The sequence below is a fragment of the Cherax quadricarinatus genome, chromosome 73 (genome assembly GCF_038502225.1).
Source record: "Cherax quadricarinatus isolate ZL_2023a chromosome 73, ASM3850222v1, whole genome shotgun sequence".
Classification (NCBI taxonomy): Eukaryota; Metazoa; Arthropoda; class Malacostraca; order Decapoda; family Parastacidae; genus Cherax; species Cherax quadricarinatus.
In genome coordinates, this window is record NC_091364.1 from 337,372 (window position 1) to 481,550 (window position 144,179).

General features: G+C 39.7%; 3 protein-coding genes across 7 annotated transcripts; all 3 read right to left on the minus strand.

Moving 5' to 3' along the window:
* Positions 1-4,687: 4,687 nt before the first annotated feature.
* On the minus strand, positions 4,688-36,409 carry LOC128701115 (ubiquitin-conjugating enzyme E2 L3). The gene is made up of 5 exons (XM_053794682.2): positions 36,271-36,409; positions 18,538-18,633; positions 16,056-16,184; positions 11,850-11,907; positions 4,688-10,423 (listed from the first exon to the last, which is right to left on the minus strand). The coding sequence occupies exons 1-5, from the start codon at positions 36,295-36,297 to the stop codon at positions 10,269-10,271; spliced, it is 465 nt and encodes a 154-aa protein (XP_053650657.1). The 5' UTR covers positions 36,298-36,409; the 3' UTR covers positions 4,688-10,268.
* Positions 36,410-46,277: 9,868 nt separating this feature from the next.
* On the minus strand, positions 46,278-72,343 carry LOC128701116 (polynucleotide 5'-hydroxyl-kinase NOL9). 3 transcript variants are annotated; one of them, XM_070100510.1, is made up of 7 exons: positions 72,252-72,329; positions 69,114-69,197; positions 68,142-68,266; positions 58,472-59,468; positions 57,542-57,776; positions 49,639-50,679; positions 46,278-47,699 (listed from the first exon to the last, which is right to left on the minus strand). In XM_070100510.1, exons 3-7 carry the CDS (start codon positions 68,237-68,239, stop codon positions 47,590-47,592), a joined length of 2,481 nt encoding a protein of 826 aa, XP_069956611.1. In that variant the 5' UTR covers positions 68,240-68,266; positions 69,114-69,197; positions 72,252-72,329; the 3' UTR covers positions 46,278-47,589. The 3 variants fall into 3 exon arrangements, with proteins under 3 accessions (XP_069956611.1, XP_069956610.1, XP_069956612.1); XM_070100509.1 differs by lacking the exon at positions 69,114-69,197 and having other exon boundaries at positions 72,252-72,343; XM_070100511.1 differs by lacking the exons at positions 68,142-68,266; positions 69,114-69,197 and having other exon boundaries at positions 72,252-72,326.
* Positions 72,344-82,798: 10,455 nt separating this feature from the next.
* LOC128701117 (protein YIPF1-like) lies at positions 82,799-119,208 on the minus strand. 3 transcript variants are annotated; one of them, XM_070100512.1, is made up of 8 exons: positions 119,050-119,162; positions 118,377-118,416; positions 115,912-116,030; positions 102,098-102,290; positions 100,847-100,963; positions 96,256-96,410; positions 84,150-84,332; positions 82,799-83,256 (listed from the first exon to the last, which is right to left on the minus strand). In XM_070100512.1, exons 1-8 carry the CDS (start codon positions 119,086-119,088, stop codon positions 82,864-82,866), a joined length of 1,239 nt encoding a protein of 412 aa, XP_069956613.1. In that variant the 5' UTR covers positions 119,089-119,162; the 3' UTR covers positions 82,799-82,863. The 3 variants fall into 3 exon arrangements, with proteins under 3 accessions (XP_069956613.1, XP_069956614.1, XP_053650659.1); XM_070100513.1 differs by lacking the exons at positions 115,912-116,030; positions 118,377-118,416; positions 119,050-119,162 and adding an exon at positions 112,926-113,262; XM_053794684.2 differs by lacking the exons at positions 82,799-83,256; positions 84,150-84,332; positions 96,256-96,410; positions 100,847-100,963; positions 102,098-102,290 and adding an exon at positions 112,931-115,046 and having other exon boundaries at positions 119,050-119,208.
* Positions 119,209-144,179: the final 24,971 nt, after the last annotated feature.

Genomic DNA, 144,179 nt, shown 5'->3' on the forward strand with positions numbered 1-144,179 from the left:
AATGTCGTAAAGCTGATATTAGCAAAATTGTTGAAGTACAGAATTCCACTGGAACGGATTAATTGCCCTTCAATTAATTTAAGTGAGAAAAATTGACTCTGCAAATGAGCAAATCCAGTTGCGAGCAAGGTCATGGAATGGATTAAACTCACACATAAAGGCTCCACTATATAGGGAAAACTTAATCCATTCCCATAATAAAAAATCCTATTGTTATTGGCATCTTATACATTGATGGGGTTGTATAAAATAATTTTAAGACTGCTTAATACTAAAATACATACATAAATACAAAATACTGGATGAAATAAATGCAAATTTAACCTCACTATGCTGAAAAGTTGAGTGCCTACTAGGAGAGTGCTAAGAAGGAAGGAGGACTGTTATTGTTTGGAAGAAGAGTTCCCTTCTGTTTTTTTTTTTCTATCTGGACCTGGTTGAAGATCACAAGGCTTGACATACTAAAAATCTGGGTTCAATGAATGGTAGCAATGGGGCTACTGACGCTAGTGGGCAGTTGTGGCTTTGTCTGGAGAGAGGGGTAAACAAGGGTGTTGTGATTCATTTTGGCCCATGCAAGTTCTAGTACGTGAGTCGTATTCCAAAGGTCATATACCAAGCAAAAATTTTCACATCCAAACAGGACGTATATCAAGTTGGACTTATTCCAAAGCAGACACATACCAAGGTACCACACTTCAGGTTTCTGGCCATCTTGTCAGTGTAAAGGTTAGGAGACTACTCCTATCTTTGCATCGGCCACACGTCTTACCGTTATCTCATGGAGATGCACCCTGTTCCACTCTTGAGAATTGTAAAGTTCCAGTTTCTGTTAGCCACATTCTGCCCTCACTATCAATGAGCACGCAGAATTTACCTCCAATGTCGTCACAGCTCTAATGCTCTTACTTTATTTTCTCATCTTGCTGATGGACCCTCCTTTAACCCAGACTCTTGACAGCAACTGATTTACTGCCTCTAGTACTCCTCACAGCCCTTTATACCTCTCCCTCTTGCTACCCAATACCCTTACACCCTTCCCTGCTGTGCTGTATGACCCTTGTAGGTTTAGCACTTCATTTTTTATTATAATCCTTAGAGGATCTTGTATGCTTACAAAAGCTCCCTGAGCATTAGGGTATGAAACCTCTCAAACATTTACTATGACATGTAAATCTTACTCTATATTAAGGGATGTGCATATTATAATCTAAACCAAGAGCTAAACCCAGGAGGTGTATATCATTATTATAAAAAAGAAGTGCTAAACCTAAAGGGTTATACAGTGCAGAAGGGCAGGGAAGGATGCAGGGATAATGGGTAGCAAGAAGGAGAGGGATGATTATTAGGTTATGGAATGCAGCGGGACAGTGGATATTGCAGGGGTTGAGGGTAGCAAGAGATTTGGTAAAAAGAACTGAGGGGAGTGCTAGAGGCATCATCATCCGAGTTTGTGTAGTAAATCAGTTGCTGTCAAAAAGTCAATGAGAGAGAGTGGATTAAAGGAGGGTCCATCAGTAAGAAGGGGAGGTAAAGAAAGGGCAGCAGAGCGGAGACAATGACGGAGGTAAATTCTGCGTGCTCGTTGACAGTGGGCAGTCCAACAGAATGTGGCTAACAGATACTGGAACCTGACAATTCTCAGAGGAACAGGGCACCTCTCCATGAGATACCCGTGAGTAAGATGAGTGTGGCTGATGCAAAGATGGGAAAGAGTAGTCTCCCAACCTCAACACTGATGACAAGAAGACGGCCAGAGTAACAGAACGAAGTTTGTTATGGTGATCAGACCAGTGTTGTTGCCAATGGGTGGGAAGGTGGGTAGCAATTACAGCAAAATAGTTTGTGAATGGAACATCTCTATATGAAACTAGGTGGTTGTGTACTGCTGACCGTGCAGTAGTGTCTGCCTGTTCATTGTCCTGTAAGTCAGCATGACCAGGGACTCAACAAAAAACAATATCTTTGTGTTTGCTAGAGATACGGTATAACCAAAGCTGGATACGAAGAACTAGGGTGTGAGGTGCATCAAATTTTCATATAGCCTGTAAAGCACCAAGAGAGTCTGAAATGACCACAGATGGTGACACAGGCATAGATGCAATACAGGTAAGTGCAACAAGAATGGCATGCAATTCAGCCGTAAAAATGCTAGCCGAGGGTAATAAATGCCCTCGCACGACACTGTTCGGAAACACTGCTGTGAATCTGATGCCATCGGAAGACCTAGAACCATCGGTGTACACTGCGATGGCACGAGAGCGGAAGTAAAGAAAAAGAGAGTGGGAAGCCACCATAGGTAGTTGGGCTTTCGCGCATGGCAGTGGGAAAGAACAGACGCAAACAGCCGCAACTTCGCGAGACGCTACATGAATATAGAGGTGGAAACTGAAGAGAAGACGAGTGAATTTAAGTCAGAGAGAAAAGGGGCGACGAACAAATAAAGAACACCTACTAACATCAGTGACTATCCTATATATGGAAGAATTGTAGATGGCAAGAGATAGAACAAAATAGTGAAGGCAATGAGCATCATGGTGATCAGACAAGGATGAAAAATTCGCTTCTGCATAGAGGCTCTCAACGGGATGAATGAAAGGCATCAAGGCACAGACGGAGACTTTGATGATGTATAGGATCTAACTTAGAGTTGCGGGAGAGGCTGCAGAATAGATTTGGTCACCATAATCTACCTTGGAAAAGATTAGGGTGGAATGCAAATGGAGGAGAGTGCGACGATCAGCTTCCCATGAACGATGTGCGAAAACCTTAAGGACATTTAGCCGACCATGGCAAGTTGTCTTTAACGAAGAAATGTGAGGTCTCCACATCAGCCTGCGATCAAAGAGCAGGCCCGGAAACCTGACCATATCACATGCCGGAATACATGAATCGTGTAAGCACAAGGGAGTATCCGGTATAAGCAGCCATCTAGTGAAGGTAACGAATCGGGTTTTCGTACTGGAAAATTTAATGCCATGAGAAGTGGTTCAATGGGAGAGACTGTCTATCACAACCTGAAGGGAGGCTGCTACTAGTCGACAGTCAGCACTCAAGTAAGCTATAGCGAAGTCATCAATATAAAATGATGACCAAATATGTGAAGGAAGAATGGAAGGTAGGTCATTTATAGCTAAAAGAAAGTAGTACTGAGGACACAATCTTGTGGGACTCCTTCAGCATGTACAAAGTCCGAGGAAAGCGAGGCACCAATATGGACCCGAAAATGTTTATCGGACAAAAAAGCAGTGATGAAGTTTGGTAAATTACTGCGGAGGCCTAAGGAGTGGGCTTGGGCTAGAATGTTATACTACCTCCAAGTGGTGTCATGCCTTCTCTAGATCAAAAAAGACCACTAGGACATAGTGGTTGTTAGCAAAGGCTAATGGTATGGGGCAGAATAACAATACCACTACAAGAATTGAGGGAATGATGTTTTTCAATAGTTACAGGAATAGTATCGATAGTTGTAAGGAGAGAAAGATTGTGAGCTTGGCTAGCAGTCTGGACAGTGATGATGCGTGTACTGCTCTTGAGAGCACAAAAGGATATATCTCTACCAACATAGTTGGAAAGGTAGGCAGTAGAGGAACTCGGTCATAGAGTAAAAAACTTAGTCCATTGTGTATTATGAAACAACATGGAAAGGGAGTGCATGACGTGCCTGCCTTTTCTTAGTAGGATGAGAAGAAAGTGAAGACGTATCATCAGGTAATGGTCGTGGGCATTTTGGTGTGGGACCGGAGTCGGTCCAATGTGGGATAGGCAGGCAATTCGAAAATTCCCTCACTGTAGAGGGAGAAGCCGGAAGCATAGTCAAAGAAGAGTGGAGGTTAGACATATCAAAGGAGTCAGATGGAACCCCGGTACCTGAAGCGGGTGACGAAACAGCACCAGCAAGAGGTACAGAGGAATTAGAAATGTCCAAATAGTCAAATAATGAGGCAGGGTCAGAAGAGGATGCAGTATCAGGAAGGGGCCCAGAGGGAGTAGGTTCATGAATTTGGGGTTCCATGGTTAGGTCTCTAAAAGTAAAGAAAAAAAGGGGGGGGGGAGGAAACGTGGAGATATAGCTCCTAGGAGGCAAAAAAGGGCCGAAAATTCCCCCTCTGCACCCAAGAGGACCTCAGCACCGCAATTAGTGCAGATGCGGCATGGAACCTGTACCATACCCTACCCTTCATGCCAGTAAACCAGCAATCCAGGATAGCAACCTCACATCCACTGAGCCACCTTGAACAAAAGAGGGCGACCAGACACCCGCCACGAAGCATACCTCCTTTGGCCACCACCCCCTGGAATCCGACAGGCAGCTTCCAGAGATACACCAGTCACCCGAAAGACACCCAAAGCCACCCCCCGGGAGACCGGAGAGGGATTGGGACACCTCCAGGCGATCCAGATTCCATGGCAAACTACACCACCGTCAAGGACCTCAACGGAATGGGATGGACCCCGGTACTCTTCCCTCTACCTAGGAACCAGCGTGCCTGTGGGAAGAATCCCAAAGGCCAAAAATAGGAAGGGAATAAAAGGGATGGGGAAAATGGGATAGGAGAGGAGATTGGGTGGTAATTAGATTCAGTCTGAGAAAGGAGACCAAAAGGTCTAATTCCTCAGACCAACAGCCTCTTCACCATGCCAAGGAGCCCTCCTTGAAGAGGCATTTTGAGGTAAAATAATTAAATTTACTCATTCTGTTCTTTACTGTATTAATAACGATGCTTTACAAGTTTGTTAATTATATACACAGTGTATTTTTAAACATACTATAAAGTGATCAGGTTACTTCCTGCTTAAAGGGTATTGTAATCAGATTACACCATAATCAAAGCACACCACTGCTAAAAGCTCTTTGAGCTCATTATTTCAAAAATTACCAGTACCAGATTACACTATTGAAAGAATTATGATCCAGTATACTGTATTATACTTGCTGCATGTACCTTTAAACGAGGTATGCTTTTTTCACAAAGGACTTAAAAATATCTTGTGAAAATTTAACTTTCTGTACTGTAATTTTTTTCTAAAGCAATACAACAAAATCAGTCAAAAGTGTTAAGCTGAATGAGTGGACAGGTTCATTACATCTAACGAGAACAATTCCTGATTTGTTGGCACTGTTTTATTCAAACTGCTGACAATATGAAAGTACTGACAATTCCAATATTCATTTGGTGTAGAAAATTAATGAACAGAACTTTCTTATCCTAGTGATGAAAAACTGGCCATTATTATAATTTAAAATTTTATTTAATAATAGATCCATATTTTCATGGGCTGTACACTGAAACAAAATTTACAAGCACCTTGAAATAGCCTCCAAAAATGTTTAAAATCTTTGATGGCATCTAAATTAAAGCCAATTCAGCAAGGTAATGCAGGTGCATATTCAGTATCTATACAATTACATATAAAAAATCATTATTAATATCAATACTGAATAAATCAACAATGTAAATACTAGTTACATATATTGCAAAATATACTGTTTATATTTATTCATAACCAGGCAAGTTTTATTTTGCTAAGCCCCATTTGAGTTTGGCATTTACCGAATTATATTCACAAGTGTTGTGCAAGTTGATGAACTACTTTTTACATCTGGTGCTTTTTGTGATGAAAATTCCATTTACAACTGAAAGCTTTGACAGAGGCCACCTTTCTTTAATATCCTGTTCCATTTGAGTCCATCTGTCCAATTCTAACAGAAGCATAAAGACACGAGGATGAAGAACAGTCCTAAAGGAAAATGTGAGAGATGTGTCCACTTAACACTTGCCTGAGAACAAGTTCTGTATGCCACACTCATTACAAGACAAATACATATAACTGGTCTGAATGATTAGAATGCTTCCTGACCACAAAAGATGGTCACCATTCAATGTACTTAATATTAAAGCATGTGGTTAGGTGTTTGGACATGGTCTATTCTTGTCTGTGGAAGAAAAATGCAGTCTTAAAATGGACAAATTAATGTCTTGGTCTGAAAAGTGGCAGATGAAGTTCAATGTGGATAAGTGTAAGGTACTTGCCCTTGGTAATGAAAATAACCCTCGAAGCTATAATCTAGGTGAAGTAGAGCTTGATCATACAGAATGTGAAAAAGACATAGGAGTCATGGTAAGCAGAAATCTAAAGCCAAGACAGAAGTGCCTTAGTGTGTGCAACAAGGCCAACAGATTACTTGGATTTATCTCAAGAAGTATAAGTAACAGAAGTCCAAAAGTTATTTTACAGCTATATACATCACTAGTGAGGCCTCATTTAGATTATGCTGCTCAGTTTTGGTCCCCTTACTACAGGATGGACATACACTCATTAGAGAACATACAGAGAAGAATGACTAAAATGATTTACTGTGTAAGGAACCTCCCGTATGAAGATAGACTTAAAGCCTTAAATCTCCACTCTCTGGAGAGGCGTAGAATGAGGGGAGATATCATTGAAGTGTATAAGTGGATGACAGGCATAAACAAGGGAGATATTAATAAAGTACTGAGGGTGTCGAACCAGGTAAGAACCAGAAATAATGGATTTAAGTTGGATAAATTTAGATTTAGAAAGAACATAGGTAAGTACTGGTTTTCTAACAGAGTTGTAGATGCGTGGAACAGTCTTCCCAGTGGGGTGATAGAGGCTAGGACCTTGGGTAGCTTTAAGAAGAGACTGGACAAATATATGAGTGGGAGGGGCTGGGTTTGATTGGTGCCATCAGGTACGGGAGTTATTTCTTGGGTAGCTTTGGGTAGAGGTCGTTTTGATAAGGACCTGCCTTGCATGGGCCAGTAGGCCTTCTGCAGTGTTCCTCCATTCTTATATTCTATAAGGAGTTTTCATTTGGGACATATACTTACACTCATATTTTGTGCCCATGTTAGAAATGATGACCAGATGGATTTTACAATGTACTAATATATAATATTTTAAGCCAAAAACCTTATGAAATGTCAACACTCAAGCTTGGTAGCAAATGAACTTCTGAGAGAGAGATAGAGAGAGAGATGGAGAGAGAGATGGAGAGAGAGAGAGAGAGAGAGAATGGAGAGAGAGAGAGAGAATGGAGAGAGAGAGAGAATGGAGAGAGAGAGAGAATGGAGAGAGAGAGAGAATGGAGAGAGAGAGAGAATGGAGAGAGAGAGAATGGAGAGAGAGAGAGAGAGAGAGAGAGAGAGAGAGAGAGAGAGAGAGAGAGAGAGAGAGAGATGGAGAGAGAGAGAGATGGAGAGAGAGATGGAGAGAGAGAGAGATGGAGAGAGAGAGAGAGAGAGAGAGAGATGGAGAGAGAGAGAGAGAGAGAGAGAGAGAGAGAGAGAGAGAGAGAGAGAGAGAGAGAGAGAGAGAGAGAGAGATGGAGAGAGATGGAGAGAGAGAGAGAGAGAGAGAGAGAGAGAGAGAGAGAGATGGAGAGAGAGAGAGAGAGATGGAGAGAGAGAGAGAGAGATGGAGAGAGAGAGAGAGAGATGGAGAGAGAGAGAATGGAGAGAGAGAGAGAGAGAGAGAGATGGAGAGAGAGAGAGATGAAGAGAGAGAACATAAAACTACAACCAAAAGGCTCAGAGCCTAAAGCTTACCTTTGTAGTTTGCCACCACAATCCCTGTGCCTTGGCAACAAAGTATGAAGAAAGAACTGAAACAAATACAGCACCAGGTATCTGCACAACCTTTAAGAGGCTCTGCATTAAGGAGGGTCATGTATACCTCCAGAGGGATTGACGAACCAAATAAAAGGCCTCTTCATTGTTATCAATCCTAAAGGAGACTTCATTAAACACAGCTGGCTTATGCAGACAGACATCTTGAAATATATGCAACTTATGAGACTACAAAAGCAATAATTATAACTAAATCATACAGATAATTTTTTATGCAATGTATTTGAAGATACTAAAATTGTACCTGGATGTTGATACAGACTCCTTTCAGTTACAAATTGTTAAGGAAATGAATAAAATAGGAGGCTACTCCATTTTGCTTCATAATACATAAATTCTTTAAATAAATATGCACAGTACTATTCAAAGTATAGGTGACACACATGCCTAAAGCTAAATGTTTCAAATAACAAACATGTCCACCTCTAGTAGATGAATAATTGAAAATTAACACAAATACTGAATCTATACAAAAAATTGAGTCCCATGATCATGGATGGCAAAATACTCCCCTGCTTCCATAGAGAACAAACAAGGCTCACATCTCTTGGACACAGTACAGTAAAGAAATGTACATTTAAAAAAAATGTAACCATTTACCTGAAGAAACCACTATGCAGTTTCATGCGACGGATGCATATAATCAAATCTTATGTAATTACTTTTATGTTGCAAATTCAAAGACTAGTAACAAAAAAGCCAAATAACTAATATGAACTTTTTTTTTTTTTTTTTTTTTTTTGCATACCACCTATCAAACCATTCTTTAAAAAGAATTCTTTCACAAACCAACCATAAGCACAGCCAATATGGCTCCCTCCTCAACAGATGCTAACAGGACATACCTCAAGCTTGTAATCCTGCATTATGTTAATAGAGTCTGGGGACAAAATCAATATGCATATCAGAGCATATCAACAATCATCCCATCCATGAAATTCTCTTATAAATATGAGGAGACTTAAAGAAAAAGTATCTATACATTTCATGAAAAGTAACAAATTACACATGTCTAAAAGCTGGCAGTTTTGCAAAAACTCCCTATAACCCACTTTACAATAAAAAATTATGGATTCATTCTATAGCAAGATTGTTTTCAAAGCATTACCTTCAAGTATCACAGTTCCTGCATTTTTCATACAATGCTGAAACCAAGTGAAAATCTATAGCCCACCCAGCTGGAATGTATGGGAGGGTTTCCATCACTAACATACATTGGAATACGGCAAGCGTTTCTCAAAAGGGAATTGTGACTAGTGTGTTGATGCCACCAATTTAAGTGTTAAGAATACTCATTAAACACTTCAAAATGGAAAACATATGGATATATCCTGGTGTTAAATCAATACAGACCAAAGCATTATGTCTAATTAACCTTTCAATTGTGAAAAATTTCATATCATTGAACTATTTCGTTAAACCTTAACTCTTTACAAGAGCTCTTCAAGGCAAGCTAATAACTACACTGTACTTTATATTTTGCTATTTAATATTAAGAGTATCTCATGCCTTTATCAGCTAAAATATCAACCTCCATGTTTGATCAACCCACAATCTGTGACAAATCCATTTTTTAAATGGATTGTTAAGACCAAGCACAGTTGTGTTAGACACTATGGTACAAACTGAAATTCTATTGACATAAAAGAAAAGGCTCACATCTCCCAAGAAAAACTATCTTGCACAGATATGGTGTGAAGATATGGCATAGCATTTATACATTAACCATACAATTTACTTTTTAAATTTTACAAGTCCATTGTCGTTACCATATGTAAACCTAAATACAAGTCTACATAATAGTGATTTTAAAAATATCACCAAGGAGGCAGCGAGACTTTGGAGGTCGACAATTCTAAAAGTATGGACACTTAACAGGCAGACTAATGGACAAGATGAATTTAATTTCGTCAAGATTACCTAAGCCTGGCACATAACTGAACTTTACCTAGGATTAAGAAGGTGCATATTCATTCTTCTAACATGTTTGTATTGAAATGTAATGTACTTGAGAATTCCTGCATCTGCATGTATATTGTTCTCATTTACATGGAGTACATGCTGTAACAACCCCTACAAAGAGAATTACAGCTAGTGTATTACTATCACCAACCTGTGGACACACACACTGGATATGATTTCTTTTCATTTAGTACATTATTGAGTATTAAATAATTTATACAGGTAAATTTAAGATATTAAAAGGATATAATGCTTAAGTCTTAAAGAAAAAGGCACCAAGGAAAGTGCCAAATCAGAAAAAAAAAATCTACTTAACTATTCAAGACACCGTGGGAATCTCAAGTGCAAAAATACATTCCTACAATGAATTCTTTAGTGTCTTTAACAAAAACTATGTAATAGCACAAGTGCACTGGAGTATAACTGGAAATATAATGAAAAATAAATTAAAACACCAAAGTACCACTTCCATCTGGTGATTATCATCATTACATTTATAGGAGGAGTGCTAAACTTGTAGGGGTCATACAGCACCTAGGGGAATGCCCCACATAGTAAATAAGTTTATCTCTAAACATAAAAATTTATTTATAAAAAAGGTCTGCCTGCAAAGTGCCTTTGTAAATTACAGACTACACATGAAGAGGGTAGTTAGTCTGCTGGCCTCTTTTCTGAATTCTTCTTTGTAAATTCCTCCGCATTTTTCATAAATTTCTTACGGTCTTTCGTGTAGTCCTCGGCAAGATCAGCACGAAGCGGGTGTTCAGGTTCAGGCTCATTTACAAGGTTGATTAGAGCCTCAATCACTGCAATTGATGCAATCAATGTTAAATTTGAGTATCACTATATTCATACCTTACGCGAACGAATGCATGCATATTTAGTCAATTATCCATCATCCACAGCTGAAGAGATCAGATGTGCACCAAACTTCCAAAAGCTCTGGTTAATGGACTTTTTTTTTTTTCCAAATGATCTCATCCCTCAATGAAGATTCATTAATATCGATGAGGGGTTCTTGAATCACAACCTTTTTCTTCCATTATCTGTTTAGATATTAAGAAAAGGCAGTAGAAGATAGGTAGCTGATGGAATCAATGACTTATGAACATGGAATGTTTTTAATACAATTTCAATCTGCTGTCTTAATAAAGAGACACCAGATTTAGGCACGAGAAACCCAATGGTTCGTTTTCAATTTCAATGTCATGCATGAAGTCAAAAGAAAATCACACACCAGGTCAGATGAAGTATGACTAAATATTGTATTTCTACATTCTTTTTTCTCATTCGTTTTTTTTGTCTGTATATACATAATCATATGGTTTGTGTGTGGTAAGCTCTTTTTTTTTTTTGTAAACATTCGTCAAGAGATGAGAAATCTGCCTCTGCAGCCAAATCTCAGATCATGCCTTTTTTTTTTTATATTACCATTTAGTGTATAAATGGTCATATAAAAAATAACAAATTTGACGATTAATAAAATGCAAAATTAAGTGGTAAACCCTAGACATAAGATTTACAATGGTCTGCACTTGTAAATTAAATACTTTAGACAAATGATTTCTTAAGAAAGGTAACTATTTTATGCATGTGGTAAGTAGGGATGTTGCAACCGGAGGGGTAATTTGACTGCAATGTCAGCAAACACCTTGAAACATGGTAATTGAGTGAATGTTTGTGAATGTATTTTCTTCTTTGGGTTACCATGATTTGGCAGGATTTTTCTTTCAATTCTCGTTTTATGTTAACTGTAAATTATACTGTACCATATAGGAATAGTGACAATCTCAGATAACAGAAGTATTATAAATGGTGCAAAGGTGACATTAAAACAATATCAAAGATGTCTGAAACAAACCCACTGCCATTATAGTATGCTCCTCACTTAGCGACGAATTCGTTTAATGATGTGGTCTTAGGAATGGAACTCCGTCGTTAAATGAGGAGAGGCTGTATTACTTTTTTGTAAAATGACTGTTCAGTGTTTTTGGAGCAAAAATAAAACAAGAAATGTGGCTTATTTTACAATTCTGGCTTTATGTTAACCTGGAGAGGTGACAGGCATGGAAGAGAGAAAAGGAGGAGGGATAGGAAGAGAAGGCAAAAAGGGGGAGGTTATGGGATACAGGAGGGAAATCGAGTAAGGAAAAGTGAGAGGAAACTTAGTATCTAAAGGAAACTACAAAATACTGTATATTAACTATTAACCTGAAAACAATGACCACTCACCTTGGTCCGTTTTTGTTGCAGGTTTCCAGTTCTCGGCGCTAATGATAGGGAGACACACCTGACCAAAGACAAAAATTTTAATTAAAAATCTGAAAAAGTATGAGCACTCTTATATGTGCATACAAATACAATCCACTACATGTCAGTTGTTTTGGGAATTATTACACAAATAAGAATTACTGTATTATGAAATGGGAAAGTAGAGATAAATATATACTGAATTTAAGTAAAGGTTTTTAAGGTTTACATGCCAGTTTACATTTTCATGAGACAAAAGAAAGACCAGCAATCCTGCTAGTGCAAACCAATTAATGGCATTCCATCTCACACTTGTACAACAGGATGGCAATGTCTTCCTGGATATCCCAGTTGCTGCCTACCAACCTACCACCTCCAGTAATATACACATTTACTATCTGTATGCATACAGTTGTAAATAATACATCTGTGAAACTTGTCTGTTTACTAAAGCCATATCGCTAAAAGATCAGTCACACAAAACCATAAATCCACTTGCAGTAAATCTATAGTCAGTAAAACTTAAAAGGAAAATACCACAAATATATCCCAAAGATGGCTAAATGTTAATGCTGCATAATAGCCAAAAACAAAATATATGATGGGAAAAACTTATTTCAAGTAGGGGTTTAAAATAGGAAAGCTCGATTTACTGCACACTGTCCTGTATCATTTTCCTTAAGGAAGGAAAGTATGGCAGAAAGGAATGCAATGAGAAAAAAGAAAAGGGTGGCAAGATAGGTGTAGGTTCCAGAATTATAGGAGTGATATAAGTAAAGAATATGCAGGGATGTCCAAGAAAATAAGCTTAGGAAGTGAAGATAGAATTTGAGGTGAAGATGAAATATATTAACCCTTCATTATCTCTTACCGACACCAATATCGCTTTCATGGATCTGTGCATTAATTCTAGCAGCTCAGAATTTGGCGCGAAGGACTTGGTAAGCCTACATACAAGTGAATGGGTCTGTGCAGTCAATGTGCATAATAGTATACAACAAAACTGGGGCCACCACAGTGCATTGTGGGAATGCCATCTTTAGTATGCCTTGTTCACCATGCCACGCAAACACAAAAGCCTCATTCCCAGGTGAATTCAATGAGTTATAACTCCAGTGACAGTTCCAACAAGGATTGCCAAACTAAGGATGAGTTCTATAGTTTCACACGTTTAATAGCGGAAAGCGATGTGGGAGAGACCAGAAATGGTGTTTGAAAACCCTGGAATGTGTTCATGCTGTAAACAAAAGCTCATATTCTCCTGTGGCTTGGGTACAGATTGAGTAACAGTGGTGATAGTGATATGGACTTTGATTTCCTTACAATCGATGAACAGCCCAGTGATAACGATGACAATTATTACCCTATCAAGCAGCAATATATACGGCGCCACATGCTGTGGTATACCCATCCAGACACACAACACCAGTGATAAACAGGGATAATGAGATAATGGTGCTTTGAATGACATGGGTACGGGCTGTAAGCAATGCAGGCACTGCATGTAGCAGTGGTGGGTGGGATGAAGATGCACAGCACCATTGCCCCACACCCCAACAGTCACAGTCACTAACCACTACACAACCAGCCACAAATATCGAACAATCACCACCAGACTGCATTTGGGATTCACTGGAGGATGCACATTTCATGCCCAATCCTAAATCAATCTGATGACACAAACATTGGAATCCAGCCCAACTGTACCCTGGGAATGACACCACAGAACAAATTCTTTGAACTATATTTTGATAATCCTGATGCAAATTAGTGATGGAAACCAGAAGATACTGCCAGCATACAAAGGTAAACATGTTAGTTACACCACAGTTAAGGCTGGGCTTTGAAATTATTTGTGTAAAAAAAAAAAAATTGCAATATTTAATCACACTAGTCATCTGATCACCTTATATGAACCCTGATGTTCAGTGATCTCATTTCTCAGAGATTTATCCTGCTACTACATAGGCTACACTTCTCAGACAAGGCCCAATAAGAATGACATGTTGTACACGATTAAGAAAACTTTTATGTGCAATGACTTTTTTTTTTTATCCCATCAGGAAGCTTTGATCCTATTCAAAAGGAGACTGTTGTTGTTAACCCTTTCACTGTCAGTACCGTAGTACTACAGCTTGCAAGCCAGTGTTGATGCCGTAGTACTACACCAAAATTTTAGCGGCTTCAAATCTGGCGGGAGAAAGCTGGTAGATCTACAGGTGAGAGAATGGATGTGTGGTCAGTGTGCACAGTGTAAAAAAAATCCTGCAGTACGCAGTGCATGAGAAAAAAAAACTTCAACCATGTTTTTAGTTTAAAACGCCGACTTTGAGGTGTATTTTGTATGGTATTAACGGTTGTATTCTTGTTTTCTTGGTCTCATTTGATATAGAATGGAAGGTACATTACAGAAATAGAGATAATTTCAGTTAGTTTCATGATAAAAAGTACCTTGAAATTGAGCTTAATATAGCAGAAATGTTCAATTTTTGCAGATGTTCCAGAGTAAACAAATGACGTCACCGTCTAATACGTGTCCAACTGGCCAGTCTAATATGCAGTCACAAATGGGTTGACATTATTTATACAGTTATTACAATAATGCAGTAGTCTGTATATCAGTAAATCTTCTATTTTTTGTGAATAAAAATTCAAAATGGAGAGCAAGAGTAATACAAGAGGCCTGGAGACGTGACTAATAAACAGAGAAAATGTTATTTAAGCGCCAGGAATGTCTGATTTGTTTATTCTGGACCCCATTCTGAAATTGGCATCTTTTAAAATTTGTGTGAAATTGGCCAAGCTGCCAATTTCTTACCATTTTATTGGGTAGTTGAAATCAGTAAATGGGCAGTTTCTTGTAATCAATCGATAGAGCAAATGGAGTTCTAGCGAAATAGCTATGAGTTTGGCCGACTGGAACAATGGAATTGGGCGAGAATAGGGCTCAAATTAGGCGAAATTGCCGATGCATACATATCGCCGAGACCGCTAACTTCGCGAGAGTGTAATTCCATAAGTTTTCCATCAAATTTTCCTACTTTTGGTGTCATTACCACCAAGATAAGATTCGATCCTGGAGTTTACCTGGAAAGAGTTCCAAGGGTCAACGCCCCAGCAGCCCAGTCTGTGACCAGGCCTCATGGTGGAGCAGGGCCTGATCAACCAGGCTGTTACTGCTGGCTGCATGCAATCCAACGTACGAGCCACAGCTCGGCTGGTCTGGTACCAACTTTAGGTGCTTGTCCAGTGCCTGCTTGAAGACAGCCAGGGGTCTATTGGTAATCCCCCTTATGTATGCTGGGAGGCAGTTGAACAGTCTTGGGCCCCTGACACTTATTGTGTTGTCTCTTAACATACTAGTGGCACCCCTGCTTTTCATTGGGGGGATGTTGCATCGTCTGCTGAGTCTTTTGCCTTCGTAGCGAGTGATTTTCGTGTGCAAGTTTGGTACTAGTCCCTCTAGGATTTTCCAGGTGTATATAATCATGTATATACAGGTTAAAAGGGGTTAAAAGATAACTCAGTGAATTGTGTAAAATTACCAACTTATGCACTTTATAGGGTAGCTCTGATAGTTGAATGGGTGATTTCTTGGCACAACTGATAGAACAGAAGGTTTAATAGTGAAAAAGCTAAAAATTTGGTAAAACTGAACAATGGACTTGGCCTAAAACAAGACTCAAACTGGGTGAAATTGCCAATACGTAAATTGCACCCCAACTGATAAAGTTGCGCCTGTGTAATTCTGACCTTCATATTTTTGGTGTCCCTACTTCAGAAATCACATCAGAAGAAATTTCTAATTTAAAACTGCAATTCAGCAATTTTAATTTTTTGGGATCACAACAGTAAAAGGGTTATATTGGAATTTACTGAATTGTGTAAAACTGGCCAAATTATTGACAGTTGTGTACTTTATAGGGTAGATCTGATAGTTGAATAGCTATGACATGGGTCAAATTCAGCAATGGAATTAAATTAAAATAGGCCTCAAAGTGAGCAAAATTGCTCGTGTAAAATGTATCCAGAATACCAGTTTTGCACCGAATTTTCCAATTTTGATCTCATTAATTTTGGAAAAATTTCTAGCTATTCAGATTTTTTTTTTAATTAAGATGGCTATTAGTTTTAAATTTCAAGCATCACAACAGTGAAAGAGTGAACTCTTAAATCAGCTCAACTCACCTGCCCCTTCTCATCTACATTAGGATGATAAATCTTTGTCTTAAAATTTATTTTGGGTGGCTTAAATGGGTATTCTGCAGGAAAGTTCACTTCAATCCTAAATGCTCCTTTATTGTATGGGGGATTTTCCTGAAAATGAGAATAAAAATATTTAGTAGTTACCTACAAAAGAAAGGGCATAAAAAAAAGTACAGGAGGGCCCCGCTCTATGGTGCTTCCCTAATATGGACAATGCAAATTACATCCAGAAATTCATTTACACGGCTCCCTGATTCACTATTACGGCATTCATGCACCATTATTTACATCCTCCGAGAGCTCCACATCTATCAACTGTTTGGAAACTTTCCAAAATTTCAAGTTTTAAAGTCATTGCATTTTTTTTTTTTACACGTTGGCCGTCTCCCACCAAGGCAGGGTGACCCAAAGAAAAAGAAACACTTTCACCATTACTCACACAATCACTTGTGTTTGCAGAGGTGCTCAGATACAACAGTTTTTTTCTATTTAGATGTCACTCCAAACAGCCAATATCCCAAACCCCTCCTTTAACCCTTAAACTGTAGATCTACGTTTTTTTACATATTTTCAAATACATATAACAAAAAAAAAGTAGATCAAAGTTTTTTTTATACGTTTTCAAATGTAAAAAAAAGAAAAGATCTACGTTTTTTTACATACTTTCAAATGTTGAAAAAACGTAGATCTACGTTTGGACAGTTTAAGGGTTAAAGTGCAGTCACCTCCAGGACTCAAGTCCGGCTTAACCGGTTTCCCTGAGTCCCTTCACAAAATATTACCCTGCTCACACTCCAACAGTTCATCAAGTCCCAAAAAACATTCATCTCATTCACTCCTATCTAACATGTTCACACATGCCTGCTGCATATCAAAGCCCCTTGCACACAAAACTTCTTTTACCCCTCCCTCCATCCTTCCCTAGAATGACCCCTACCCCTCCACTACAGATTTATACATCCTCCAAGTCATCCTATTTTGTTCCATCCTCTCTAAATGACTAAACTACCTTTGAATAATACTTTTAGTAATTCCATCAAATTTCCACACTACAAATTCTCTACATAATATTTACACCACACATTGCCCTTAGCAAGGATATCTCCACTGCCTCCAGCCGCCTCCCTGCTGCAGCATTTGCAACCCATGCTTCACACCCATATACGTGTTGGTACCACTATACTCTCGTACATTCCCTTCTTTGCCTCTACGGATAACGTTTTTTTTTTTTTTGTCTCCACACATACTTTGGTGCACCACTCACCTTTTTTTTATTCATCAATTCTATGGGTTAACCTCATCCTTCATAAACTCATCCGCTGACAAGTCCACTCTCAAATATCTGAACACATTCACTTCCATACTTCCTCCCTCCACTGTGATATTCAATTTTTCTTTACCTAACTCATTTCATACCCTCATCACCTTGCTCTTATCTACATATACTTTTAACTTTCTTCCTATACACACATTCCCAAATGCATCTGCTAACCCTTGCAACTTCTCTTTAGAATCTAACAAAAGCACAGTATCATTTTGTATTTGATATCCCCCATACTTTAATCCCACCCCTCTCTCCAACACCCTATTATTTACTTCTTTACAATCCCACCTATAAATATGTTCAACAACCATGGTGACATTACACATCCCTATCTAAGGCCTACTTTTATTGGAAAGTAATCTCCCTCTCTCCTACACACGCCCTAACCTGAGCCTCGCTAGCCTCATAAAAACATTTTACAGCATTTAGTTACTACCTATTCCATACACTTGCAACATCTGCCACATTGCTCCCCTATCCACCCTGTCATATGCCTTTTCTAAATCCATAAATGCAATGAAAACTTCCCTACCTTTATCTAAATATTGTTCACTTATATACTTCAATGTAAACACGATCTACACATCCCCTACACATTCTAAAGCCTTGTTCATCTGCAATCCTGCTCTCTCTCTTACCTCTATCAATAATAACTGCCATACACTTTACAGTATTAAGTAATACAATTTAAGATATAAAAATTATATTAAGATCAAATGATAAATTTAACTTAATGCCAAATTCAGCTTCAAGAAACAGTGGACAACATGAAGTTCTTTATTAAAATGTTTAAGTTAATGTAAATATATTTAGAGTAATACAGTAACAATATCATGTGATAAAATAACAGTATTCTGCTGTATAAAACATGAAAAAACTGCAAAGCAAGATGTGTGTTTTTGCAAAGCCAAAATTATGAATTACATAAAAATTTCACACTTTAAAATGTATTATAAAAAAAGATAAGAATATGCAAATACGTACGTTATTTGTCTTCAAGTTATGCAAATAATGAACCGCAAACCTGTTTCTAAGAAATGATCAGGCACAGCATATATGGCTCAATACAGATACTAAAATAATGAATGTAGTAACTACATGCTAAAACTATTTTGGTTCACATACAGTATTGACACTTACTGGTACTATAAGTCCTTGCCATGTTAATATATTGCTCTCATCCACCTGTATGTCCCTGAAGGATTTAATTCCTGACTTACGGATATCTGCCAGTTCCTGTGAAAACAAATATTTTGAAGGTTATGCAGTACAGAATATAGATTACAAGTTCTCAAAGTTTTCTACATACAGTACTGGTATATATTACTAACCATTAGCCTATTTACCATGCCAATGTCTACGGTACCTGTTACCCGGAGTTACCACTGGGCCTGTTAAGTCATCCCTCAGAGAAGCAAACGATATACAGTGGACTCTCCGTTTTTTGTCGATCTCTGTTATCACCGATTTCAGTTTTGGCCGACTTTTTTCGTCAATTTTTTGGTTGTTTCGTCAATTGTACAGAACCTGTCCAGTGCCCAGCGCGCAGACAAAGCTGCCTCCCACACCATTCTCAGCCAGTGTAGCGTTGTTTCTCGGTGAGTGAACATATCCTGCCAGATCATATGAAACATTTTGTAATAATCCATTGTTTTTGCCACTTGTTTATTGTGTGTGACTGCTAAATAAGTGACCATGGCCCCAAAAAAAGCTCCTAGTGCCAGTGCATGGTAAAAAAGTGAGGAACACAGAACTGAAAAAAGAAATCCTAAGAAAATGTGACAGTGGCATACGCACTGCTGAACTTGGCAGGATGTACGGGAAGGTGCCATCAACAATCAGAGAAAAGAAATTGTGCAAGCTGATGTCACGAAAGGGATGAATGCGATAACCAAACAGAGATCCCAAACAACTGAAAAGGTAAGGCAGTTGCATGATGATCTCAAAGAAACTGCCTGAAACAAGTGCTGATGTAGGTGAATTTAAGGCCAGCAAAGGCTGGTTTGAAAAAGTCAAGAAGCGAAGTGGCACACACACTGTTGTAAGGCACGGCGAGGGTGCCAGTTCAGACAAAAAAGCGGCTGAAAAATTCATGAGGGAATTCAAATGTTATGTAGAGGCTGAAAAATTTCAACCCCAACAAGTGTTTAATTGTGATGAAACAGGCCTGTTTTGGAAGAAAATGCCAAAGAGGACCTACATTACGCAGGAGGAAAAGGCACTCCCAGGACACAAGCCTATGGAAGACAGGCTAACACTCTTGTTGTGTGGTAATGCTAGTGGGGATTTCAAAGTGAAGACTTTACTGGTGTATCACTCTGAAAATCACAGTGTTTTCAAGAAACAGTGTTGTCAAGAGTAAATTGTGTGTGATGTGGAAGGCTAACAGTAGGGCATGGATCACTAGGGAAATTTTCCTGGAATGGTTCAATGAAGTGTTTGGCCCAAGTGTGAAGAAATACCTCCTGGATAGTAAATTGCCACTCCAGTGCCTCCTGTTAATGGACAATGCTCTTGCTCATCCTCCAGACTTGGCAGACCAATTGTCTAAGGAATTCAGTTTTGTAACAGTGAAGTTCTTGCCTCCTAACACCACTCCTCTCATCCAGTCCATGGACCAGTAGATCATTGCAAACTTCAAAAAACTGTACACCAAAGCAATGTTTCAAAGGTGCTTGGACACAACCTCAGACTCTGAATTGACCCTAAGAGTGCTCTGGAAGAATTGCAGTGGTCCCTCAATTATCGTCCTTAATCTGTTCCTGGAAGTGGGACTATTATCAAAATAGACAATTTTCGAATCAATTTTCCTCATAAGAAATAATGTAAATACAATTAATCCGTTCCTGACACCCAGAAGTAATAAAACAAAAAAAATTTTTACATGAAATATAGATGTAGTACATAAACAATACAATGGGACATGATGAATGAAACATTAACAGCATAACACTTACCTTTATTGGCGATTCTTCTTAGTGTATGGAAGACTGGAGGAGGAGAGAGACTGAATTACTGTTTGGAAGGGGAATCCCCTTCCATCAACACCTCAGCAGCTTTCACAGCTGCTGGCATGGCCGACGCGGCAGGTTGTGTAGCGGGCTAGCTGCGTGATTTTCAAGGATAGCTCCTGGTCAAAGAGGATGACCAGGTCCCTACTTAACAGAACTCAGTGTGAATGCTTTGAGAAGATACCAGAGCAGCGAACGGACATCCCAGTGCATCGTTTCAGCATAAATAGTTGAAGTGTTGTGCAGTTTTAGAGGGTTTGGTGTTGTTGAGTCAGGACCAGTCAGCGCCTCCCCCCCTCTCCGCTGGGGGGGAGGGAGAGGGCGTGTGTAGTAAACAGTGACCCTCTCATAACGCCTCACCCCTGCGCGTCTCCCCCGCCTCACCCTCCCAACTCCCAGCGCCACCCCATCTGTAGAGGGTACTTCTCCCCTAACCCACGATGTCAGCAATGGCACTGCAGGGAGTGCCGGGCTCACAGGAACTTCCACTACAGGGACAGCATCGTGGAGTTCGACCGCGAGGCAGCTGTCAGGTGTGCCACAGGCAGTGTGTACTCAGTTCCTCAAGCTTCAACATCCGTGCACACGAGGGCCTGGGATCTTCAATCAACTTGGCGTCCACCAGGACACTGACAAGTCCCTAGGACAGCTCTCCATCGGGCTGCTAACGGAGTCACTGGCTTCTTGGACCTCTTGGGGAGGGTCGATGGTACTCGTGCAAGCAGCAGATCCCTGGGCAACTTGCTGCTGTTTGCAATGGCTGTCTGCCGAGGAGAGACAAGCACCTAGCAACATCTGTTGAGGCAATGGATGAATTCCCTGCTATGTTTGTTAACTACTCATTACTCTGTAATTTGTCTATGATTGTAATCATGTCATAACGTGTTTATCATTCATTACCTTTGAAACTTGTCATGATTGTGACCAGCTCTACCTGGAGCTCATTACCTTTGTAAATTCTCATGATTAATGTGTTTATGATTCATTACCTTTGCAATTATTCATGAGTGTGACCAGCTCAACCAGGAGCTCATTACCTTTGTAACTTGGTCATGATTATGACCAGATCTAGTTCATTACCTTTGTAACTTGCTCAGCTATCAAAACTTTGGAGTCCAGTCCCTGGACCAATTATGTACCTCTGTAATCTTTTGACTACCGCCCACAGGATGGGTATGGGGTGCATAATAAACATATTAAACTAACTAACTAAACTAACCAAGTGCTTTTCTGGGGTTACTTCTCTTCTCTGTTTCTTAATGCCACTAGGACCAGCTTGAGAGTCACTGGAGTCCTGTCTCGCAAAAAAACTGTCCAGAGAGCTCGGTTTCTTTAAAACTTCCCTAAAATGGGCCAAGACTGTCACTGTACAAGTTGCCGATATGGGTTGCAACATCCTTCTCAGGGTGATGTTTCTCCATAAATCTTTCCATCCTACCCCACATTTCAAAAATCTCCTTAACTTCTGAAGAAGGCACCTTCTTCCATCTCTCTTCCTCCTCCTCTGCAGCAAGATTCTGAGCTGCAATCTGTTGCTCTTCCTGCTGAAGCTCTTGCAGCTCCTCAGTGGTTAGCTCTTCATTGTGGTCCTCCACCAACTCTTCCACATCCTCCAAACTCACATCCAACCCCATGGAACTCCCCAGTGTTCACAACTGACATAGGCTCATCAGGGGCTGCCTCAAACCCTTCAAAATCCCTCTTGTGGACACAATCTGGCCACAAGTTTCTCCAAGCAGAGTTCAAAGTCCTGGTAGTCACTCCCTCCCAAGCCTTACCTATAAGGCTTATGCAATGGAGAATACTGAAGTGTTCTTTCCAAAAATCTCTTAGGGTCAAGTGAGTGTCTGAGGTCACACTAAAGCACCTTCCAAACATTGCTTTGGTGTAGAGTTTTTTGAAGTTTGAAATGACCTGCTGGTCTATGGGCTGGAGGAGAGAGTGGTATTCGGGGGCAAGAACTTTACTGTGATGAACCCAAACTCCTTCAGAATTAGGTCATCCAAGTTTGGAGGATGATCAGGTGCATTGTCCATTACTAGGAGGCACTTGAGATCCAATTTCTTTTCCAGGAGGTAATTCTTCACACTAGGGCCAAACACTTCATTGAACCACTCGATGAAAATTTCCCTCTTGACCCATGCCTTATTATTAGATCTCCAAAACACACACCATTTACTCTTCATAACATTGTTTTTTTTGAACACTCTGGGATTTTCAGAATGGTACACTAGTAATGGCTTCACTTTGAAATCCCCACTAGCATTAGGACAGAACATGAGCGTCAGCCTGTCTTTCATAGGCTTGTGTCCTGGGAGTGCGTTTTCTTCGTGAGTAATGTAGGTCCTCTTTGGCATTTTCTTCCAAAAGAGGCTTGTTTCATCACAATTGAACACTTGTTCAGGTTTCAGTCCTTCAGCCTCTATGTACTCCTTGAATTCCTGCACATATTTTTCAGCCACGTTTTGGTCCGAACTGGCAGCCTCACCATGCCTTATCACGCTGTGTATGCCAGTACGCTTCTTAAATCTCTCAAACCAGCCTTTGCTCAAACCAGCCTTTACCAAATCGTCATGCAACTGCCTAGCCTTTTCACAAATAATCAACGTCATAAAATGTTTATCCACACTAATAATAACTTCTCAACATCTTCGAGTACTTGTGATCTCATTTTTATCAGCATATTTACCCCCTTTGCAACAACAGCTTCCTTGATTTCCTTTTTCTTGGCTATGATGGAAGATATGGTTGTACGGGATTTGTTATACATCCTGGCCAGTTCGCCCACATGTACGCCACTTTCATATTGTTCCATGATGTTTTTCTCAAATTCAATCGTATTTCTCACCTTCTTTACCAAAGGCTTGGCACTAGGAGCTTTCTTTGGAGCCATGCTAGCTTATTTAGCACTTGCAAGCACTAAAATGAATGGAATATTATGAAATATTTGTATGAACATGTGAGGGGACCATCGCTCACTGGTAAACAATGGCACACTGGCTGGGAAGGGAGGCCGAGGCGGCTCAGAGCCATGAGTACACATCCAGGACGAAAGACGATTAGCAAGTTAACGGACCATTTGCAAGCCAATGTTTGGATAAAATAACACGACGATTTCCGAAATGGACGACAATCAGGCCGGACGATTATTGAGGGACCACTGTAATTCAATATCTTCCACTGCATAGGCCTTATAGATAAGGCTTGGCAGGGAGTGACTTCCAGGACGATGAACTCTGCTTGGGGAAAATTGTGGCCAGGTTGTGTCCAAAAGAAGGATTTTGAAGGGTTTGAGGTTGACCCTATACCTGTTGTGCAATCAACTGTGGCATTGGGTAATTCCATGGGGTTGGATGTGAGTGGCCAGAATGTGGAAGAGTTGGTGGAGGACCACAATAAAGAGCTAACCACTGATGAGCTGCAAGAGCTTCATCTGCAACAGCAACAGACCACAGCTGAGGAAATTGCTTCAGAGGAGGAGGAAGAGAGATGGAAGAAGGCACCTTCTTCAAAGATTAAGGAGATTTGTGCAATGTGGACTAAAGTGCATTCGTTTGTAGAGGAACATCACCCTGAGTAAGCTGTTGCAATCCGTGCAGGTAACTTTTACAATGACAATGCCATGTCACGCCAGAAACAGACCTATCTGCACAGATATTTTGTGCGACAGGGGTCCAGTGACTCAAGCTGGTCCTAGTGGCATCATAAACCAAAGGTGGGAAGTGACACCTGGATAAGGACTTGGTACCAAGAGTCTTTATGAAGAGGGATTCCCCTTCCAAAGAATAACCTCTCTTCCCTCTCCCCTCCTCCCTGTCTTCCTTCCAGCAACAACAGCCTTCAATAAAGGTAAGTGTCATGTGTAATGTTCATTCTTTTGTACATGTAACTATCTTTAAGGTAAAAAAATTTTTTTTTGTTGATACTTCTGGGTGTCTGCAACAGATTAATTCCATTTACATTATTTCTTATGGGGAAAATGGTTTCGGTTTTGGCCGATTTCAGTTTTGGGCGATGGCTCTGAAACGGATTAACCCTTTGACTGTTTTCGACGTATAAATACGTCTTACGAGCCAATGTTTCTGACGTATATACAGTGGACCCCCACATACCGCACGCATCGCATACCGTACAATCTGCATACCGCTCGCTTTTTTCGCAAAAATTTTGCCTCGCATACCGCCCAAAAACCCGCTCACCGCTCTTCGTCCGAGACGCGTCCAATGTGCGGCCTGAGCCACGCTCACATGTTCCGCCGGTGGCATTGTTTACCAGCCAGCCTCCGCGGTAACATCCAAGCATACAATCGGAACATTTCGTATTATTACAGTGTTTTTGGTGATTTTTTCTGGAAAATAAGTGACCATGGGCCCCAAGAAAGCTTCTAGTGCCAACCCTACAGCAATAAGGGTGAGAATTACTATAGAGATGAAGAAAAAGATCATTGATAAGTATGAAAGTGGAGTGCGTGTCTCCGAGCTGGCCAAGTTGTATAATAAACCCCAATCAACCATCGCTACTATTGGTGGTACAGCTGCTGCTGCTGCTGCTGTACCACCGTCAGCTGCTGCTGCACTGTCAGCTGCTGCTGCTGTTGTACCACCGTCAGCTGCTGCTGCTGCTGTAGTACCATCTGCTGCTGCTGTAGCATCGTCTGCTGCTGCTGCTGTAGCATCGTCTGCTGCTGCTGCTGTAGCATCGTCTGCTGCTGCTGCTGTAGCATCGTCTGCTGCTGCTGCTGTAGCATCGTCTGCTGCTGCTGTAGCATCATCTGCTGCTGCTGTAGCATCATCTGCTGCTGCTGTAGCATCGTCTGCTGCTGCTGTAGCATCGTCTGCTGCTGCTGTAGCATCGTCTGCTGCTGCTGTAGCATCGTCTGCTGCTGCTGTAGCATCGTCTGCTGCTGCTGTAGCATCGTCTGCTGCTGCTGTAGCATCGTCTGTTGCTGCTGTAGCATCGTCTGCTGCTGTTGTACCACCGTCAGCTGCTGCTGCTGCTGCTGTAGCACCGTTGTTGGTGTGGCTTATTGAGAATACCAAGAAACAATTAACCCCAGAGGATTTGCCACCCAGGATAACCCAAAAAAGTCAGTGTCATCGAAGACTGTCTAACTTATTTCCATTGGGGTCCTTAATCTTGTCTCCCAGGATGCAACCCACACCAGTCGACTAACACCCAGGTGAACAAGGAAAAATGCCTGGAACTAGTGCTCATATTGGTGAATTTAAAGCCAGCAAAGGTTGGCTTGAGAGATTTAAGAATCGTAGTGGCATACACAGTGTGATAAGGCCTGTTCTGGAAGAAAATGCCAAACAGGACCTACAGTACACAGGAGGAAAAGGCACTCCCAGGACACAGTGTCTCATCAGTCATTGCTGCATCTTCAATAAAGGTAAGTGTCATTTATTCTTCATTTAGTAGAGTAGTACATGCACAATATATATTGTGCATGTACTACTCTACTATTGTGCATGTATCCTTCTTTTTGTGTGTAGGAAAATGTATATTTCATGTGGTAAATTTTTTTTTTTCATACTTTTGGGTGTCTTGCACGGATTAATTTGATTTCCATTATTTCTTATGGGGAAAATTCATTCGCATACCGAACATTTCGCATAACAATCAGCCCTCTTGCATGGATTAAAGTCGCTATGCGGGGGTCCACTGTATACTCAATAATTCTAGCGGCTTCAAATCAAGTGGGAGAAAGCTGGTAGGCCCACATGTGAGAGAATGGGTCTGTGTGGTCAGTGTGCACCACAAAAAAATCCTGCAGCACACATTGCGTAATGAGAAAAAAAAAACTGATCGTTTTTTTGGAATAAAACGCCGACTTTGAGGTGTATTTTCGTATAGTATTTATCGTTGTATTCGCGTTTTCATGGTCTTAGGTGATAAAATGGAAAACATATTACAGAAATAGAGATGATTTTCATTACTTTGACGATGAAAACGACCTTGAAACTGAGCTCAAAGTAGCAGAAATGTTCGATTTTTACCAATGTTCAGGAGTAAATAAATCACACCACACGTCCAATACACGTCAACTGGGGAGCCTAATATTCTTTCACTAGTGCACTGATATTATTTATACCATTTTTACAATAATGCAGTAGTCTGCATAACAGTAAATTTTGTATTTTTTTTGTATGAATAAAAAATCAAAATAGAAAGCAATAATAATATAAGAGGGGCCTAGAGATGTGACTAATGAACAGAGCATATGTTATTTTAGTGCCACGAATGTCTGCCTTGTTTATTCTGGACCATATTTTGAAATTGGCATCTTTTTTAGTTTGCGTGAAATTGGCCAAATTGCCAATTTCTGACCACCATATTGGGTAGTCCAAATTAGTAAATGGGAGGTTTCTTGTACTCAGCTGATAGATAAAATGGAGTTCTAAAGAAATAGCTATGAGTTTGGTCACCTGGAACAATGGAATTGGCTGAAAATAGGGCTCAAAGTCGACGAAATCGCCGATACGCATATGTCGCCGAGACCGCTAAATTTGCGGGAGCATAATTCCATGAGTTTTCGACCAAATTTCGAACTTTTGGTGTCATTGCCATCGGGAAAAGATTCTCTATCATTTCATAAGAAAAAATAATTTTTTTTTTTCAAAAATTGAGCGACATAGAATGACAGTTTCAGAGAGGGGCCTGAAACAGTCAAAGGGTTAAACACGAAAACCGAGGCTCCACTGTACAGTACTAAATGGTCTCAGTGTTATATTGTATTCTGGATACAAAATGGTAGTCTGAACACAATGATTGTAAAGTTGTAAAACTGGCAGCTACTACAGTACTAGTAATTTAAATGGTCAGTCATGTACATCTACTTCAGTGGGATCTGGCCAGTGCCATAGATATGTACATGTAAACTCAAAGTGCCCTCAATTACAATTCAAACTATGATTAATGTCCAAAATCTGCTGAGGAACAGTCACTACTATTACTTAGAAGAGTAGATGCACTTTAGTCTTAAGTCATAAGCAGATGGTTTTACTGGGAGCCACAGAGCAAGAAAGGCTCTACTGGACAGAGTGGAGTACACCAACAAGAGTACGAGATAACCGAGTACCAGTTTGTGAGTTTACCTCCACTAGCTCCCTCTTTTCCCTAAGAGTGTACTGCCCCATTCCTCGACAGTAATATGTGTTAAACTTCGTTCAGTGCAATAATTAAGCTGTTGAATAAGAGAACTTGTGTAGACTTGGATGTATGTGAAAACTCCTGCAATAAAGTAGTATACCTGGAGGGGGTTTTTGGGGGTCAATGCCCCTGCTGCATGGTCTGTGACCAGGCCTGATCAACAGGCTGTTGCTACTGGCCGCACATAATCCGACATACAAACCACAGCCTGGCTGGTCAGGTACTGACTTTAGGTGCCTATCCAGCTCTTTCTCGAAGACAGCCTGGAGTCTATTGGTAATCCCCTTGTGTATGCTGGGAGGCAGCTAAACAGTCTTGGGCCCCTGACACTTAGCATTGTCTCTTGGTGTACTTGTGGCATCCCTGCTTTTCACTGGGGGGATGTTGCCTCTCCTGCTGAGTCTTTTGCTTTCATAGGGATTGATTTTCATGTGCAGATTTGGAGCTAGTCCCTCTAGGATTTTCCAAGCATATATTATCATGCATCTTTCTTGCCTGTGCTCCAGGGAATACAAATCAAGGGACTTCAACCATTCCCATTAATTTAGGTGCTTTATTGAACTTATACATGCTGTGAAAGTTCTCTGTATATTCTCAAGGTCTTCAATTTCACCTGCCTTGAAAGGGGCCATTAGTGTACAGAAATATTTCAGCCCAGAGAGAACAAGTGATTTGAAGAGAATCATCATGGGTTTGGCATCTCTAGTTTTGAAGGTTTTCATTATCCATCCTATCATTTTCCTAGCAGATGTGGTAGATACATTGTTGTGATCCTTGAAAGTAAGATTCTCTGACATTAAGATAAGATAAGATAAGATTTCGTTCGGATTTTTAACCCCGGAGGGTTAGCCACCCAGGATAACCCAAGAAAGTCAGTGCGTCATCGAGGACTGTCTAACTTATTTCCATTGGGGTCCTTAATCTTGTCCCCCAGGATGCGACCCACACCAGTCGACTAACACCCAGGTACCTATTTGCTGCTAGGTGAACAGGACAATAGGTGTAAGGAAACGTGTCGGAATTTCCACCCGCCGGGAATCAAACCCGGGCCCTCCGTGTGTGAAGCGGGAGCTTTAGCCACCAGACCACCGGGCCAGGTCCTTCACATTAGTTTTTCGCTCTTTTATACCTGGGGTTTACCTGGAGAAAGTTTCGGGGGTCAACGCCCCCGCAGCCCGGTCTGTGACCAGGCCTCCTGGTGGATCAGAGCCTGATCAACCAGGCTGTTGCTGCTGGCTGCACGCAAACCAACGTACGAGCCACAGCCCGGCTGGTCAGGAACCGACTTTAGGTGCTTGTCCAGTGCCAGCTTGAAGACTGCCAGGGGTCTGTTGGTAATCCCCCTTATGTATGCTGGGAGGCAGTTGAACAGTCTCGGGCCCCTGACACTTATTGTATGGTCTCTTAACGTGCTAGTGACACCCCTGCTTTTCATTGGGGGGATGTTGCATCGTCTGCCAAGTCTTTTGCTTTCGTAGTGAGTGATTTTCGTGTGCAAGTTCGGTACTAGTCCCTCTAGGATTTTCCAGGTGTATATAATCATGTATCTCTCCCGCCTGCGTTCCAGGGAATACAGGTTTAGGAACCTCAAGCGCTCCCAGTAATTGAGGTGTTTTATCTCCGTTATGCGCGCCATGAAGGTTCTCTGTACATTTTCTAGGTCAGCAATTTCACCTGCCTTGAAAGGTGCTGTTAGTGTGCAGCAATATTCCAGCCTAGATAGAACAAGTGACCTGAAGAGTGCCATCATGGGCTTGGCCTCCCTAGTTTTGAAGGTTTTCATTATCCATCCTGTCATTTTTCTAGCAGATGCGATCGATACAATGTTATGGTCCTTGAAGGTGAGATCCTCCGACATGGAATTTGTTTAATATTCCGATAGTTTTAATTTCCTCGAGTTTTCTATAGCGGAGTAATTGAAATTTGTCTTCATTGAGCTTCATATCATTTTCTGAGGCCCATTTAAAGATTTGGCTGATATCATCTTGGAGATTTGCAGTGTCCTCAATAGATGACACCGTCATGCAAATTCAAGCATCATCAGCAAAGGACAAGGTGCTGTGGCTTACATTCTCTGTCTATGTCAGATATGAGGATGAGGAACAGAATGGGACAGAGTACTGTACTTTGAGGCACAGAGCTTTTCACCATAGCTGCCTCGGACTTTACTCTGTTTACTATTACTCTGTTTTCTATTTGTTAGGAAGTTATAGATCTATCTAGCTACTTTTCCATTTATTCCTTTATCACATTTTGTGTGCTATTACACCATGATCACATACATGGAAGGCAAAATTTTGCCGAGTCTGTGTATACTACATCTGCATTCTGTTTTCCTCCAGAGCATCCAAGACCATATGTGGCACTAGTACGATAAGAGACAACACAATTAGTGTCAGGGGCCCAAGACTGTTCAATTGGCACCCAGCATACATAAGGGGGATTACCAATAGATCCCTGGCTGTCTTCAAGCAGGCACTGGACAGGCACCTGAAGTCAGTACTTGACCGGCCAGGCTGTGGTTTGTACATTGGATTGCAGGCAGCTAGCAGTAACAGCCTGGTTGATCAGGCCTTGGTCCACCATGAGGCCTGGTTACAGACTGGGCCACAGGGGCGTTGACCCCCAGAACACTCTCCAGGTATACTCCAGGTAATAAAGTATTTATAATTTTTTTTTTTTTTTTTGCCCAATTCACTGTGAATAAAGATATTGTCTGGTGAGCTCCTGGAAGCTCATGAAATTACTATTTTTGTTAGAATGAGTAAAAAATGCATGGTGCCAAATACAGTGGACCCTCGCCTAACAATATTAATCTGTTCCTGAGAGCTCATCGTTAGCCGAATTAATTTTCCCCATAAGAAATAATGAAAATCAAATTAATCCGTTCCTGTCATCCCAAAGTATGAAAAAAAAATTTTACCACATGAAATAAACATTTTTATACATCCAAAAGAGGAAGACATGCACAATTACTACTCTACTAAATAAAGAATACATGACACTTACCTTTATTGAAGATCTGGTGATGATTGATGGAGCTCTGGTGGCCTGGTGGTTAACGCTCTCGCTTCACACGGTGAGGGCCTGGGTTCGATTCCCAGCCAGAGTAGAAACATTGGGCGTGTTTCTTTCCACCTGTTGTCTATGTTCCCCATCAGTAAAATGGGTACCTGGGTGTTAGTCGACTGGTGTGGGTCGCATCCTGGGACACTGACCTAATTTGCCTGACATGCGGAGCATAACAAGGGGCTTTCTATATAGCAGTATGTCATTGTTGTCAGCTAGGCCTGTATACTATGTACATGTACTTGGAGTAAATAAAGATATTATTATTATTATGGGAGGAGGGGAGATGGTGGAAGTTGTTAGTGTTTGGAAGAGGAATCCCCTTCCATGAGGACTTGAGGTGCAAGTCCTTTTCCGGGGTTACTTCCCTTCTTTTAATGCCACTAGAACCAGCTTCAGTCACTGGACCTCTGTTGCACAACAAATCTGTCCATAGAGCTCTTTACCTTGCATTCCTTCAAGATTTTCCTAAAATGGGCCACAACACTGTCATTGTAAGTCACCAGCACGGCTTGCAATAGCTATGTTAGGGTGATTTTCATCCATAAAGGTTTGCACTTCAACCCACTTTGCACACATTTCCTTAATCTTTGAAGTAGGCACAATAGATTCCACAACTGGCATAGGCTTCTCAGGGTTAGGCCCAAACCCTTCAAAATCTTTCTTAATTTCCATACTAATTCTCACCCTTTTTACCACAGGGTTGGCACTAGAAGCTTCCTTGGGGTCCATGGTGACTCATTTTGCAGTTACAAGCACTAAAAACACTGGGATAAGGTGAAACGTACCAAATGTATGCGTAAATGCGACCGCACTGGCTGGCTTGTAAACACTGGCCACATATGAACAGGTCCCGGATGAATCACGTTGGGCGAGTCTTTTATCATTAGCTGGGGCAAAATTTTGACGCTCAAATGCTTCGTTAAGCGGATTTAACGTTATGCGATGCGTTCGTCAGGCAAGGGTCCACTGTATCTCCTACGAGACTGAAACATCATCATAAGTTTCATTCTCTTACGTGAGGTTATCTGTGTATTGTTCCAGTCATGGTATTGTGCCTTTATTCTTTATGAGCTATCATTTAGGTTGTATATATAACCTAAGTACAGCAAAGAATAAATTATTTTATACAAACTTATTTTGGGAGATACTGTATAAGGAAAATGAATATATTTACATATTTAGGGTACACAAATAACCCGCATATAGGAGAGAGGAACTTACGACGACATTTCGGTCTGACTTGGACCATTTATAAAGTCACACTAACAAAAACGAAAGGAGGGAGTACATATAGGCCAGCAGACATTGACGAGAACAAGAGAGGAAGAATTAAAGAAGGAAGAGAGGTAATAGTAGTAGTGGAGTCAGTCAAATACTAAGAAAAAGGAGCACTGCAAGGGAGCTAGGGGCCCATAGGGTAGGAACAAGAATACAGAGGGGGAGAAAATAATAATGATTGACAAAATACCTAAGGCAGAAGAAAGAAAACCCAAAGGGGAGAGAGGAAAGAGGAAAGGAAAAAAGGGAGCATTTTATATTGTAAAATGTTCCAAACTTCAGAAAACCCATGATTTAACCTGATTCTTTTTTCCCCTTCTCCCTTCTTCCCTTTCCTCTTTGGGTTTTCTTTCTTCTGCCTTGGGTATTTGGTCCATCATTATTATTCCCTCCCCCCTCTGTGTTCTTGTTCTTACCCTATGTGGGCCTCTAGCTCCCTTGCAGTGCTTCTTTTTCTTAATATTTGACTGACTCCTCTACTACTATTACTTCTACCACTACCTCTCTTCCTCCTTTAATTCTTCCTCTCTTGTTCCCGTCAATGTCTGCTGGCCTATATATACTCCCTCCTACTCTCAGTTTTGTTAGTGTGACTTTGTAAATGATCTGAGTCAGACTGAAACGTCATCATAAGCTCCTCTCTCCTATGTGCGGGTTATTTTTGTATTGTTCCAGTCGTGGTATTGTGCCTTTTTTGTTATGTATTTAGGCTACAAGCACACTGAGGCATGTTTCATGCTTGGCCAGATATAAACAAAGACAGGTGGCATTTTCTGATTTATTTAACCTAACCAGACATTACCTTACCATACTTTAACTAAACATACCCTAACTGATTTTTGTCAAATAAAAATTTGCACAAGGTATACTTACTTATTCCATAATCTTCACAGATTGTACATGTTTATGTCAGTGGCATAACTAGGAGAGCAAAGGGAACAACTGCTCCCCCTGAGCACATTTTTCAAAAGTGGTGCCTTTTCAATAATTTTTTAAATCTTTAGTTCACTTGTACCAATGACATGTGTTCCATTTATCCTAACTTGTCCACACTGCACCATTTTTCTGACCTTACCAATAACTCCTGCGTGTGGACTGATGAAGCCACTGTGTGGCGAGGCGTTTCCTCAGTAGGGATGCCCAAGAGTTGCACATGTGTCTAATTTATCAACATGTCGGTTCTCTGAACCATTCATCTACAAAGTTTATGCATAATTGAGCACAGCTTCCCGGGAATCTGGAGTAAATGTTGCCAGAATCTGGACGGGAATTATAAATAAAACGTTTCCTCCTATAAATATCTCTCGCGGTATGGTTTTATGGAGATGTTAATAACATAAAATACAGTGTGTACAGCTACAAGGCCATACACTGGAACATTACAACTCAGTGTCCAAACATCCAATTTTCCAAACACACCTCAATGCAAACCTTACAGGATATGACAAAACACATTCATAATAATAATAATATCTTTATTTACTACAAGTACATGTACAAAGTATGCACGCCTAGCGGACATAAATAACATACTACTATATAGAAAGCCGCTCGTTATGCAGAGCAGTATAATGGTACCGGGAATCCTTCACTTGCCTAACCCTTAGGCACGACCTACTTCCACATTTGACAAATGTGATACCACCTATGACTGTTGCACCTCTCCTGCCTACAGTATATAAGCTACTTCTTCGCACATATACTGTATTCTTTTCAAGACTGATGGACTGACCACATCGACTCGAGGCTGAAGGACCGATTACCTCAAACTCCCGTTTTTCACCGTTCTCCTGCATATGGACTGATGAAGCCACTGTGTGGTGAAACGTTTCCTCATTAAAGATACCCAAGTGTTAAAAAAAAAAAAAAAACTAGCGTAGTTGTGGAACGATCCTTTAGTCAGCTCAAAGACAAAGTCCTACCTTCTTTCTACAATAGGCAAGGATAGATTGTCTTGGTTAACTTTGCTCTCCACTGAAAGAGTTGGCTACTGAGGTGGATTATAATAAAGTAACAGATAACTGGTAGAATTAAGTCTAGATGAAAGCGACTGTTGTCGTTGCTTCATACCTTTTTCACATTGCTTCATTTTTTTTTTCATTTTATGATTAAATTTAAAATAATTAAATAACACATGCTTTTATTAGGCTTTGAGATTAATGAGTTTACTATAAAACTTTATTGTTTTGATTTTAAATACAAAATAACAATTATGTACTTCATTGTTTTGATTTTAAAAACAAAATAAAACCGTACAATGAATTTAAAATTATTTGGTACATGTTATAAGTAAGTAAGTTTATTCAGGTATACACAAATACAGTTACATAGAATTATCATACACAGCAGCATATGTGTAGAGAACCTAGGATAACCCAAAAAAGTCAGACAGAGTGACTTATTTCCATTGGGGTCCTTTTACCTTATTATTATAATATGAAGGTTATATTATTTTCTTATTATTCTACAATGAAGATAACATCTTATTATCATACTAAAAAGACTATCTACTACACCAAGGTCATTAAGACTATCTACAATACGAGGGTCATTACTAGGAATATGGTAAAATTTACAGGCATGTTAGCTAAAAAATAGAAAATCATTCCCCTCCCTTTCTGTAGCTACATTCATCAGACACCTTTTGGCACTCTTCTTGAACTGGTTCATACTATGACTGGCTTTGACATGTGCGGGCAGTCTGTTCCATTCCTTTATTGCTGTACAATAAAAGGTGTTTGAAGCCTGTCCAATGACTGTGGGTACTACAAAGTTGTGCTCTCTCCCCCTAGTACTATGATTGCTTTGGTTCCCAACCTTGACAAAATTGACAGCAAGATATTCTAGACATTGTTTGTGAGCAATTTTATAAACTTGATTTAGCTTCAGTTGTTTTACTCTGTCTTCCACATTCAGCATATCCAACTGCTGTAATTCATCCTGGCCTACATGTTCTCTTGGTCCCAGCCCCAGGATGAATCTTACGATTTTGTTCTGGGTGATTTGCAGTCTATCTTTCAGTTTTTTTGTCAAGGCAGAGTACCAAGAAGAGCAAGCGTAATCCATATGGCATTGTATTAGGGCTAGACATAGGGTCCTGCAAGCCTCAGTAGGTAGACACTGTGCTTGTCTATATAGGAACTTCAGTCTGGCATTCGCTTTCTTTACTACACTGTTCCCTATCAATTCTCCTGACATGCATGGGTCAAAGGGGATTCCCAAATATTTTACTGATGAAACCAAAGTGATGGGCTCCCCATTACATTGAACATTAAAATTATTTACCCTTCTCAGTTTATGTTTCGTGCCAAAGAGAATGGCTTCAGTTTTCCCTAGGTGTAATGATAGTTTGTTGTCTACTAACCATTTGCTGCAGGACTCCAGTTCCAGTGTTAAAACATTAGCAATATCTTGTGGGTCTTTACCTGATACTAACAGAGCACTGTCATCTGCATACAGGAGGAGTTTGCACTTGACACTGATAGGCATATCATTATGGCCCCTTTTTTGTGCGCGCGCTTGCTCCCCCTAACTTTAGAACCTGGCTATGCCACTGGCTGAAGTGTAAAAGGACGATAGAGTTCTACCGAGTAGTTGTCGGTAACTATAGCCATTCTTTAATACTGTACTAGGATTACTATTATATATTAAAAGGAAACAGAAGTGTGATTAGGTTAGTGATGTGGTTAGTGAAGAACCAGTGTAGTTATTAACAAGAAAGCATATGTGAAGGTAATCAGTACAGTCTATTGTACTATGTATAATTACCAGATTAAGTTATTAATGTACTGTGGCGATACCTGTGATTAGCTCTGACAGTGTCATCACAGTGCCACATCTACCTAGTGCCATTCACATGGTGTTACTACAGGTACAACTTTCACTTGGTGCCATTACCTATCTGTGTCAAGAAAGACAACTTATTCACTTGGTGCCACAAATGCTGACACCTACCTGGTGCCAACATCAATATAGTGTCACCAGTGCCAACACCTTCATACTCGGGAAATTCAGATTCCTCACACGGAAACCAATAAAAACTTAACAATATGCCTATCAACTTTTTTTTTAACTCCTTTAATAATGGCCTAAAAATCACAAAATATAACATCCTTGAAAATCGAAAATGTTAACAAATTATAAACATAAATGCATTAAAATCAGAATAAGAGAAGCCAAGCATTTACCAAACGACCTGGTAACAGAGGACTTGAGGCGATTTTACCCCTTTTTATGAAAGTTTATAACGTCTTTATGGTTTTCCTAGAGGGAGGAAGACTCCATATTCCCCCGAGTGCAGCTGTCAAACAAGATAGAAAGAACTAGCAGAGACAGAGGGTAAAATAGGAGCAGAACCCACCTTCTGCAGCCGCCGTGTCGCCGCCATACTTGTTTCTGCAGCTCTCAGCAGGTCTCTGGCTCATCATTATAACCCGCCATTTTCAAACTTGAATCATTTTATTTTGGTAAAGGCACACATAATTCACTTTCACAAATTATCATACATAGTAATATATGCAAAACAATCATTGTGAAAATAGTGAAATTCCAAGAGCTTTCGCGATTTCTCACATTATCAATGATCTGTAGTCGTTGTTTTATATATATCGTCTTATCAGCTGTTTACTGTGATCTTATTACACAGTAATAATGTGTAAATTACCTAGGATAACCCCCCAAAAATCAGTGACTTATTTCCATTGGGGTCCTTGTAATATCTTATTATTTAAGCCTTAAGAATAAGAAGTTTATTTTGACATGATACATGGTGGTACAGAGGAATATAAAGGTTGGGTTTACATGCCAAAAGCCCCTTTGTATGCAGAACATTTCGGGAAAAATTTAAAATTATCTTAAGATTAGTGAGGTAATAACAAGTCATATGATCATTAGATGAGCTACAATGAGTAAAAGAGAATAGAATATTCTCTTAGGTAATGCTATATGGCTTTAATAAGTCTAGTGGAGAATAATTACACTGTTGAATTAGTTTATAAAAATACAGTATTACAACAGAAGTTTAAAACAATTTACAATATATATTGCTGTATAGCCCTTGTGGCTTAGCGCTTCTTTTTGATTATAATAATAATAATACAATATATATTACAATTTAGTACTATTTAAAACAATAAAAATTTAGACATCATAGTAGTGAGTGGTTGAGCAATCCTCAGCACAATATGCAGTAATGTAATTGAAACAATTTGAAGTTGAGCAGACTTAAATTATTAGAAGTTTATTTTATTTGAGTAGCTTAAAACAGCTAAGTTTATTCAGATCCCCATCAGTAAAATGGGTACCTGGGTGTCAGTCGACTGGTGTGGGTCGCATCCTGGGACACTGACCTAATTTGCCCGACATGCTGAGCATAACAAGGGGCTTTCTGTATAGTAGTATGTCACTGATGTCAGCTAGGACTGTATACCTTGTACATGTGTATGTAGTAAACAAAGATATTATTATTACACACAAGTTCATGGACTATCATACATAGCAACAGCAACATATGTGTAGAGATATATAACAAATATAACAAAGTTTCATTTAGACTCCATGACGAGGCCTCAATAAGGAATTTCACAGCAGACCTAGAGACTGTTGACTGGCCTACAGAATTCTCCAATGCCAATGGTATTGACGATTGGACAGATTTTTCTTAACAAAATACTTAGACTATACAACAAACATTGTCCTATAAAAACGAAACAGATCACGAATAAACGGCTTGGTTGCCCATGGCTAACCAGCAGCATTCTGAAATCCATTGATAAGAAACACCAATATGAAAAGCAATATAGACAGGGCTTAATACACAAAGATATTCTTAAACAATATTCAACAGTTCTCACCAAATTAATAAAGAAAGCCAAACAACTGTACTACTCCAGCAGATTCACTGACACAAGAGGAGATATAAAAAAGACCTGGAAAACACTTTCCCAGATTCTGGGGACCCATAAACTTAAAAAAATACAAGAATATTGTTCTATTTAAACCTCATGAAACACCACTGCATCCCACTGATAAAGCTAACAAGATAAACGACTTCTTCTCAAACATAAGAACTAATCTCGCCAGTAAAATCCCACATACCACTGCCCGTGCCGGGGACTACCTAGATGGGAATTTCCCAAATTCCTTCTATCTTGTACCAACTGAGCCCACGGAAGTCACCACGATCATAAAGTCACTTAAAAATAACTCGGGGAATCTATCTCATGTCCCACCAGGAAAAATAAAAGCACTAATGATGCAATTATAAAAATGCTAGACCTGCTTTACACAGAATTGGAAAATAAGGAATATCCGCTAGGAATTTTTATTGACCTAAGAAAAGCGTTTGACACGGTAGACCACGGCATCCTACTCCACAAACTTGACCACTATGGTATAAGAGGCCATGCGCTTGCGCACAGGAGACTATATTCATTTATAACGTCACAAAACATACTCAACCCCTGCCAATTTGGATTCAGGAAAAATAAAAGCACTAATGATGCAATTATAAAAATGCTAGACCTGCTTTGCACAGCATTGGAAAATAAGGAATATCTGCTAGGAATTTTTATTGACCTAAGAAAAGCGTATGACACAGTAGACCACGGCATCCTACTCCACAAACTTGATCACTATGGTATAAGAGGCCATGTGCTTGCATATTTTAAATCCTACCTTTCTAATAGGTATCAGTATGTCACCATTAAAGACACAGCCTCATCAATACGACCACTTGATACTGAAGTTCCACGGGGAAGTGTCCTTGGACCCCTGCTCTTCCTCATTTACATCAATGATCTTCCAAACATATCCCAACACCTGCTGACGACACGACTTATGTCATCTCCCACCCTAATCAACACCATTGTTAACGAGGAGCTGCTCAAAATATCGACTTGGATGACAGCCAATAAACTTACACTTAACACTGGCAAAACCTACTATACGTATTATGTATGGTGGCCCGGTGGTCTGGTGGCTAAAGCTCCCGCTTCACACACGGAGGGCCCGGGTTCGATTCCCGGCGGGTGGAAATTCCGACACGTTTCCTTACACCTATTGTCCTGTTCACCTAGCAGCAAATAGGTACCTGGGTGTTAGTCGACTGGTGTGGGTCGCATCCTGGGGGACAAGATTAAGGACCCCAATGGAAATAAGTTAGACAGTCCTCGATGACGCACTGACTTTCTTGGGTTATCCTGGGTGGCTAACCCTCCGGGGTTAAAAATCCGAACGAAATCTTATCTTATCTTATCTTGGTAGCAGAGCAGGTGTTGCGCAACTTAACATTAAGATTGACAACACTCTAATTGCCAGACATAATGAGGGCAAATTCCTTGGTCTATACCTCGACAACAACCTAAATTTCAGCACCCATATCCAACACATAACAAAAAAAGTATCCAAAACAGTGGGGATCCTCCGTTCACTTATATATCCATACCTCACCTATGCTATCTGTGCTTGGGGTTCAACTGCAGCAACACACCTAAAGCCAATAATAACCCAACAAAAAGCCGCAGTAAGAATAATCACTAAATCCCATCCCTGGCAACACACCCCCCACTCTTCATAGATCTAAACTTACTCCCTGTTCAGAACATCCACACTTACTACTGTGCAATCTATATCTACAGGACCTTAAATTCCAATATTAACCTTGACCTAAAATGCTTTCTTGATAGTTGTGACAGGATCCACAAGCATAACACCAGACACAAACATCTCTATGGCATTCCCCGTGTTCGACTAAACCTTTACAAAAATTCAATGTATTTCAAAGGACCTAAAATCTGGAACACCCTACCTGAAAACTCTAGAACTGCAGACACATTCATCACTTTCAAAACTACAGTTAGAAAACATCTTATCTCCCTGATCCACCCCGACAACTAACTACATGATAACCACCTGGTGGTTCAAAATTACACTCACTCACCCACTGACTCTAAACCCAGAAATACTAATCTTAATCTTAAAATAATAAATCCTAACTAGTCATAAGTTTGCCTATGATACTCAAATATAGACACCTTGTATTGTGCCAAAACAAAAGCATTCACATTGCTAAACTCACAAATTATTATGTAGTCACTTAGCCTTTATACTATAATCTGTAAGGATTTAATGTTAAGAATTAATCTAAGCCTGCTCGAAATGCCTAGCCATGCTAGGTGTCCTAGTGGCCCCCTCTGTAATTAGTATTTTATAACATGTAAACCACAAAATACCCAAAACCTGTAAACCCCACATTGTAACCATTATAGAGAATAAACTTGAATTGAATTTAATTTAATTTAATTGAACCTAGGATAACCAAAAACAGTCAGTCAAAGTGATTTTCAACTTTGTGAAAACCAGTAACAATAAAAGATATTCACTAAGAATAAGGTAAATGAGTTATTTACATTAATATTAAAGAGAGTTTCAGCTTATAATAAAAGGTACATGAATGTTAACTATACAAGAAATTACACATAATGTAAATTACCTAGGATATCCCCCCAAAAAATCAGTGACTACCACTGGGATTCTTGATATTTCCATTGGGGTCTTTATTACACCATTATTACCCAACTTCCGCAGCCCCATTCTTTTATCAGTTATCTTTGCTTGTACGATAAATTATCTCTTCCTATAATAATATAATTATTATATAAAATCCTATTTAAAAAAAATGACTAATGGCGTACATATAATAATCACATAAAGCGCTAAACCCACATGGGTCATACAGCTCTGTGGTCAGGGACTTGAGGGCAGAAGGGTGCATTGGTTAAGGGTGTATACCTGGAGGGTGTTCCAGGGGTCAACGCCCCCGCAGCCTGGTCCATGACCAGGCCTAGCGGTGGATCAGGGCCTGATCACCCAGGTTGTTACTGTTGGTTACACGCAAACCGACATACAAACCAAAGCCTGGCTGGTCAAGTACTGACTTTAGGTGCCTGTCCAGATCCCTCTTGAAGACAGCCAGGGGTCTATTGATAATCCCCCCTATATATGCTGGAAGGCAGTTGAACAGTCTTGGGCCCCTGACACTTATTGTGTTGTCTCTTAGTAACAGTAATAGCATGGCTTATCAGGCCCTGGTCCGCCACGAGGCCTGGTCACAAACCAGGCCTCGGGGGCGTTGATTCCCGAAACCCTCTCCAGGTATACTCATGGCACCCTCCTGCTTTTCATTACCTGGAGAGAGTTCCAGGGGTCAATACCCCCACGGCCCGGTCTGTGACCAGGCCTCATGGTGGATCAGGGCCTGATCAACCAGGCTGTTACTGCTGGCTGCACGCAATCCCACGTACAAGCCACAGCCCGGCTGGTCAGGTACCGACTTTAGGTGCTGTCCAGTGCCTGCTTGAAGACAGCCAGGGGTCTACTGGTAATCTCCCTTATGTATGCTGGGAGGCAATTGAGCAGTCTTGGGCTCCTAACACTTATTGTGTTGTCTCTTAGCTTGCTAGTGACACCCCTGCTTTTCATTGGGGGGAATGTTGCATCGTCTGCCGAGTCTTTTGCTTTCGTAGGGAGTGATTTTCGTGTGCAAGTTTGGTACTAGTCCCTCTAGGTCCAGGTGTATATAATCATGTATCTCTCCCACCTGTGTTCCAGGGAGTACAGGTTCAGGAACTTCAAGTGCTCCCAGTAATTGAGGTGTTTTATCTTAGTTATTGCACCGCCTGCCGAGTCTTTTCCTTTCATAGGGGGTGATTTCCGTATGCAGATTTGGGTCTAGTCCCTCTAGGATTTTCCAAGTGTATATTGTCATGTATCTTTCTCGCCTGCATTCCAATGGGTACAGGTCAAGGGACTTCAACTGTTCCCGGTAATTTATGTTGCTTTATTGTACTTTTACGTGCAGTGAAAGTTTTCTGTATATTCTACAGGTCTGCAATTTTGCCTGCCTTGAAAGGGGCCATTAGTGTACAGTAGTATATGTTAAGTAAAAGGACACTAATGCAACTAATGTGACATTTTATTGTGGCAATGTTTCGTTCTCCAGGAGCTTTATCAAGCCATTACTGTAATAGCTTGATGAAGCTCCTGAAGAGCAAAACGTTGCCACAATAAAATGTCACATTAGTTGCATTTGTGTCCTTTTACTTAACATACTGTCGGTAATTCTACCAACATTTGTACAGTAGTACTCCAGCCTAAGAAGAACAAGTGATCTAAAGAGAGCACCAATGGATTGGCATCAATAGTGTTGAATATTCTTATTATTCATCCTATCATTTTCCTAGCAGATGTGGTTGAGACAATGTTGTGATCTTTGAAAGTGAGATTCTTTGACATTATCACTCCCAGGCCCTTCACATTAGTTTTTTGCTCTATTGTGTGGCTGGAATCTGTTTTATACTTCGATCCAATTTTTTATTTCCTCAAGGTTTCCATAGAGGAGCAATTGAAATTTGTCCTCATTGAACTTCATATTGTTTTCTGAGGCCCATTTAAAGACTTGGTTAATGTCTGCTTGGAGATTTGCAGTGTCCACAATGGATGACAGTCATGCAAATTCTGGTATCATCAACAATGGAGGACACAGTGCTATGGCTTACATCTGTGTGTCAGAGATGAGGATGAGGAAAAGGATGGGAGCTAGTACTGTACCTTGAGGAACAGAGCTTTTCACTGTAACCACCTCTGACTTTACTCTGTTTACTGTTACTTTTTGTGTTCTGTTTGTTAGGAAGTTATAGATCCATCTACCCACTTTTTCTGTTATTCCTTTATCACCCATTTTGTGTGCTATTACACCGTGTTTGCACTTGTCGAAGGCTTTCGTAAAGTCTGTGTATACTACATCTGAATTTTGTCTTTCCTCCAGTGCATCCAAGACCATGTCATAGTGCTCCAGTAGTTGTGAGAGGCAGGAGCGACCTGCTTTAAACCCATGCTGCCCTGGGTTGTGCAATTGTCGTGGTGTCCAGATGGTTGGTGATCTTGCTACTTAGAACCCTATCAAAGATTTTTATGATGTGGAACATGATGTCTGTAATTCTTTGCAATTGCTTTACTGCCACCTTTGTGGAGTGGGGTTATATCCATTGTTTTTAGTGACTGGCATGACTCATGTCTATTCTCCATCTCCATAGAATATTTAAGGCATGTGAAAGGGGTTTCTTGCAGTACTCCATGAACACGGAGTACGAAAGTCTGGACCCAGGGCAGGGTGAATAGGCATGTCACTTATTGTTTTTTCAAAGTCCTGTGGTGTTAGGATTATACCAGAAATTCTTGAATTAACCAAATTTTGAGTCTCGGTCAAAAAAATAATTTAGACTGTCGACCCTTATCTGATTAACAGCTCACTAAACGATGAGTCATATTGAGACTTCAGTATATCACTAATTTCTTTATTATCCTTTAAGTTCCATCTCATTAAAGTAGGGGGTCCAATACTGGAGGTTGTATGATTCCTTAAACTTAAGATCAATATTTTCTGTTTCTCTGTGATTCTTCGCCTTTGCCTGTAGAGAGAGCATTTCTCTCTTTCTAGTTTACATCTCTTCTTTTTTCTTGGGGAAATGTGCCTTGAGCATACCTCAAGTGCCACAGAGTTAATTCTTTCTAGGCAAAGGTTCGAATCTGTGTTGTTTAGGATATCTTCCCAGCATGTTACATTTAGGACATGGATAATTTGATCTCATTGGATGTTTCTGTTACTGAAGTTGAATTTGGTGAAGGCACCCTCATAACTGATCTCATTTTGCTGGTGTGAGGGTATGGGTTAGAAGTGGTGAGTCATCATTTAGTACACTAGGAAATAAATCTGACTTTTTTGGGGTTATCCTAGGTAATTTACACATATATTACTAGGTATGATAATTACACTTATTTGTACCTGTACCTAAATAATCTTACTGGTTTCTGTTAAAAAGTCAAAGAAAGAATCTGCATTGAAGGTAGAGCATACAGCTAGGAAGTCAGTCAAGAGTGCTAGGCGGAGTAGATGTTGGAAGTGAATCGTGTGTATGCCTGCTGATAGTGAGGACAATCTGTTTAGATATGGTGGACTAACACTGAGAGAGCCACCTAGCAGTCCTTGCAGAGAGGTACCAATCGTTTCTCCATGCGTATCTTCTAAGTCTGGCTCTTCAGTGAGAATACTAAGACTGCTCTTGTTCCCACCTAAATGAGGTTGCAGGAGTCAAAGTGGAACAATTTTATTTTACAATAAAAGTGCAACACGATGGAAATAAATGGTATAAAATACCGACACAATGGAAATATAAACACATATGCGGTATAATGTGATCCTTTATTGACTACGTTTCGCCCACACAGTGGGCTTTTTCAAGTCACAAACAGATCTGAATTGTGACTTGAAAAAGCCCACTGTGTGGGCAAAACATAGTCAATAAAGGATCACATTATACTGCATATGTGTTTATATTTCCAAAAGTGCAACACATGGGTATTTTTACTGACAAAACTTTACCTCTGTACAACAGGATTCTGCAGTCAAATACAGGTGAATGTAACAACCAAGAGACTATTGGTGGTAGTTTGAAGTTTCAGTAATAAAGAATCCTAAGTATTGCACTTGTGTTTTATTCATTAACTTGGTGGTATTGTATATCATCATTAATATGGTGGTTTTATTTTAAGTTGGGTATAAAACATGAAACTTTCACCACAGGAAAAAACATTATTAATTTATTCTAAAAAGAATTATCAATGAACAGTTCCCAACCTTAAGCAACACAACGGCTGGGCATGCCGCCATAGAAAAACATATCAGAGAATACTGTATTTAATTAATTAATAACTATGTAACAAATACATGGACAAAATTTACTTCCACAGTGTTATTAATCTGTCAGATGTACTGATGCAGAAAAAAAATTTCTCTACTCTCTCCTTGGCACAAATAATATCAGGCAACTTCAGGGTAGAAAAAAGAGGAGTAAAGACTATTTTCATTTTTCATGAATGAAAAAATGCAGCTTGTAACGATTTTTTAAGAATTTTTTTTTTTAATACTAGGAAAATTATAAACTTTCCTAATATTAATCTTAGTCCTGGCTTTGTCTCTGTAAATGCCCTCCTTTCTCATTACTTCTATTCCATCATGACCTCTACCACTACTACTTCCACTACCAGCATTACCTCTACCATTGCTTCCACTACCAGCATGACCTCTACCACTACTTCTCAACTTCTTTCTTTCTTCCTCTCTTTGTCCTGTCCCTGTCCCCCTCTCCTATATATACTGGCTCCCTCAACTTCATGTGTTAGTGTAACTTGCAAATGGTCCAAGTCGGAACGAAACATCATAAGTTTGTCTCTCCTATGTGTGGGTTATTTGTGTAAAGTGCAGGCAGATAGTCTGCATGAGAGGCTGAACCATTGGAGAGGACTCGGTACTACAAGAGCACTGGCAGTGGAGCCAGCATCAGCAATGGTGGCAGCAGCAGCGACAGTGAAACTAGCAATGATGTGTGGCAACAGTATCAGTAGGGATTGTCATCACCTATGGCAGTTGCTTCAAGAATAACAAAAAGTAACAGCAGGTGGGAGGCATTTGAAGTCAATCTGGAGAAAGAAATAATAATAAAATAAATGTCAGTGCTAAACCCAAAAGGGCCATACAGTGCTACAGAGGTATAAGCATCAATTCCTACCATCCTGAACCTTGTCCCATCCTCCATCCCTACAGCAAAAAAAAAATACTTTGAAGGGTTATTCATATGCTTTTGTTTCTAATATTTGCTCCTCTTTTATTGTCTTCCTGAGGAAGTTCCAAACACTGTGGGGGCCATACAGGCCCAGGGGTAAAGGGAGGCAATCAGGTTTGATCCACAGGAGAGGGTAGCTTTAATTCCTTGGATAAAGAGCCCTTCACCAGCATCAAGGACTCTCTATGCAGGATCCTCCACATTTTACAGCACTGTATGATCCTAATGGGTCCAGCTAATGTAAACCAAAAATCTTCTCAGTAGCTCAATGATAAGAAAAGCTTGATCCACCTGGTTCATTTTTTTTTTAAATGAACCAGCCGTCTTCCCACCAAGGTAGGATGACCCAACAATGAAAAAACACTTTCACCATCATTCACTTCATCAATGTCTTGCCAGAGGGGCACTGATACTACAATTCAATTCAAAACTGCAAATATCCCCACTGCTCCTCCAGAGTGCAGGCATTGCACTATAAACTAGTAGTGGCTTATTTTATCCAACCATTCCAGTTTACAATCATTATTCATAAAAGAGAAGCCAAATCTATTTGGGTCATTAAGCAAAAGATACAAGAGGTGGAAGAAGACAGGAAAATTCAGGCAAAGAAAAGCAGAAAGATGAGTGGGAAAACAGTATTCAATGAAACAATAATGTGGGATTATCATAAATGCAATAAAAAAAGCAGAAGTGTTTATGAAATTTATTTAATAGTTGAGTCCTTAAAAATGTGGATATAAATAAAATGAGAGTCAACTGTATAGTATTGTGAATTGTCTCATTTAAAGGAAAAATATAAAATATGAAAAAATTAAGCTTTTCAAATTTTTCAAGCTTGAACAAAAAAAACTAATATTTTTTTCAGTAATGAAGTAGTTAACCTGCTTAATATCACAAATGACAACCATTGTTAAATTAAAAAAAAAAAAATTGTATTAGCTCACAATAAAATAATTTAAGTATTCAAAATGACAGCTATGAAAAACACCCAAGCAAATTACTTGGATATTGTATTTGGTTGTTATTTGCCTGACATACAAAATATGCTTTTCTGCAATAAGTTTCAAAACTGTGACAATTTGGACATGTAAAAAATCAAGTTATTTTTATAAAACAAATTTAACTAGTCTTATCTACAGTGTCTCTATTTCTATAAAAATACTAATACTTCTTCCTTCCTTCTATACTAATCTGTGCTCAGTATGGACTTAAAATTTCAATGCTACCTACAAACAAATATCCATACATAAATTTACAGACTACTACATTCTTTTTATTTACACTTTAGCTGTCTCTCATCAAGGTAGGGTGGGAGACAAAAAGAAGAAAACACTTTCAGTGTCACTCATTCAATCAGTGTCTAGTCAGAAGTATGCTGACATCACTTTTCAGAATTCCCTCCAAACTGCAACATCTCCACCCATCATACAGGCACTGTACCTCCCACCTCCAGATCTCAGGTCCAGTTAACCGGTTTCCCTGAAATCCCTCAAAAATGTTACGTTGTAAATGCTCCAACAGTATGTCAAATCATAAAAACCACTTTCCTCCACTCACTCCTATGTAACGTACTCACACAAACTTGCTGTATGTCCAAGCACCTAGCACTCAAAACCTTTCCCTTTTCCCTCCATCCTTTAATAGGTCAACCCCTACCACACCTTTCCTTCCCCCCAGATTTATACACCTTTCTGGTCATCTAAATGTCCAAATCACCCCAAAAACCCATCCTCATCCCTCTGAACAATGCTTCTGGTGACCCCACACCTCCTCCTAATCTCAAAGCTCCAAATTCTCTGTATATATTCAAACCACACATTGCCCTAAACACATCTCTACTGCCTTATGTCTTCTCGCTGCAACATTCAAAACCCACACTTCACATCCATTCGACAGTGTTGGTATCACTATACTCTGGTACATCACCCTTACTGCCAGAGAATTGTATACATATGTACCTAGAAAAATACATGCTGGCATTTAACTTTATGTACTGACAATTATCTCCAGTTTTTTTTAAACTGAATTTGTTTTCGGGGTTTAATCTGTCTATTTACTTTGAGACGTCCAGCACCTTCACGACTTATATGCTGTAAGTACGGTGCTTCTCCTGTTAAAAAAAAAAAAAGTAAATTGAATAAAAATTGAGTTACAGCACCACCTCATATAGCAATAAAAAAATCATCACAATATGTACATATTTTTTATAAGACATTATATAGTATGTAGCTCATAAATATAATTCTTCATAATGTAGAGTGGTAAATATTCTAATAATTATTAATTTTTTTTTTTTTTCAACAAGTTGGTCGTCTCCCACCGAGGCAGGGTGACCAAAAAAAGAAAGAAAATCCCCAAAAAGAAAATACTTTCATCATCATTCAACACTTTCACCACACTCACACATTATCACTGCTTTTGCAGAGGTGCTCAGAATACAACAGTTTAGAAGCATATACGTATAAAGATACACAGCATATCCCTCCAAACTGCCAATATCCCAAACCCCTCCTTTAAAGTGCAGGCATTGTACTTCCCATTTCCAGGACTCAAGTCCGACTATAAGAAAATAACCGGTTTCCCTGAATCCCTTCACTAAATATTACCCTGCTCACACTCCAACAGATCGTCAGGTCCCAAGTATCATTCGTCTCCATTCACTCCTATCTAACACGCTCATGCACGCTTGCTGGAAGTCCAAGCCCCTCGCCCACAAAACCTCCTTTACCCCCTCTTTCCAACCCTTTCGAGGACGACCCCTACCCCTCTTTCCTTCCCCTATAGATTTATATGCTTTCCATGTCATTCTACTTTGATCCATTCTCTCTAAATGACCAAACCACCTCAACAACCCCTCTTCTGCCCTCTGACTAATGCTTTTATTAACTCCACACCTTCTCCTAATTTCCACACTCCGAATTTTCTGCATAATATTTACACCACACATTGCCCTTAGACAGGACATCTCCACTGCTTCCAACCGTCTCCTCGCTGCTGCATTTACCACCCAAGCTTCACATCCATATAAGAGTGTTGGTACTACTATACTTTCATACATTCCCTTCTTTGCCTCCATAGATAACGTTTTTTGACTCCACATATACCTCAACGCACCACTCACCTTTTTTCCCTCATCAATTCTATGATTAACCTCATCCTTCATAAATCCATCCGCCGACACATCAACTCCCAAGTATCTGAAAACATTCACTTCTTCCATACTCCTCCTCCCCAATTTGATATCCAATTTTTCTTTATCTAAATCATTTGATACCCTCATCACCTTACTCTTTTCTATGTTCACTTTCAACTTTCTACCTTTACACACATTCTCAAACTCATCCACTAACCTTTGCAATTTTTCTTTAGAATCTCCCATAAGCACAGTATCATCAGCAAAAAGTAACTGTGTCAATTCCCATTTTGAATTTGATTCCCCATAATTTAATCCCACCCCTCTCCCGAACACCCTAGCATTTACTTCTTTTACAACCCCATCTATAAATATATTAAACAACCATGGTGACATTACACATCCCTGTCTAAGACCTACTTAAAATGTTTCTCACAAAACAGTGCTAAACTTGTCCTGATGTCTATCCAACAACTATTATAAATATGTTGCAAGTGTCTGTGCTTCCTCAAACTGTTAGCCTTTCTTGATTTTGGCAGAATCAACACTTCTTTAATATTTGGTTTGCATGATGTGATACCGTATTATTATAATTATGGACAGCACTAAAATCATGAGAGTCATTCAGAGCTACAGTTAGGGTGCTGGAGGATTATTATTGTCATTATATTCATGTTAAACGCTAACACCATGTGGGTCGTTCAGAGCAAAACATGGTGGAGGCTTGATCCTCTGCCTGCTGAGCACAAGACAGTTGCGCTTCCCATTTGTACTCGCTTAGTTCAATAGTTGGACAAGCAAAAATAAATCAAAAGTAAACTAATACAGAATATGTGAAGGTGACCTGATGAGGGAGCTACTTAGCCTCAGTCACAATATTCAGTGATATATAATGAATACTAGAAATCCAACTTACCTGGTGAGAAAAGTTTATAGATAGGGTCTGGGAGATGCATCTCTGGCATAATGACTGCATTTACTTGAGCGGTAATCTGCTGAGGTTGAAGGGAGGTCAAGATAGTCAGCTCTCGGGTTAATGGGTCAATGCTGCTAATGATTCCCCAACCAACTACCTCCCCAAACCATGAGTCTTCTATTAACTGCTTTGGATGATCCAGACTAACAGTTTCTATATTATCAGGACTCACATGACATAGTGAAACAAGCTGTGCATTCATTGCTTTCAATATACAATGTCTAGGTATCTGACGATTACATACATGTAGGACCACATTTGTCCATGACAGCTTCACTATATTAGATGTATTATTATTGGTTTCTGTCATGCTTCCTGGTAGCTTACCAATAAATTGGCCTACATGAGCCATTATAGCCAAATCTCGTAGCACTTTAGGTTTAAAAGAATGTGGAGTACTGTGCTCTTTTGCTACTGATGGCAAAACGAACAAGCTGTAGTAAAGCTCTGACTGGTTAGCCTGGGTGACAATTCCACCTCTAGCACTAATAACTTCCTTACTGTGCAATTCCATTGGAAAATTGATTCGAGAACGAGAACGAGAACTCTGTATCTGAATAACATGTGTTGGTTTTAAGATTCTCAGTACATCAAGCATGATGCTCAGACCTGTACCTTGGGTCCATCCCATGGTATTAACTACCAGAGGTAAAGATGGCTGCTCTTGGCTGAGTTGATGCAGATACTGTATTGCAGCTATGTATCTCTGAAGCATAAACTGTGGACTTGTTGCACCAACTAGCACCTGTTTAACATAGGGTGCAAAACTTTTTGTGTGATGAACATATGCTGGTCCAAGAAGTGGTTTTGTTAACCGAATCAATGACAAACAAGTCGGTAATGAAAATTCAGACTGCCCAGGATCAAGATCAAGACACATAATACCTGAATCTGGCTTATTAGTAAGCAAACTGTTGATGATGTACTTAAAGAAGGTGGACTTTCCAACACCTTGTCCTCCACACAGCACAACACGAGGGACTGTCAAAAAATTAAAATGATTATTAAAAACATTATATAGTAAACAGTGTTTTGAAAATGACTATTAGCAATATGAGTAAACCGAGAGTGTATTAACATCTTTAGTCTGCCTCTCTGCATAAAAACCACAGTTCTAGTCAAACAGTAAAAGATGGCCTCTTTGCAAACTCAACTCCTATCTCTCAAAACGAAAATTATGCAGATAGACAATCTGATTATTGTCTGTGAAGGGTTGACTCAAAATGCAAACATTGATTTTGACATTTTAGAAACAAAACCTTGTGATGGTTACGATCGCAGAAGGCTTAGGAATCTTTAGTTCATCAACAATACAATAATTCTGTCCTTAGAATAAGGATGTGCAAATCATTTTATCACAATGGCAATTTCCCACCAAGTTAACATGACCCCCCTCTTCCCAAAGAGAACATAGTTACCATCATTCATTCAATAGCTGTCTTGCCAGGATTGTGACGACGTCATAATTCAAATGATCCTCTAAACTGTAACATCCCCACTTCTCCCCCTCCTCCAAAGTTTAGGCATTGTGCAATACTTCCCACATCCAGAGCTTAAGTCTACCTAATCAGTTTTTCTGAATCCAATAATAAATAAATAAATGAATGAATAAATAAATATAGGCAAGTACACACACACATACATTTATTTTCACTCCATCTCTGGCTTGCCAGAAGTGTGCCGATAATACAGTTCAATATTACAAATACCTTCACCCCTCCTTCAGAGTGCAGACACTGCACTTTCCATTTCCAGAACTCAAGTCCGGTTAACCAGTTTCCCTGAATCCCTTCATAATATTACCTGACACCACAACAACTCATCAAGCCCCAAAAAATACATTTGCCTCCACTCACTCCTACCTAACACCCACACATGCCTGTTGGATGTACAAATCCCTCACACACAAAATCTCCTTTACCCCTTCCCTCCAACCTTTCCTAGGATAACCCCTACTCCCATCTTCCCTCCACAACAGATTTATACACCCTTCAAGTCATTCTATTTTTCTTCATCCTCTCTAAATGTCCAAACAACCTCAACAGCCTCTCCCCAGCCCTCTGGATACTTTTAATAACCCCACACCACCTCCTAATCTCCAAACTACAAAGTTTCTGCAGAACATTTACACCACACATTGCCCTCAAACATGAATCTCCACTGCCTCCAGCCTCCTCTTCACTGCAACATTCACAATCCCCTGCTTCATACTCGTATAAGAGTGTTGGTACCACTAAACGTGTACTCTCATACATTCCTCTTTTTGTCTCCATGGATAACATTCTTGATCCAAGGAATCACAGGTTTGCTCCAATTCTTTAATCAAGAGCTCTTCACCAGCATTAAAGCACTTCCCTTCAAGGGTAATATGTGTGAAGCATGTGAAGTTTTCATTGTCAGTAGATCAAAAGTTATGATTACAAAATCAATACTTAGCTTCATGTCAACTAAATGAATTTACTTAGGCTACACTAGTTTACACAACATCTTCAACAGAGAGGTTATCTTCGAAGACTGTACATGTCAATACATATCCACTTGCACAAGTACTTAGTACTTTCTCGTTTCAATTTAAATTATATATTTGACAACCCTTATCTAATTTTCAGTTTAGCCCTACATAATATAGTCTCAAAACTCCAGCCCGTCGCGCTAGCCACTAGACCAGCTAGCCACAATAAGATTCATCCAACTAGGTATATTTCTACACCATAGGAAAGTTAGCACAGGCACCTCTGTGACCACAAATGCAAGTTTTTACAGACGAATCTCCAGCTAGCGTGGCCGTGACGAACTCTAGCTCAAGTCCCTTCACTGCCGTAAACATGACTTAAGAAATCGTAATGACACGATTTGCAATCGTGTCATTACGATTTCTTAAGTCATGTTTACGGCAGTGAAGGGACTTGAGCTAGAGTTCGTCACGGCCACGCTAGCTGGAGATTCGTCTGTAAAAACTTGCATTTGTGGTCACAGAGGTGCCTGTGCTAACTTTCCTATGGTGTAGAAATATACCTAGTTGGATGAATCTTATTGTGGCTAGCTGGTCTAGTGGCTAGCGCGACGGGCTGGAGTTTTGAGACTCTATGACCGCGGGTTCAATCCCGGCCGGGGGTATGGCCTACATAATATACTTTGCAGAAATTCTGCACATCCAAACTTTGTATGTGTTTTTTCATCCTGATAATCTGAGTTCAGAAGTGACATTTAAACCTAAGACAGTGGAATAAGTAAGTGTAGAGATAAGTTTGAGGTGTTCAGTCCCTTAGTGTTGAAGAAGTCATTTTGAGGATGCAGGACTGAATACCTCTATCTAGGTTGAGGTCTTGAAAAACCTCAAAATGACTTCAAGACTGGGGGACTGAACACCTCAAACCTATTTCACCATTTAATCCACTGTCTCCAGTTTAACCCTTTGACTGTTTCGGTCGTATATATACGTCTTACAAGACACCGTGTTTGATGTATATATACTCATAAATTCTAGCGGCTTCAAATCAAGCAGGAGAAAGCTGGTAGGCCCACATGTGAGAGAATGGGTCTGTGTGGTCAGTGTGCACTATATAAAAAAAATCCTGCAGCATGCAGTGCATAATGAGAAAAAAAAAACTCCGATTTTGCCGATTTTGTGGTCTATTTTCGTATAGTATTTATGGTTGAATTCTCGTTTTTTGGTCTCATTTGATAGAATGGAAAACATATTATAGAAATAGAAGTGATTTTGATTGGTTTTACTATGAAAAGAACCTTGAAATGGAGCTCAAAGTAGAGGAAAAGTTTGATTTTTGCCGATGTTCAAAAGTAAACAAATTATGTCATTGTCCAATAAATGTCCAACTAGCCATTCTAATATGCAGTCATGAATGGGTTGACAGTATTTATACAATTATTGCAATATTGAAGTAGTCTGCATAACAGTAAATCTATTATTTTTTGTTTGAATAAAAATTCAAAATAAAAAGCAAGAGTAATATCAGAGGGGCCTGGAGGTGTGACTGATGAACAAAGAAAATTTTATTTTAGAGCCAGGAATGCTGCATTGTTCATTCTAGACCCTATTTTGAATTTTTTTTTTTTTTTATTAACACACTGGCTGATTCCCACCAAGGCAGGGTGGCTCGAAAAAGAAAAACTTTTACCATCATTCACTCCATCACTGTCTTGCCAGAAGGGTGCTTTACACTACAGTTTTTAAACTGCAACATTAACACCCCTCCCTCAGAGTGCAGGCACCGTACAGTGGACCCCCGCATAACGATATTATTTCAATCCAGAAGTTTGTTTGGGTGCCGTTATAGACCGAATTTGTTCCTATAAGAGATATTGTGAATTAGATTAGTCCATTTCAGACCCCAAAAAATACACCTACAAAAGCACTTACAAAAATACACTCACATAACTGGTCGAGTCGGGAGCTGATCGTTATGCGGGGGTCCACTGTACTTCCCATCTCCAGGACTCAAGTTCGGCCTGCCGGTTTCCCTGAATCCCTCCATAAATGTTACGCTGCTCACACTCCAACAGCACGTCAAGTATTAAAAACCATTTGTCTCCATTCACTCCTATCAAACATGCTCACGCATGCCTGCTGGAAGTCCAAGCCTCTCACACACAAAACCTCCTTTACCCCCTCCCTCCAACCTTTCCTAGGCCGTCCCCTACCCCGCCTTCCTTCCACTACAGACTGATACACTCTTGAAGTCATTCTGTTTCGCTCCATTCTTTCTACATGTCCGAACCACCTCAACAACCCTTCCTCAGCCCTCTGGACAAGTTTTGGTAATCCCGCTAACTTCCAAACTACGAATTCTCTGCATTATACGTATTCACACCACACATTGCCCTCAGACATGACATCTCCACTGCCTCCAGCCTTCTCCTCGCTGCAATATTCATCACCCATGCTTCACACCCATATAAGAGCGTTGGTAAAACTATACTCTCATACATTCCCCTCTTTGCCTCCAAGGACAAAGTTCTTTGTCTCCACAGACTCCTAAGTGCACCGTTCACCCTTTTCCCCTCATCAATTCTATGATTCACCTCATCTTTCATAGACCCATCTGCTGACATGTCCACTCCCAAATATCTGAATACATTCACCTCCATACTCTCTCCCTCCAATCTGATATCCAATCTTTCATCACCTAATCTTTTTATCCTCATAACCTTACTCTTTTCTGTATTCACTTTTAATTTTCTTCTTTTGCATACCCTACCAAATTCATTCACCAACCTCTGCAACTTCTCTTCAGAATCTCCCAAGAGCACAGTGTCATCAGCAAAGAGCAACTGTGACAACTCCCACTTTATGTGTGATTCTTTATCTTTTAACCCTTAAACGGTCCAAACAGATCGACGTTCAAATTCATATTGCTACAAAAGTAGATCTACTTTTTTTTACATATTTTCAAATATAATAAAAAAAAACGTAGATAAAAGTTTTTTTACACGTTTTCAAATGTAAAACAAAAAAGATCTACATTTTTTTACATACTTTCAGATGTTGAAAAAACGTATATATACGTTTGGACCATTTAACCCTTTGAGGGTCGACAGGCCCTCTCCGAAACTCGTTCTCAGGGTCGGCCAAATTTAAAAAAAAAAAATTATTTTCTTTTATGAAAAGATAGAGAATCTTTTCCCGATCATAAAGACACCAAAAGTTTGAAATTTGATAGAAAACTTACGGAATTATGCTCTCGCAAAGTTAGCGGTCTCGGCGATGTTTACGCATCGGCGATTTTGCCCACTTTGAGCCCCATTTTCGGCCAATTTCACTGTACTAGTCGACAAAAAACATGAATATTTCGCTAGAACTCCATTTTTTCTATCGAATGGGTGCAAGAAACCACCCATTTATGAAATTCAACTATCCAGTACAGTGGTCAGAATTTAGCAATTTTGCCAATTTCACACAAATTTCAAAAGATGCCAATTTCCGAATAGGGTCCAGAATAAACAAGAAAGACATTCCTGGCACTAAAATGACATTTCCTCTAGTCATTAGTCACGTCTCAAGGCCCCTCTTATATTCTTTTGCTTTCCACTTTGAATTTTTATTTTCACAAAAAATATAAGATTTACTGTTATGCAGACTACTGCATTAGTGTAAAAAATGGTATAAATATTATTGGTGCACTTGTGAAAGAATATTAGACTCACCAGTTGACGTGTATTGCACGCTTGGCACGATTTGTTTACTTTTGAAGTTTGGTAAAAATCGAACATTTCTGCTACTTTGAGCTCAATTTCAAGGCACCTTTCATTGTAAAACCAGTCAAAATCATCTTAATTTCTGTAATATGTCTTCCATTCTATAAAATGAGACCAAGAAAACTAGAATACAACAATAAATACCATACGAAAATACACTGCAAAGTCGCTGATTTATTAAAAAAAAATGGTCAAAGTTTTTTTTTTCTCATTATGCACTGTGTGCTGCAGGATTTTTTTTAGACTGTGCACACTGACCACATAGACCCATTCTTTCATGTGAAGGCCTACCAGCTTTCTCCCACTAGATTTGAGGCCGCTAGAATTTATGAGTACTAGTACGTCAAAAACCCCTATGCGTAAGACGTACTAGTACGACCAAAACCTTCAAAGGGTTAAGGGTTAACTCCACGCCTCTTGCCAAGACTCTCGCATTTACTTCTCTTACAACCCCATCTATAAATATATTAAACAACCATGGTGACATCACACATCCTTGTCTAAGGCCTACTTTTACTGGGAAATAATCTCCCTCTTTCCTACATACTCTAACTTGAGCCTCACTATCCTTGTAAAAACTCTTCACTGCTTTCAGTAACCTACCTCCTACACCATACACCTGCAACATCTGCCACATTGCCCCCCTATCCACCCTGTCATATGCCTTTTCCAAATCCATAAATGCCACAAAAACCTCTTTAGCCTTATCTAAATACTGTTCACTTATATGTTTCACTGTAAACACCTGGTCCACACACCCCCTACCTTTCCTAAAGCCTCCTTGTTCATCTGCTATCGTATTCTTCTTCTTACTCTTAATTCTTTCAATAATAACTCTACCATACACTTTACCAGGTATACTCAACAGACTTATCCCCCTATAATTTTTACACTCTCTTTTGTCCCCTTTGCCAATCCCTAGGTACCTTACCCTCTTCCATACATTTATTAAATAATTGCACCAACCACTCCAAAACTATATCCGCACCTGCTTCTAACATTTCTATCTTTATCCCATCAATCCCGGCTGCTTTACCCCCTTTCATTTTACCTACTGCCTCACGAACTTGTCATATTTTTTAACTTTCGTGAAATTGGCTAAATTGCAAATTTCTGACCATGTTATTGGGTAGTTGAAATCGGTAAATGGGCAGCTTCTTGTACTCAATCGATAAAAAAAATGGAGTTCTAAAGAAATAGCTATGAGTTTGGTCGACTGGAACAATGGAATTAGCCGAAAATAGGGCTGAAAGTGGGCAAAATCGCCGATTCGTAAATATCACCGAGGTCGCTAACTTTGCGAAAGTGTAATTCCACCAGTTTTCCATCAAATCTCGTTCTTTTGGTGTCACTACCATCGCAAAAAGATTCTCTATCATTTCAAAAGAATTTTTTTTTTTTTTTTAAATTTTTCGACACCAGGAGACACCTCAGGATTTGGGGTTTCGACAGTCAAGGGGCTAAATGTCACCTACATACTTAACAAAGAAGCCTACTATGCAAGTGAAACATTTCAGCACTGAAGATATTCAAGTGTTGCAAGTGTGTTTCATTCTCTAGCTTGTGGATATTGTATATCACTAGTATAATACTACTGTACTGTATATATAAAATCAGGTAAGCTTACCACTGCCACAAGTCCAACAAGAAGTGATTGTGTCTATAATATCATGCCAGAGAGGATCTTCTATTGTAAGACAATAATTATTCTGGTTCATTTGTGTAATAAGAGTTGCTGAAATATCATGCCAAGGCTCTTGCTTTTCTCTGCCATAAAAGAGCCGTTCCCAGCCAACCAATGATAAAAATCTTGCAACAGGTGGAAAGGATTGCTGTATCTCTAATATCAACAATGGTCCATCCTGTAAAAATAATTTTACTCAATGATAGTTATGGAAACAATGTATACTAATGTAGTATGTACACACAATAATCACTTGGCACATTTTCTTTTTTAATTTTCCTTTCAGGTGCTTTACTATGCAACCTTAACCCGTAAACGGTCCAAGCAGATTTACATTCACATGTGTAGTGCTCCAAAAGTAGATCTACGTTTTTTTTACATATTTTCAAATATAACAAAAAAAAAAAGTAGATCAAAGTTTTTTACACATTTTCAAATGTAAAAAAAAAAAAAGATGATCTACTTTTTTTACATACTATCAAATGTTGAAAAAACGTATATATACGTTTGGACCGTTTACGGGTTAAAGACAAAACATAAAGAAAATAGTCAGACCTCCAAAATCAAGGCATGGCTGTTCAAGTGTCGCTACCGAACGAATTTATTCCCATCAGATTATTATTATTATAATCAAAAAGAAGCGCTAAGCCACAAGGACTATACAGCGCTGCTATTCCCATCAGATATAATGTAAATTAGATTAGTCCATTTCAGACCCTCAAAAATTCACTTATAAAAGCACTTACAAAAATACACTTACATAATTGGTTGAGTTGGGAGCAGTTTGATTTTTGAGGTTCCACTGTACTATGCTTACTGAATTTTCCAAGCCCAAACTTAATACTGTATTTTAAAGATATATAAAATAATTACCGAATTAATGAAGACATCTTGAAGCCACTTAGTAGGTATTCTCTTGTCTTGAAGGCTGCTATCCATGGAGTTCATGTTGCCAGCACTCACTGCACTGATACCAAGTAAGGCACCAGAAGAAACTGAATAAACTGTCTGCATTTCTCCTTCCTGTAGTGTGTAGCCCAGCACTTTAGCAGTACCCAGTAAAGGACAAATACGCACCAGTCCATGAATATATATGGTGGATCCAGGGGTAATAGCTGCCACAAGGGTATCTCTACTAGTGGCTGTTACAGATGCAACCTCTCCTATTAACAAGTGTTTATTACTTTTTGTCTTTATTATTCCTTGTGGATGATCAGCTCTGTCACATATGGTCTTATGTTTTGTACCTATATTTTTTGTTTCTACCTGTGCACTCTGTGTTTGATCTTCCCCATCAGAATCTTGCCACATGTTCAGAGCTTGGTAGAAACAACCAACTTCTGATTGTCCCAAATTCTGGTTTTCACTTTCCCCAACCTTATAAAATGGTCTTTCTTCCCCATTATCAAGAACATCAAATGACATGTCAGCCTGACATGAGTAATCCAATTCATTTTTCTTCAGGCCAGATAATTTATCTGTCTGTTGATTAAGTTGTTCAGAGTCTTTCTTGGCTTTATTTATCTTTGATTCCTTAACAATACTACTAACTTTTCTTTTTTTTGTTTTTTTGAGTTTGGCAGAACAAACCAAAACTATACTGCCATTCTTTTTCTTCTTTACTTGGGAACTGAAGACATTGGACACCTTCTCTTTTGTGGTTTTCTTCTTGTGTGTAGGAGCAGACACCTCTGAAGCCATAAGTTTAGGAGAGTCAACATGTTCATTTATATTTGTACCTATATTCTGGACATCCTCTGCTAATGTACTTATTTTAATTTTCTTAACCAAGGTTCTCTCCGAACTGGGATTATCTTCTGTACCCATAGGTTGCTGGGGTTCAGCAACTGAAACACTGCCCTTCCGTTTCCTGAGGGAAAGAAATATATATTTGACAAAGAATAAAATATATCAACAGTATTTACTTATATAGCCCCAATGAATTTAATCTACAATAAAAAATACTGTACCCTATTATGTGCCTCTAGAATCTTTTGACTACTGCCCACAAGATGGATAGGTTTTTGTGACTGTTTTTTATTATTTCCTCGTTATTTGTGAAGATCAAATCCAGTGTGCAGTATTTTCATTTCTAGCTGAAGTGGTTATCTGTTGGCTCAATGCAAACTTTTCACAAAGCCTCATTAGAAAACCATATCTACATATTCCCACAAACAGATGAAACATTAAGGAATTAATTCATCCACTAACCCTTTATTTTAGCTGTGGTGATGTATATTCTTTTCTGCAATGCAATGCTTCATATATTTATCACCATTCATTCATCTTATATTTCAACATCTGAATCAACTTCTAACTTTGATTAATAACTTCACAACAGCAGTAACAAACATTAACTGGCACACTGAGCTAGAAATCTATACAGATATTGACGAATGTTTTAATAATTTTCTAAAAAAGACCCAATACCTCTATAACAAACACTGCCCTAAAAAAACTAAACAGATGACAGCTAAGAGACTGAACAGTCCCTGGCTAACACCCAGCATTCTCAAATCCATAAATACAAAACACCGATATGAAAAACAGTACAGAATGGGTCACATAACCAGAGACCAAACAAAACGTTACTTGTCAATCCTAACCAGCCTGATAAGAAGGGCAAAAAAATTGTATTATGAGAACAGATTATCCAACTTACGAGGTGATATAAAAAAGATTTGGAAAACCCTATCAAAAATTCTGGGAACAAAAAAGATATAACGAAATAGCGAAATAAAATTAGCAAAATCAGATGAACCCCAACTCCCACCAACAGAAACAGCAAACAGACTCAATGATTTCTTCTCCACTATAGGACAAAACCTTGCCAATAAAATCCCAAGCTCAGATACCCCACCAAATGACTACCTCACTGGCAACTACCCGAACACACTGTTCCTAGCTCTGACTAACCCATACGAAGTCTCCCTTATTATCAACGCACTAAAAAACAAGGCAGGAGATTTAAATACCTTACCACCCTTTATATACAAAAAAGTGTCACAAGTGCTATCACCAATCATTGCAACACTCTTTAACAAATCCATTGAATCCTCCACCTTCCCTACAGTTCTCAAAATAGCAAGGGTCACCCCGATCCATAAAGGAGGAGACCAAACAGAGTTGAATAACTATAGGCCAATATCCAATTTACACCCTCTCTCAAAAATCTTCGAAAAATTAATTCATAAACGAATCTACTCCTACCTCATCTCCCAAAACATACTCAACCCCTGCCAATTTGGATTCAGGCCTAATAAAAATACTAATGATGCTATTATACACATGCTAGAACATATATACACTGCAATAGAGAAAAAAAAAGTCCCACTGGGGATCTTCATTGACTTACGTAAAGCTTTTGATACAGTTGACCATGACTTGCTCCACGTAAAATTGTCACACTATGGTATAAGAGGGCACTCCCTCAACTACCTCAAGTCATACCTCAGCAACAGAAGCCGATATGTGTACGCAAATGGGGCAAGCTCTTCCGCACAACCAATTACAGTTGGTGTCCCACAGGGAAGTGTCCTTGGCCCTCTTCTCTTTCTCCTATACATAAATGACCTACCAAATGCTTCGCAATTACTCAAACCCACACTATTTGCAGATGACACTACATATGTCTTCTCTCACCCGAGCCCAGTCACGCTAGCCAATGTACTGTAAATACCGAATTACAGAAAATATCTACCTGGATGAGGACTAACAAACTTACACTAAACATTGACAAAACCTACTTCATTCAGTTTGGTAACAGAGCTACAGATGTCCCTCTTAACATAACAATAAACGGATCACCTATCACAAAGCTAACAGAGGGAAAATTCTTAGGAATCCACCTTGATAATAGACTCAAATTTCATACACATATACAACAAATTTCTAAGAAAATTTCCAAGACTGTAGGCATACTATCGAAGATACGGTACTATACTCCACAGTCAGCCCTCCTGGCCCTTTATCACTCTCTTATTTACCCCTATCTCACCTATGGAATTTGTGCATGGGGCTCAACAACAATTAACCATCTCAGACCACTAATTACCCAACAAAAGGCTGCAGTTAGAATGATAACAAATTCTCACTACAGGCAGCACACTCCACCAATATTCAAAACACTCAACCTACTCACCATACAAAACATCCATACTTATTATTGCACCTATTACATACATAGAACACTTAACTCTGATATTAACCCTCCCCTCAAACATCTCCTTCCCAACCTCAACAGAACACATGACCATAACACAAGGCACAGATCACTCTTTGATGTTCCTTGTGTCCATCTCATGCTATGCAAAAACTCAATGCACATAAAAGGCCCTAAAATTTGGAATTCATTACCTGTAAATATAAAAGAAACACTACCTGTTTATAAATTCAAGTCTCTTCTCAAAGATCACTTACTCACCCAAAACCAAATAAATACTGAATAACTGAACCTTATAAATTGTATATCTTAAATGTTTCTCACAATTATATCACATAAATGTTAAACCTAAAACTCAATCTAACAGAATACTCCATTCGACTGAATGTACAGCAATGCATGCAACCATATGACCTGTCTTTGTAATACTCATTTGTGCTTTATAGTTATCTGTTTACAATAATGTCTTATCACTGATTTCATCATTGCTTAGTTAATCTTAAGTTAATTTTAAGCCAGCCTGTAATGCTATGCATATAAGTGGCTTTGGCATGCTGCTCTTACCTGTATTTTTTGTACCTCTGTATGTATGCTCAAATTACTAAATAAATAAATAAATAAATAAATAAAAATATTATTTTATAATATTCAGAATCCTTAATATCTCATCTTTAATCTTACAAACAACTTTCCTAATATCACGTTCTCTATCTATCTATCTATACCTCAAACATTTCACTATAATACTTGCTTCAGCAGTCATAATATCCTGTATACCTACATCAAATTTTTAAATTAGAAGTACGTAAATACAATATTCTGAAAATATTAAGCAACAGTATTATGATTTTAACCAATCATACTTATTTTTACATGTGCTGAAAATTTTTAATGAATGAATGTAAAAATTCAACATTTATAATTATTGTAAACTCATTTGCTGAAAATTTGTAATGAACGAATGTAAAAATTCAACATTTATAATTAATGTAGACTTGTTTGTTAAGTACAGTAAGTTACTTTCTTAGAAAACTTTTCTTGCAGCACATGTAACTTTTAAAAAGCTTTGCTCTTAGTATAATTATATCACATTTAATAATAGAAAAGTAACAAATGATTCAAGACCCAAAGATGCTTAAGATGCAAAATTATATTTTTTATGCCAATGAAACCGGAGAAAAAACTAATGATAAACTAGCCACCAGTCTAGCTTCTTTGATGGTGTATTCCATTCATTTATTATGAACTAAAATTTAAAACTATGCACAGTCAATGTTGTTTAAAGCTACTGAGAAAGTATTACAGGATATATTAACATGCAAAGACTATTAACTACTAAATAAATTATGCCTTTGAGATAGATGCAAAGAAAATGATAGGATGGATAATGAGAACGTTCAAAACAAGAGATGCCAAGCCACTTTTGATCCTTTTCAAATCACTTGTTCTCTCTAGGTTGGAATACTGCTGTACATTAACATCTCCATTCAAAGCAGGTGAAATTGAAGACCTAGAGACTGTACAGAGAACCTTTACTGCACGTATAAGTTCTATCAAGCACCTCAACTACTGGGAATGCTTGGAAGCACTTGACTTGTATTCGCTGGAACGCAGGAGAGGTATATCATAATCTACACTTGGAAAATCCTAGAAGGAATGGTCCCGAATCTGCACACAGAAATCACTCCCTACGAAAGTAAAAGACTAGGCGGGCGATGCAAAATACCCTCAATTAAAAGTAGGGGCGCCATTGGTACACTAAGAGAAAACACCATAAGTGTCCAGGGCCCAAGACTGCTCAACAGCTTCCCACCAAGCATAAGGGGAATTACCAATAGGCCCCTGGCTGCCTTCAAGAGGGAGCTGGGCAGATACCTAAAGTCGGTGCCGGATCAGCCAGGCTGTGGTTCGTATGTTGGAGTATGTGCGGCTAGCAGTAACAGCCTGGTTGATCAGGCCGATTCACAGGAAGGCCTGGTCATGGACCGGGCCGGGGTTGTTGATCCCCGGAATACCCTCCAGGTAGACTCCAGGCATAACAGAAAATGCTCTTTATATTTGAAAATCTAAAGAAATCTGCAATGTCCAGCATAAAAATAAATCGTAATTAAAAAGTTAGATTTCTTAAGCTTTTCACTGTCATGACCCCCAAAATTAATATCACTCTCAGTGTCCACTTTAAAAAAAAAAAAACTGAAATATAGGGAATCTTTTTCTGAAGGTAATGACACCAAAAGTACAAAATTTGATAGAAAAGGTATGGAATAACGCAGGTACAAAATTAGCGGTCTTCGCGCAATTTATGCACTGGTAATTTCACCCAGTTTGTGTTTGAGTTTCAGTGGGGGGAAATAAATGGGATTAAATCTGGAGTATCTGAGAGAGTTAGAGCAAAGGAAGGGGTAGCAGTAATGTTAAATGATCAGTTATGGAAGGAGAAAAGAGAATATGAATGTGTAAATTCAAGAATTATGTGGATTAAAGTAAAGGTTGGATGCGAGAAGTGGGTCATAATAAGCGTGTATGCACCTGGAGAAGAGAGGAATGCAGAGCAGAGAGAGAGATTTCGGGAGATGTTAAGTGAATGTATAGGAGCCTTTGAACCAAGTGAGAGAGTAATTGTGGTAGGGGACCTGAATGCTAAAGTAGGAGAAACTTTTAGAGAGGGTGTGGTAGGCAAGTTTGGGGTGCCAGGTGTAAATGATAATGGGAGCCCTTTGATTGAACTTTGTATAGAAAGGGGTTTAGTTATAGGTAATACATATTTTAAGAAAAAGAGGATAAATAAGTATACACGATATGATGTAGGGCGAAATGACAGTAGTTTGTTGGATTATGTATTGGTAGATAAAAGACTGATGAGTAGACTTCAGGATGTACATGTTTATAGAGGGGCCACAGATATATCAGATCACTTTCTAGTTGTAGCTACACTGAGAGTAAAAGGTAGATGGGATACAAGGAGAATAGAAGCATCAGGGAAGAGAGAGGTGAATGTTTATAAACTAAAAGAGGAGACAGTTAGGGTAAGATATAAACAGCTATTGGAGGATAGATGGGCTAATGAGAGCATAGGCAATGGGGTCGAAGAGGTATGGGGTAGGTTTAAAAATGTAGTGTTAGAGTGTTCAGCAGAAGTTTGTGGTTACAGGAAAGTGGGTGCAGGAGGGAAGAGGAGCGATTGGTGGAATGATGATGTAAAGAGAGTAGTAAGGGAGAAAAAGTTAGCATATGAGAAGTTTTTACAAAGTAGAAGTGATGCAAGGAGGGAAGAGTATATGGAGAAAAAGAGAGAGGTTAAGAGAGTGGTGAAGCAATGTAAAAAGAGAGCAAATGAGAGAGTGGGTGAGACGTTATCAACAAATTTTGTTGAAAATAAGAAAAAGTTTTGGAGTGAGATTAACAAGTTAAGAAAGCCTAGAGAACAAATGGATTTGTCAGTTAAAAATAGGAGAGGAGAGTTATTAAATGGAGAGTTAGAGGTATTGGGAAGATGGAGGGAATATTTTGAGGAATTGTTAAATGTTGATGAAGATAGGGAAGCTGTGATTTCGTGTATAGGGCAAGGAGGAATAACATCTTGTAGGAGTGAGGAAGAGCCAGTTGTGAGTGTGGGGGAAGTTCGTGAGGCAGTAGGTAAAATGAAAGGGGGTAAGGCAGCCGGGATTGATGGGATAAAGATAGAAATGTTAAAAGCAGGTGGGGATATAGTTTTGGAGTGGTTGGTGCAATTATTTAATAAATGTATGGAAGAGGGTAAGGTACCTAGGGATTGGCAGAGAGCATGCATAGTTCCTTTGTATAAAGGCAAAGGGGATAAAAGAGAGTGCAAAAATTATAGGGGGATAAGTCTGTTGAGTGTACCTGGTAAAGTGTATGGTAGAGTTATAATTGAAAGAATTAAGAGTAAGACGGAGAATAGGATAGCAGATGAACAAGGAGGCTTTAGGAAAGGTAGGGGGTGTGTGGACCAGGTGTTTACAGTGAAACATATAAGTGAACAGTATTTAGATAAGGCTAAAGAGGTCTTTGTGGCATTTATGGATTTGGAAAAGGCATATGACAGGGTGGATAGGGGGGCAATGTGGCAGATGTTGCAAGTGTATGGTGTAGGAGGTAGGTTACTGAAAGCAGTGAAGAGTTTTTACGAGGATAGTGAGGCTCAAGTTAGAGTATGTAGGGAAGAGGGAAATTTTTTCCCAGTAAAAGTAGGCCTTAGACAAGGATGTGTGATGTCACCGTGGTTGTTTAATATATTTATAGATGGGGTTGTAAGAGAAGTAAATGCGAGGGTCTTGGCAAGAGGCGTGGAGTTAAAAGATAAAGAATCACACACAAAGTGGGAGTTGTCACAGCTGCTCTTTGCTGATGACACTGTGCTCTTGGGAGATTCTGAAGAGAAGCTGCAGAGATTGGTGGATGAATTTGGTAGGGTGTGCAAAAGAAGAAAATTAAAGGTGAATACAGGAAAGAGTAAGGTTATGAGGATAACAAAAAGATTAGGTGATGAAAGATTGAATATCAGATTGGAGGGAGAGAGTATGGAGGAGGTGAACGTATTCAGATATTTGGGAGTGGACGTGTCAGCGGATGGGTCTATGAAAGATGAGGTGAATCATAGAATTGATGAGGGAAAAAGAGTGAGTGGTGCACTTAGGAGTCTGTGGAGACAAAGAACTTTGTCCTTGGAGGCAAAGAGGGGAATGTATGAGAGTATAGTTTTACCAACGCTCTTATATGGGTGTGAAGCGTGGGTGATGAATGTTGCAGCGAGGAGAAGGCTGGAGGCAGTGGAGATGTCATGTCTGAGGGCAATGTGTGGTGTGAATATAATGCAGAGAATTCGTAGTTTGGAAGTTAGGAGGAGGTGCGGGATTACCAAAACTGTTGTCCAGAGGGCTGAGGAAGGGTTGTTGAGGTGGTTCGGACATGTAGAGAGAATGGAGCGAAACAGAATGACTTCAAGAGTGTATCAGTCTGTAGTGGAAGGAAGGCGGGGTAGGGGTCGGCCTAGGAAGGGTTGGAGGGAGGGGGTAAAGGAGGTTTTGTGTGCGAGGGGCTTGGACTTCCAGCAGGCATGCGTGAGCGTGTTTGATAGGAGTGAATGGAGACAAATGGTTTTTAATACTTGACGTGCTGTTGGAGTGTGAGCAAAGTAACATTTATGAAGGGATTCAGGGAAACCGGCAGGCCGGACTTGAGTCCTGGAGATGGGAAGTACAGTGCCTGCACTCTGAATAAGGGGTGTTAATGTTGCAGTTTAAAAACTGTAGTGTAAAGCACCCTTCTGGCAAGACAGTGATGGAGTGAATGATGGTGAAAGTTTTTCTTTTTCGGGCCACCCTGCCTTGGTGGGAATCGGCCAGTGTGATAATAATAATAATAATTGAGTCCTATTTAAAGTCGGTTACATTCTGCTCTTATGCCTTTTATTCCATTGACTGAGCACAAGAAACAGCCCATTATCTATCAGAATTACCCTATAAAGTGCACAGAAGTTGGTAATTTGACCAATTTCACATAAAATTCCAATTTAAAAATAAAGTTCCAAAAAAGAACACTGTAGACATTCTGGGCACTAAATCAACACTTCCTCTGTTCAATTTTGAATTCATAATCACACAAAATATCACAGAAATACCCTATTTCTTGGATAATAAAATAAAGCCAGGAATGACTGATCATGGTTTACATCAATAATTGAATCAGATCTATTAAAAATCCACAAAACAGACTGGGGGGGTGTAGGGAGTCTTACCTATCCTCTGGAAAATCAGCAAAAATCAAATATTTCCACTACTTGGAGCCAAATTTCAAGCTACTTCTGCTCCTGAAACTAACAAAAATCATCTCTATTTCAGTAATACATATTCCAATCTATCAAATGATATCAAGAAACAACCAATAAAACCATAAAAACTATCCTAGAAGACACTTCAAATTCGTTATTTTAAACCATACACATTGTCAATTTTACTTTTCCCATCATGCACAGCATGGGGCAGGATTTTATATTTATTTATTTATTTATTTATTAACAATTTGAGCATACATACAGAGGTACAAAAAAATACAGATAAGAGCAGCATGCCAAAGCCACTTATACTATGCATAGCATTTCGGGCTGGCTTAAAAGTATTGTATTGTACACATTCACTGTGCAGACCCATTTTCTCATATCTAGGTCAAAATTTACTACTCAAGAGCTTATCTGAGCGAGCCAAGGTCATGACACAAAACTACGTGAGGGACTAGCCTCAATTTATTTATTTATTATTATTTGGACATGATACACAGTTGTACAAAAGAAATACAGTGGTTGAGTGTACATGCCACTGAAATGGTTAAGAATGATTCAAAGAATTCTTACAAATACTGTACCTATTTTTATTTGTAGGTTTTGGGTTCTTAGAAGTGGACTTCTTAGAGAGATTTTCACTGCTCTCAAGTTTTTCCTGAATACGCTTCATGGAAAACATCGTCTACAGCCACTTAAGCAGCAACTTCTACAGAATCAGCAGAAAAGAGCAATGGAAAAATTATTAACATAGGCAATATTTATTTTTACATTAGCCATTCAGCTAATCACGTTGAGCAAATGTTCACTTTCCTAATATCACTAATGATTCTTCACCGGTAAGTCTCCCAACTTAAAATAAAATCTCTAAACACAATACAGCTCTGAGCTTTTTTTCTACTCTTTCAAGCCACATTTCACCCTTGTCAATTAAAATAAATCTGTCCACTGACCATTTTTATTTGTAATAATAATAATAATAATAATAATAATAATAATAATAATAATAATAATAATAATAATAATAATAATAATAATAATAAATAATAATAATAATAATAATAATAATAATAATAATAATCTTTACATCTACAACTACATAATACAATTACATGTATTACAGACCTATCTGACATCACAGGCATACTTTATAGATAGCACCTGGTTACACAGAGCATTTCGGGCAACTCAGGTTAATCCTGTTCTCCAGGATGTGACCCACGACAGTTGTCTAACACCCAGGTACCTACTTCTAGATGAACAAGGCCAACAGGTATTAAGAAACATGCCTACCATTTCACCTGTGCTGGGATCAATCCCCAGACCTTCAGTGTGGGTTAAGGATGCTATCAACCAAGCCACGAGCACCACAAATTTGAACATCAGTGTTAAAATAATAGAGAAGACAGAAAATTTTCAAGCATAGTAGTATTAAATGAAAATAATAATCTATGCAATTATCTCTACACAGTTTAATAAATAATACATTTTACTGAACACATCACACCCAGAATATCACAAATTAAAATTTACAGTGATGGTAACCTTGGACTTACAGTGGGTAGTGATGGATGCTGATGAGTAGTGATGGGCGGTGGTTCCAAAAGAAGTGAAAAAATAGGGTAGAGTGTGTGGAGTGTCTGAGAGGAAATAAGATAAGATTTGTTTGGATTTTTATCCTGGGGGGAGGGTTAGCCACTCAGGATAAACCAAGAAAGTCAGTGCATCATTGAGAGCTGTCTGTCTTATTTCTATTGGGGGGTCCTTTAATCTTGTCCCCCAGGATGCAACCCACACGTCAACTAGCACCCAGGTGCCTACTTACTGCTAAGTAAACAGGGGCAGCAAGTGTCTTAAGGAAATAAGCCCAATGTTTCCACCCTTGTCGGGGATCAAACCACAGACACTGAGTGTGTGAGGCGAGTGCATTACCAACCAAGACACAGGATACTGTAATAAGATTATTAGTGGTAAAAGTGGAGGTAGTCTATAGACAAGAGAACAGAGAAGCACTGTAAGAGGGCTAATGGTCAACATGGTTTTTATCTGACATACAAGAACATCAACTGGGACCAGGTAAACCATGTCCTAAACGAAACATGTTGGGAAGATGTCTTAAATGACATGGATCCAAACCAGTGCCTTGAAAGGATCAACTTCCTGGTAGCCGAAGCATGTTCTAGGCATATTCCCCTAAGAAAGAAGAAGAGCAGGAGTAAACTGGAGAGAAAAAGACGCTCCCTCTACAGAAGACGACGAAGAGTCACTGAGCTCCTAGAATATCTGATACACGAAAGGAGGCGCTGACCAGGGAAGTGGAAACTATCGAACTTAAGCTAAATGACTCTTACAGGAACCAGGAGAGGCAGGAGGAGCTTAAAGCTATTAGTGAAATTGAAAGAAATTCAAAATATTTCTTTTCATATGCCAAAAACAAGGCAAATACCACATCTAGTATCGGGCCCTTACTCAGACAGGATGGGACTTACACAGATGACAACAAGGAAATGAGTGAAATATTGAAATCCCAGTACGACTCTGTGCTTAGTGAACCACTAATCGGTCTGAGGATCGACGACCCAAATGATTTCTTCATGAATGAGCCTCAAAACTCCATAAATGTATGCCAGATTTCCGACATTACCCTAACTCCGATAGATTTTGAAAAAGCCATTGACAACATGCCTATGCACTCAGCCCCGGGCCCAGACTCGTGGAACTCTGTTTTCATTAAGAACTGCAAGAAACCCCTCTCGCGTGCCCTAAGTACACTATGGAGGAGGAGCTTGGACATGGGTGAAATTCCACAGTCACTTAAAACAACGGATATAGCCCCACTCCATAAAGGTGGCAGCAAAGCATTAGCTAAGAACTATAGACCAATAGCTCTGACGTCCCACATCATAAAAATCTTTGAAAGAGTGCTAAGAAGCAGGATTGCAAATCACAGGGATTCCCAAAATCTGCACAATCCAAGGCAACATGGGTTCAGGGCAGGTCGCTCCTGCCTCTCACAACTACTGGATCACTATGACATGGCCTTGGATGCACTGGAAGAAAATCAGAATGCAGATGTAATATACACAGACTTTGCAAAAGCATTTGACAAATGTGATCATGGCGTAATAGCCCATAAAATACGTGCTAAAGGAATAACTGGGAAAGTGGGGAGATGGATCTTCAACTTCCTAACAAATCGAACACAAAGAGTAGTGGTCAACAGAGTTAAATCAGAGGCTGCCATAGTGAAGAGCTCTGTTCCACAAGGCACAGTACTCGCCCCCATCTTATTCCTTATCCTCATATCAGACATAAACAGAGATATACACCACAGCACTGTATCATCCTTTGCGGATGATACTAGGATCTGCATGAGGCTGTCATCTGCTGAGGACGCGGTTAACCTCCAAGAAGATATAAACAAAGTTTTCCAGTGGGCAACGGTAAACAATATGATGTTCAATGAGGACAAATTCCAACTACTCCGTTATGGAAAACTGGAGGAGATAATAACTAGAACAGAGTATACTACTGACTCCGGCCATACAATAGAGCGGAAAAATAATGTAAGGGACCTGGGAGTAGTAATGTCTGAGGATCTCACTTTCAAGGATCACAACAGTGCCACGATCGCACGTGCAAAGAAAATGATAGGATGGATAATGAGAACTTTCAAAACGAGAGATGCCAAGCCCATGATGATCCTTTTCAAATCACTTGTTCTCTCTAGGCTGGAATACTGCTGTACATTAACATCGCCATTCAAAGCAGGTGAAATCGCAGATCTAGAGAGTGTACAGAGATCCTTTACTGCACGTATAAGTTCTGTCAAGCACCTTAACTACTGGGAACGCTTGGAAGCACTTGACTTGTACTCGTTGGAACGCAGGAGGGAGAGATATATCATAATCTACACTTGGAAAATCTTGGAAGGAATGGTCCCAAATCTGTACACAGAAATCACTCCCTACGAAAGTAAAAGACTGGGCAGGCGATGCAAAATGCCCCCAATAAAAAGTAGGGGTGCCATTGGTACACTAAGAGAAAACACCATAAGTGTCCGGGACCCAAAACTGTTCAACAGCCTCCCATCAAGCATTAGGGGAATTGCCAATAAACCCCTGGCTGCCTTCAAGAGAGAGCTGGACAGATACCTAAAGTCAGTGCCGGATCAGCCGGGCTGTGGCTCGTACGTTGGACTGCGTGCGGCCAGCAGTAACAGCCTAGTTGATCAGGCCCTGATCCATCGGGAGGCCTGGTCATGGACCGGGCCGCGGGGGCGTTGATCCCCGGAATAACCTCCAGGTAACCTCCAGGTACATCGCCATTCCACCACTCTGCTGTTAACACTATCCATTGTGGAGTAATTATAGCCTTGCATGTGGCACTGAGAAACCATTTATCTATCAAGCTGAACCAAGTCTGTTATAGCAATAATATCCATGCTTCCTGTATGTGAAATTAATCTTAGCTCATTTACATTATTTCTAACATTCCTACTAGTAGTATGGTAGACCGTCACTCACTGCTCTATGGGGCGCATAATAAACATATTAAACTGCTCTATTTATTTAATGAAATCTACACAACACAATATTACAAATGTATACGAAGGTGCGATAAGGAAGTACGTGTTATAAGCACTCATTAATCGTAAATTATGCAGATTTAACCTTAAATAAGCCCAAACTTACGACAGGCAGCGTGGCAAAGTTTACACTGGTAGTAAATATTAGTGAGCAAGTTGACTGTTAGTGTGAGTGTGTGAGGCTGTTGTGCTACCATCTGGTGTTGGTATTATACAACTATACGCAGGTACAAGTATAGGTACACATAAGTTTAATTTCATACATTGTGTAAGTTAAGTAAGTGTTGATAAGTTGCAGTTTTACAACTGTAGTATAGGCGCGCCTCTGGCAAGACAGTAATGGAGTGAATGATGAATAAAGTGTTTCTTTTTTTCAGGTCACTCTGTCTTGGTGGGAAACTGCTGATGTGTTAATAGCTGTAATATATATTAAGAATCAGTCATGATTTTAACTTGAAAATTAAAGCGACTAAGTAACTCAACTGTGTGAAAATTGTGTACAGTAAAAGGAGGCACAATAGAAATAAAGTAAGAAATAGAAATAGAAATAAAGGATCAACTTACAGTAATACTTACAATAATGTTACCTCTACAGGAAATCTCTCTCCCCTTCTGCAGCTTCATTCATTAGATCCTATTAAGGAAGATTCCTTGATGTTGGTGAGGGGCTCTTGATCTAGGGAATTAGATCTGTGTTCCAGTGCCCCGAATTAAGCCTGAATACCTTCCACCCCCCCCCCCACAGGCGCTGTATAATCCTACGGGTTTAGTGCTTCCCCCTTGATTATAATAATAATAATTCATTCATTAGACACCTTTTCGTTTTCTTCCTCTTCGTTCTTTTTATAATAGAAGTGATTGTCCTATAACAGAGTTTTTTTCTATAACTGAGTGGCCTGGCTGGCAAAGCTCTAGCTTCACAGCTTAGCGCTTCTCTTTTGATTATAATAATAATAATCTAGCTTCACATACGGAGGGCCCGGGTTCGATTCCCGGCGGGGTAGAAACATTTCGACCCGTTTCCTTACACCTGTCGTCCTGTTTACTTAGCAGCAACTAGTTACCTAGGTGTTAGTCGATTGGTGTGGGTCGCATCCTGGGGGGCAAAATTGAGGACCCCAATGGAATTAAGACAGACAGTCCTCGATTACCCACTGCCTTTCTTGGGTTATCCTGGGTAGCCAACCCTCCGGAATTAAAAATCCGAAGGAAATCTTACCTTATCCACAGTAGTAAGAGTGAATGTTGTACATTAAGTTTAAACTTTTGAAGAGTGGTGGCGTGTGTTGTCTGGCACTTATTGTGTGATCATTCATTTTGTTGAGTTATTATTGGCATTAATAATAATATGATAATATCTTATTTTCTACAAGTACATGTACGAGGTGTACAGTCCTAGCTGACATCAATGACATTACTATATAGAGAGCCGCTTGTTATACCGAGCATTTCGGCCAAATTAGGTCAGTTTTGTCCCAGGATGCGACCCACACCAGTCGACTAATACCCAGGTACCTACTTTACTGATAATAATAATAATAAAAATATTTTTTTATTTCTAAAAGTACATGTACAAATATGGACAACCGGTGTAAGGAAACACGCCCAATGTTTCTACCCTTGCCGAGAATCGACCCCGGAACCCTCACTATGGTGGATTCCCGGGCAAAAATAACCTAGTTGAGGAAAGGATAGATTAGAGAGTAATACAATACAAGTAGTGTTTGTCTGAGTTACTTAGTAACTTCGGAGAGGATGCCAACTGATTTGGAGACCTTTTTTATGTGCTGGATGTGGGTGTTAAATTTCAACTTGTCAAGGTACAGACCTAAGAATTTTCCATTGGTTTGTCTTGCAATGGAAGAACCATTAGCTGTTATATTTAGATGGACATTTGTAGCTCAGTTCCCAAGCATCATGTAGGTCTTGTCAATATTAAGATTGGGAGTTAGTGATGCAGACAAAATGTCTGCGAATGAATTTGTTTTTGAAGTGTAGGTGATCATTGGTCAATTTTATTGAAGCTGTGAAGACCGAAACACTTTATTAGTTTTTGTGATAATTTTTGATTAGTTTCAAATCTTTAACGCTGATCTGTCTAAATTTGTGGCAGCTTTGGATTAATGGACTGTGTAAATGATAATTTGTAAAATTTGACTTACCTGCTCTGTTGTCCTTGTCTTGATCAGAAAAGCATGCAAATTTAGCTTTCTTAAAAAAATCACATGTATTCCGAGAATTTTAAATAGATAACTGATAGTAAATAAGTAAGTTTATTCAGGTATACACATATAGTTACATAGATTATCATACATAGCAGCATATGTGCAGAGAACCTGGGATAACCCCAAAAAATCAGACAGTGACTTACTTCCATTGGGGAATTTTTTATTGATGTTATTGTTAGAGTCAAAACTAAGCGCTAAACCTGATGGTGTAATTGAAATTCGCAGGTTTAGTGAGCCTCATGAAGTATGACTGAGAAACCCACCCAGGGTGACGAAATATGACGCGGGAAACTCATCAATATACATGTATATGACAGGAAACCCCGTCCAGGACGACTAAATATATCGGGAAAACCGTCCAGGGCGACTTATGTACAACTTTTTTTTTCAGAATATGTACATACAGTATACTTTTGTACAATATTATTTTCTTCCGTAGGGAAGATAGTAACTAAAAACAAAATTTTTGAAGGGGTGGACCGGTATGCCAGCTGAAGGCCTCGGTCAGATGACCAAAAGCTCCAATGGCGGGTCATCATCTGACTAAGACGCGTCAGGAAACACTTGTCCTGTTTCCTGACGAACCTTACCTAACCTGACCTTAAATTATTATTATTATAATCAAGGGGGAAGCGCTAAACCCGGAGGATTATACAGCGCCTGGGGGGGGGGATGTGGAAGGCATTCAGGCTTAATTCGGGGAACTGGAGCACAGATCCAATAACCTAAATCAAGAGCCCCTCACCAACATCAAGGAACCTTCCTTGAGGGGACCTGACCTTAAAGAGTTTAGTTGATAACTTAAGAATGCGTTATTCAATAGGCTTCAAATTTTCAACTCTGGTGAACTATTGGGAATGGGATGTTATCAGATTTAATCCAGGAAAAAAAGTATGTATTATCATTATTACTACATTTATGTTGGAGCGCTAAACCCACAGGGGACATACAGCACCTAGGGAAATGGGGAGCATTCATGTTCAATCCAATTATTATTATTATTATAATCGTGGGGGAGCGCTAAACCGTAGGATTATACAGCGCCTGGGGAAGGGATGGAAGGTATTCAGGCTTAATTCAGGGAACTGGAGCACAGATCCAATTCCCTAGATCAAGAGCCCCTCACCAGCATCAAGGAACCTCCTTTGAGGGGTAGGTTTAATCCAAAGGGAGCATGAATACAATTCCTTAGATGAAGAGACCCTTACTGGCATCAAGGAACTTCTCAAAGGGAAAAGGCAAGTCCAGTTCGTTGGATCAAGAGTCCCTCACCACTGTCAAAGCACCCTCTTTGAAGGGAATTGATGTAGAGAATGAGTCAGTTGAAAAACCAAGTCTGCATTAATTAAAGGTGGGACCATCAGAGGAAAGAATACAAAGCAAGCAAGTCACTCAGGGTGTTAAGTGTCTGTTATAATTACGAGAGTGTTGAACCCAGAGGTGCCACATAGCACCTTGAATATGAGAAGTAATCTAGGTTGATTTAAAAAAAAATGTAATAATTTCTAAGATGAAAAGCTCTTCGTCAACATCGACACCCCCTTCAAGGAAGGAGGAAGGGGTAGCCAGGAAGGAGGAGGGGGTAGCCAGGAAGGAGGAGGGGGTAGCCAGGAAGGAGGAGGGGGTAGCCAGGAAGGAGGAGGGGGTAGCCAGGAAGGAGGAGGGGGTAGCCAGTTTATATCCATGGCAAAAGAGAAAGAAGAGTGCTAAACATTATTACATTAATGAGAATGATTAATTTTATACAGCCTGGTTGACTAGGCAAGTACCAGATAAGCATGGCCCAAGGCTGGGCTCTGGGTCATACATCAGTTATATTCATGGAGGAAATGCTAAACTCACAGCATCTGAAGAAATCTGACCCCTCAAGGAAGGTTCCTTGATGCTGGTGAGGGGCTCTTGATCTAGGGAATTTGATGTTCTCCAGTTCCCTGAATTAAACCTGAATACCTTCCACATCCCCCCTCAGGCCCTGTATAATCTTACGGGTTTAGCGCTTCCCCTTGATAATAATAATAATGGGGAAATGGGAGATAATCACATTCAATCAAAGAACAGAGGATCAGGACCAGCTCTGTGGATTGCAAGCCCCTTATGCATCAAGGTACCTCTGTCATCGGTCCCTTGCTCCAGAACCCATCACAGGCATCAGCCCTTCCTAAATGGAAAAAGGCATCTGAAAATAAGTGCTCTGATGAACAGGACCATCCAAGATATATATTCCAATGACTCAGTTTTCAGGATTATTAAAATCATGGGGAAGCACTAAACCTGTAGGATTATAGTGCCTGTGGAGGGGGGATGGAGGGTATTCAGGCCTAATTCAGGGAACTGGAGCACAGATCCAATTCCCTAGATCAAGAGCCCCTCACCAGCATCAAGGAAGCTCCCTTGAGGGGTCAGTTTTCAGGAGCAATTCACCCCAGCATTCTTTCTTGAGTATTATTCTTATAATCACTAAGTGCTAAACCCAGAATGGGCCATACACCTATTATATTAATTTTATGCATTTAACCTCTGTGCATCTTACATTATAATCAAAACTAAGTGCTAAACCCATCAGGGTCATACAGCAGTTCCCACTACCTTTTTATTTCTACCTTTACTAGTGGTGAACATCAAAATGGTATACAATACCGACAGGTTGGTAGGTAAGACACATAGGCAACAGTTAGGCAACTTTATTCCGAAACGTTTCGCCTACAGAGTAGGCTTCTTCAGTCGAATACAGAAAGTAGGCAGGAACAGTAGAGATGTGAAGACGATGTAATCAGTCCATCACCCTTGAAGTCGTAGAATTTGAGGTTGTCAGTCCCTCAGCCTGGAGAAGTTCACTTCCATAGTCAGGAACTATCTCCAGGCTGAGGGACTGACAACCTCAAATTCTACGACTTCAAGGGTGATGGACTGATTACATCGTCTTCACATCTCTACTGTTCCTGCCTACTTTCTGTATTCGACTGAAGAAGCCTACTCTGTAGGCGAAACGTTTCGGAATAAAGTTGCCTAACTGTTGCCTATGTGTCTTATTTACTAATGGTACATACTTGTTATTTTCGAATTTACCACAGTACAGCGCTTTGAATTTGTTTTCTGTACTAGTAGTTCATTCTCAATTTTCTTTCTATACCTATAAAATCTTGTCTTTGTTCTCTTGGTAGGATTTTACATAAATCAGCTTCCCTTCTCTAGAAGAAACAATGGATAACAAAAACAGACACAACTTTGCATTTTTAATATATCCTTTCAGTATACAGCACTTCTATCCTTTTCTGGTAGGAGCCTTCCCACCCAGTGGTGGGGTAGGGGAGCCCAAGATGCTCATGATGATTCAGTATATTAGGACAAATGTATCTCCACCTTATGCATGCCAATATATGAAGTTCTTACCTCTGCAAATGATAATGAATATGTTTTCTTTTCTGGAGCATCATGACTGCATACAAAATAGCCAATAAAAAAAAATACTGTATGTAATAAGCATATGTATTTGTGTGTATACTTAATTAACTATTTGAGTTCGTGGAAAATGAGGTCTAAGTTCTTGGTCCCATGTCAAATTTCTACAGACTGATGCGATACACCTGCCATATCTATTTTTGTACCCATGTATGGAATACACTATAATCTACCTCTTAGCATCTACAATTCAAACCCTTTTTGATACCATCCACAGATGAGTTATACCATCACTCTCAGATCTTTGGGGAAACACTTCCTACAGTATGTGGTGTAGTTACTATAGTTAAATCTCTTGGCATGGCCTGGGATGTTACTGACAAGGGTTTACAGTCTAGTTGCAGTGAGGTATAAAATTTGTAAAATCTAACAATGTTATTTGAAACTTTGAGAATTAAATAGAAAACAAAGAGGCACTTTTAGGATGAAGGAGTAACTAATGGAGTTCTACAAGAATTGATATGGAGCCCCATGTTGTTCCCAGAATACATTTGTAACCGAATTACAGAAATGAACTCCTACATTATGCTTGCCTGCAGATGTTAAAATAATGAGAATTTTTTTTTTTCTTTTTTTCAACAAGTCGGCCGTCTTCCACCGAGGCAGGGTGACCCAAAAAAGAAAGAAAATCCCCAAAAAGAAAATACTTTCATCATCATTCAACACTTTCACCACACTCGCACATTATCACTGTTTTTGCAGAGGTGCTCAGAATACAACAGTTTAGAAGCATACACATATAAAGATACACAACATATCCCTCCAAACTGCCAATATCCCAAACCCCTCCTTTAAAGTGCAAGCATTGTACTTCCCATTTCCAGGACTCAAGTCCGACTATATGAAAATAACCGGTTTCCCTGAATCCCTTCACTAAATATTACCCTGCTCACACTCCAACAGATCGTCAGGTCCCAAGTACCATTCGTCTCCATTCACTCCTATCTAACACGCTCACGCACGCTTGCTGGAAGTCCAAGCCCCTTGCTCACAAAACCTCCTTTACCCCCTCTCTCCAACCCTTTCGAGGACGACCCCTACCCCGCCTTCCTTCCCCTATAGATTTATATGCTTTCCATGTCATTCTACTTTGATCCATTCTCTCTAAATGACCAAACCACCTCAACAAATAATGAGAATATAAACTGAAAAAGGATGAGAAGAAGCTACAGAAGACATGGACAGACTTCAGGAATAATCAAATGGTTACTGGTAGTAATCAAAGCAAAAACAAAGATATGTAGCTGAGAGATGAGGAAAGGAGAGCAAAGTCAGTGCCATCTGGGAAGGAAAAAACCTTACAAAGTTAAAGAAGTCCTTGGAATGACCACTAAATAATCATTAAACCTATCCAGTGAAGTGTCCACAAGCAAAATAACATCAACATCATAGATTATGCTTGCAAACACAGAACAAAAGGGAGCATTAACAGTGATGGAAAGCAAAAGCAAATAAATTACAAAGAATGCAAACACTAATTATGTTGCTAGAGGACCAGAGAATAAAGAGGATATAATTTTTATACAAGAGACTTCCAGTATGCAAGTGTGAGCATATTAGATAGGAGTGAGTGGAGGCAAGTGATTTTTATGAGGAGTTGATGTGCTGTTGGAGTGTGAGCAAGGAAAATTTATGGAGAGATTCAGGTAATCGGTAGTTGGACTCAAGTCCTGGAGGTGGGAAGCACAGCACCTGCACTCTTAATTCAAGAGGGATGGGGATACTGCAAGTGGGAGGGACACCTGAGCTGTAATGTCAGTGCACCTCTGGCAAGATAGTCATGGAATGAGTGATGGTGAAAGTATTTCTTCTTTTTCAATTAATCCTACCTCAGTGGGAGACAGCTGTTGTGTTAAAAAAAAAAACAATAAAAGAACTATCCAAAAGGTCCACTGGGATAGCAGGAAACATTTTTCAAAGTAGAAGGAAATGGAGTGAACTAAACAACGATAAAGTGGAGGTAGACCTCATAAAAGATATAAAAAATAGATACAACAGGGGTAATTCACATCATTTACAATGTGGATGAATTTGGTAGGGTGTGCAAAAGAAGAAAATTAAAGGTGAATACAGGAAAGAGTAAGGTTATGAGGATAACAAAAAGATTAGGTGATGAAAGATTGAATATCAGATTGGAGGGAGAGAGTATGGAGGAGGTGAATGTATTCAGATATTTGGGAGTGGACGTGTCAGCGGATGGGTCTATGAAAGATGAGGTGAATCATAGAATTGATGAGGGAAAAAGAGTGAGTGGTGCACTTAGGAGTCTGTGGAGACAAAGAACTTTGTCCTTGGAGGCAAAGAGGGGAATGTATGAGAGTATAGTTTTACCAACGCTCTTATATGGGTGTGAAGCGTGGGTGATGAATGTTGCAGCGAGGAGAAGGCTGGAGGCAGTGGAGATGTCATGTCTGAGGGCAATGTGTGGTGTGAATATAATGCAGAGAATTCGTAGTTTGGAAGTTAGGAGGAGGTGCGGGATTACCAAAACTGTTGTCCAGAGGGCTGAGGAAGGGTTGTTGAGGTGGTTCGGACATGTAGAGAGAATGGAGCGAAACAGAATGACTTCAAGAGTGTATCAGTCTGTAGTGGAAGGAAGGCGGGGTAGGGGTCGGCCTAGGAAGGGTTGGAGGGAGGGGGTAAAGGAGGTTTTGTGTGCGAGGGGCTTGGACTTCCAGCAGGCATGCGTGAGCGTGTTTGATAGGAGTGAATGGAGACAAATGGTTTTTAATACTTGACGTGCTGTTGGAGTGTGAGCAAAGTAACATTTATGAAGGGATTCAGGGAAACCGGCAGGCCGGACTTGAGTCCTGGAGATGGGAAGTACAGTGCCTGCACTCTGAAGGAGGGGTGTTAATGTTGCAGTTTAAAAACTGTAGTGTAAAGCACCCTTCTGGCAAGACAGTGATGGAGTGAATGATGGTGAAAGTTTTTCTTTTTCGGGCCACCCTGCCTTGGTGGGAATCGGCCGGTGTGATAATAAAAAAAAAAAAGAAAAAATTTATATAATGTAAATATTGTATCCTAAGATATTCATAGCATTTTCAATAAAAACTAATACATTATGCTCAACCATCACAGTGACTGGAGAGTTAATATTATAGTACATCATTTATCTGGTGATTAGTTATTTGGCATTTAACAACATTCAGTGATCTTATTTAATGTTGAACCTAAGCAGATAATGTTACAAAGGAATGTTCAGCAAAAAAGAATCATAGAAATTGTGTGATCATCCAATGTAGTTGACAACTGGTCCACCCTCTAGACTCTAGAGGGTGGACCAGTCAAATTATCATTTATCTGGTATCCTCTAGAGTCTAGAGGATACCAGATAAATGATAATTTGCTGTAATAATAATAAAATAACTTTTGAAAAAACAATTAAGCATCAATCAACCAAGCATTTGGTGCCGAAGTCCTCACAACCCTCATGTAAACACACCTAAACCCAAATATAGTACAAGTATCAAATTACCACAATAGTTTAAATTTCTAAGTACAGTACAATGATCAGTAATCATGGGGTTGTCCACCATATTATTATGCAAAACAGTAATGTATAGTATATCACTGATTAAGATCTTGATCCTAATTTTTCTTATGAAAGCTTTATTTAAACAAATCAAAAGTAAAATATTTGGCATATAGTTATGTAAGTTAAAGCAAGAAATACTAGTTATGCAAAAATATTATTGAAAAAATACAAGAAGTCCCAACTTGCAAGCACCCAAAAGTTATACACATCCACACCTACAAATGAGGAATTTTTGCAACTACCTTAATTAGATTTATAACTGCCAAGTTGCAGCAGAAACAATGCTGTATAACCATCCTGGTTTTTCTAAATTATTACAGTGGAACCTTGGTTTTCGTTTTTAATTCATTCCAGAGAGTCTGGTGAAAACCAAATTCGACAAAAACTAAAGCAATATTTCCCATAAGAAATAATGTAAATCCAATTAATCCATTCCAGACACCCAAAAATATTAACAAAAAATACATTTTATAGAGAATAACTAAAGTTTTACATGCAGAAAACAGTGAGAAATATAAAGCACTAATTTTAATGGATAAATGAACATTTAAATGTTTTACCTTTATTGAAGACTCTTGTTGGCGTATGAAAGACAGCGAAGAGGGAAAAGGGAGGAGAGAGTATTGTTTGGAAGGGTAATCCTCTTCCATAAGGATTTCAGGTGTCAAGACCCTACCCGGGGTTACTTCCCTTTTTTAGTCTTTCACTGGCACTAGGACCAGCTTGAGAGTCACTGTACTCATCGCACAAAAAATCTGTCCAAAGAGGTCTGTTTCTGGCGTCTCTTAAGATTTGCCTAAAATGGGACACGGTACTGTACATCCTGGTGAGATCGACCACACATATGCCACTTTCATACTTTTCTAAAAGTTCTTTCTTGAATTCTATAGTATTTCTCACCTTCATCAAAGGGTTGGCACTTGGAACTTTCTTTGGCCCCATGGTGGCTTATTTAGCAGTTGTACTCAATAAACAAGCACAAAAAACACGCAGGGTAATGTTCACTCGACAAGTAATGAAGCCAGACTGACTCAGAATGCATGTGTGGGATGCTTTGTGAGAGCAGGTGCATGGACACGTTCAGTACAGCGGATGAAAACCAAGGTGACGAATGAAAAGTGGGACAATATTTTGATGAAAAGTCGTCGAAATCCAAATTCGATGAAAACCAGGGCAAACGAAAACCTAGGTTCAACAGTATTCTGTACAACTAGTTTATAAGTTGATAACCTCCTGCACCTAAGAACTTTCACTTGTTTACACACGTCTTTGAAGGACGTACAAATGCAGGAAAACCTTGGGTACCTATTATTTTGTCACTGGTATTTTTCATAGTTAAATAAAGAACACATCACTTAGCTCCCAACAGCAAACTCTAGACACAAAATACACAGCTTACCAAGTCATTTGTGCAAGAAAAACTCATAATGCCATGAATAATTGTTTATTTAGCTTCCAAATATATAATACACATACCTACATAGAATAAATTATTAGGCAGTTGCCTTTGTTGCATTTACACTTCCTTTTACACTAACAGAGGTCTGGGTGTAATCTTTCTGTTTATTACCCATGTCTATGTGCTTTTTCTGTTTATCCACTCCTCTCTCCTCTTTTAGCTTCTGTTTGACATCAATCACATCTCTCTCTTCTTTTTTATCTTTATTGATCTCACTCTTGCCTTTGTCTACATCTACATTTTGTTTCTTTTTGCTGTCACTTGCATCCTTACTCTCTGCTTTAGAAACATTTTTCTTATCTTCAACTAATGAACCTCCTGGACCTGCTTCTACTTCTGGCTTGGGTGATACTGGCAGAAGATTGGACGAATTGCCAGCGGTATTACTAAGAGGAACTTTTGCTGATGGGGCAGTGAAGAAATACAGCTAAAAGAAGAATATTTATATTATTATTATTAGAAAGAATAAAAAGGCACAATACCATGACTGGAATAATATACAAATAACCCACAAGTTATCTGTGTATTATTGTTTTTATTGTTAATTTGTATAGAAACAGAGTACATACATATACTAATTTTTTTTTACTTCAACAGCAGCCTACTACCAATATAGGGTGACTCAAATGACGAAACATTCACCATCATTCAATCAATCTCTTGTCTTGCCAGACATGTGTTGACATCACAATTCAGATTACCCTTTGACTGCAACATCCCCTTCTCTCCTTCAGAATGCAAACAGCTAACCAGTTTTTCTGAATCCCTTCATGAATGTTACCTTGCTCACACTCCAACAGCACTTCCATTAAAAACTGCTTGTCTTCATTCATTCCTTTCTAATAAGCTTACACAAACATCCTGGATGCTAAAGTCCCTAAAACTCAAAGCCTCTTATTACCACCTTTCTCCAATGTTTCTGGGATGACCTCTACCCCTCCTACCTTCCTTCCCAGATTTATACACAATCTTCATCCTCCTAGCTCTCTCAGTCTCCTGCCAAGGCAGGGTGACCCAGAGAAGAAAACATACTCATCATCATTCATTCAATGACTGTCTTGACAGAAGTGTACAGACAATTCACATTACCCTCCAATATCTTTTATATTTAAAATGAAAATTATAATTTTAAATGAAAAGGGATATTTGCTGTTTGGAGGTACAACTGAACTGTCGTATCCGTGTGCCTTTGAAAGACAGTGATAATGTGAATGATGGTGAAAGTGTTTCTTTTTTGGGTCACCCTGCCTCAGTGGGAAATGGCCAACATATTAAAATAAAAATATGCAAATATTAAACTGTAGCTGACTTTGTGCTTACCATAAAACCAAGTGCAAGTGTAGCATGAAGCACCAGAATGAACACAGCGATACTAATGGCAACTTTTTTGGTATCATGTGAGAGAGACGGCCACACTGTGCGTACCAAAACACTGCCACTCAGTACTGGAGCAACTATGGCAAGGCACCATTTAAACCAATCTTGTGGTACCATCCACAAAATCTGAAAATTAAATTTAAGTAAATAAACACAATTATGGTAAATTAAACAACAAAAAAAAAGTGGTATTTTTAACCTATCTTTTTCCTCTTTATACAGTAGTGCAGAATACTGGCTAAGAGCTGCTATCCTACTTCAGCTTATTTCATAGACCAAATCTTAGGTACATGTACTGCCACTTTTCCCACGATGAGACTCTCAAGAGTTTACCAATACCCAGGTAACTGTTCATTTCCTTTAGTACTGAGCTTTTAACCATTATTATCTTTTATTTAATTGCATTATGTTAACCCTTTCGAGGTCTAAAGGCCAAATTTCAAAGTGTGCACCAGTGTTCAAGAATTTTAACCCTTTCAGGGTCCGTCCCGTAGATCTACGGCTTTTCAGTGAGTGTCCAAACCGTAGATCTACGCCAAAATTCTAGCGCCGTCAAATTTAGCGCGAAAGCGCTCATAGGCCTACATGTGAGAATGGGTCTGCGCCGTAAACAAAAAATCTAGGCGCCTGGATAGCATTGTGGGAACGCCGGCTCATTCACCCTTGTTCACCATGCCTCGTCGCAAATCAGCTCTCACTCCCCGGAAAATTGGGACTCTCCTCTTCCTGTCTGATAGTTCTGACACTGATGGAAGTGGAAATGAAGACGAATTCTACGGCTTTGATAAGTTAGTGACCGAAAATAATGACCAGGATATCGATAATAGTGCAGAAAACCCCGACGATCCTCAACCTTCTACCTCTGGTGTGGGCACTCGTGACTCACGGTCAGGTGTTCCTAAACGTAAGAGAAAACTAATATTTTCCCGTGGCCAGGCCTCTGACTTCAGTAATGACGATGATTCTGACGTGGATTGTGATTTTATTGCGCTCGACGATCATTCGAGTAGTGATAGTGAGGAAACATATTCACCAGTGAAGCGTCGGTATGTTCGCCGCCGCATGCGCTCGGGTAGTGTACCCTATGCTGTGCCCAGGGGACGGAGTACATCCCGGAGTACATCCCGTGGCCCTACACCCGTTTTAGGTAGTGATAGTGAGGATGATGTGGCTACACTTGGCATGGATGGGCCACAGGCATCAGTGGATGGTGTTAGTGGTGCTGGTGGTGGTAGTGGCACCGCCATGCGTGACTCACTGTGCCACGCGGGGACCCACGCTGCTGACTCATCAGTTCAAGGACAAAGCGGAGCGTCAGCCACCAGCCCGCCACAACCACCCGTACAACCAGCCTATGATGTCCAGTATCCACAAGCAAACCGTATGTGGGATTGGCAGCAAAATCCCAATTTTGTTCCCAACCCTCACCACTTTGATGACTCTCAAGTGGAATTCTACCTACCTGTCCCCTTGGAACCACAACCAATGAACTGGAATTCTTTGAATTATTCTTTGACCAGCCATTGATGGAAATTATTGCCAGGGAAAGTAATAAGTATTTTCAGTACACCATGGCAAATACGATCTTATCACCACAGTCAAGACTACACAGGTGGAAAGAGACGACTGTTGCAGAAATGTATTTGCTTTTTGCAACAATAATGCTTATGCCTCATGTCTATAAGCATAATATAAAAGCATACTGGTCCACAGATCGGCTAATTTGTACCCCATCCTTCAGTGAAATAATACCAGTGAACAGGTTTATCTTACTGTTACGTATGTTGCACTTCTCTGACAAAACCAGGCCTGACAGAAGTGACAGGTTATACAAGATTAGAAATGTTTTCATGTATCTCAAACAAAAGTTCAGGATATACTTTTATCCATTCAAGAATCTTGTAATTGACGAGTCTTTGATTTTGTTCAAAGGTAGACTGTCATTCAAGCAGTATATACCGAGCAAGAGGAACCGCTTTGGTATAAAATTGTTTGTACTCTGTGATTGTGACAGTGGCCTGGTGTTGGATATTGTTGTATACACGGGTAGTAAAACATTGAAAGATACCAAGATGTTATTGGGTATCTCAGGTGACGTAGTGAGAAACATGATGGCACCTTATCTTGGTAAGGGCCATACATTATATACCGATAACTGGTACACAAGCCCATTACTCAGTGATTTCATGCGAGTGAACAAGACAGATGTGTGTGGCACAGTGCGTTCTAATCGTAAACATATGCCCAGGCTCAACGCAGGTGTTCTTGGTGATGACGTGCAGGTGTTTACTGCCAATGACATCATGGCATTACGGTGGCATGACAAATGAGATGTCACATTGTTGACAACCATTCACCGTAATGAAATGCAAGACAGTGGCAAAGTTGATCGAGTGACTAATGAACGTATTCGAAAACCAGTGTCAGTGATTGATTATACACAAAACATGCGCTTGGTTGACAAGTGTGACATGCAGATTGGTTTTGTTGACTGTGTTCGTAAGAGTTACAAGTGGTACATGAAACTTTTCTTCCATCTCATGGACATTTCAATGCTGAATGCATATAGTATGTACCAAATAAAGACTGGTAACAGACCACCGTATGGTGAATTTTGTTTGTCCGTTGTCAGACAACTCATAATGAAGTACCAGGTAACAACACCTGCAATACAACATGGTCCTCGAATTCATCACAATAAACCCAAGCGTTTGAGGAGAGAAGGTGATCATTTCATAATACAGCTTCCTTCAACTCAAAAGAAATTTGCTCAGAAGAGATGCATTGTCTGTGCACAAACAAAACGACGGCAACAAAGACGCAAAGACACTCGGTTTATGTGTGAGGAATGTAAGGTGCCTCTGTGCATGGTGCCTTGTTTCAAGGAGTTCCACAAGCTCCAGCAGTTCTAAAACCATGTCCAGTGATTGTAAATATGTAAATATATGATAGAACATTAGTATTATACAATATTTGTGCATGTTTATTGTAATAAACAAAAGTGGTAAACAATAATATGATAATAACTTTAGTGCGGTTATTGTGTTCAATACAGTGAGTATATATATATCAATTATATACAGTATTGGTCTCTCAGGCCCCAAATGTTAGTAGGAGTAGAAAAAAATTGGAAAAGAAAAGAAAAAAACAACTAAAACAACAAAATAATATAATACGCGTATGTGGAATTCGTCGATGTTGCCACCACCACATCGTTTTCTATAAACTTCTTGGCACTGTATCTCGGTAAGTACTGATCAGATTCTAATTTTTTTTGTTTTATTACCTTCACAAAAATATGCTCTTTAATTCTGTAAGAAAAAATAATTTTTTTTTTCAAAATTTCTTGGACACTGGTGCGTGACTTCAGATTTTGGCCTTGGACCCTGAAAGGGTTAAAAAAATAATTTTGTTATTTTTTCTTACGAAATGGTAGAGATCTTTTTCTGAAGGTAATAAAACAAAAAGTACGAAATTTGATGGAAAATTGACGAAATTATGCTCTCGCGAATTTTGATGTCAGTGATATTTACGCATTGGCGATTTTGCCAACTTTGACTCCCATTTTAGGCCAATTATATTACTCTAGTTGACCAAATTCTTAGCTTTTTCACTAGTATTACTTCTATTCTATCGACTGAGCACAAGAAATCACCAAGTCAACTGTTTCAACAAAATAAAGTGATCGGAAATTGGTAATTTGGCCAATTTAATGCAAAGTTCAAAATATTCTAATTACAAAATAGAGTCCAGAATAAACAATGCAGGCATTCCTGGAACTAAACTAACATTTCCTCTGTTCATTAGTTACGTTTTCAGGCTTTACAAATGAATTCCATTTTTATTTTTTATTCACATAATGAATTTTTATTCAAACCAAAAAATAGAAGATTTACTGTTATGCAATACTGTAATAATTGTATAAATATTATCACCACTTTTGTGAACGTATATTAGCTCCACCAGCTGGCGTGTATTAGACGTGTGGGATCATTTGTTTACTCTTGAACATCGGCAAAAATTTAACATTTCTGCTATTTTGAGCTCAGTTTCAACCCATTTCCATTACTAAAACCAATCAAAATTATCCCTATTGTAGACAGCCTGTACTGTCTGCGCAGACAGCCCCTGCTGTCTGCCAGCTTAGTTCATATTTCGTGCCATGCTGGTGCTGCCACCTAGAGGCCTTGCCACTTCAGTATGCCCAGACTTGCCTCACCCTCACTCACACAGCGGCCTAGCAGCAAGACACAAGGCCTCCCAGCTCTCTCTCGTGGGATGGCCCTGCCCGGGCCATGGGCACAAACACACAAGCCTGTGTACCCACCACGACTTAACAATAAACGAAGAAGCCTCCGAAGAAGACGTCTATCATTTAACCACCCGCTTGCAGCACCTACCAAACAAGCCCGTTAAACTGGTACCAGCGGTGGTCACAGCAGTGTGTTTGCCCAAAGCAAGGAAGGAAGAGGGATGAAGTCATCTTCACTTCATCATCCCATGCAAGAAGCATCCGTCTCTCAAGTTATCCTGATGTCGTGTCTGCACGTTTGAGCATCCAGACACAGGTACAAGCAGGATCCAGGCCGAAATTTGCCGAAATTCTCCGAGAATTGTAAGTGGCATCACAGTGACCCCACGCTACAGTGACTCCACGCTACAGTGTCCCACGCTGTTTCTCAAGTCACGTGTTCAGCGTCACTTGTATGTTGTTGTTGTTCAGCTCAGTACAGCCGTTTCAGCAAGCCAGAGGTGAGTTTTGTGGTGATTTCTGCGTCCAGTGTGAGTTCTCTATGTATTTGTGGGTGGGGGAGGAGAGGAGAGGAAGTGGCTGTTCCTCACCTTGCCCATGCTCACCCTACTCACGCTCACCCGTCTACCATACACCACTCACCACTGCCCACTCCCTCTGCTGTGTTTTCTGCTGTTTTCCATGTGAATTCATTGCCAGAGCTGTGTATCCGAGTGCCCGAGGCCACTCGAAGCTACGTGGACCAGCATGCCACGTAGATCACGACACCACGTGGATCGCGACGCCACGTGGGTGTGGGCGATGTCACGTGGATCTACCAGCCACGTGAGTTACCAGATGTCCCAAGGCCTCATGCTGTGGTCTGCTGCCCGCATCACATTGACGTCACCCACGATGCTGCCCGACTTCATGACGTCACGATGTCTGCTGACGTCACCTCACGATGTCTGCCTGACGTCACCTCGAGATGTCTGCTGACGTCACAGTCCTGCTGACGTCACCTCGCGACATCACGCCTGACATCACATGATGTCACCATCGAGTGTTCAGTAATTATTTCAGTATTGTCGAGAAGATCGAGAGAAGATATATGTCGTGTGTTAATTAATTCCTCTCAGTCAGTGTTCTCACATTTTAGTATGTCTTAGTGTCAGTTTTGTGCACAGAAAAGCATCATTTGCTAGTTTAAGCCATGTTGTACCGCGGTGTGTGTAAAGTTTCCGTGTGTCCAGTGAGGTCTGAGCCAGACCTGAGTAGCACCACTGTGTTAAGTCACCCGTGTGACCAGTGTGTTTGACAGCTGATTACTCAGCCCTGAGCATATGAGCCCTCTTGTACAGAAAGCTTTTATGCTCGTCGCTCGTGATGTTCTGCAGAATCGTACCTGCTACGATTCCCATCGAGATTTGTTTCACTTCACCTCCAGACCTTCAGAGTGCAGTTATATGTAGAGAAACAAGTCTGGGGACGCTTAGACTAACCTCTGCTATAACTCCAACTGCCGAGAGAATGACACGCTGTGTCAGCCTCGTGTCACAAGCTTCAGTGAGCAGCCTGCACAAAGAAGATGTCACTTTGACTGCTAGCTCTCTCACTGCAGTCTGGTGTATGATGTTACGACTCCCAGATGTTTCGCCCAGTCGTCTCTGCCACGACTCGCTCCACAACTCGCTCCACGCTCGCCGGCAGTGACAGCCCAGCGACAGTACCAGTCGAGAAGTGTCCTCCTGAGTCGCTTGCCAGAAGTCCTGCCCAGTTGCCGAGTTTTGTCGACGCCTCACTCGAGGGCACCAGCATGTCGTGCCCCAGGTTGAGTGAAAACCTGCAGCGACTCCTACGATGTCTGCTTCACCGTTCCAGAGGAGACCGTAACCTGTTACCTCACAGCTCAGCCGCAGCGATGTCTCCTGTGTTGCAGTATCTGTCCAGATGCAGGAAGGCGTGCAGTGATGCCCTTCGATGCTCATTGCCTATGACCACAATGTTTAGCACACCCCACATGTTTTTTTCTTCCCTCCCTGTAGGAAGTTTTTTTTCCATGTCCATATGTATATATTTTTATTATTATTTTATTATCACACCGGCCGATTCCCACCAAGGCAGGGTGGCCCGAAAAAGAAAAACTTTCACCATCATTCACTCCATCACTGTCTTGCCAGAAGGGTGCTTTACACTACAGTTTTTAAACTGCAACATTAACACCCCTCCTTCAGAGTGCAGGCACTGTACTTCTCATCTCCAGGACTCAAGTCCGGCCTGCCGGTTTCCCTGAATCCCTTCATAAATGTTACTTTGCTCACACTCCAACAGCACGTCAAGTATTAAAAACCATTTGTCTCCATTCACTCCTATCAAACACGCTCACGCATGCCTGCTGGAAGTCCAAGCCCCTCGCACACAAAACCTCCTTTACCCCCTCCCTCCAACCCTTCCTAGGCCGACCCCTACCCCGCCTTCCTTCCACTACAGACTGATACACTCTTGAAGTCATTCTGTTTCGCTCCATTCTCTCTACATGTCCGAACCACCTCAACAACCCTTCCTCAGCCCTCTGGACAACAGTTTTGGTAATCCCGCACCTCCTCCTAACTTCCAAACTACGAATTCTCTGCATTATATTCACACCACACATTGCCCTCAGACATGACATCTCCACTGCCTCCAGCCTTCTCCTCGCTGCAACATTCATCACCCACGCTTCACACCCATATAAGAGCGTTGGTAAAACTATACTCTCATACATTCCCCTCTTTGCCTCCAAGGACAAAGTTCTTTGTCTCCACAGACTCCTAAGTGCACCACTCACTCTTTTTCCCTCATCAATTCTATGATTCACCTCATCTTTCATAGACCCATCCGCTGACACGTCCACTCCCAAATATCTGAATACGTTCACCTCCTCCATACTCTCTCCCTCCAATCTGATATTCAATCTTTCATCACCTAATCTTTTTGTTATCCTCATAACCTTACTCTTTCCTGTATTCACCTTTAATTTTCTTCTTTTGCACACCCTACCAAATTCATCCACCAATCTCTGCAACTTCTCTTCAGAATCTCCCAAGAGCACAGTGTCATCGGCAAAGAGCAGCTGTGACAACTCCCACTTTGTGTGTGATTCTTTATCTTTTAACTCCACGCCTCTTGCCAAGACCCTCGCATTTACTTCTCTTACAACCCCATCTATAAATATATTAAACAACCACGGTGACATCACACATCCTTGTCTAAGGCCTACTTTTACTGGGAAAAAATTTCCCTCTTTCCTACATACTCTAACTTGAGCCTCACTATCCTCGTAAAAACTCTTCACTGCTTTCAGTACCTACCTCCTACACCATACACTTGCAACATCTGCCACATTGCCCCCCTATCCACCCTGTCATACGCCTTTTCCAAATCCATAAATGCCACAAAGACCTCTTTAGCCTTATCTAAATACTGTTCACTTATATGTTTCACTGTAAACACCTGGTCCACACACCCCCTACCTTTCCTAAAGCCTCCTTGTTCATCTGCTATCCTATTCTCCGTCTTACTCTTAATTCTTTCAATTATAACTCTACCATACACTTTACCAGGTACACTCAACAGACTTATCCCCCTATAATTTTTGCACTCTCTTTTATCCCCTTTGCCTTTATACAAAGGAACTATGCATGCTCTCTGCCAATCCCTAGGTACCTTACCCTCTTCCATACATTTATTAAATAATTGCACCAACCACTCCAAAACTATATCCCCACCTGCTTTTAACATTTCTATCTTTATCCCATCAATCCCGGCTGCCTTACCCCCTTTCATTTTACCTACTGCCTCACGAACTTCCCCCACACTCACAACTGGCTCTTCCTCACTCCTACAAGATGTTATTCCTCCTTGCCCTATACACGAAATCACAGCTTCCCTATCTTCATCAACATTTAACAATTCCTCAAAATATTCCTTCCATCTTCCCAATACCTCTACCTCTCCATTTAATAACTCTCCTCTCCTATTTTTAACTGACAAATCCATTTGTTCTCTAGGCTTTCTTAACTTGTTAATCTCACTCCAAAACTTTTTCTTATTTTCAACAAAATTTGTTGATAACATCTCACCCACTCTCTCATTTGCTCTCTTTTTACATTGCTTCACCACTCTCTTAACTTCTCTCTTTTTCTCCATATACTCTTCCCTCCTTGCATCACTTCTACTTTGTAAAAACTTCTCATATGCTAACTTTTTCTCCCTTACTACTCTCTTTACATCATCATTCCACCAATCGCTCCTCTTCCCTCCTGCACCCACTTTCCTGTAACCACAAACTTCTGCTGAACACTCTAACACTACATTTTTAAACCTACCCCATACCTCTTCGACCCCATTGCCTATGCTCTCATTAGCCCATCTATCCTCCAATAGCTGTTTATATCTTACCCTAACTGCCTCCTCTTTTAGTTTATAAACCTTCACCTCTCTCTTCCCTGATGCTTCTATTCTCCTTGTATCCCATCTACCTTTTACTCTCAGTGTAGCTACAACTAGAAAGTGATCTGATATATCTGTGGCCCCTCTATAAACATGTACATCCTGAAGTCTACTCAACAGTCTTTTATCTACCAATACATAATCCAACAAACTACTGTCATTTCGCCCTACATCATATCGTGTATACTTATTTATCCTCTTTTTCTTAAAATATGTATTACCTATAACTAAACCCCTTTCTATACAAAGTTCAATCAAAGGGCTCCCATTGTCATTTACACCTGGCACCCCAAACTTACCTACCACACCCTCTCTAAAAGTTTCTCCTACTTTAGCATTCAAGTCCCCTACCACAATTACTCTCTCACTTGGTTCAAAGGCTCCTATACATTCACTTAACATCTCCCAAAATCTCTCTCTCTCCTCTGCATTCCTCTCTTCTCCAGGTGCATACACGCTTATTATGACCCACTTCTCGCATCCAACCTTTACTTTAATCCACATAATTCTTGAATTTACACATTCATATTCTCTTTTCTCCTTCCATAACTGATCATTTAACATTACTGCTACCCCTTCCTTTGCTCTAACTCTCTCAGATACTCCAGATTTAATCCCATTTATTTCCCCCCACTGAAACTCTCCTACCCCCTTCAGCTTTGTTTCGCTTAGGGCCAGGACATCCAACTTCTTTTCATTCATAACATCAGCAATCATCTGTTTCTTGTCATCCGCACTACATCCACGCACATTTAAGCAACCCAGTTTTATAAAGTTTTTCTTCTTCTCTTTTTTAGTAATTGTATACAGGAGAAGGGGTTACTAGCCCATTGCTCCCGGCATTTTAGTCGCCTCATACGACACGCATGGCTTACGGAGGAAAGATTCTTTTCCACTTCCCCATGGACAATAGAAGAAATAAAAAAGAGAACAAGAGCTATTTAGAAAAAGGAGAAAAACCTAGATGTATGTATATATATATATGCATGTGCGTGTCTGTGAAGTGTGACCAAAGTGTAAGTAGGAGTAGCAAGATATCCCTGTTATCTTAGCGTGTTTATGAGACAGAAAAAGAAACCAGCAATCCTACCATCATGCAAAACAGTTACAGGTTTTTGTTTCACAGTCATCTGGCAGGACGGTAGTACTTCCCTGGGTGGTTGCTGTCTACCAACCTACTACCTATAATGTATATATATGTTTTTATTTTGTGTTCTGTGCCCTGTTCCTACGAGAGAGAGACCGAGTTTCTTTTACTACCAGTATTGTCGCGTCGGGACGACGCGCGGTAGGTGGCCGAGCGTATGTAGACAGCCTGTACTGTCTGCGCAGACAGCCCCTGCTGTCTGCCAGCTTAGTTCATATTTCGCGCCATGCTGGTGCTGCCACCTAGAGGCCTTGCCACTTCAGTATGCCCAGACTTGCCTCACCCTCACTCACACAGCGGCCTAGCAGCAAGACACAAGGCCTCCCAGCTCTCTCTCGTTGGATGGCCCTGCCCGGGCCATGGGCACAAACACACAAGCCTGTGTACCCACCACGACTTAACAATAAATGAAGAAGCCTCCGAAGAAGACGTCTATCATTTAACCACCCGCTTGCAGCACCTACCAAATAAACTCGTTAAACTATTTCTGTAATACATCTTCCATTCTATCAAATGAGACCAAGAAATCGCAAATGCAACTGTAAAAAAAATACGAAAAGTCGCTGTGTTAACCCTTTGACTGTCGCAACCCCCAATCCTGAGGTGTCTCCTGGTGTCGCAAAATTTAAAAAAAAAAAATTATTTTTTCTTATGAAATGATGGAGAATCTTTTCCCGATTGTAATGACACCAAAAAAAAAACGAAATTTGATGGAAAACTGACGGAATTATGCTCTCGGTGATTTCGCCCACTTTGAGCCCTATTTTCGGCTAATTCCATTGCTCCAGTCGCCCAAACTCATAGCTATTTCTTTAGAACTCCATTTTTTCTATCGGTTGAGTACAAGAAACTGCCCATTTACCGATTTCAACTACCTAATAATGTGGTCAGAAATTTGCAATTTGGTCAATTTCACGAAAACTAAAAAATATGACAATTTCAAAATAAGGCCCAGAATGAACAATGCAGACATTCCTGGCTCTAAAATATCATTTTCTTTGTTCATCAGTCACGTCTCCAGGCCCCTCTGATATTACTCTTGCTTTCTATTTTGAATTTTTATTCAAAAAAAAAATAGAAGACTTACTATTATGCAGACTACTGCAATACTGTAATAATTGTATAAATAACATCAACCCATTCATGACTGCATATTAGAATGGCTAGTTGGACATTTATTGGACAATGGCATCATTTGTTTACTTTTGAACATTGGCAAAAATCAAACATTTCCCCTACTTTGAGCTCCATTTCTAGGTTCTTTTTATAGTAAAATCAATCAAAATCACCTCTATTTTTATAATATGTTTTCCATTCTATCAAATGAGACCAAGAAAATGAGAATACAACCATAAATACTATACGAAAATAGACCACAAAATCGGCATTTTAATTAAAAAAAAAACGGTCGGAGTTTTTTTTTTTCTCATTATGCACTGCGTGCTCCAGGATTTTTTTTATATAGTGCACACTGACCACACAGACCCATTCTCTAACATGTGGGCCTACCAGCTTTCTCCTGCTTGATTTGAAGTCGCTAGAATTCATGAGTATATATACGTCAAACACGGTACCTCGTAAGACGTATATATACGGCCGCGACAGTCAAAGGGTTAATCGAAAATTACGGTCTCAGTTTTTTTCTCATTATGCACTGTGTGCTGCAGGATTTGTTTTATGTAGTGCACACATACCACATAGATGCATTCTCTCATATCTAGGCCCAAATTTACCGCTCACAGCTTATCAGAGTGAGCTGAGCTCATGGCGTAGATCTACGGTTTGGACCCTCAACGTATAGCCATAGATCTACGTCATGGACCCTCAAAGGGTTAAAGGAAGAAGAAATACAACTACTATACAGCAAAGAAATAATACAGTACATATTAAACCAATTTAATGCATCTATGAACGAGTTTTTTTAAGCAAATAATAATACTGAGTGTAACCGAGGATCCAACCCCCGATATCCTAGCATGCCTCCCAAGCCCGCAAAATTACTGAGATGCCTTAGACCCCCAAGCCATCAATGCACCAATGATCCAGCGTTTTAAGGCATCTCAGAATTTTGGCGGGCTTAGAAGGCGTGCTAAAAATATCAGCAGTTTGAATCTTGGCTAGTCGCAACATTATTATATTTGGTTTAAACCAATTCAAATACGATATCTTCAGGCACTTACCGATACTGGTATGAAGATGGCAAGAGAGTAGCCATAGATACAAAGCAGTTCAAGAAGTGATATCTTTGCCCGTGATCCTCGCCACACCAGCAGACCCCATACAGCAATTGGTATCAACCAAGCATATGCAAATATAGCAGAAGCAGCTAATGTAACTGTAGATTAAGAAAACAAACATAAAATTAGTTTACATCTGAATGGTTTTGGGAATTATTGACCTTATAGCAACAAATAAGAAATATTAAGAAGATTACAGGAAATTAACAATGAATGTATACCGAAACTAGTAACCTGGCAAAAGTGTTAAACATTTATGAGGTTTATGCACATTTTTTGTTATTAAATTCAGGAATAACATCAGCACAGTATCTCTACATGTAAACATGACTCAACAGGAATCAAAGGAAATAAAAAAAAAAGCTTACGAAAAGACAAAAGTACATACAATGGTTGAAAAAGCAATATTAACTTTTTCTGCAATCATAAATAAAAAGGAGCATGCTAATTAGAGAAATGAGTGGAATAAGAATAGGTCACAAACTGCCAATACTAGATTTAGTATTACTGGGTAATAGAAAAAATAAGAAATTCTAAAAATAAATACAATATAATGCAACTTGGAAAAAGCAATCATTTTCCATTTTAAACTACACATGTTGCTAGATATGACTTGAAGAAAAAAAAAGAAAAGGACAAATAAGATCAAACATCAGAAAGATAAATTTGACAAGCAAAGAAAATGACTGAATGAATGATGGTGAATGTGGTTTCTCCTTGGATCGCCATGACAACCTCAAATCACCAAAAATTCAAACAAATAAAAAAAAAAAAAATAATGTAGGAGGAAGGAAGAAACTTTGGAAAAGAAATAGCACACATGAGAAAGTCAGAACCAAGTCTTTTTAGTATGTAGAATGCAAGCCAAATGTGAAAGACAAAATAAAGAGAACTGATGGCTGTGATAAAATTATCAAACTGAAAAAGCAAATGTGAAAATACAAAGCATGAAGTACCTGTGTGCATTTACAAAAGAGGACACTAATTAGATAAAGTGGACTTGGACCCACAACATCCAACTAAAGTGGAGCTCACTGAAATATCCAAGGATGTAAAGAAGCTACTACACTGTATTTTCTATTGATTCCATCCCACATTTAAGGAAATATATTCAAATGAATTTTCACAGTGCTACACTACATCATTCACATTTTACTATCACATGATGGTCTGATTCCTTTTCTCTAATATATACTATATGTTGCCCTTTCAATAATGTTTTTCCATTTTTTTTTTTTTTTTTTTTTGGGCTTTGTGCTTTTCAGTTTTTTTTTTTTTATGCTGTTGGAGTGTGAGCAGGGCAATATTTAGTGAAGGGATTCAGGGAAACCAGTTATTTTTACATAGCAGGACTTGAGTACTGGAAATGGAAAATACAATGCCTGCACTTTAAAGGAGGGGTTTGGAATATTGGCAGTTTGGAGGGATAAGTTGTACATTTTTTTTTTCAACAAGTCGGCCGTCTCCCACCGAGGCAGGGCGACCCAAAAACGAAAGCAAGTCGGCTAAAAGAAAATACTTTCATCATCATTCAACACTTTCACCTCACTCACATATAATCACTGTTTTTGCAGAGGTGCTCAGAATACAATAGTTTATAAGCATATACGTACAAAGATACATAACATATCCCTCCAAACTGCTAATATCCCGAACCCCTCCTTTAAAGTGCAGGCACTGTACTTCCCATTTCCAGGACTCAAGTCTGGCTATATAAAAATAACCGGTTTCCCTGAATCCCTTCACTAAATATTACCCTGCTCACACTCCAACAGCTCATCAGGTCCCAAATACCATTCGTCTCCATTCACTCCTATCTAACACATTCACGCGTGCTTGCTGGAAGTCCAAGCCCCTCGCCCACAAAACCTCCTTTACCCCCTCCATCCAACCTTTGCAAGGACAACCCCCTACCCCGCCTTCCTTTCCCTACAGATTTATACGCTCTCCATGTCATTCTACTTTGATCCATTCTCTCTAAATGACCAAACCACCTCAACAACCCCTCTGACTAATACTTTTATTAACTCCACACCTTCTCCTAATTTCCACACTCCAAATTTTCTGCATAATATTCACACCACACATTGCCCTTAGACAGGACATCTCCACTGCCTCCAACCGCCTCCTCGCTACAGCATTTACAACCCAAGCTTCACACCTATACAAAAGTGTTGGTATCACTATACTTTCACATATTCTCTTCTTTGCCTCCATAGATAATGATTTTTGTCTCCACACATACCTCAACGCACCACTCGCCTTTTTTTCCTTCATCAATTCTATGATTAACCTCATCCTTCATAAATCCATCTGCTGACACATCAACTCCCAAATATCTGAAAACATTCACATCTTCCATACTCCTCCTCCCCAATTTGATACCCAATTTTTCTTTATCTAAATCATTTGATACCCTTATCACCTTACTCTTTTCTATGTTCACTTTCAACTTTCATCCTTTACACACACTCCCAAACTCGTCTACTAACCTTTGCAATTATTCTTTAGACTCTCCCATAAGTACAGTATCATCAGCAAAAAAGTAACTGTCAATTCCCATTTTGTATTTGATTCCCCATAATTTAATCCCACCCCTCTCCCGAACACCCTAGTTGACAAATAGGCAGCAGAGAGTTTGCATAAATGGGGAGAAATCAGAGTGGGGAAGCGTCACGAGCGGTGTTCCACAGGGGTCAGTGTTGGGCCCCCTGCTGTTCACAATCTACATAAACGACATAGATGAGGGCATAAAGAGCGACATCGGCAAGTTTGCCGATGACACCAAAATAGGCCGTCGAATTCATTCTGACGAGGACATTCGAGCACTCCAGGAAGATTTGAATAGACTGATGCAGTGGTCGGAGAAGTGGCAGATGCAGTTTAATATAGACAAATGCAAAGTTCTAAATGTTGGACAGGACAATAACCATGCCACATATAAACTAAATAATGTAGATCTTAATATTACGGATTGCGAAAAAGATTTAGGAGTTCTGGTTAGCAGTAATCTGAAACCAAGACAACAGTGCATAAGTGTTCGCAATAAAGCTAATAGAATCCTTGGCTTCATATCAAGAAGCATAAATAATAGGAGTCCTCAGGTTGTTCTTCAACTCTATACATCCTTGGTTAGGCCTCATTTAGATTATGCTGCACAGTTTTGGTCACCGTATTACAGAATGGATATAAATTCTCTGGAAAATGTACAAAGGAGGATGACAAAGATGATCCCATGTATCAGAAACCTTCCCTATGAGGATAGACTAAGGGCCCTGAAACTGCACTCTCTAGAAAGACGTAGAATTAGGGGGGATATGATTGAGGTGTATAAATGGAAGACAGGAATAAATAAAGGGGATGTAAATAGTGTGCTGAAAATATCTAGCCTAGACAGGACTCGCAGCAATGGTTTTAAGTTGGAAAAATTCAGATTCAGGAAGGATATAGGAAAGTACTGGTTTGGTAATAGAGTTGTGGATGAGTGGAACAAACTCCCAAGTACCGTTATAGAGGCCAGAACGTTGTGTAGCTTTAAAAATAGGTTGGATAAATACATGAGTAGATGTGGGTGGGTGTGAGTTAGACCTGATAGCTTGTGCTAACAGGTCGGTTGCCGTGTTCCTCCCTTAAGTCAATGTGACCTGACCTGACTAGGTTGGGTGCATTGGCTTAAGCCGGTAGGAGACTTGGACCTGCCTCGCATGGGCCAGTAGGCCTTCTGCAGTGTTCCTTCGTTCTTATGTTCTTATGTTCTTATGTTCTTACAACCCCATCTATAAATATATTAAACAACCATGGTGACATTACACATCCCTGTCTAAGACCTACTTTTACCGGGAAGTATTCTCCCTCTCTTCTACACACCCTAACCTGAGCCTCACTATCCTCATAAAAACTCTTTACAGCATTTAGTAACTTACCACCTATTCCATATACTTGTAACATCTGCCACATTGCTCCCCTATCCACTCTATCATATGCCTTTTCTAAATCCATAAATGCAATAAACACTTCCCTACCTTTATCTAAATAATGTTCACATATATGCTTCAATGTAAACACTTGATCTACACATCCCCTACCCACTCTAAAACCTCCTAAACTGTTGAATCTGGCCACCCCTGAAAAACAGTGATTATGTATGAGTGAGGTGAAAGTGTTGAATGATGATGAAAGTATTTTCTTTTTGGGGATTTTCTTTCTTTTTGGTCACCCTGCCTCAGTGGGAGAATAATAATAATAATCAGTTTCACATCTAATGGGCTTAATCTATCAACTTTCTCAAGTGTATGTGCTTGCATCAGGCAATCCATTATTCTCCCACACTCTTGTTCTCACTGCATACAAGTTGCAATTTCATTACAGAATTCCTAAAGTCAGTGAGGGACTCAATCTAAGGAATTGAACTTGTGTTCCAATTCCTTGAACTGAGCCAGAATGCCTTCCAATCCCCCAAGCATTTTTACTTCCTGGATATGATGTAAAGGCAACAAGGCATAACCTAAACAGAAACACAAAGAATGCTCCTTACCTTTACGAAACTCATATCTCCAGATATATGTCTCTGCTGGTGAAGCAGCCAAATAATTTGCAAGGTTACCAGTAATGGCTGTAGTAAAGGCCAGAGTTGTGCAAATCCAGAATGGGCCTGAAATAAGAGGTGAATACCATAAAGAAACTATGGTATTTAGATGTAGTTCTAACAAATTATGCAGCTATAAGCTTTAACAAAAATTACAATTAAACTTTCCAGTCTTGAAACAGCAAACAACATACACCCCTTTACAAGCTGATCAGGAATAGCAAATATTAAATTCATTGTTAAGACATTCAAGTCTGGTTAGCCAGACTTGAGTCCTGGAGGTGGAAAGTATATAGTGCCTGCACTCTGAAGGAGGAGTGGGGTTATCTGCAGTTTGGAGGGGCCTCTGAACTGCAGTACTAGCATGCCTCTAGCAAGACAGTGACAGTACAAGTGATGGTGAAAGCATTTCTTTGTTTTCAAGTCACCCTGCCTTGGTGGGAAACATCCGGTGTGTTTAAAAAGAAAAAGTACAAGTGATTTGATAGTTATCATTTTCCAACCGGTCATTTTCTTGGCCTTTCACACAACTGTTTTATTTTGTACTCTAAATAATAGGTCACTGAATGTGCAAGCTCATTTGTCACTATTTGTTTGTTTGTCTCAGGAGTAGCAAGGATCCACACATCTCGTGAGAATTGTTACAAAAGGTTACCGAGTAAGGAATGAAGTCACACTAATCAAAACTTTCCCTAATATAAACAACACTTAGTTCATAAGTAAAATCACAACAAGCAAACTTTCGCTATGAGGGAGACAACTACTTGGAAAAATCATGAAAAAATATGAATGTGTAGTTGACATTGTATATACTGTATTACAAATGTATTGTAAAACTGAACCTTTTAAATTGTGGGGGTTAAGTTCTGGATTTGATTTAAATCCTGAAAACACACATGTACAATGCAAAATTTTGCATGTCCAAATTATTTAAATGTTTTTGGCTCTCTCTCTTTATTTGAATGAAAATCTATGGTTATTTTTTTGTTTAGAGATTGTATATAAAGAAAAAAAATGACAAAGGACACAAAGAAACAAGAATAATCACAGCTATTTGCTAAATGGCCTACAGTAAAATCACTGTACAGTAGAAACCACATGGATTACAAAGCACATGAATTCTGGGGTTAAGCTGTACAGCAAAATGCCTTGTTAATATGGTAAAATACCAATGAATATACTGCTTTTATTCAGACTTACCATAAAGATCAGGATTTGGTCGAATATATGACTGCAAGTAACTGACACCTGGCTTGGGAACCATTGACCATAAAATTCTATCTCCAACTTGTTTACTTTCAACATCAAAAAACTGCTGGTAAAAATCAAACGTCCAGAAAGATGCACCTGACTTCAGACCTGCCGGTTCTCCACTCTCATTATCACCCATGAGCTGCAAAATGTAAACTTAAATAATACACAGGATATCAGGTTGTGAAAATAATTATACATGTATACTCATACAGTATATTAAAAAAATAAATACAAATTTAAAGAATTCTTTGAAACCATACTACAAGTTCAATACATCAATAACAATTATATTAACCCTTTGACTGTCGCGGCCATATATATATATACGTTTACGAGGTACCGTGTTTGACGTATATATACTCATAAATTCTAGCGGCTTCAAATCAGGCAGGAGAAAGCTGGTAGGCCCACATGTGAGAGAATGGGTCTGTGTGGTCAGTGTGCACCATATAAAAAAAATCCTGGAGCACGCAGTGCATAATGAGAAAAAAAAAACTCCGACCGTTTTTTTTTAATTAAAATGCCGACTTTGTGGTCTATTTTTGTATAGTATTTGTGGTTGTATTCTCGCTTTCTTGGTCTCATTTGATAGAATGGAAACTATATTATAGAAATAGAGGTGATTTTGATTTATTTTACTATAAAAAGAACCTGGAAATGGAGCACAAAGTACGGGAAATGTTTGATTTTTGCCGATGTTCAAAAGTAAACAAATGATGTCATTGTCCAATAATGTCCAAATAGCCATTCTAATATGCAGTCATGAATGGGTTGATGTAATTTTTACAATTATTACAGTATTGCAGTAGTCTGCATAACAGTAAATCTTCTATTTTTTGTTTGAATAAAATTTCAAAATAAAAAGCAAGAGTAATATCACAGGGGCCTGGAGACATGACTGATGAACAAAGAAAATGTTATTTTAGAGCCAGGAAAGTCTGCATATTGTCATATTTTTTAATTTTCGTGAAATTGGCCAAATTGCAAATTTCTGACCATGTTATTGGGTAGTTGAAATCGGTAAATGGGCAGTTTCTTGTACTCAATCGATGGAAAAAATGGAGTTCTGAAGAAATAGCTATGAGTTTGGTTGACTGGAATAATGGAATTAGCCGAAAATAGGGCTCAAAGTGGGCGAAATCGCCGATTTGTAAATATCGCCGAGGTCGCTAACTTCGCGAGAGCGTAATTCCGTCAGTTTTCCATCAAATTTTGTTTTTTTTGGTGTCTTTACAATCGGGAAAAGATTCTCTATCATTTCATAAGAAAATATAATTTTTTTTTTTTAAATTTTGCGACACCAGAAGACACCTCAGGATTGGGGGTTGCGACAGTCAAAGGGTTAAATAATTACAGTGGGTAGGGGATGTGTAGATCAAGCGTTTACATTGAAGCATATATGTGAACAGTATTTAGATAAAGGTAGAGAAGTTTTTATTGCATTTATGGATTTAGAAAAGGCATATGATAGAGTGGATAGGGAAGCAATGTGGCAGATGTTGCAAGTACAGTGGACCCCCGGTTTACGATCAGCTCCCAATACGACCAATTATGTAAGTGTATTTATGTAAGTGCATTTGCATGTGTATGTTTGGGGGTCTGAAATGGACTATTCTAATTCACAATATTCCTTATGGGAACAAATTCGGTCAGTACTGGCACCTGGCATACTTCTGGAATGAAATAATATCGTAAACCGGGAGTCCACTGTATGTGGAATAGGTGGTAAGTTACTAAATGCTGTAAAGTTTTTATGAGGATAGTGAGGCTCAGGTTAGGGTGTGTAGAAGAGAGGGAGACTACTTCCCAGTAAAAGTAGGTCCTAGACAGGGATGTGTAATGTCACCATGGTTGTTTAATATCTTTATAGATGGGGTTGTAAAAGAAGTAAATGCTAGGGTTTTTAGGAGAGGGATGGGATTAAATTATGGGGAATTAAATACAAAATGGGAATTGACACAGCTGCTTTTTGCTGATGATACTGTGCTTATGGGAGATTCTAAAGAAAAATTGCAAAGGTTAGTGGATGAGTTTGGGAGTGTGTGTAAAGGTAGAAAGTTGAAAGTGAACATAGAAAAGAGTAAGGTGATGAGGGTATCAAATGATTTAGATAAAGAAAAATTGGATATTAAATTGGGGAGGAGGAGTATGGAAGAAGTGAATGTTTTCAGATACTTGGGAGCTGACGTGTCGGCGGATGGATTTATGAAGGATAAGGTTAATCATAGAACTGATGAGGGAAAAAAGGTGAGTGGTGCATTGAGGTATATGTGGAGACAAAAAACGTTATTGATGGAGGCAAAGAAGGGAATGTATGAAAGTATAGTAGTACCAACACTCTTATATGGGTGTGAAGCTTGGGTTGTGAATGCAGCAGCGAGGAGGCGGTTGGAGGCAGTGGAGATGTCCTGTCTAAGGGCAACGTGTGGTGTAAATATTATGCAGAAAATTCGGAGTGTGGAAATCAGAAGGTGTGGAGTTAATAAAAGTATTAGTTAGAGGGCTGAAGAGGGGTTGTTGAGGTGGTTTGGTCATTTAGAGAGAATGGATCAAAGTAGAATGACATGGAGAGCGTATAAATCTGAAGGGGAAGGAAGGTGGGGTAGGGGTCATCCTCGAAAAGGTTGGAAGGAAGGGGTAAGGGAGGTTTTGTGGGCGAGGGGCTTGGACTTCTAGCAGGCATGCATGAGCGTGTTCGATAGGAGTGAATGGAGATGAATGGTATTTGGGACCTGACGATCTGTTGGAGTGTGAGCAGGGTAATATTTAGTGAAGGGATTCAGGGAAACCGGTTGTTTTTGTATAGCCGGACTTGAGTCCTGGAAGTGGGAAGTACGGTGCCTGCACTCTAAAGGAGGGATTCGGGATATTAGCAGTTTGGAGGGATATGTTGTGTATCTTTATACATATATGCATATATACATATACATATATGCATATATGCATATATACATATACATATACATATATGCATATACATACATGCATATACATATACATATACATATATGCATATATACATATACATATATGCATATATGCTGTTGCGTTCTGAGCACCTCTGCAAAAACAGTGATTATGTGTGAGTGAGGTGAAAGTGTTGAATGATGATGAAAGTATTTTCTTTTTGGGGATTTTCTTTCTTTTTGGGTCATCCTGCCTCAGTGGAAGACGGCCGACTTGTTAAAAAAAAAAATTACAGATGTTCCCTTTATTCTTAATAGCCAGAACCAAGATATAGACACAAACTATAAACATTTTATAGTTGGAGGTATTACAGTACAACAATGTACTGTTAATACCTCAATATTAGTATTTAAAATAGATAAGGAAACAGATAATACTACAGTGCAAAAAAATAACTTGCCAAACTGCATCCAGCATACACTATTAAGTCATTAATACCTTGTTTACCTTAGTAACAACCCTCCAAGGCAGTAACTATGAGAAAAGTTTCTAGATTACTCATGTTAATCATATATAAGTACATATTGGCACAATTACAACCAACTACTCTAAGAACAAAATTACAGCATTAAAATTACATCATATACTGTAGCATAAATTAAACAGAAAAAAAAAATCACTTAATAATTACTAGACTTCAGCATCAACCAGGGTCAACCATAGGACTCATGTCACAAGCTTCCTAAGTACTGTATGTATGCAGGGTTTTAATTCCTTCAATTACCAAACAGTATACATAAGAACATAAGAAAGAAGGAACACTGCAGCAGGCCTACTGGCCCATGCGAGGGAGGTCCAAGTCGCCTACTGGCTTATGCCACTGACCCAGCCTAGTTAGGTAATGCAGCTGTTTCCTTATTACAACAAATATGGACCAATATAAAAGCCCCATAAAACAATAGCACTATCACATAAAATAACAACTACTAGCCTACCTTTCTAATTAAGATTACTAAATAAAATTCATAGATTCCATAGTGAATCAATAAGTCACAGAAATAAGACATTAAGTTCCCCTAAGAAATGGCCAACACTCAAAAAATTAACTTAAGGTATGAACATCCTAAAAACTTTATATCTACCAGTCTACCATTCATTCAGACCTTACTTAGTTTTTATCACCTAATGATATTCAACAATTCATCCTTTTTGCTCACCACTCTTTAGTGTTCAAACTACCTTAGCAATTAGTTTTAAAATTTTCAGCTTACATTCTATTATACCTGGTAAAAGTTTGAATAACATTTAATCAGGTTTGATCTAAAGTGGAGGGTAACTCCAATTCTTGAATCAATAGCCCTTCACCAGCAACAAGGAACATGAATGTGATGTCAGAGAAAATACAAGGAAGAGTTGAGGAGAGGTGTCAAGATATAGCAATTTAGGTGTACAGCAGGCAGGTAAATAACAATGATGGAATGGAATGAAAGCATGGTCTATGGTAGCTATGCTCTTGGAGCTAGGAGGATTTGAGTTCTGTAAATGGGAATGTAGTGTCTGCACTACGCATAAGTGAGGAGGCTGCTATTCCATGGACCATGATTTCTGTGCTCTTCTGGAAAAGCAGCTATAATGGGAGTGATGCTTAATTTTTTTTTTATTTTATTATCACACTGGCCGATTCCCACCAAAGCAGGGTGGCCCGAAAAAGAAAAACTTTCACCATCATTCACTCCATCACTGTCTTGCCAGAAGGGTGCTTTACATTACAGTTTTTAAACTGCAACATTAACACCCCTCCTTCAGAGTGCAGGCACTGTACTTCCCATCTCCAGGACTCAAGCCCGGCCTTCCGGTTTCCCTGAATCCCTTCATAAATGTTACTTTGCTCACACTCCAACAGCACGTCAAGTATTAAAAACCATTTATCTCCATTCACTCCTATCAAACACGCTCACGCATGCCTGCTGGAAGTCCAAGCCCCTCGAACACAAAACCTCCTTTACCCCCTCCCTCCAACCTTTCCTAGGCCGACCCTTACCCCGCCTTCCTTCCACTACAGACTGATACACTCTTGAAGTCACTCTGTTTCGCTCCATTCTCTCTACATGTCCAAACCACCTCAACAACCCTTCCTCAGCCCTCTGGACAACAGTTTTGGTAATCCCGCACCTCCTCCTAACTTCCAAACTACGAATTCTCTGCATTATATTCACACCCACACATTGCCCTCAGACATGACATCTCCACTGCCTCCAGCCTTCTCCTCGCTGCAACATTCATCACCCATGCTTCACACCCATATAAGAGCGTTGGTAAAACTATACTCTCATACATTCCCCTCTTTGCCTCCAGGGACAAAGTTCTTTGTCTCCACAGACTCCTAAGTGCACCACTCACCCTTTTCCCCTCATCAATTCTATGATTCACCTCATCTTTCATAGACCCATCCGCTGACACGTCCACTCCCAAATATCTAAATACATTCACCTCCTCTATACTCTCTCCCTCCAATCTGATATCCAATCTTTCATCACCTAATCTTTTTGTTATCCTCATAACCTTACTCTTTCCTGTATTCACTTTTAATTTTCTTCTTTTGCACACCCTACTAAATTCATCCACCAATCTCTGCAACTTCTCTTCAGAATCTCCCAAGAGCACAGTGTCATCAGCAAAGGGCAACTGTGACAACTCCCACTTTATGTGTGATTCTTTATCTTTTAACTCAACGCCTCTTGCCAAGACCCTCGCATTTACTTCTCTTACAACCCCATCTATAAATATATTAAACAACCACGGTGACATCACACATCCTTGTCTAAGGCCTACTTTTACTGGGAAATAATTTCCCTCTTTCCTACATACTCTAACTTGAGCCTCACTGTCCTCATAAAAACTCTTCACTGCTTTCAGTAACCTACCTCCTATACCATACACCTGCAACATCTGCCACATTGCCCCCCTATCCACCCTGTCATACGCCTTTTCCAAATCCATAAATGCCACAAAGACCTCTTTAGCCTTGTCTAAATACTGTTCACTTATATGTTTCACTGTAAACACCTGGTCCACACCCCCCCCCCCTACCTTTCCTAAAGCCTCCTTGTTCATCTGCTATCCTATTCTCCATCTTACTCTTAATTCTTTCAATAATAACTCTACCATACACTTTACCAAGTATACTCAACAGACTTATTCCCCTATAATTTTTGCACTCTCTTTTGTCCCCTTTGCCTTTATACAAAGGAACTATGCATGCTCTCTGCCAATCCCTAGGTACCTTACCCTCTTCCATACATTTATTAAATAATTGCACCAACCACTCCAAAACTATATCCCCACCTGCTTTTAACATTTCTATCTTTATCCCATCAATCCTGGCTGCCTTACCCCCTTTAATTTTACCTACTGCCTCACGAACTTCCCCCCCACTCACAACTGGCTCTTCCTCACTCCTACAAGATGTTATTCCTCCTTGCCCTATACACGAAATCACAGCTTCCCTATCTTCATCAACATTTAACAATTCCTCAAAATATTCCCTCCATCTTCCCAATACCTCTAACTCTCCATTTAATAACTCTCCTCTCCTATTTTTAACTGACAAATCCATTTGTTCTCTAGGCTTCCTTAACTTGTTTATCTCACTCCAAAACTTTTTCTTATTTTCAACAAACTTTGTTGATAACATCTCACCCACTCTCTCATTTGCTCTCTTTTTACATTGCTTCACCACTCTCTTAACCTCTCTTTTTCTCCATATGCTTAATATTCATTTATTTTTATCACCCTGCCTAGCTGGGAATCTAAACCAATGAAAAAATGTACATAGTAGTCTAAAGCAGTCAACTCATTGTCATGGTCCCAGAATTCCCACTAAAATTCATTTAAACATGTTTTTCTATTTTTTTATGCAAACAAAAACAGGACAACCAAAACAATCCATTATATGTGACTTAAAGGTAACAATGAAATTGTTTTATATAAAAATTATTTTTATATGTGTAGCTTTTTTTTTTTTGCCAAATATTTAACATAATATTGTCATTTATGTACCCTTACTGCTGTTTTCCTATATACAGTACCACATATGATTCAGTGAGAGCTATCTAATTAGAGGAAACCGGTACATCTTTAATTTTTGAAGTCGGAAAAGTGTACATCACTAGATGATAAACATACCAAACAATCCTTGCAGTACAACTGTACCCTTTTCTTCAGCAAGTCTGACTACACAATCCAAGTATAACTGGGCTAATTATTAACTCGTTCACTATTATCCTTGGCCATACAAAATTGACTGCTTTTCATTATAAAACAATCAAAAAGATTACCCAGCCATCTTAATGAAACCACTGAATTCAGTGTGGGACCGGACCATGGGGTGGTAACCCCCGAAATCAACTTGTGTAAAGTAAACCTGCTTACACATGTGCGTTTAATACACGTATACAAAAGTCAACAGGTATCCACAGTATATACTGCAAAAGCACAAAAAAATAACAAATGTAAAACATACCTCACAAGCATACAAAAGAGTGAAAAGATTTAAATACTGTATGGTAGATGAATAAAGATGAATAACAAAAAAATATTTTACTTATGCTAAATAAATTTTTGATCAAATTAAAAAAATTATGTCTTTTTTTCTTGTTTTTCATCTTTTAGTGCTAGTTTCCAATAACCTGAATAGTCTGCCTTATCAGCACTATGTAAATACAAAGTCCTATCAAATACAGTAGGGCCCCGCTTTTCGGCGTTTCGCCTTACGGCGTTCCACTAACACGGCAATCTCAAATTATGACCAAAACTTTCTATACGGCAAGTGGCCTTTCAAATATGGCGCAGGCCACCCGGTTTGTTTACATTCTCCATATGCACATCTCTCTATCATGTAATAATCACTCTTGGGCATATTAAATGTCTAATTTTATGTCAATATAGACATTTTCATTAATCCATCTATGATATTTTCTTTAAAATTATATAAGAAACACGTTACATAGCATATAAACATGCTGTTTATATGCTATGGAGGTGTGGTTGCCGGGTGGAGGAAAACATTACTTAATACTAATAATAATCACTCTTGGTCACATTAAATGTCTTTGTTTAAGTTAATACAGATTTTTTTTTTTTTCAACAAGTCGGCCGTTTCCCACCGAGGCAGGGTGACCCAAAAAAAAGAAAGAAAATCCCCAAAAAGAAAATACTTTCATCATCATTCAACACTTTCACCACACTCGCACATTATCACTGTTTTTGCAGAGGTGCTCAGAATACAACAGTCCAGAAGCATACACATATACAGACACACAACATATCCCTCCAAACTGCCAATACAGATATTTTCATTAATCCATCTATGACATTTTCTTTAAAATTATATAAAAAACACGTTACATTACATATAAACATTTTATGTTTATATGCTATGGAGGTGTGGTAGCTGGGAGGAGGGAAAACATTACGTCACTCCCCTTAATACATAACGCTTTTGTTTACAATTCTCGGCATGAATTATTCATTACTTCTCCCTTTGTTTATGATGGCATCTAAAGGTAGTTGTTAGAAAGGATTAAAGTCAATGAACATGGTATGTCGATGGTAATAACATGGCTCTGGGTCACATTAAATATTGTGTAGCTATGTAGGCAGGGGTAGGTATGTAGCCCAGGCGGACTACATACCTACATTATTATCATAACTGATAATTATATGTATGTGTACCTGTACCTAAGTAAACTTACACACTGTGTTGGCATGCAGGTACACATTAAAATCACTAAGAGTGTCTTATTAGTCTTGAAGACACCATATTAATAATGATAGTAATAATAATAACAATCACCATAAGGAGCATTAAATATTGTATAAAATGTTAATATAGACATTTTGCTTAATCCATCTAAATACACCCCACAGTAGAATAAATTAACAAATATGAGATGCAGTAACCAGGCAACTTGTAGGACTTGTGGTAGCCAGGCAACTTGTAGGACTTGTGGTAGCCAGGTAACTTGTAGGACTTGTGGTAGCTAGGCAACTTGTAGGACTTGTGGTAGCCAGGCAACTTGTAGGACTTGTGGTAGCCAGGTAACTTGTAGGACTTGTGGTAGCTAGGCAACTTGTAGGACTTGTGGTAGCCAGGCAACTTGTAGGACTTGTGGTAGCCAGGTAACTTGTAGGACTTGTGGTAGCCAGGCAACTTGTAGGACTTGTGGTAGCCAGGTAACTTGTAGGACTTGTGGTAGCCAGGCAACTTGTAGGACTTGTAGTAGCCAGGCAACTTGTAGGACTTGTGGTAGCCAGGCAACTTGTAGGACTTGTGGTAGCCAGGCAACTTGTAGGACTTGTGGTAGCCAGGCAACTTATAGGGCTTGTGGTAGCCAGGCAACTTGTAGGGCTTGTGGTAGCCAGGCAACTTGTAGGACTTGTGGTAGCCAGGCAACTTGTAGGACTTGTGGTAGCAAGGCAACTTGTAGGACGTGTGGTAGCCAGGCAACTTGTAGGACTTGTGGTAGCCAGGCAACTTATAGGGCTTGTGGTAGCCAGGCAACTTGTAGGGCTTGTGGTAGCCAGGCAACTTGTAGGGCTTGTGGTAGCCAGGCAACCTGTAGGACTTGTGGTAGCAAGGCAACTTGTAGGACGTGTGACAAAAACTAGACACGTTCATCTGGTTTGTTTACTTACATTATGTATGGGTGGGGTGGGGAGGGCTGCCCTTCCTGGCTACCCATGCTTCCCAACCTGACTTCATACAAATAAAACTCACCTCTCACCCTACATTAAGACTAAAAATATTTTAAGGTAATTAATGAGTGTACTTTATATGCATTTTATCGCTTAATGTCGTAGTAGGTATAAATGGCCAGGCAGGATGCCATACCTCCCACACGACTTTCTACTAATAAATACTACTTTTCACCTCTCACCCTACATTAAGACCATTAAGACTACAAATATTTTAAGGTAAGTAATGCATGTACTGTATATGCATTTTATCGCTCTAGGGAGCTTTAATCATCGTAGTATAGTATGTGTGGGTGGGGTGGCCAGGAGGGCTACCACACCTGACTTCTTAGAGTAAATACTACTCACCTTTTGCCCTACATTAAGACTACAAATATTTTGAGACAAATGATGAGTGCTTATTTTACTTTTTAATGCCTAGTTCTATTGTTAACTTAATACGTGTATGTTAGCGTAAACTTGTTATCTGGCATTTATATGCATTTATAAATGGAAAAAATGGAGTTCTGCTCTCCGGCGAAGTCTGTTTTCCGGCAGTAGCCTGGAACCTAACCTGCCGAATAAGTGGGGCCCTACTGTAAATAAATCCCTCTAGCAGCTATGGGTATATGCTCACTTCATCAATCTCATCACTGGAGTTTCAACTAGTCTCAATCACCAATTTCACCGTAACTGTTAATGAAGTTAACACGTAGAAAGCAACGCTTTCTTTAAAAGCAAAATTAAGTTAGAATTTAGAAGAGTAAATTCTTAAAAAACAATTCAAGAAAATACTGCCTAGCCATCTCTCCAAGCCCTTCAATCACATATTGCATATTTTTTTTTTTATATTTTTGACCTAATTGTGCATACAGTATATAAATAAGAACATAAGAAAGGAGGAACAATGCAGCAGGCCTGTTGGCCCATACTAGGCAGGTCCTTTACAATCCATCCCACTAACAAAACATTTTCCCAACCCAATTTTCAATGCCGCCCAAGAAATAAGCTCTGATAACTCTATCTAAATATGCCTGAATGTTAGTTTTAGTGAAGAAAATCTCAAATTTGTGTAGTGTCAAAACTGGTGGAGTAAGTCAAGTTAATATTCTGGAGAGAGAAACCAACATACCTGAGATACTGAAACCAGAGTGGCGGCGCCCCTGAGGTTGCTGGTTTTTAAGCTTCCTGTATCAATATCACAGATGCCTTCTCAGTGCAATATTATTAAGTTGAATCTTCTACAAATATTATGAATGTTATTTGTCATGAAACTCTGCATGCATACTTTTAGTCTAACATACAGATTTCATACTGCATAAAATAATTTCTCACCGTTACTTTTTAAAATTTTATATTTACTTGCTTCCTTTTGCAGATTGACATACATCTCATTAAATTTTCAATTCAATATTTCACTAAAATGTATTAGCCTTCCCTTTAGCATATAAAAAATTAGGCTATTTAGACACCTTCATTCTCAATTTTCAATTGAAGGGGTATACTGTACAACATATCTTTTCAACTTTTTTTTAAACCATACCCCCGGCCGGGATTGAACCCGCGGTCATAGAGTCTCAAAACTCCAGCCCGTCGCGCTAGCCACTAGACCAGCCAGCCACAATAAGATTCATCCAACTAGGTATATTTCTACACCATAGGAAAGTTAGCACAGGCACCTCTGTGACCACAAATGCAAGTTTTTACAGACGAATCTCCAGCTAGCGTGGCCGTGGCGAACTCTAGCTCAAGTCCCTTCACTGCCGTCAACATGACTTAAGAAATCGTGGCTAGCGCGACGGGCTGGAGTTTTGAGACTATGACCGCGGGTTCAATCCCGGCCGGGGGTATGGTTTATTTGCAATCGTGTCATTACGATTTCTTAAGTCAACTTTTTTTTATTTGTACAATCTCATTATTTACAGTATTTCTGTGATAAGCTTTCCATGATATGTTTTTCCTTTTAAATGTAACAGCTATATTTATGTTTTTTCTGTTAAACTGTATTGTAAATAAAAGAATTTTATCGTATGTCAAACTACTTGGTTGGAGTCACCATAAACACTTCATACCTGTGATTAATACCAGGCAAAGTGTGGAGCTTAGTTATCGACCCTAAAGCACCCAACTGAAGGTCAGGACAGCAATAAAATATACGATGTACACGTGAATGTAACAGAGCCATTGCACACATCATGCATGGTTCATGAGTTATATAGACATCAATTCCAGTACATATATATGTTGTCATGGAGTTCATGCCAATTTCTTCAGCGTTCCGAGTCTTTAAGTCTTCCAAACTATTACTTCTGAATTCTTCAATGCATCCTATATTTTCAACTACTTGTCCCAATTCAATATTTGAGGTACTTGTATAAATATCATTTATTCCACATGGTCCATAGAGAGATTCTTCAATAAGTGGCAAATTATTATGAACCCAGACTCCTCCACCTTGTCTATAAGCTATGTAATCTATGGCCACCATGACAGCATGCTGCAAAGGGTGTATCAGTCTAGAATCCTTTGCAGCACTTACAACTTGTCCACTTTGGTGATCTACCATCACAACACCTACAGCTGGATTTCCCTCTTCATTTGCTTTGTAACCCAATTCTATTGCTTTATTCATGTGTTTGACAATCATATTCACTTTTTCTTGACTGAAGAAATCATCAGAGGAGAGCCGAGTCAGATACGAATCTTCATGAAATGAACAAGGCCAAAGCGGTGCTACTTTGTCATACATCTCACGCACTTTTGGAGCATATCTGGCCACCCTCGAAACAAACACTTTGTTTGAGAATAATGACAAGTCAACTTTCTTTTCATTAAGTATGGCTATAACTCGAGCTGCATCCTCTGAGCTGACAGGCATAATATTATCATCACCAAATTCTTTAAAACAAAGAATACCAAACTCCTCAACAAAACTTAAGTACACAAACATTTTGTCTGGCTTTACAGTCACTAGATCTGACTTTTGACACTCGCTCTCATTTCTCACTGTTGGTATCCTTCTAACTCTCTTCAGATGACTTAAAGATGAAACTGGTAATTTCTGAGAAAGATCCTTAACAGCACGTGAAGTGTACTGTTTCTCTTTCACTTGCAGAACAACTACTTGAGTGAGATTTACTAGTCCATGTACACCTTCTGGAAGGATTGCAGCTACATGAACTTCTGCAGGGTGCAATGGCAACAAAGGGGTTGAGTGTCCATCTTTTTTTTGCCTCTTTATCATGGGTCCAATCTGCAAATAACAAACCCCCTCATGGACTGAGCTTATGAAATCCTCATCTGTAACTACAGAGAGGGGTAAGCATGGCCCTAACAGATGGCTCCACATTTGTGGAGCCTGTAACCAAATAGATGAAACCAGTGATGTTGACAATTATGTCTGGTCTCCTAATGCAGGATGAAATCAGGTTTGAAATTGGCTGCCATTTTTTCTTATAAGACAAGAAAGGTATTAAGAAGTAGAAATTTTAAAAATGTTCCTCCTACTGCAATCTAAATATATCAAGTCTCCCAACTGATAGCATCATAAAGCTAGGAAAATATTAAATAAATAAGAGAACCCAAACCATGCTTATGTCTTACCTAATCACAAGCATAAATGTCATAACTCAATTCTGTCTTTCCATCTAGCAAAAGACTGCAAATGTACCTTTTCAGACTCAAATCAATATTTAAAATAAATAGTAGAAAAACACTTTTGAATGTGTAGATTCAGCATCTTAGTATATGTAGATGGGGTTGTAAAATAACATGTTGCTGGTTAGACAAGGATATTTTCTGTAACATCCACATAATATTACAAGAAAGATTTTAGGATCAAGAAAATTCCTGCTAGAATAAAGGTATTAGAAAAAAATGCCAACAAACGAGTTCATGTATGAGACTGTTCCTATTACATTCCTGTATGCTCTGCAACAATTTTGTGTACTGTATTCAATTTAATTTCTTTAAGACTCAATAACAAGAAACTACGACTGGTAATTTAGTGCTACAAGTTATTAATATAATCTTCTCAGGATCATATTAATAAAAAAAAATTAATCATAGAAAAGGAATTTGCTCAATATATATTTTATTTGTATACATCAACGACTAACCTTCTCCTGCTCATTTTCATCTGTAGCTGAATCAGGGAATTCTGAAAAGTGTATGGTTTGTTCATGCTGGCTGCTGCTACTGCTCACAATAGCTGGTTGTGTCCGAGCTTCACCAAAATCTGTCCGGCAAATTAAAAGTTTAACAGAAAAACGTACAGTATTTCATGAATTTATTCAAAGTCAAATATGAAGCCTGGCTTTAGTACAGGCTTTGGGGGTAGAAGAGCCCTTAAAACAGTTCAAAGGTAAAGCACAAGTATTCATTAGAAATTGGTATAGTATTATCATTCACTTATAGAACGAAATCAGCAAAGTCCTATGTTCATGTAACATGTGACAATATTGTGAGTAGTGATAAAGAGAACTATTATAATGACTGCAACAATTGTCAAATAATATATACAGTACTATTAATAAAACTTGCAAGAATCTATAAATATCTAATGCACTGGGGGCCACACTAAAAACTTAACCGGCAAGCCGAACTTGAGTCCTGGAGATGGGAAGTACAGTGCCTGCACTCTGAAGGAGGGGTGTTAATGTTGCAGTTTAAAAACTGTAGTGTAAAGCACCCTTCTGGCAAGACAGTGATGGTGTGAATGATGGTGAAAGTTTTTCTTTTTCGGGCCACTCTGCCTTGGTGGGAATCGGCCAGCGTGTTAATAAAAAAAAAAAAAAAAAATTGCTAAACTTGTGGGAGGGTTGTTCACCACCGTGAAACATACAAGTGATAAAAATTACCGTACTCTTGAGAAATACCAGCTAGTGTAAGGCAATTATATTCAATAACTGTACAGCAATGGGAAGAACAATGCCTGCACTTTAAAGGAGGGGTTTGGGATATTGACAGTTTGGAGGGACTTCTGAACTGCAAAGACTGTGATTATGTATGAGTGAGGTGAAAGTGTTGAATGATGATGAAAAGTATTTTCTTTTTGGGGATTTTCATTCTTTTTGGGTCACCCTGCCTCGGTGGGAGATGACCGAAGTATTTAAAAAAAAAAAAAAACTGTACAGCACACTATACAATACCAAATAATATTCTGGCCAGTACAGAATATAATTCATCATATGGGAAGTAAAGTGGCTTCAACATTACCAAGGTATTAAATGGCATTACAGAAAACCTAATTTGCTTCGTAATCTCCAATTCTTTGTATATATGCCCTTGAATAGGTGTTTATTGTCTAGTGAATAATTACACAAGTCCAGGACTACTTATGAAAAAAACATACCAACATTAATACAGTGCAACCTCGGTACTCGAACAATTCAGCATTTGAATGCCTTGTTCGGTAAACAAATTGCTTGGTAGTCAACTGTTTGCTCGGCACTCAACCAAACAAGCACAACTTGCCAGAACTTCGCTGTAAACTTTTACGTTTTTTTGCATTTTTTTTATATTATTCGTATAAATAAGTCACCATGGGGCCTAAGAGGGTTAGTGATAACAGCTAACCAACAAGAAAATTGGTTGGGAAAAATTCATTCTGTATTCAAACAGATCAGCACTTGAACAGCCTTCTGGAACCAATCAAGTTCAACTGCCGAGGCTCCACTGTATTTTATCAATCTTAGAGGAAGAATTTTATTAATACTGTACACAAATCAAAAAAATCTGGTCACTGCTTGATCTGAGAAAGTTATCCTAGTATCCCTTAAGTCTCTACATCAAGGCACTCTAACAGGAATAGTAAATAGCGTGACATAAGTTTTCAATGCAGCTAAATATCAGCATTGAAGATTTCAAGCTACCATTATCAGGAGAGGCTTTCACAGGTTCTTGCATGGGAACTAACATCCAATTTCTTTATTAATAAAAATGACAGACTGGCACCAACACAGCTCAAAACCAATTCAAACCTTCAATTAAGGAAGAAATACTTGATTTGAAAGTTTAAAGAATGAGAAGAGGTATTGTTAGAGTTATCACACTGAGACCAACATCCTACGATACACTAGCATTTTAAGTTTAAAACCACTCATAAGTTGATTTATATAAGTTACTGCTGTTGAAGATCTGAAGTCATCATACAAGACATACACAAATTACTGCATGATAACCAGAATGAATTAAGGTTGACAACTATGTGGTAATTTTAAATCTTTCAGCATAACTATTACAAAAAGTATATGAAAATTACCAAACACAGAAAAGTAACATGGGCCTTCCTGATATTTGTTAATAGAAACCCTGACAGAAAGATTACCATAAAGTTGGAATGACAGGCAAAATACCAACAATTGGGTGAAACAAAAACAGTAAGGAACAGCCTTTAAAGTATGACATTGCACTTACTTCAATTTTTTAAATCTTTCATAAATCACACACTAACAAAACACTGTTCAGTAAAACACTCACAAAGACACTTAGGGTTCTTGTGCTGAAGAATTAGTTACAGAATAAAATGCAGCAGTGCCTCAACATTTTGTAACAAATACAGTACAATTAAAAACTTATTTACCTTGAAATTGTAGGTCTACTCCAAGGTCATCCGAGTTATTCTGAAAAAAATGTATACATTATATACTGGAATATATACTGTAAGTTTATTTAGGCACAGGTTCACATAAGTACAATAATCATACATAGTAACATATGTGTAAATTACTTAGGATAATCCCAAAAAGACAATGACTTATTTCCATTAGGGTCCTTGAAATATCTTATTTAAACAAGGTCTTTCAGTTCTAAGTCGAAAGCGCTACCATTTGAAACACATGTATTATTTTACAATGTAGTCTTTGGGTGTTGATGTAATTATAATACACATCTCTCTCTCTCTCTCTTAACAACTAAAATTAGTCAAGAATAAGTGAAAGGAAACTTATACTGCCTCATCAACTTCGTAAAATTTATGTCTATTGAGATTCATATTACTGTGCTGTAAAAACAGCCATGACACACATAGCAAGGAAACGTCTGAGGATACTGAAATAAAAACTAAATAAGTACAATACAGTTCAAGAAAAACTGATGACGTTGATAAGGATGAACACATCATCCTCATCGAATTTTTAAGTGTCATTTAAACAAAACGAAAACAGGAATATACAAAAAGAGTTCCTCCTTAGCATCCATAATGGTGTTTTAAATCTATGAAAAAGTTAAAAGAGGTTTAAGGTAGAGAGTGTCACCTGTAAGTCGAGGACAGCAAAGTCCCTGGAGCCCGCCATGATGCTACTGCTGACGCTGTCAACAAATGTTCACTACCATCAATTACTTATACGGCATCACTATTATGATAATAATTATAATAACAATAATAATAATAAAAATAATGGAAATAAGTCACTCTGACTTTTTTGGGTTATACTGGGTAATCTACACTTATGCTGCTGAGTGTCCGGGTTCGATTCCCGGCTGGGTAGAAACATTTCGCCGCGTTTCCTTACACCTGTCGTCCTGTTCACTTTCAAATTCAAATTCAAAGTTTATTCTCTATAAGGATTACAATGCTGAGTTTACAGAAATTTGGTTATTGTGTGGTTTACATGTGGTAAAATAGTGATTACAGAGTGTACCACTAGAACGCTTAGCATGGCTAGGCATTTCGGGCAGACTTAGTTTTATTCTTAATTGTAAAATATTACAAATTATGAGGTAAGTTGATATTATGGCTAAGTGACTAAATACTAGTTTGTGAGTTTAGCAATGTAAATGCTTTTGTTTTGGCACAGTACATAGTTTCAGTATTGGAGTATCACAGGATTCATTATTTTAAGATTGAGATTAATATTTCTGTTTATGGTCAAATGAGTCAGTGAGTGTAAGTGTGAACCACCAGGTGGTATTCGTGTAGTTGACAGGGTGTATCAGGGAGATAAGATGTTTTCTAATGGTAGTTTTGAAGGTGATGAATGTGTCTGCAGTTCTAGAGTTCTCAGGTAGGGTATTCCAGATTTTAGGGCCTTTGACATACATTGAATTTTTGTAAAGGTTTAGTCGGACACAGGGAATGTCGTAGAGATGTTCGTGTCTGGTGTTATGCCTGTGGGTTCTGTCACAACTATCAAGAAAGCGTTTTAGGTCAAGGTTGATATTAGAGTTTAAGGTCCTGTAGATGTAGATTGCACAGTAGTAAGTGTGGATGTACTGAACAGGGAGTAAGTTTAGGTCTATGAAGAGTGGGGGGGGGTGTTGCCAGGGATGGGATTTAGTGATTATTCTTACTGCAGCTTTTTGTTGGGTTATTATTGGCTTTAGGTGTGTTGCTGCAGTTGATCCCCAAGCACAAATAGCATAGGTGAGGTATGGATAAATAAGTGAGTGGTATAGTGTGAGAAGGGCATTTTGCGGCACGTAGTATCGTATCTTGGAGAGGATCCCAACCGTTTTGGATACTTTTTTGGTTATATGCTGGATATGGGTGCTGAAATTCAGGTTGTTGTCAAGGTATAAGCCTAGGAATTTGCCCCCATTATTTCTGGTAATTAGAGTGTTGTCAATCTTAATGTTAATTTGTGCATCTCCTGCTCTGCTACCAAACATAATATAGTAGGTTTTGTCAGTGTTAAGCGTAAGTTTATTGGCTGTCATCCAAGTCGATATTTTGATCAGCTCCTCATTCACAGTGGTGTTGAGGGTGGCAAGATTAGGGTGAGAGATGACATAAGTCGTGTCGTCAGCAAAGAGAATGGGTTTCAGGTGTTGGGATACGTTTGGAAAGATAAGATAAGATAAGATTTTGTTCGGATTTTTAACCCCGGAGGGTTAGCCACCCAGGATAACCCAAGAAAGTCAGTGCGTCATCGAGGACTGTCATTGATGTATATGAGGAAGAGCAAGGGACCAAGGACACTTCCCTGTGGAACTCCAGTATCAAGTGGCCGTGTTGCTGATGTTGTGTCTTTAATGGTAAGTAAGTAAGTAAGTAAATTTATTCAGGTATACACAATACAGTTACATAGAATTATCATACATAGCAGCATATGTGTAGAGAACCTAGGATAACCCAAAAAAGTCAGACAGAGTGACTTATTTCCATTGGGGTCCTTTTACCTTATTATTATAATATAAAGGTTATAATATTTTCTTATTATTCTATAATGAAGATAACATCTTATTATCATACTAAAAAGACTATCTACTACACGAGGGTCATTAAGACTATCTACAATACGAGGTTCATTAAGACTATCTACTACCCGAGGGTCATTACGACTATTTACAATACGAGGGTCATTACTAGGGATAAGGTAAAATTTACACGTATTTTAGCTAAAAAATAGAAAATCATTCCCCTCCCTTTCTGTTGCTTCATTCATCAGACACTTTTTGGCAGTCTTCTTGAACTGGTTCAAGCTATGACTGGCCTTGACATTTGTGGGTAGTCTGTTCCATTCCTTTATTGCTGTACAATAAAAGGTGTTTGAAGCCTGGCCACTGACTGTGGGTACTACAAAGTTGTGCTCTCTCCCCCTAGTACTATGATTGCTTTGGTTCCCAACCTTGACAAAATTGACAGCAAGATATTCTGGACACTGTTCGTGAGCAATTTTATAAACATGATTTAGCTTCAGTTGTTTTACTCTGTCTTCAACATTCAGCATATCCAACTGCTGTAATTCATCCTGGCCTACATGTTCTCTTGGTCCCAGCCCCAGGATGAATCTTACGATTTTGTTCTGGGTGATTTGCAGTCTATCTTTCAGTTTTTTTGTCAAGGCAGAGTACCAAGAAGAGCAAGCGTAATCCATATGGCATTGTATAAGGGCTAGACATAGGGTCCTGCGAGCCTCAGTAGGTAGACACTGTGCTTGTCTATACAGGAACTTCAGCCTGGCATTCGCTTTCTTTACTACACTGTTCCCTATCAATTCTCCTGACATGCATGGGTCAAAGGGGATTCCCAGATATTTAACTGATGAAACCAAAGTGATGGACTCCCCATTACACTGAACATTAAAATTATTTACCCTTCTCAGTTTATGTTTCGTTCCAAAGAGAATGGCTTCAGTTTTCCCTAGGTGTAATGATAGTTTGTTGTCTACTACTGGTGACATACTGATACCTATTAGTAATGTAAGATTTGAAATAAGCAAGCGCATGGCCTCTTATACCGTAATGATCAAGTTTGTGGAGTAGGATGTCGTGGTCTACTGTGTCAAAAGCTTTTCTTAGGTCAATAAAAATTCCTAGTGGATATTCCTTATTTTCCAATGCTGTGTAAAGCAGATCTAGCATTTTTATGATTGCATCATTAGTGCTTTTATTTTTCCTGAATCCAAATTGGCAGGGGTTGAGTATGTTTTGAGCCCTTATAAATGAATACAGTCTCCTGTGCACGAGTTTCTCAAAGATTTTGGATAGCAATGGTAAGTTAGATATTGGCCTATAGTTGTTTAAGTCTGTAGGGTCACCACCTTTATGTATTGGTGTAACCCTTGCCATCTTGAGTAGTTTCGGGAAGGTGCTAGTCTCTAGTGACTTGTTAAAGAGTAATGAAATAGCATGCGAAAGGACATGGGCCGCTCGCTTGTACAGTAATGGTGGGACATGAGACAGATTCCCCGAGTTATTTTTAAGTGACTTTAATAATCTCGGTGACTTCCGTGGGCTCAGTTGGTGCAAGATAGAAGGAATTAGGGAAATTCCCATCTAGGTAGTCCCCGGCATGGGCATTGGTATGTGGGATTTTACTGGCGAGATTAGATCCTATGGTTGAGAAGAAGTCGTTTATCTTGTTAGCTGTGTCAGTGGGATGTAGTGGTGTTTCATTAGGTTTAGTTAGGACAATATTCTTGGTTTTTCTCAGTTTGTGTTTCCCTAGAATCTGAGAGAGTGTTTTCCAGGTCTTTTTTATATCTCCTCTAGTGTCTGTGAATCTACTGGAGTAGTATAGTTGTTTGGCTTTCTTTATTACTTCGGTGAGAGCTGATTACCTGGAGTTTACCTGGAGAGAGTTTCGGGGGTCAACGCCCCCGCGGCCCGGTCTGTGACCAGGGCTCCTGGTGGATCAGCGCCTGATCAACCAGGCTGTTGCTGCTGGCTGCACGCAAACCAACGTACGAGCCACAGCCCGGCTGATCAGGAACTGACTTTAGGTGCTTGTCCAGTGCCAGCTTGAAGACTGCCAGGGGTCTGTTGGTAATCCCCCTTATGTGTGCTGGGAGGCAGTTGAACAGTCTCGGGCCCCTGACACTTATTGTATGGTCTCTTAACGTGCTAGTGACACCCCTGCTTTTCATTGGGGGGATGGTGCATCGTCTGCCAAGTCTTTTGCTTTCGTAGTGAGTGATTTTCGTGTGCAAGTTCGGTACTAGTCCCTCTAGGATTTTCCAGGTGTATATAATCATGTATCTCTCCCTCCTGCGTTCCAGGGAATACAGGTTTAGAAACCTCAAGCGCTCCCAGTAATTGAGGTGTTTTATCTCCGTCATGCGCGCCGTGAAAGTTCTCTGTACATTTTCTAGGTCGGCAATTTCACCTGCCTTGAAAGGTGCTGTTAGAGTGCAGCAATATTCCAGCCTAGATAGAACAAGTGACCTGAAGAGTGTCATCATGGGCTTGGCCTCCCTAGTTTTGAAGGTTCTCATTATCCATCCTGTCATTTTTCTAGCAGATGCGATTGATACAATGTTATGGTCCTTGAAGGTGAGATCCTCCGACATAATCACTCCCAGGTCTTTGACGTTGGTGTTTCGCTCTATTTTGTGGCCAGAATTTGTTTTGTACTCTGATGAAGATTTAATTTCCTCATGTTTACCATATCTGAGTAATTGAAATTTATCATCGTTGAACTTCATATTGTTTTCTGCAGCCCACTGAAAGATTTGGTTGATGTCCGCCTGGAGCCTTGCAGTGTCTGCAATGGAAGACACTGTCATGCAGATTCGGGTGTCATCCGCAAAGGAAGACACGCTGCTGTGGCTGACATCCTTGTCTATGTCGGATATGAGGATGAGGAACAAGATGGGAGCTAGTACTGTGCCTTGTGGAACAGAGCTTTTCACCGTAGCTGCCTCGGACTTTACTCTGTTGACGACTACTCTCTGTGTTCTGTTAGTGAGGAAATTATAGATCCATCGACCGACTTTTCCTGTTATTCCTTTAGCGCGCATTTTGTGCGCTATTACGCCATGGTCACACTTGTCGAAGGCTTTTGCAAAGTCTGTATATATTACATCTGCATTCTTTTTGTCTTCTAGTGCATTTAGGACCTTGTCGTAGTGATCCAGTAGTTGAGACAGACAGGAGCGACCTGTTCTAAACCCATGTTGCCCTGGGTTGTGTAACTGATGGGTTTCTAGATGGGTGGCGATCTTGCTTCTTAGGACCCTTTCAAAGATTTTTATGATATGGGATGTTAGTGCTATTGGTCTGTAGTTCTTTGCTGTTGCTTTACTGCCCCCTTTGTGGAGTGGGGCTATGTCTGTTGTTTTTAGTAACTGAGGGACGACCCCCGTGTCCATGCTCCCTCTCCATAGGATGGAAAAGGCTCGTGATAGGGGCTTCTTGCAGTTCTTGATGAACACAGAGTTCCATGAGTCTGGCCCTGGGGCAGAGTGCATGGGCATGTCATTTATCGCCTGTTCGAAGTCATTTGGTGTCAGGATAACATCGGATAGGCTTGTGTTAATCAAATTTTGTGGCTCTCTCATAAAAAATTCATTTTGATCTTCGACTCTCAGTCTGGTTAGCGGCTTGCTAAAAACTGAGTCATATTGGGACTTGAGTAGCTGACTCATTTCCTTGCTGTCATCTGTGTAGGACCCATCTTGTTTAAGTAGGGGCCCAATACTGGACGTTGTTCTCGATTTTGATTTGGCATAGGAGAAGAAATACTTTGGGTTTCTTTCGATTTCATTTATAGCTTTTAGTTCTTCCCGCGATTCCTGACTCCTAAAGGATTCTTTTAGCTTAAGTTCGATGCTTGCTATTTCTCTGACCAGTGTCTCCCTGCGCATTTCAGATATATTGACCTCTTTTAGCCGCTCTGTTATTCTTTTCCGTCGCCTGTAAAGGGAGCGCCTGTCTCTTTCTATTTTACATCTACTCCTCCTTTTTCTTAGAGGAATAAGCCTTGTGCATACATCGAGTGCCACCGAGTTAATCTGTTCTAGGCATAAGTTTGGGTCTGTGTTGCTTAGTATATCTTCCCAGCTTATATCGGTTAGGACTTGGTTTACTTGGTCCCACTTTATGTTTTTGTTATTGAAGTTGAATTTGGTGAATGCTCCCTCGTGACTAGTCTCATTTTGTCGGTCTGGGGCTCCACGCATACATGTCTGAACCTCAATTATGTTGTGATCTGAGTATATTGTTTTTGATATGGTGACATTTCTTATCAGATCATCATTGTTAGTGAAGATGAGGTCTAGTGTATTCTCCAGTCTAGTAGGCTCTATTATTTGCTGGTTTAAATTGAATTTTGTGCAGAGATTTAAAAGCTCGTGTGAGTGTGAGTTTTCATCAGAGCTGCCTCCTGGTGTTATTACTGCAACAATATTATTTGCTATATTCCTCCATTTTAGGTGCCTTAAGTTGAAATCCCCCAGGAGCAAGATGTTGGGTGCAGGAGCTGGAAGATTTTCCAGACAGTGGTCAATTTTTAACAGCTGTTCCTGGAATTGCTGGGATGTTGCATCCGGAGGCTTGTAGACTACCACAATGACTAGGTTTTGGTTCTCGACCTTTACTGCTAAAACTTCCACTACGTCATTTGAGGCATTAAGCAGTTCTGTGCAAACAAGTGACTCTGCAATGTACAGGCCAACCCCCCCCCCCTTTTGCCTGTTCACTCTGTCACATCTGTATAGGTTGTAACTTAGTGGCCCGGTGGCCTGGTGGTTAAAGCTCCCGCTTCACACACGGAGGGCCTGGGTTCGATTCCCGGCGGGTGGAAACATTTCGACACGTTTCCTTACACCTGTTGTCCTGTTCACCTAGCAGCAAATAGGTACCTGGGTGTTAGTCGACTGGTGTGGGTCGCATCCTGGGGGACAAGATTAAGGACCCCAATGGAAATAAGTTAGACAGTCCTCGATGACGCACTGACTTTCTTGGGTTATCCTGGGTGGCTAACCCTCCGGGGTTAAAAATCCGAACGAAATCTTATCTTATCTTATCTTAACCTGGGATCCATATTTCGTTGTCCAAGTGATCCTTTATGTGGGTCTCAGTGAAAGCCGCGAACATTGCCTTTGCCTCTGCAAGCAGTCCACGGATGAAAGGTATTTTGTTGTTTGTTGCTGGCTTTAGACCCTGTATATTTGCAAAGAAGAATGTTATCGGACTGGTGGTATTGTTGGTACTGGGGGGGGATTTTTTTCCGGCATTAGTATCTGTATCTGTTGGTTTGGAGTGGAGGCCATCGACTGTGGTTCCACTCCAGGAATGACTGGATTTGGTGTACGATTTCTGCCATTTCCTGCCAGTTTTTTTTCCTTCCTGGCACTAAAAAACCTCTCCCTCTTGAGTGGCTGTGGCTACCCAGGTTTTCCCATGGCCTGGATGTTTTGTATCTTTTTGTCCCCTTTAGATGGTATGCCTGGCAATTTAAGTTATAGCACAGTCTTTCCTGTACTGAAGAGGTACACATTTCAGGGTGAAAAAGCTTACAGGAAGGGAGTTTGCATTTTCCTTTTGTCATATGGGCACGGCATTTTCTAGGGTGGTCATAGTTGCATGTCCCATCTGTTTTTCCAGATTTCCCATGCCAGCAGATACCAAGTGCATAGTATGTGCACAGGCTTGGTTTCCGCTTGCCTTGGGTTTCTGTGACTGTATTCCCTGTTGGTGCATGTTTCCCTGTCTTACTTCTATCCTCCCTAGCACCAACAATGGAGCTCCCACCAGTTGTTTTTGGTAATTTATCCTCAATATTGCTATTGGAGTCCTCTTGTTTGCTATTTCCTGCGGTATTTCTAGTTTGCAATATTGGTTTTATCTTATCTTTGACTACACTTGTTTCCCTACTATGGCTCCTGTCCCCTATGAGGTCATTTATATGTATTCCTTCCTGCGTATAATTCCCGACTACCTGGACAAAATCTCCAGCTTCACCATTACTGTCTCCCAGGACAGTATCTCCAGCTTCACCATTTCTGTCTCCCAGGACAGCACCTCCAGCTTCACCATTACTGTCTCCCAGGACAGCACCTCCAGCTTTACTATTACTGTCTCCCAGGACATCACCTCCAGCCTTACAGTTTGTGACTACATGGCCAGTATCAAGGGCAGTACCATTCAGCCCAGACTTTTTATGTTCCCATCTGTTGATGAATAGTGTTTAAGAATATCTTTGTGTATTAAGCCTTGTCTATATTGCTTTTCATATTGGTGTTTCTTGTCAATGGATTTCAGAATGGTGCTGGTTAGCCATGGGCAACCAAGCCGTTTGTTTGTGATCTGTTTTGTTTTTATAGGACAATGTTTGTTGTATAGTCTAAGTAATTTGTTAAGAAAAATGTCTGTCCAGTCATCAATACCATTGGCCTTGGAGAATTCTGTAGGCCAGTCAACAGTCTCTAGGTCAGCTGTGAACTTCCTTACTGAGGCCTCGTCATGGAGTCTAAATGAGACTTTGTTGTATTCAAGTGGTGGTTTACTAATGTTTGTCAGGAGGAAGGTAGGGTAGTGGTCTGTAGTGCTATCTGTGATTATCCCTGATTTAAGGGGGGCTAGTATATTGGTCCATATGTGGTCTATTATGGTTGCACTTGTCTCAGTGAGCCTGGTTGGTTTAGTTATTGTTGGTATGAGAAGTGTGTTGTTCATATTGTTGATGAAATCAGTTACAGGCTGATCATCTAGTAAGCCAAGGTTGATGTTGAAGTCTCCAGCTAAGAGAAGGTGGTGCTTATTCATTTGTCTGTTTGTTATTAGTGACTTTAATTTCTCACTGAAATTTGGGATGTTTGTGTGAGGTATCCGGTAAATGGCACCGATTGTTATAGGCGTCTTAAGGTTTTTTACAGTAAAATTAGCAAAAATGTATTCCCCATATTCATCACTAAAGCAAGTGGTGCTAATACAAGATAATTGGTTAGAGTAATAGATTGCAATACCACCCCCAACTTGGTTTGGTCTGCAGTTGTGAATTGCTGTGTATCCTGGTAGAGGGTAGATATCTATTGTGTCCTGCTTAAGCCAGGTCTCAGTAAGAATAATGCAGGAGAAGGGTGTCTTTAGTGATTCAAGGAGTGCTAGGAGGTCATCATAGTGTTTGCTTAAGGACCTGATGTTGTAGTTAAGTACTGATAGACTTTTAGCATTGTTTAGGATAGTGCTGGCTTGTGATGCTGTGTAATAAAGGCAGTTACTTTCCAATAGGTTTTGATTGGGTGTCAGATTATGGAGGTTTAGATCAGGGTCAACGTGATCAATCATCTTCTAGGTTTAAATTATGGTTATTTATATCCTGAGTTGTGTGTTGAGTTCTAGTACTGATATCTGTAGTGGTAGGAAGTTTGGACAAGTATATAGCTAGAGTATTTTGGTCATGTAGAGTATAGTCACTACTACACATAATGAAGTTGATGTTGTCTATGTGTTGTGCTGGAATGAACTAAAGTACAACTAGGTATAAACTAGTAATATAAAAATACAAAGTAAAAATAGAACAAGACTCTCACTTGTAATTGCACTAAGGTCTAATAATGACTTTTGTGGAGTCTATGTTTTGAGCTAGAATGAGCTATAGTACAATAGGTTTAATCTAATAATATAAAAATACAAATTAAAAATAGCACTAATCTCTCACTAGTAATTGCACTATGGTCTAATATAGTGAATTTGGTATTGACTATGTATTGAGTTAGAATGAGCTATGGTACAACTGAATTTAATCTAATAATATAAAAATACAAATTAAAAATAGCACCCGTCTCTCACTAGTAATTGCACTATGGTCTAATATAGTGAATTTGGTATTGACTATGTATTGAGCTAGAATGAGCTAGAGTAAAACTGTGATTAATCTAATAATATAATAAAGGCACAAGACTCTCAATTGTAATTGCACTAAGGTCTTATATAAGTTGTTTACAAGAATTAGAGTATAATTAGATTTAAATTGACAGGATAAAATACACAAATTAAGGTAGCAAAAGAATAAAAAAAAATTATAAAAATAAAAATGGCAATGACTTGGTTATAATATGCTAGTAAGATGGTAGACAGGATAATATAAAAGTTGTAGTTGAAAATACTAGTTTAAAAAAGTATGGAATAAAAATGGTCAATAAAAGAAGTTTACAATAAGTTTGATCAATATAGTTTAAAGTAAAATTGGGCAATAATAGGGATTTAGAATAAAATTGGGCAATTGAGTATTTTTTAAAGTGAGGTAGAATTATTGAAGACAAGTTATGGTTAGTTTATAATAAAATAAGATAGAACAGTGATGTGGTAAGTTGTAAAAAAGGAGATAGATTCTATAGATATTAAACACAATTAAGACTATGAGGTAGAATGGTCGTTGAATACAACAATGACAATCAAAAGTAGTTGGGGTATTAGAATTTTAGGGGGGCACAAATTTATGACAATATAACACTAACGGTGGACTATGGGTATTATCTGCACTTTACTCTGATTCTGTTAGTCCAGCCTCACTTAGGAATGTTTTAAGGTCATGTTCTGTAGAGATGAAGTATCTCTTCCCAGTGGGCTGTTTCCTAACTGCGAATTTTCCATCCCTCACAAAGCACTGGTGGATTTTTTGGGCATAGCGTAATTTTCTTAGCCGATAAAGAAGGTTTTGTCTTGTTTTGGTAAGGCACTCATTGACGTAAACATCAGTTTTCATAGAAATAGATGTTTTTAGTAGGTTGTTTCTTTGTAGGCTAGTTTGGAATTTTAACAGCACTGTTTTTTTACCTGCTTGGTAGCCCATCAGTTTGCAGCAAATAGGTACCTAGGTGTTAGTCGACTGGTGTGGGTCGCATCCTGGGGGACAAAATTGAGGATCCCCATGAAAATAAGACAGATAGTCCTCGATGACGCACTGCCTTTCTTGGGTTATCCTGGGTGGCGAACCCTCCTAAGTTAAAAATCCGATCAAAATCTTACCTTATCTTACATGTACCTTAAATTAAACTTACTTACTAATAGTCATACTACTGGTAACTGGTACTTGTACTACTGAGAATGATACCTGCCTCCACTACCTCAATTTCCAGACTATTCCACTTCCTGACAAGTCTATGACTGAAGAAATACTTCCTAACATTCCTGTGGCTCGTCTGAGTCCCGTCTCGAGAACATCCTGTCTCTGTCCAACTCGTCGATTCCTCTCAGTATTTTATGTCGTTATCATGTCCCCCCTGTCCTGTTTCCTGACAAACCTTACCTAACCTAACCTATGATGTGTGTACTCACCTAGCTGTACTCACTTAGTTGAGGTTGCAGGGGTCGATTCCTAGCTCCTGGCCCCGTCTCTTCACTGGTCGCTATTAGGTCACTCTCCCTGAACAGTGAGCTTTATCATACCTCTGTGTATGGGTATGTGTGTGTGTGTGTGTGTACTCACCTATTTGTGGTTGCAGGGGTCGAGTCTTAGCTCCTGGCCCCGCCTCTTCACTGGTTGCTACTGGGTCCTCTCTCTCCCTGCTCCATGAGGTTTATCAAACCTCGTCTTAAGACTATGTATGGTTCCCGCCTCCACTACGTCACTTTCTAGGCTATTCCACCGACTGACAACTCTATGACTGAAGAAATACTTTCTAACGTCCCTTTGACTCTTCTGACTCTTCAACTTCCAATTGTGACCTCTTGTTTCTGTGTCCCCTCCCTGGAACATCCTGTCTTTGTCCACATTGTCTATTCTGCACAGTATTTTATATGTCGTTATCATGTCTCCCCTGACCCTCCTGTCCTCCAGTGTCGTCAGGCCGATTTCCCTCAACCTTTCTTCACAGGACATTCCCCTTAGCTCTGGAACTAACCTTGTCACAAACCCCGGTGCGGATTCCAAACTGGTGCTGCATACTCCGGTATGGGCATGACGTACACGGTGTACAGTGTCTTGAAAGATTCCTTACTTAGGTATCGGAATGCTAATCTCAAGTTTGCCAGGCTCCCATATGCTGCAGCAGTTATCTGATTGATGTGTGCTTCCGGAGACGTGTTCGGTGTTATACACACGCCAAGATCTTTCTCCTTGAGCGAGGTTTGCAGTCGTTGGCCACCTAGCCTATACTTTGTTTGCGGTCTTCTTTGCCCTTCTCCGATCTTCATGACTTTGAAACATGGCAGGGTTGAATTTGAGAAGCCAGTTGCTGGACCATGTGTCCAGCCTGTCTGGGTCTCTTTGAAGGCTTGCCTGATCCTCATCTAATTTAATTCTCCTCATTAACTTCACATCATCTGCGTGTGTGTGTACTCACCTATTTGTACTCACCTATTTGTGGTTACAGGGGTCGAGTCTTAGCTCCTGGCCCCGCCTCTTCACCGGTTGCTACTGGGCCCTCTCTCTCCCCGCTCCATGAGCTTTATCAAACCTCGTCTTAAAACTGTGTATGGTTCCTGCCTCCACTACGTCATTTTCTAGGCTATTCCACTGCCTTACAACTCTATGACTGAAGAAATACTTCCTAATATCTCTCTGACTCATTTGTGTCTTCAACTTCCGATTGTGGCCTCTTGTTTCTGTGTCCCCTCCCTGGAACATCCTGTCTTTGTCCAACTTGTCTATTCCACGCAGTATTTTATATGTCGATATCATGTCTCCCCTGACCCTCCTGTCCTCCAGTGTCGTCAGGCCGATTTCCCTTAATCTATCTTCATAGGACGTTCCCCTTAGCTCTGGAACTAACCTTGTCGCAAACCTTTGTACTTTCTCTAGTTTCTTGACGTGCTTTATCAAGTGCGGGTTCCAAACAGGTGCTGCATACTCCAGTATGGGCCTGACATACACGGTGTACAGTGTCTTGAACGATTCCTTACTAAGGTATCGGAATGCTGTTCTCAGGTTTGCCAGGCGCCCATATGCTGCAGCAGTTATCTGATTGATGTGTGCTTCCGGAGACATGCTCGGTGTTATACTCACCCCAAGATCTTTCTCCTTGAGTGAGGTTTGCAGTCTTTGGCCACCTAGCCTATACTCTGTCTGTGGTCTTCTGTGCCCTTCCCCTATCTTCATGACTTTGCATTTGGCAGGATTAAATTCGAGAAGCCATTTGCTGGACCAGGTGTCCAGTCTGTCCAGGTCTCTTTGAAGTCCTGCCTGGTCCTCATCAGATTTAATTCTCCTCATTAACTTCACATCATCTGCAAACAGGGACACTTCTGAGTCTAACCCTTCCATCATGTCGTTCACATATACCAAAAATAGCACTGGTCCTAGGACCGACCCCTGTGGGACCCCGCTTGTCACAGGTGCCCACTGTGATACATCATTACGTACCATGACTCGTTGTTGCCTCCCTGTCAGGTATTCTCTGATCCATTGCAGTGCCCTTCCTGTTATATGCGCCTGATGCTCTAGCTTCTGCACTAATCTCTTGTGAGGAACTGTGTCAAAGGCCTTCTTGCAGTCCAAGAAGATGCAATCAACCCACCCCTCTCTCTCGTGTGTGTGTGTGTGTGTGTGTGTGTGTGTGTGTGTGTGTGTGTGTGTGTGTGTGTGTGTGTGTGTGTGTGTGTGTGTGTGTGTGTGTGTGTGTGTGTGTGTGTGTGTGTGTGTGTGTGTGTCACGTGACAGTGTTAGAGCAGTGGTGGACGAGTAAGCCGACACGTGGAAGGGAAGACATAAAACAGCAAAAGACTTTATTACAATGACGTTTCGGTCAGTGAGAACTTTGTGAATCATACACAATACTGACATGATGATAAGACACATGTGCAACATTTAGGCATCTTACTGTAAATGATGAACCGTTTCTGGGCTACAGACTTCATCAGTCGAACGCAGAGATGAATTACATTGCTGGAGACAGTAGACAAATTTGAAAGATAGTTTGAGGTAATCAGTCTCTCAGCCTTGCTGGAAATGTTGCGCATGGATCTTACTAATCAGTTTGTCATGTTATACAGAAAAAATGTTAATTACTCGTTCCTGGGGTCGATTCCCGGTACGGCTGGAAACATTAGGACGTGTTTCCTTAAGGCACCTGCTGTCCCTGTTCACCTATCGGTAAAGTAGTCGACCGGCGTGGGTAGCATCCTAGGATAAAATTTACCTAATTTGCCCGAAATACCCTTTATTAGCATTCCCTGGAACGCAGGCGAGTAGGGTACATGATAATATACATTTGGAATACCCTAGAAGGACTAGTCCCAAATCTACATACGAAAATCACTCTCTACGTAAGCAAAAGACTAGGCAAGAGATTTAACAAGAGTGAACGTACTTTGTTTTTTCTTGTAATGTTGTATGCCTGGACGACGGCAGCTTCCATATACTTTCACCTGACCCTATGATCTTCATGTACTGTAGTATGAGTTGGGCTCTGTCCCAGGCCATAAAGTTCTTGTCCCACCTATCACACACGCATTACTGGAGTGTACCTGGAGAGGGTTTCGGGGTCAACGCCCCCGCGGTTCGGGCTGAGACAAGGCTTCGCGGTGGATCAGGGTCTGATCAACCAGGCTGTTACTGCTGGCCGCACGTAAACCGACGTAACAACCACAGACCGGCTAATCAGATACTGACTTTAGGTGCCTGTTCAGTGCCTTCTTGAAGACAGCCAGGATGCTATTACTGATGCTGTATTCCATGCACATATTTATGTTCTAAGAGTCGTGTCATGAGATAATGGACTGTTTTTCTTTTGTATAATTTCCTGCATCTGGTACAAGGAATGGTACAGATTCCAGACGTTGTTGCTAGATGTTGAAGAGTTGTTGATTCAACACTCTCAGACGAGCCCAACAAAGGTAAACTAGTGGTCGCTGCTGCCGGAGTGCCATTCTGTCACCATGGCTATTAATGCCTATTTGAAATGGAATTCATAGAAGGATGAAAAACCTGATAATTCTGTGCAGCGATTAGGTAATTTTTAATGGTTCCGGTAAGATTCTTGCATCCATTTTTACACGTGGCACTCTCCAGTGTCTACAGGATTGGTAGAACAACGACGTAACCCAACAAGTGGTGACTCAAAGACATTTCCCGCAGACATAGATCTTTATTTTCCACCAAAACGGTGTAAACAAACCACTCACAGTCACCTAAACAACTCAACACACGAGGTTTTGTGTGTTGCAAGTGGCAACCAACACTCAAAATCAGACAGAATCAATTATATTTTATGAACCACCTCTTAGGTTACACCACATGTGGCCACAGAGTGACACAATTGTGGCCGTCGGTCTTTAATGTACAGGCTGCTGTTGGGACCTGTTGTTGCTTGAACTGACCCATCAGTATACACGTGCTGACAAGTGCCTTAATTGTTTACTGCTCTCAGCAAGACTGGTGACTCCTGTAACCGGTCTTTGGTGGCTTTTTATATGATATTTGTACATGAGGACTGAAGTAGTGGGGTGGGGCATGTTGTAAGGCGTGTTGCACTTTACCAGGATATTTAATGTAATGAGGTTGCCTATGTTTTTCTTAATGGACACGTCAGTACCCCTGTTTTCTAATAACATGTTCATATTTCCCCTATAATTCACCTTGTTCGTAATTACTATCGCATTTGCTTTGTCTGTTTCGTAAGGTGAAGTCCAGGATCTTTCCTTAATTCATGGTATAACTTAACAAATCTTTGAGAAGTTTAGCGTTGACGCTGAAGTTTGTCAACTGGGTAAGAATCGTGTGAAGAATGAGGCATTTATGTAACATTTGGGAATCTTGAACCTGGACTGAAGAAGCCAGTGTGTGGCGAAACATTTCCTCAAATATTCCCAGATGTCGCACAATTGTCTCATTCTTCAACTTGTCAGTTTTCTGAACCATTTATCACATCACACTATCAAGTGTACATGAATGGTATACAGTACCGACAATATGAAGAATAAGACACATGGGCAACATCTGGGTGTCTTTATTTGTAGACATTTCGCCATCCAGTGGCTTCATCAATACAAATTCAAGGAGATAACGGGAAGACTGCATATAGTTCTACAGTCTTCACTTTGTGTTCTTGTATTTGTGAATTTGAATTGATAAAGCCACTGGATGGCTAAACGTCTACAAATAAAGATACCCAGATGTTGCACATGTGTCTGATTCTTCAGTATCAAGTGTAGCTGCAGGTCTGATTACCTCCCATTCTTGTGACCCCATAAGACTTTAACGCTTACCCATGAATATAATAATGACTTTAATGCAAGCCGTTTCTAGTTAGAAGTGTGTGGGCAAATTTAGTACAGACTTGTTAAGCAAATTATTGAGAATAACCTGTTAATCGATATTCTCCTGGCTAGGTATATAGTATTATATTCAGTGTAAGATCTAAACTTGTAGAGATATTCTCCTGGAGAGGCTGCGTTGTCATTTTTCACTGCAGCTCCGAGTTCCACATGACAGCCCTAAGAGGCTGGTGAGGGGCTCTTATAATAATAATAATAATAATAATAATAATAATAATAATAATAATAATAATAATAACTTTATTTCTACAAGTATGTGGTATACAGGCCTAGCTAGCATCAATGGCATTCTACTATACAGAAAGCTCCTTGTTATGCTGAGCATTTCGGGAAAATTAGATCAATTTTGTCCCAGGGTGCGACCCACACCAATCCACTAACACCCAGGTACCCATTTTATACTTATGGGGTTAACAGGGACAGCAGGTGTCTTATGGAAACACGTTCCTAATGTTTTCCAGCCGTACCAGAGATTCGAGCTCCGGACCTCAGTGTGTGAGCTGAGTGCGCTAGTGATCCAGCTGCGGGACCTAGATTTTTGGGTCTCTTAAGCCTGACCCGTCAGAAACATTGCTCTTCAAGAGAAAAGTGGACAAGTATCTCCACCAGGTGCCAGCTCAACAAGGCTGTGATGGATATGTGGGGCAGCCTGCCTCCAACAGCAACAGACTAGTTGACCAGGCTAGTACCAGCCAAGCCTGGCTCATGTCTGAGCCCCGAGAGTAGTAAGACTGGAAATTCACTGAAGGTATACCAAAGGTAAAGGTTTTATGAAGCCTCCTTCACAACCAGCTACGAGGTCTGGGTAACCACTTATTATTTTCTTCAACAGCCTAGCTGTTGTAGGCCTACAACAGCTAGGCCTACATGATATTTTAATAACCTTTTAATTTTTATTTTCACTATTATTTTGTATCGAATTACACAATATTATTAATATTATTATTATTATTAAAAACCCTTCTCATACAGTAGACCAAAATTTTTTAAGCAATGTGGACTAAAGTGGCTTCAGGGCCCCTCAGGGATCAGGGCCCGTCAGGGATCAGGGCCCCTCAGGGATCAGGGGTCCTCAAGCTTAAGCTTCATTAGTTTCATAGTAGATCCGTCCCTGGCTCTTGATGCAAGGAATTGATCTTTCCACTTCTTTAGAGTGAACCTGATTACCTGGTAAGTCCCCCAGGCGCTATACGACACTAACTGGTCTAACGTCACCCCTTCTCCACTCCAACGATTGTAACAATCCGCATGACGTCAGTTTATTTGGGTACAGGTACACATAAGTACAATTATGATACTTAGAAACATGCAATAAGATCACAGTAAACAGGTGATATTATAGTATGCAAAACAACCACTGTGAAAGAATAGTGCCCTCGAGATTTCTTACATTATCAACGACATACATGAAGTGAAAATCACGAAAGTGTTTGGAATTTCACTATTCTTTAACATTGGTTGTTTTACGCATAGTAACATGCGTGTAAATTACCTTGGATAACCCCAAAAAGTCATCATCCACACCTGCTGTTACAGTTATAATACGCAGCTTCGTGTGTCACCAAAAGTTTAAAATAGTCACTAATGTAAACATGACAGATATGTACATAGTTTGCAATGGCTGCACATGTGTCTAATTTACAGTGAGCTTCGTTGGGACAAGACACAAAAATACAAACACTATGATAATCTATTAGAAACGACGTTTCGGTCCCGGGACTTTGGTCACTCCAATAAAACGCTCGAGTACTTGGATTTTGTGTCTTGTTCCAACCACAATTTCTATAATGAAAGGTCTTAGGGGTGGCAAGCTAGTTAGAAGGAAGAGCTAGAGGACGAGTCTTGAAGCTCAGTTATTATTATTATTATTATTATTATTATTATTATTATTATTAATATTATTATTATTATTATTATTCTTAACAAGTCGGCCGTTTCCCACCGAGGCAGGGTGACCCAAAAAAGAAAGAAAATCCCCAGAAAGAAAATACTTTCATCATCATTCAACACTTTCACCTCACTCACACATAATCACTGTTTTTGTAGAGGTGCTCAGAACACAACAGTTTAGAAGCATATACGTATAAAGATACACAACATATCCCTCCAAACTGCCAATATCCGAAATCCCCCATTTAAAGTGTAGGCATTGCACTTCCCATTTCCAGGACTCAAGTCCAGCGATATGAAAATAACCGGTTTCTCTGAATCCCTTCACTAAATATTACCCTGCTCACACTCCAACAGCTCGTCAGGTCCCAAATGCCATTCGTCTCCATTCACTCCTAACACGCTCATGCACGCTTGCTGGAAGTCCAAGCCCCTCGCCCACAAAACCTCCTTTATCCCTTCCCTCCAACCTTTTCGAGGACGACCCCTACCTACCTGGAGTCTACCTACCTGGAGTCTTCTTACCTGGAGGGCATTCCAGGGATCAATGCCCCCGCGGCCCGGTCCACGACAAGACCTCCCGGTGGATCAGGGCCTGATCAACGAGGCTGTTACTGCTAGCCACACGCAATCCAACGTACGAGCCACAGCCCGGCTGATCCGGCACCGTCTTTAGATATCTGTCCAGCTCCCTCTTGAAGACAACCAGGGGTCTACCGGTAATGCCCCTTATTGCTGGTGGGAGACTGTTGAACAGTCTTGGGCCCCGGACACTTATTGCGTTTTCTCTTTGTGTACCAGTGACGCCCCTACTTTTCACTGGGGGTATGTTGCATTGCCTGCCAAGTCTCTTGCTTTCGTATGGAGTGATTGCTGTGTTCATATTAGGGACCAGTCCCTCCAGAATCTTCCAGGTGTAGATTACGATATATCTCTCTCGCCTGCGCTCCAGTGAGTACAAGTCAAGTGCTTCCAGGCACTCCCAGTAGTTAGGGTGTTTGATTGAACTTATACGTGCAGTAAAGGTTCTCTGTACATTCTCTAGCTCTGCAATTTCACCTGCCTTGAATGGGGATGTTAATGTACAGCAGTATTCCAGTCTAGAGAGAATAAGTGATTTAAAAAGGATCATCACTGGCTTAGCATCTCTTGTCTTGAATGTTCTCATTATCCATCCTATCAGTTTCCTCGTAGATGTCATAGTGCCATTGTTGTGGTCCTTGAAGGTGAGGTCTTCGGACATTACCACACCCAGGTCCTTCACATTACTTTTCCGCTCTATTGTGTGATCAGAGTTTGTAGTATACTCAGTGGTCCTAGTTATTATTTCCTTCACTTTTCCATAACGGAGTAGTTGGAATTTCTCTTCATTGAACATCATATTGTTCTCTGTTGCCCATTGGAAAACTTGGTTTATATCTTCTTGGAGCTTTGCCTACCCCTCCTTCCTTCCCCTACAGATTTATATGCTTTCCATGTCATTCTACTTTGATCCATTCTCTCTAAATGACCAAACCACCTCAACAACCCCTCTTCAGCCCTCTGACTAATACTTTTATTAACTCCACACCTTCTCTTAATTTCCACACTCCGAATTTTCTGCATAATATTTACACCACACGTTGCCCTTAGACAGGACATCTCCACTGCCTCCAACCGCCTCCTGGCTGCAGCATTTACAACCCAAGCTTCACACCCATGTAAGAGTGTTGGTACCACTATACTTATTATTATTATTATTATTATTATTATTATTATTATTATTATTATTATTATTATTATTATTGTTATTATTATTATTATTATTATTATTATTATTATTATTATTATTATTATTATTATTATTGTTATTATTATTGTTGTTGTTGTTCTCCATGAGGAAGTGGAAAAGAACCCTTGCTCCGTATGCCATGTGTGTCGTAGGCGATTAAAATGCCGGGAGCAATGTTCTAGTAACCCCTTCTCTCGTATAAATTACTAAACGTACAAAGAAGAAAACTTTTTTCTTCTTTTTTTTCGGGTCGCCTTGCTTCGGTGGGAAACGGCCGGTATGTTAAAAAAATTATTATTATTATTATTATTATTATTATTATTATTATTATTATTATTATTATTATTATTATTATTATTATTATTATTATTATTATTATTAGTGGGACTGATAAAGCTTATGGGGCCTCAGCTTCCTTGACCACCTTGGTGTCACTAGTGCTTATCGATATAACAAAGCTTCATTTACAGTGAACTTAAGGTCAGGTGGTTTTTGGTGTAGTGGAGCTGAGAAGGAGAGACTTCGTACTGCACTCATCACTATATTGTTCAAGCAACAGTATTGCTGTAGGTTAATGGTGAGTGGTAATTCGAAGACACATTAAGCAGAGGAGACCTTTTAATTTACGACGTTTTACCTTCAGTGGGGCTTTATACAGTGGGTAAAACGTCGTAAAATAAACATTCTCTCTGCTTAAAGTGTTTTCGAATTACCCCTTCTCGGTTTACGGCAATATTTACCTTCAGTGGTGTGTAGTGAGCAAGCTGGGGAAATGGTGTATCAGAGAAAAATATTAGTTTAATTTCCAAATTTGAAGCGTTGATATTGCAGAGGTGGCTGTGCAGCTGCTCTTTTCAATTCCGTAACCTGACGACTTGCTTCATGAAACATGTTTAGAGAGTCAGTGGTTTTGTGAGTTTTGTGTTGATATAATGCATTTGATCAAGTCTAGTCTTGAGACGAGCTTCAGAGGTCCACATCTGCTTCTTATATTTATTATATTCTAACTTTTATTGTAATTAATCACCTCAGTAACAAAATACTAATATGTGTTAACGGTCACTGTAACGTCAGTTCCTAAAAGGGTGGAGGGGTAAGCCAGCAGAAGGCCTCAGGAAGATGACCAAAAGCTCCAGTGGCTAGTCATCATATGATTAAGACCCGCGTCAGGAAACATTTGTCCTGTTTCCTGACAAACTTTATTTAACCTAATTGTAACCCCAGTTGTGCTGGTATTTTATTTGTTAGAAGAAATATAAAAATTTCTCCTGACCCACTCTATGGAGAATTTGGTAATGCGATTGAGACCTTCCGCTGGTTCACCAGTCACCAGACTTGGCAGACGATGCAACATCCCCCCAATGAAAAGCAGGGGTGTCACTAGCACGTTAAGAGACCATACAATAAGTGTCAGGGGCCCGAGACTGTTCAACTGCCTCCCAGCATACATAAGGGGGGTTACCAACAGACCCCTGGCAGTCTTCAAGCTGGCACTGGACAAGCACCTAAAGTCGGTTCCTGATCAGCCGGGCTGTGGCTCGTACGTTGGTTTGCGTGCAGCCAGCAGCAACAGCCTGGTTGATCAGGCTCTGATCCACCAGGAGGCCTGGTCACAGACCGGGCCGAGGGGGCGTTGACCCCCGGAACTCTCTCCAGGTAAACTCCAGGTAAACAGGTGAAGATCCCATCATAACATAAGCAGGATTTTCACTATATAAAAGAGAAGGCGCGTCACCAAATGGTGTTGTAGGAGCACCTGGGAATAAAGGCTTAGTATCATACATCTCATTAGAGAAGGACGACAGACTTAGCTAGTTTGATACTTATACACTCTATACCAGTCATTTTGGCAGCAGTCACCCCATAAACATCCTGTGGGTGGTAATCAAATGATTATAGAGGCATACAGTGAATCAAAAATTTCAGAAATGAATGATGAAGGTAATTCCCTGCATTAAGAATCTTTCTTACGTAGGTAGACAGAGAGCCTTGTATCTACACTCTCTTAAAAGACGTAGAATAAGGAAATATATAACTCAGTTATAAAAATGAAATATATGTGCAAATGAGTGAGATGTACACTAATTATATATATATATATATATATATATATATATATATATATATATATATATATATATATATATATATATATATATATATATATATATATATATATATATATATATATATATATATATATATATATATATATATATATATCAATAACAACACTGCGCTAGCCAAGGACCCAAACCAATGTACTGGCCCGCCAGGCCAGGCTAATTTCATTGAGAATGAAATTCGCCTGACAGCTCCCACACTTCCGTATGTCCTCGGGTCAAGGTAAAACACATAGCTCTGTGCTGTGTGCTTGGTTCTTGTAGGAGTGGGTGGTCCTGTGGTTGATTCTCGCTCACAATGGCGGGCCAGTACGACATGGGTTCGGGTCCTTGGCTAGCTCAGTGTTGTTATTGATCAATACCACTCGTTCGTAGTTACAATAATATATATATATATATATATATATATATATATATATATATATATATATATATATATATATATATATATATATATATATATATATATATATATATATATATATATATATATATATATATATATATATATATCTGTGTGTGTAAAATCACCTATTTGTACTCACCTATTTGTTTTTGCAGGGGTCGATTCATAGCTCCTGGCCCCGCCTCTTCACTGGTTGCTACTGGGTCCTCTCTCTCCCTGCTCCATGAGCTTTATCAAACCTCGTCTTAAAACTATGTATGGTTCCCGCCTCCACCACGTCACTTTCTAGGTTATTCCACTGCTTGACAGCTCTATGACTGAAGAAATAATTCCTAACAACCCTTTGACTTATCTGAGTTTTCAACTTCCAATTGTGACCCCTTGTTTCTGTGTCCCATCTCTGGAACATCTTGTCTTCGTCCACCTTGTCTATTCTGCGCAGTATTTTATATGTTGTTACCATGTCTTCCCTGACCCAATGTCGTCAGGCCAATTTCTCTTAACTTTTCATCGTTCTACAGTCCCCTTAGCTTTGGGACTAGTCTTGTTGCAAACCTTTGCACTTTCTCTAATTTCTTGACGTTCTTGACCAGGTGTGGATACCAAGCTGGTGCTGCATACTCCAGTATGGGACTGGTGTATATGGTATACAGAGTCTTGAACGATTCCTTACTGAGGTATCAGAACGATATCCTTAGGTTTGCCAGACGCCCGTATGCTGCAGCAGTTATCTGATTGATGTGCGCCTCAGGAGATGTGCTCGGTATTATACTCACCTCAAGATCTTTTCCTTGAGTGAGGTATGTAGTCTTTGGCCACCTAGACTATACTCTGTCTGCGGTCTTCTTTGCCCTTCCCCGATCTTCATGACTTTGCATTCGGCAGGGTTAAATTCAAGGAGCCAGTTGCTGGACCAGGCTTGAAGCTTGTCCAGGTTTCTTTGTAGTCATTTTTTATCCTCGACTGATTTGATTCTCCTCTTTAACTTTACATCATCTGCAAACAAGGACACTTCTGAGTCTATCCCTCCCGTTACGTCATTTACATGTACCAAAAACAACACAGATCCTAGGACTGACCCCTGTGGTATTCTGCTTGTCACAGGCGCCCACTCTGACACCTGGTCACGTTCCATGACTCGTTGTTGCCTCCCTGTCAGATATTCTTTGATCCATTGCAGTGCCTTTCCTGTTATGTGTGCCTGATCCTCTAGCTTTTACAGTAATCTCTTGTGAGGAACTGTGTTGAAGGCCTTCTTGCAGTCCAAGAAAATGCAGTCTATCCATCCCTCTCTCTCTTGTCTTTCTTCTGTCACCTTGTCATAAAACTCCAGTAGGTTTGTGACACAGGATTTTCCTTCCCTGAAATCGTACTGGTTGTCAATTATACGCTTGTTTCTTTCCAGGTGCTCCACCACTCTCCTCTTGATGATCTTCTCCATGACTTTGCATACTATATGCGTTAGTGACACAGGTCTATAGTTTAATGCCTCGTGTCTGTCTCTTTTTTTTAAAAATTGGGACTGCATTTGCCATATTCCATACTTCAGGTAGTTGCCCAGTTTCAATGGATGTGTTGAAGATCTTTGTTAGTGGCACACACAGCATCTCTGCTCCCTCTCTAAGGACCCACAGAGAGATGGGGTGTGTACTCACCTATTTGTACTCACCTATTTGTGGTTGCAGGGGTCGAGTCCTAGCTCCTGGCCCCGCCTCTTCACCGGTTGCTACTAGGCCCTCTCTCTCCCCGCTCCATGAGCTTTATCAAACCTCGTCTTAAAACTGTGTATGGTTCCTGCCTCCACTACGTCATTTTCTAGGCTATTCCACTGCCTTACAACTCTATGACTGAAGAAATACTTCCTACTATCTCTCTGACTCATTTGTGTCTTCAACTTCCAATTGTGGCCTCTTGTTTCTGTGTCCCCTCCCTGGAATATCCTGTCTTTGTCCACCTTGTCTATTCCACGCAGTATTTTATATGTCGTTATCATGTCTCCCCTGACCCTCCTGTCCTCCAGTGTCGTGTGTGTGTGTGTGTGTGTGTGTGTGTGTGTGTGTGTGTGTGTGTGTGTGTGTGTGTGTGTGTGTGTGTGTGTGTGTGTGTGTGTAACCCAAAGAATGCTATAAAAATGAATTTAAGTTGAATAGATTTGGAATCAGAAAGTATTTAGGAATCATTGGTCAGGCGAGATTTGTAGATAGTGCAACAATGAGGCCACACAACATCATTGAAGCGAAAACTTTGGGCGCCTTTAAAATTAAGATAGACAAATGTAAGTAGGCGAAACGTTTCATAATAAAGATACCTAACTGTTGCATATGTGTCTTACCTAACATCCTGTCGGTATTTTATACCATTTTAATGTTCAAGTAAAAGACACACATGAAGTATGGGAACCTTTTTGTGTGTGAAGAAACAGACACATTTGAAGACAGAACTCTCACTGGGACATTTCCATTTCCATTTTTTCAAATGATTTCCATTTGTTATGATCATCATCCTGTAGTCCAAATTAAAGTTCTTTCCGAAAAGGTGTCTTGTCATAATTGTTTTCGGCAATTCTATGGATCCATAGAAACCAGTCTTTATCAAATCTTATATACAGATCATAGTGATACTGATGATACTTGATGTCTAAGAGAAACACCATTTGCTAATAAAAGTTTCCATACTGATTTTATTTCTTTTTACTTTGTGTTTTTATTTTATATCACATGTGCCCAGGACAGACAAATATGAGTTGGAAAGGTTGGGTATGAGTAAGACCTGCCTAGCCCGGGCCAGCAGACATTCTGCAGTGCTTGCTTATGT

Excerpts from the sequence above, each read along its gene's own strand:
- LOC128701115 (XM_053794682.2), bottom strand. The coding sequence starts at position 36,297 with ATGGCGGCGACACGGCGGCTGCAGAAG. Across the intron at positions 16,185-18,537 it reads GGCAAGGACTTATAGTACCA|GAAAATCCCCCATACAATAA; the intron begins GTAAGTGTCAAT and ends TCTCATTTTCAG. Across the intron at positions 11,908-16,055 it reads ATGTAGATGAGAAGGGGCAG|GTGTGTCTCCCTATCATTAG; the intron begins GTGAGTTGAGCT and ends GTCTTTGGTCAG.
- LOC128701116 (XM_070100509.1), bottom strand. The coding sequence starts at position 68,239 with ATGTTTTCCATGAAGCGTATTCAGGAAAAACTTGAGAGCAGTGAAAAT. Across the intron at positions 50,680-57,541 it reads TTGTTGGACTTGTGGCAGTG|TCCCTCGTGTTGTGCTGTGT; the intron begins GTAAGCTTACCT and ends ATTTTTTGACAG. Across the intron at positions 47,700-49,638 it reads CTATAAACTTTTCTCACCAG|GAGAAGCACCGTACTTACAG; the intron begins GTAAGTTGGATT and ends TTTTTTTAACAG.
- LOC128701117 (XM_053794684.2), bottom strand. The coding sequence starts at position 119,088 with ATGGCGGGCTCCAGGGACTTTGCTGTCCTCGACTTACAG. Across the intron at positions 116,031-118,376 it reads AGTAGACCTACAATTTCAAG|ATTTTGGTGAAGCTCGGACA; the intron begins GTAAATAAGTTT and ends TTTGCCGGACAG. Across the intron at positions 115,047-115,911 it reads ATGAAAATGAGCAGGAGAAG|ATTGGACCCATGATAAAGAG; the intron begins GTTAGTCGTTGA and ends TGTTATTTGCAG.